Below are 141955 nucleotides of genomic sequence, written 5' to 3' on the forward strand. Positions count from 1 at the left end.
TTTGCAAATCCAAATGTTGACATACAGAACTGAGAAGCCGTAATGGTTGTTATCACAGAATTTCTAAATGTCAAGTATTGGGAACATTTCAAACTCCTGAGAGCAAACTTAAGCTTTCCAAAATTCTGATTTTCAATTGAAAGGTCAAGTTTTATTACTAGCAATACTATCCATTATTTTCCTTGAAGTGATATTTTGTTCATTTTTGAAAAAAATTCTGCCAGAATAACTTAGGTTATTCTTTCAAGTAAAAAGGATGTTCCATTATAAAAAAAAAAAAAAAAAAAAAAAAAAAAAAAGGGCAGCCCTGGTGGCTCAGCAGTTTGGCGCCGCCTTCAGCCCAGGGCGTGATCCTGGAGACCTGGAATCGAGTCCTAAATCGGGCTCCCTGCATGGACCCTGCTTCTCCCTCTGCCTAGGTCTCTGCTTCTCATGAATAAATAAATAAAATCTTAAAAAAAATAAAAATAAGAAAAAAGAGGTAGCTAGCAGCTAGCTCAGTCCAAAAAAAATGAAAGTGTTTCCTCTAGAGAACTATTGTACCGCGGTGAAATCACACATGCTTCATAAATACTCATTTAATCACACGCAATGTTAAAGGGTAAGGATTTAATAAACTTGGTCTTCTTGTTGCTTCAAAGATATTAAGTGAACGAGTGTTTTTTTGCCACAGGTATGTGGTGATGAAGAACATGTGGTCACTAGCACGCTTTGGTATTTTGGCTTTGACACGTGCTAGAGTGCTCGCAGGTTTACCCAACATCACCGAAAATTCAACACGGGAAGGCAAATCACGATTTGCTGCCATTATGAAACCTTTCACCTGGGGGCACTTAAACAACACCTGGATGTGTCTTGCGGGGGAGCTTCAGAGGCTCCAGGTCCACACTTCAGACACCACTGCCTGATGCTAATCATGGCCCATCTACAGGCCCGGGTTAAAGTCAGCTTCCCCCAATCAGGACCTTGGTTGGGGAGGGATGGACATCTGATCCGAACGAAAATCTTCAGGTCAAGAGGGGAACAGACGCACAGACCTCGACTAACAGAAGCAAAGGTGAGGAACTAGAACGTTATTCCAACGCTAACCTCTAGGCGAGACAGTTGGATTTGGGACAACTCTGAAAGAGACTTTCAGATTTCATCCGATTTTTTTTGTTTTTTTAAATAGTGTTTAGGTCTTTTGGAACAAGGCTGCTTTAGTTTAACAAGTAAAAATAAAGGCTTGCGTGGTAGCTGACCAATAGAGGCAGAGCACTGGGCTACGATGTTACAGTGTTGAGACCCTTCCCGCACTGCTGAGGCAAGTGTTTTCCTTTGTTTCTAAGGGCAACCCCCCGCCCCCCAGATCCGCACCCTGTTACCACCTGCACAGTCAGTTTGCACTTCGCTGGTCAGGTTACAGCTTTAAGGACACTCCACACCTGAGTTTATGTAGATACAACGTGGGCGTTCCTCAAGCCAAGGACACCCTAAAACCTCATAGTATTCAGGGTGAACATTCTGTAGTTTGTAGCACAGACATAATTGTTTGCTCAACACCATCAGGTTACCCTGTGGAGATTCCAGGATCTCTCAACAATCTACACTGTAGGAGTATGGTCTCAGGATGATCCCAGATAAGTCCTCCTCTATCTGAATATCATAAAAGTATTCTATTTTTTTCTAATATATCCGTGTTTTTAATTTTTTCATGAATGTTTTTGTTTAAATCCTCTCTGGCCTTTATTTTGGCGTTGGTTGGCATATTTTACGTTTTTCCAAAAGACAGACAGTTGTACTAATATTACCTTTTGACTTATTTTTTTTTCTCCGGTTTTAAATGCCACTTTCAAAAAAACCCCATAAAACACACCGTACATGGGTTTGGGGCTCTTCATTTTGCTCTGCTGAACCATTTTTCTTCGTTAGTGAAAATGCTTTGCCTATAGCTTTGGCGCCTACTGGGGCAGGCACACCACCCCCCCATCAGCGTGTTGTTTCCATTGCTGCTGTAACAAGTTACCACATAGTAGCTTAATATAAATCTGTTATCTTATAGTTTCAGAGATCAGAAGTCCAAGATGAGCCTCCCTGGATTAAAGTCAAGGTGTCAACAGGGTTGGTTTCTTGGGGGCTCTGGGAGGGGATCTGTTCTGCAGCTCGCCCCCCATCCTTAGCTCTCAGCTACCTTCCTCTGTCTTCAAAGCCTGCCAACAGGAGTTCAGTCCTCTCTGGTTGCATCTCTCTGAGCTCCCTCTTCGCCTCCCTCTTCTACTTTTAAGGACCCTGGTGATTCCAGGGGCCTACCTGGACAGCCTAGGATTCTCTCAAGGTGAGCTGATTGGTAATCCTGAATTCCATGTGTCCCAAATGATCCTTTGCCATGTAAACTAATTAACAAGTTGCAGAAATTATGTTGGTATGTTCGGATGAGTATCATTCTGTCTGCCACTCAGTATTCCTCCATTCAAAAAAATTACTTGTTTTCCTTCATGAGTTTTAGAATGAATTTGTCAAGGTCCCACTATACTATTATCCTGCCCCTTCACACCTGCCCCCACCAAAAAAAAAAATTTTGTATTGAATATGCATTAAAGTCATAGCATAAGGTTGAGTAGTTTATAACTACTAACAGTGATAAAAACTAAATTTCCATTTATCACACTAGAGGAAAATGAGTACTTTTCTTGTGATATGTAGAAAATATAAAATGGTTTGCACAATCGAAAGAAAACTGTAAAGTCAGTCGGAGAAGGACAAACAGTGTATGTTCTCATTCATTTGGGGAATATAAATAATAGTGAAAGGGAATATAAGGGAAGGGAGAAGAAATGTGTGGGAAATATCAGGAAGGGAGACAGAACATGAGAAACTCCTAACTCTGGGAAACGAACTAGGGGTGGTGGAAGGGGAGGGGGTGGGGGTGACTGGGTGACGGGCACTGAGGGGGGCACTTGACGGGATGAGCACTGGGTGTTATTCTGTATGTTGGTAAATTGAACACCAATAAAAAAAATTATAAAAAAAACTGTACAGATCCACGACAGAGAATAAAATGTTATTTTCCTGGATATTTTATTTTTGTGACCTGACAGCTATTTTTGTGTGTGTGTGTGTGTGTGATTTCTTTTCTCATTCTAAATGAATATCCATGTTCACATCTACTTTTGTATTTGGAAACTTGTGCTTTTTCTGAACAGGCCCCACAGAACCTGTTTCCACTCCATCGAATGAAATTCCACCCGGTTACTCAAGCGTAAACCTGGAAGGCATTCCTCTCCTCTCCTTCCTTCTCGTTTATCACCACCAGTTAATTAACTCCTGTGGATGATCACACCTTTCAGCTCTTGTCTTAGTTTATTTGCCCGTGCAATAGGGAAGTCCCATCCCCCCTCCACAGGCACCTCACGGGGGTCATGATCTCAGGGCCGTCATCTGTTCTCTCTGAACCCCAACAGAGTGGGTGGGCTATATGGTTAGCGCGGATACATTTGTTGAATCAGTATTTGTGAAAGCCTGAAACAATACCCGCCCCAGCCCAGCTGCACTTCATCTGAGCTTACTTCCCTGCCCCAGACATAATCCCTGTCATCAGTGGCTTCTAGACCTTTGTATGTAGAAATAGACTGTTTCAGTTTTTACTGAAATGGGACGGTAGTGCATAGATCATTCAGCAACCTTTCTTTCACCTAATGTCCTGGACATCTAGGGCAATACATTTCCATCTGTTTCTTTCCACCTGCAGTAGAGCATTTCACTTGTCATCTTTGTGAATTCATGTGATCATTCTATTACGGACACTCACTTAATTCGACGTATTGATTCAAAGGCTATCCGTCTGTGTTTGGTGGATACTATCCAAATTTCCCTCCCAAAAGGCTGTACTTGAGGAATTGTCTTGTTCTCCATACAGGGTCACTAAGAAAGTCTGAGCCTACATTAGCTGGGAGTCTAGCAACATCTCCAACTTGCTCCCGATCTGTTTCTCCCACTGCCTAATCAACTTAAAAAAAGAAAAATCCCTTTTAAGCCTTTCAGTAGCTTTCCAGATCCTTTGGGATAAGGTCTAAAATCCTTTACATGTCTGTAAAGGAACCACCCCACTGTTAGGTGGTTCTTGTTGATCTCTCCTGACTCAACCGCTATCATCTTTGTTTCCTTCCCTTGTGCCACATTCTCCACCAGTTGTTTTCAAACTACTCCATGGGGGTATCCCTGAGAATATGTAAAGATATGGTCACGAGTCATTCTAAAGGACCCAACTTTCAGAAGTGTAACTTTCCTGAAACTGATCTGCCTGTGAAGACTCCTGTGAGTCCAGACCCACCTTGCATTTCACCATTTCAACTACCTGGTCCACCTCAAATCTTACTACTTGGTACTGCATTGTGAATGTGGAAAGGTGTAACAAACTCGATGACACCAAGAGATAATCTTTAAAATTTTTTTTATTCATGACAGAGAGGCAGAGACACAGGCAGAGGGAGAGAAGCAGGCTCCATGCAGGGAGCCCGACGCGGGACTTGATCCGGGTCTCCAGGGTCACACCTGGGCCCAAGGTGGTGCCAAACCACTGGGCCACCGGGGCTGCCCACCAAAAGTTAATTTAAAATTTATTTTAAATAAGGCATCATTAAGACAGTTGTTGATAAAACTATTTATTTATAGTAATTATCAGATTTTGAGATACACACTGATTCACCGTATATTGCTAACAGTAATAGCTCCATCCAGGACAAATTTTTACTCTTAGATACTTGATGATCTAGTCTGACCAATAAAAGACTTTGAATCATAAAAGGATATTCCATTAAGTTAAATTCTGTGGTACAAGTGGAATGAAATATGTTTTCAAGGAGAAAAAGGATCAATGAAAAATTCTAATTGGTAAAAATCCTAAGTATTTTTTAAATTTATTTATTTATGATAGAGCTAGAGAGAGAGAGAGAGAGGCAGAGACATAGGCAGAGGAAGAAGCAGGCTCCATGCACCGGGAGCCCGATATGGGATTCGATCCCGGGTCTCCAGGATCGCGCCCTGGGCCAAAGGCAGGCGCCAAACCGCTGTGCCACTCAGGGATCCCAAAAATCCTAAGTATTTAAACAGATGGTGATGGGTGATAAATCACCATGGTATTCATAATCCATTCAGACCACTTGATATCTAATTATTTTTAAATGTCATAAATTATTAGAACTTTTGTAACTAAGCTTAAAATAAAAACAATTTTAGCTATTAACTTAAAAATGTGAGAGGGAAATACAATTCTTTTAAGGGGCTTTTTTTTTAAAAGATTTTATTTATTCATGAGACACACAGAGAGAGGTAGAGAAACAGGCAGAGGGAGAGGTAGGCTCCATGCAGGGAGCCTGACGCGGGACTCGATCCTGGGACTCCAGGATCACGCCCTGGGCTGAAGGCTGCGCTAAACTGCTGAGCCACCCGGGCTGCCTAAGGGACTTTCAATGTGGCCCATTCCATGGGGAACTTGGTGGCTCAGCCTGTTAAGCGTCTGCCTTTGGCTCAGGTCATGATCTCAGGGTCCTGGGATCAAGTCCTGCATCCGCTCCCTGCTCGGCAGGGAGTCTGCTTCTCCCTCTCCCTCTTGTCTCCCTGCTTTGTGCACTTGGTCTCGCACTCTCAAATAAATACAAATCTTAAAAAAAAAAGTGTGGCATTCCAATCTCCACACAGGGCTTTTATCAGCATTTGGGCACAATGCACACTCTCAGCTTCTGTCCTCCGGATATGCGGTTCTCGCCTGGCAGCCTCTTCCTTCCCTAGCTGTCGCCTAGCTGATTCCACTGTGCAGTTTCATTTTAAGCATCCCTCTGCTTGAGAAGTGTTCTTGGTCCCAGGCTAAATGAAATATCCTTAATAGATGTTCCCACAGTTCCATGGAGCTCCTGCTTATGTTCTCATCCCACGTGTAAGCCCTCACCACCCCTGAGCACCTGAAAGGCTCCAGCAGAACCGGTCTTTTCACTGCTAGGCCCCAGCGCCAGTGTATGCAGGCCAGGGGTAGCTGTGTGCGCTTCTGTAAAACAGCCCTTTTTCTAGAGTGGTAAAAAGGGAACTCAGATTGCAAAGGATTAAACAAATGCACAGGGCAAGGAAGTAGCAGAGAATGGGGGTTGGTTCTAGGTTCCCAAGGGGGCTAGGTGGCCAGAGGGGAGAGTGAAATCAGCCACTGTTCCCAGGAAGAGAGGTGGGCTCAGGAGTAACCGGGCGGGTGGGCAGGGCTGGGTGTGGATATAAACGCGGATGAGAGCAGCTTAAGCTCTGGGTGTCTGCACGCCGCCACACCGCACAGGGCTCTACCACTTGGTGACAGACAGTGACTGGGGGGTAATTCGCCGAAAGTGACGTTATTTGCACACATCACACGTCTTTACTAACTTCATACACAGAGGTCATAATGCGAGCCCCGAGCCTGCTTTATCTCTCCACACTTTTTTCTTTTCCTCATTGCAGTGGTCTCCGTTAAAGGAAGCAGGAGTGGGTGGCACAAGTATATGCACACTACCCACACCCTGGACTTTTTCCCTCCAAAAAGAAACCTACCTCTTCTCACTGTACAGGCCATTGCCTTCCACGGCAAGACAGGGGAAACCCCGTTCAAAGTTTCTTTTGTGTGACACTTCCCGTTGGCAATGCGAATGCTCGTCCAAATACTTCTTCCTTGGGAACTCCATTCACCTGGGCTCCGTTGCCTTAAGATAACCATCTGCCACCAGTCCTGTTGCATCATGTCAATCACATATAGCCATGGAAAGCAAGCAGCCACTGTCCTGGCTCTGGCTAGAGTTCCCCATTAGAACGGCTCCCTACATAAAGCTACCCCATAGGCTTGCAAGAAAAAAATAATTTCGGGCAGCCCGGGTGGCTCAGTGGTTTAGTGCCTGCCTTCAGCCCAGGGCGTGATCTTGGAGACCTGGGATCAAGTCCTGAGTTGGGCTCCCTGCATGGAGCCTGCTTTTCCCTCTGCCTGTGTCTCTGCCCCTCTCTGTGTCTCTCATGGATAAATAACATCTTAAAAAAATAATAATTAAAAGATTTTTTTTTTCTCAAGGCATTTGGCACACTTTGGAAGGGCAACTGTCCCCAGAACAGGTTACACATTAAACCGCTTCTGCAGCCAAAGGGCAGCAGAAGGATCCAGAAGGTTTCTGGATCTGTTTTTACATCGATAAAGCGACTGCTCTGCCTTCCTAGATTTTTGTGAAGCTCACAAGTATGTCAGTCCTTCACCTACTGTGCATGTATAGTCAGGATGCTTTTAAGTACTACATAAAAAGATGAGGCTCCTTATCCAAAAAAAAAGAGGAAGACAAGAGCCCCAGACCCCGGGGGAGGTGAAAGGTCTGACAGGTGTGGAAGGAGCCTCATGAAGAGGCCGCTCCCCTGGCTTGGACTTCGGAGACCACCGTCCTAGTGATGTGGGGAGGGGGCGGGGAGGTGAAGGGAGGGATGGGGTCCTGTGCACCTGCGGGGGGGCCGGTGAAGGGAGGGATGGGGTCCTGTGCACCTGCGGGGGGGGCGGTGAAGGGAGGGATGGGGGGTCCTGTGCACCTGCGGGGGGGGCGGTGAAGGGAGGGATGGGGGGTCCTGTGCACCTGCGGGGGGGGGGCGGTGAAGGGAGGGATGGGGGGTCCTGTGCACCTGCGGGGGGGGGCGGTGAAGGGAGGGATGGGGTCCTGTGCACCTGCAGGGGGGGCCGGTGAAGGGAGGGATGGGGTCCTGTGCACCTGCGGGGGGGGCGGTGAAGGGAGGGATGGGGTCCTGTGCACCTGCGGGGGGGGCGGTGAAGGGAGGGATGGGGGGTCCTGTGCACCTGCGGGTGGGGGGACTGCAGCCCTGGGGGCCTCCGCAAAAAGGCGCGGAGAATGCGGGAGGTAAGTCGTGGGTGCCGCCCCAGGTTCGCCGTTCCCGCCTCCCAGGCTAAGCTGCGTGAGTCGCCCCGCCTGGAGATGGGAGGGTGTGCAGCGCAGGTGAGACAGCGCCGTTTCTCTGCACCCCAAGTAACCGGGCGACTCCGCCCCCGGGCGCATTCCGGGTCCAGGGCCCCGCAGAGCGTGCTGGAGCCTGCCCCGCAGCCACCCGGGGCGCCCTCCTCCAGCCGCCCGCACCCACCTTCCCCCCGCCGCCGCGGACCCCTCTTCCCGCGTCTGCAGCGAGGCCGAGCTTTGGAGCATGCGCAGTGGACGGAGCCGGGCCGCCCGCCCGTCGGGTGGGCAGGGGCGCTTCCACTGTCAGCGCGCTCGACCAATCAGGAGGCGCGTTGGTGCCGCGCAGCCCCGCCCCGTGGGGGGACCATGGCAACCGCAGGCCAATGGGGCGGCGTGTTGTTGCCGCGGAGCCCCGCCCCCCCGGCGGGGGCGCTGGGTGACGGGCGAGGGTCATGGGGTGTGAGCGCTGCTGAGCTCGGGAGCGTCGGCGGCCGCGGCCTCCCCTGCGCCTGCGCCCGCGCCCGGCCCGGCAGTCGCGGCCCGCGTGTCGTCCGGCGGCGGCGCGGCCCATGCGGCTGGGGGCGTCGCGGGTGCGGCGGGCGGCCCGGGGAGCGGAGGGGGCGGCGGCGGGGCCCGGGCCGGCCCGGTGATTGGCCGCGGCGGCGGGGAGCGGGCGGCGGGGAGCGGGCGGCGGGGAGCGGGCGGCGGGGGGCGGCGGCGGCCCGCGCGGCCGGGAGGATGCTGCTGTCCCTGGTGCTCCACATGTACTCGATGCGCTGCGTGCTGCCGGCCGCCGTGCTCCTGGGCTCGGCCCCCACCTACGTGCTGGCCTGGGGCGCCTGGCGGCTGCTGTCCGCCTTCCTGCCCGCGCGCCTCTACCAGGCGGTGGACGACCGGCTCTACTGCGTCTATCAGAGCATGGTGCTCTTCTTCTTCGAGAACTACACCGGCGTGCAGGTGAGCCACGGCCGCCCCGCGCCGCCCTGCCCCCTGCCCCTCCCGCCAGCCCCAGCTGCCCCCCAGCCCCACCTGCCTCCCCATCTCACCTGCCCCCTCCAGCCCCACCTGCCTCCCCATCTCACCTGCTCCCTCCAGCCCCACCTGCACCCCCATCTCACCTACCCCTCCAGCCCCACCTGCTCCCACCCCCACCTGCTCCCCCAGCCCCACCTGCTCCCCCATCTCACCTGCCCCTCCAGCCCCCTCCAGCCCCCCCCATCTCACCTGCCCCTCACCCCCAGCCCCACCTGCCCCCCATCTCCACCTGCCCCTCCAGCCCCACCTGCTTCCCCCCTCCGCCCCACCTGCCCCCCCATCTCCACCTGCCTCCCCCCAGCCCCACCCCCAGCAGGTCCCCGTTGGGCACCTTTCATCCTGCCCTCCCAGCCTCCCCGCCCCCATCCTCACCCGCCCCCCATCCCCACCTGCCCCCCATCTCCACCTGCCCCCCACAGCCTCACCCCCAGCAGGTCCCCGCTGGGCACCTTTCATCCCGCCCCCCGCCCCATTCCCGCACAGGGTACTTTAGGATCTGTCCGCTCTGCCCCGCAGATGTGGCGGGAGGACACGTGCCATCGTCCCATCCTCCCACCGAGAGGGCAGGTTCGCGACCTTGGTAGGGTTTGGTCCGGGATGCTCGCTGGCAGGTACCCCCGGTCACCGAGAAGCTGCGGTTCCCGTGTGGAGGCCACACGTGGGGTCCGCCCCCCCCCCCCCCCCCAATCTGGGAGCTCCGCTTAAGTAGGTGCAGATGAATGCGTAAGTAGGGCAAGCGGTTGACAAGCTTTTGGCGTCTGGTCTAAGCAGGATTGGTAGTGTTTGAAGTCAGAAGTGCGCTTTCAAAAACCGGAGACCTTCTCTTCAAACTATCGAATGTCACTGTCTGGACAAGAAGTACAACTTTGCTTTGGGTTCTTCCGCAGTAGAAGTGAAAGCTGGGCGAGGAAATGAATACATTTGTTACTGTAGAAGCCTTACTGTAGATAAAGTTCTTGCCAACCTCCAGGCTTGAATGTGTGGCTCTTTTTTTTTTTTTTTGGTCTGGTTACTTTCTGTTACTGTATCTGTAGAGATTGGATATGTAGATTAAATTTAAACAAAAACAAAAAAAAAAAGAAAAGAAAGAAAAAGAAAATGTAGAAGACCCCCTTCACTTTAGTTATTTGACAAAAATAGCCATTTCGAATTTTCCTTTTCCCAATTTGCAAAAAAAAAAATAAAATAAAAAGATAGCTGGATTCCTGGTTATTCCTTATCTCCAGTTAGTCCTCTCCTCCTCCCCCCCCCCTCCCCTTTTCTTTTCCTAGTGGGGTTGAGTTGAAGGGAATGAAATGCCATTGGATTTGTCTTTTTGTCTTTTTTCCCCCCTGAGCAGCTGTTTTCACCCTGTTGTCAACCAGCTACTATTTTCAGTTTGCAGTTGCACTGCTGTGGATCCCTGATGACTGAGTTTGCCCCAGTTGGAGGTTGTTTGGGGGAAGGGAAGTAGGAGAAGCCAGGGCCTACATTTAAACCAGTATCTGTAAGTGCTTCCTAGAAAAGAAAGATCACTCTTCCAGATGGTTGTTTCCTTTTGACTGACTTCTAAGAGGGGCTTCATTTAAGATTTTCAGGAATTCAGACCACTCCTTTTCTCCTGTGCTCTTACTTCACTGCGTTCGTCTAAATGTAGGGTTTTGTCATGATTAAATAATTTCACGTCCTGTGACAGCTGACCTGAGCTAGGATGCAGACAAAATATAGGACAAAGTGGGCGGGCTTCCTTTTAGAAAAATAATACTACCTCTGGTGGGTTATTTCATTTTTGTTCAAAGAATATAGCACGTCCCATGCAATATAACGTATAACATACACCAGCGAAGTACTATGTGTTGAGCAAGTTTTTTATTTTCGAAATGATTGTAAAATTCAGTGTTTCTAAATTGTATGTCTTGTACCCTGTTCATTGTAGACCTCCAACTTAATTATTGAGGTCTCAGCACATGGGTTTTTAAAAAATTCAATCTGTTGATGGTCAGTGAGCAATCAGTTCTAGAATTCCTAATAAATTTTAAAGAACACACACCAAGTAAAACTTTGAATTGTCCTTGAGGGCCATCAGATATCCCTTTACAAATGCATGAACGATGGTATCCTGTCACCTTATTCTTAGTTTTACTTACTAGTTTTCATCACTGACTTTGTCCGTGTAAAGTTCTGATTAACATTTTAGCCTTTTTTTAAAAAAAATTTTTATTTTGCTAGGGGACTTTTTTTTTCTATATTTGTTTATCACCTCTAATTTGCAAAGACCAGAGATGATCCTCAGCTTTGTTCTGTATAAAAGAATGTTGATTCATTTCTGAAGAAGTGTTAGCCATTTGAATGAAAGGAAGTTCACCATTAAATAATATACATTATAGAAGTATATTTAAATTAGAGTTTTTTCCATCCCCTCCCATCTGGCAACCACCAGTTTGATCTCTGTATTTATCGGCCTGTTCCTTTTTTTTTTTTCAGATAACACATATAAAGTGAAACTGTATGGTATTTGTCTGTCTTCCTTCACTTAGCATAATACCCTTTAGGTCCATCCATGTTGTCCCCAATGCCAGGATCATTCCTTTTTATGGCTGAGTAATATTCCTGTGTGTGTGTGTGTGTGTGTGTGTGTGTGTGTAGCACATGTTCTTTATCCACCAGTGGACATTTAGGTTGCTTCTGTGTCTTGGCTATTGGGAACAATGCTGCAATAAACATACGGTAACGTGCATATCTTTTTAATTAGTGTTTTTGTTTTATTTGGGTAAATACCCAATAGTGGAATTACTGGATCAGGTGGTATTTCTGTTTTTAATTTTTGAGGAACCTCCACAGTGGTTGCACCAATTTCTGTTCCCACTAACAGTGCAGGAAGGTTCTCTTCTCTATACATCCTCACCAAATATCTTTTTTGATACTAACCTACTAACCGTTCTGACAGGTGTAAGGTAATAACTTATTGTGGTTTTGATTTGCATTTGCCTGTTGATTAGTGAGTAGAATTTTTTAAATGCAGTTGTAATACTTTTTAAGTCTAGGTTTAAAAAAGAAATGGTTCATAGTAGGGCAACAAAATATTTTTTTATGTATAGAATTTTTAAGCTGAAGAGAAGTAGGAAGTTCGTGATCTGTGCTTGACAAGTAAACCTGTTCCAACAGGTACACTTGAATGTTCCATCAGATTCTAGGTAAATATCTGTTCTTCCTACCTCTACAACTTTATTTTCACGTGCATTTCTGACATGGGAGCATTTCAATCACTGTTGCTAAAATGACTTTATAATTTATCCCTTTAGGTTCTAGAATCTTATAAGTACTGAAACTCAACAGGGTACCTTCACCATTTACTTTGGAATAAGCGATAAGGATTTTAAAAGTTTCACATATCTCTCTTACCTTGACCCCTGACAACCAACACACACCTCTTTATTATTTTGGGGGGCACTGATTCAAATAATCGTACTTCTTTTCTGTTGCTGCCAAACAAATCACCTCAGATTTAGTGGCTTAAAACAAGATAAATTGATTCTTGCAATTTTCGAGGCCAGTGTCTGGAATCAAGGTGTTTGTGGGGCTGTACTCCCTCTTGAGGCTCTAGGGCAGAGTCTTTCCTTTTTGGCTCTTTGAGCTTCCTGTGGCTGTGGGCATTCCTTGACTTGTAGCCATGTAATTCCACAATCTGCCTCCATGCTCTCTTTGCCTCCCCCTCTTCTGACTGTGTCAGATCTCCCTCTGCCTTTCTTTTCTAAGGACACTTGTCATTGGGTTTAGGGCCCACCCAGATAATCCAGGATGAGCTCCAAAACTCAGAATCCTTAACCCAAGACCCTTTTCCCAAGTGAGGTCACATTTATAGGTTACACGCTTAAGACATAGACAGTCTTTTGTGGGGATCACTATTCAAACCCCACACATTAGTAACTTAACTCAATCCTGCTTATTCTTGGAGCTGGAGTGCAAGGAAAACCTGTAGGAAGCTAAAAAGAAAGTGGGGCATACTGGTAGAGGCAGCAGTGAGGACTCCAGCGGAAGGTTAGGGGGAACCAGATTTACCATAGTTCTATCCCAGGATGCTATCCTTAAGTGCTGAGATTCTTGTATAAACAATAATTGTATGTAATAGGGTAGGTAATGAAAACTCTTAACATGTGGTTTTGGAAGCTATTAAAAGTTAATGAATTTTTTTTTTCTAAATGTCAGAGTTCTTTTCTCATTTTCAGGAAAAAGTTCTGCTCTTTTCCTTCCTTCCAACAGAATGCACTAAAAGTTGATCATTGATATTTGTAGGACAAAAACATTTAGTATTAATAATACATGCTTTCTCATTAACACTAATAAATATTTTAGTCAATTGTTTTTCCTGCCTAAATCATTTTGTGACGCTTGGAATTTACTTTAAAATGTACTTCGCATTAATGGCCCTATTTTCTAATTTGCTCTTCCTCAAATGCTAATGTGATAGAACAACAAAATGTGGACTTTGAGAAAAGATAAATTTAGTTTTTCAACTGACCTACTTCAGGTATGAAATAGTTCAAAAAACACTGGAAATAAGATACAGAATTAAAGCCTAAGATTTTGATGGTTTTTTAATGTGTTCAGTTAGAATACTCTTAACTTCTCTAATAATTCATACATTTAATTGAAACATTGTTTCAAGTTCCTCAGGAACAACCAAGGCATTCATACCTGGAGACCATTTGTAACTGGTTCTTTCTGTAGCACTGTTTCATGAAACATAGTTCTAGACTCTTAGTTAAATTTGTATTCTGTATCTTGTAGCTAAAGGCAGCTAAACTTTTCCAATGAAACATGTTTATTTAAAAATGGGAGAAGATACCTTCAAGCCCACCTCCTTTTTTTTTTTTTTAACCACATCTGGATTCTGTCTGCATTTCTGCTAAAATGTTGCCCAGAGTTGAATGTCAGTAGTCCTAAAAAGGATATAAATACTTTGTATCCTTAATTTCCTTTTCCTCTGGTTATTTATCAACCATGTGAAGAAGACCTTAAAAGACCTTAAATTACTTCCTTCAGTTTAGCTGGAGCACAGCAGGGCCGGGCAGATTTGGTTGTGCTTCTGCGTGTGTGTGTGTGTGTGTGTGTGTGTGTGTGTGTTTAAGAATGACACCAGCTTTTCATAGAGGAAATTAAACATTTCCCAAATCAAATAGGATTGCAGTCTAACACATTTAAATCTGACTAGGGAATAGGCTTATAAGAAAATCTTAGAGAACTGTAATTAGAACCTTGTTTTCATACTTTCTATAAATAAAAATCCCTGATGGAGCAGGCAAGTTTTTTTTTTTTTTGGTTGCCTTGGTGTAGGATTCTTTTTAATGTCTTATTTTTCTATTTTAAATCACAGATACAATAAAACATTCAAACACTGCCAAAATATTTTGAGAAAATTAAAGGTCCCTCTGCCTACACACACCTCTCCCAGGTATGCAACAATTTGGTGTGTAACTATAGATTTCTTTTAAGAGCTTTTAAATAAATGTAAATTGCGGGAAGACTCCTCCGACAAATTAAATTCTCGGATGGGTTTTATAGTTACACCCACTATGTCTGTGACCTATGGGGACACCTCTGAGCTGTTATGATAGGGTAATAGAAATTTAATAGATAAAAATAGATAAATAGATAGAAAATTTCTAAATAGATAGAAAATTTAATCTATAGACATAATTTACTTTCCCTCTTTTGTGAATTTGTCCGAATTTGTGGAGCTGAATGAACTGAGAGTTGACTCTTCCTAAATGGAATTAGAAGTTAAGTTTTCCTTTAATATATTTTTTAAAGATTTTATTTATTCATGAGAGACAGAGAGAAAGAGAAAGGCAGAGGGAGAAGCAGGCTCCATGCCGGGAGCCCGATGTAGGACTGATCCTGGAGTCCCAGGATCAGGTCCTGGGCCGAGGGCAGGCGTTAAACCACTGAGCCACCCAGGGATCCCAATATTTTCTTATTTTATTGTGGTTTCTTAAACACGTTGATAATACAATCCACAACTAAGTAGTAACTTCTAAGGAATCCCTAGAAACTCCTGGTCATTGCTTCATTCATTCAGTATTGGCATATGCACCTCGTTCCAGATCCTTAGCTGGGCGCTAGGGGATACAGTGAGGTATACAGGATTCCCGCCCTTCCGGAGTTCACCTTCTAGTGAGACACAAATGATAGCAGGAAAATTAAAATGTACTGTGCTCTGTGAGATTGTTAGACTGGGGGTGGGGGGGTTGAGGACGTTTGTCCCGGCAAGTGACATTTGCATGGAGCTCAGAAGAAGGGCCGTGGAGGAGTTATAGTAACCCAGGGCAAGAGAATGTGGTCAGAGGAATGGGCAGAGTGGACATGGACAGAATGTAGATTCCCAGAGCTATTTTCGAAGTAGCTGAGAGGGCTTTGTGATTGGATGTGGAAGAAAAAGGAGCAGGAGGGGTTCATGACCAATTGGCGTTTAGTGAGAGCGGACCGTGTGCCAGGTGCTGTTCGGTCATGTCACCGATACAAGGTAGGCGCCATTCTTTCCGTTTTATGGATGACAGCTGAGGCAGTAGTTCACATTTGTAGTAGTTTCGGCAGGATTCAGTACAAGGCACCCTAGCTTCAAGATCTGTTGTCTGGGGACGTCAGGGTGGCTTAGTCGGTAAAGCATCTGCCTTCGGCTCAGGCCATGATCCCAGGGTCCTGGGATGGAGCCCCGCGTCGGGCTCCCTAGTAAGTGGGGAGCCTGCTCTCCCTGTCCCTCTGCCTCTGCTGCTCCCCCTGCTTGTGCTCTCCCCGCCCCGCCCCCCTCATCAAATAAATAAAATCCTAAAAAAAAAATTCCATTTTCTGAAGATGCTTTGCTAAGTGGTGTGGTCATGTTGGTTGAAATGAGATCCCTGCTGTCAGTTTATTCATACTAGGAAAAATACCAACAAACAATTCCGGTAGAAGATAATACTGAAATTGGAGTGTTTGTGTTTGTTAGCTTTGCGACCGAAAGATAAAATAACTTTGACTGTATTCTTCAAGAAGGCTGTATCAATTATTCTGAACTGCTTTGAAGCGGTTACTTCAAACAGAAGTGAGGGCGGTGGAATGTTTAGGAAAAGTCCGCCCTCAGTGGATAACTGAATGGAAATGAGAACTCTTAAGGGTGGCCTTCAAAGCTGTCCAGATTTTGCCCTGGCTAATTTTCCCATTTATTGGTTTCACTGTAGCCCAACTGCTGTTCCTCCCCAGCCCCCCAAGTCACCAGTGTATTTTCAGCCATGTGCCTTTGGACTGTTCTCTGTATACTTTGTTCCAGCCGAAGTCCCAGCCTTCCCTCACCCCCTCTGGGTGTTAGGGTCACCTAACACATGGAATTAACCTATGTAATATTAACATAACAGCATCTTTTAATGTCTATGTTGTCCCCTTTACGATTGTAACCTTTCAGAGATGGCAGTAAAGGAGAGCATGACTTAATTTTTCTATTTTAACAAAAGGGCCGAGGACTCTACAGGGGAGATTGGTCTGAGTTTCTGTGGAAATATAGGTGAATCTCATGTTTAGGGGGGGTGGGTTCTTGAATGAGCTTACTGATTGACAGGTTTTGATTCATTAGAGACTGTAGGTCTAGTGAGTCTAATTGATTCTTACCGTATTCTTTACTTAAACAGATAAAGGGGAAGGAAACACGAACTGTACCCCTCAGAAGTAAGACTGAGAATAAGGTCCGAGACCTTATAAAAGAGGGAGTTCTGAGACAGCCAGCAATATAGAGAAATCTTTATTTGCTTGTCAATAAAAACCTGTACTTATTGCTACTTTGGAACCTAGCAGTTCTCTAAGGCTTGTTTTGTTTCCTCTTTCTCTGTGGGAGCCAGCAATGTAAACCCCGAATGAGCAAGCGTTGCTTGGGTATTTTAGAGGACTGTCTGTGTGTAGAAGTGGAAGTGGCATTTGGAAGACAGCTTTATTTTGCCTGGTTTCCAGGTGGGAATTTCAGGAGCAAAAAGAAACTAGGTGCTCCTTTCCAGGCATCACCTAAAGTGCCAACCACATGCTAGGCACGCATGTTTTAGACTGAGAAAATAGTCTCTACCTCAAGTAACACACAGTTCAGCAGCATAGAAGGAAGTCGTTTAAAACGTGTATGAGATAAGTTCTAAGAGAAAGAACTGAATGCGGAGCCAGGGGCTACAGGAGGGCTGCAGCTGCCTCCTCGTGCTGGCTTCCCTGGAGGGCCTTCACAGGAGGGAGCCTGTGCGCTCCTGGGCTTGCATATTGCTTTGTTCCCCCAAGTCTTCATCTGTATTTCTGGAGGAAAATTTTTTATGTCTGTCTAATTTTTTTCACGAGTTTCTTTTCTCTTTAGTATCAGACTGAAAAAAAATCACATAACCTTCTGACATATGGGAAATTTTCTCATTTGAAGTTTGTATCTGGAATTTTTGCAGAAAATAGTTGTGTAACATTCGAAAGAGTTTTTTTTTTAATTATTGAGCTAACTTTTTTTTTTATGATAGTCACACACACAGAGAGAGAGAGAGAGAGAGAGAGAGAGAGAGGCAGAGGCAGAGACACAGGCAGAGGGAGAAGCAGGCTCCATGCAGGGAGCCCGACGTGGGATTCGATTCCGGGTCTTCAGGATCGCGCCCTGGGCCAAAGGCAGGCGCCAAACCGCTGCGCTACCCAGGGATCCCTCGAAAGAGTTTTGCACCTTGGTGTGAGAAACCTGAGTGTAACTCCTAGTTCTCCACCATAGTATGTGTTCACTTGAATAAGTCAGCATCTCAGCTCAAGGGTTCAGTGACTGGCACATTACCGGTGCTCAGCAAAACACCGTATAGAGAAGGACAGTGCAAGGAGACAAGCATGAAGAATGTGTAAGAAAGCTTTGGGGGCGCCTGGGTGGCTCAGTCAGTGGGTATCTGCCTTCGGATCAGGTCATGATCCTGGGGTCCTGGGATCCAGTCCCATGTCGGGCTCCCTGCTCAGCAAGAAGCCTGCTTCTCCTTCTCCCTCCACTACTCTCCCTGCTTACGTGTTCTCTCTCTCTCTATCTTTCTCTCTCTCGGTCAAATAGATAGATTTTTTAGAAAATATTTAAAAAAGGAGAAAGCTTTGTGATTTGTAAGGTTCCTTTTAAATGTTGCGTGATTATTATTTTAGCATACTGCCTATTAGACAAACGACTATGTCTCTACTTTGATCTTGGTTCAGAGGGCATTGTAATTTTCCTGTTCAGTGAAGTGTTGTTTGAGATTGGGCAGAAAAAGAGCATCGTGTTAGTATGCATTACAGTGGAAATCTTGTACTGTTTAACTTGTGATATATTTCACTGGCATAAAAATACATTTAAAAATCCATTTCAAATGATTACAAACATACAGTGTAAATTATATATGTAACCTTATTAAAAACAAACTCTTTATAGCTGCATTTGTGTGTAATCAGAGATTTTTTTTCTCTTACCGTTAATCACTTAACACAGTTGTTTGTTTTGTTTTTTTCCACTTAACACAGTTGTGAATAAAATCTCACCTTATTGGACAGTAATAACAACAACTAGCTTTTGGGGTGATGGTTACTATGTTCAAGGCATTGTGTGAAGTAGTTTAACTGGTCTCATTAATTAGGAGTAGTTGCTGTTAGGACATTGATTTTACATGTAGAGAAATAGATGTGGAGAGGTAAGGGACTTTTTTTTTTTTTTTTTTTTGCTTTAACCTGTGCTCTTAGTGACTATTGTATTGAGTGTAGGGGAAGAAAAACTACTCTTGTAGGTTCATAGCTGAGGTCTGCAAATTAAACTGACAAAAATCAGATAAACAACAGAAAAGACATAAACATTTTGCTCATGTTAATATTTTTCTATGCATTAGTGCCTCACAGAAAAGAAGTGAAAACCAAAAGAAGTGAATAGAATCAGCCTGGAGGGGGGCGGGGGCGGGGGCGGGTTATATATAATTCATTTTAACAAAGAGCAGTAACTTGTGGAAACATAACTAGACAGAGAAAGGGCTTTGTGCTGTTAAGGCTGGTAAACTGTGGGCAGGTCACTAGAGAATGGGTGATAGATAAGGATATCTCGTGCTATCTCTGGTCTTCCTTGCACTCCAGAAGGGAACACCTTTAGGAATGGGTATTAAGGTCACCCTTACAAAGGAAAGCTTACGCTTCAGACAGAAAGGGAGAGGCCAGAGAGGTCTTCCTGGGTCTGCTGTTTCTCACTTGCCTTCATCTCAAAATATCCTTATGCCAATGTGGCATATTTTCGGGTACAGCATACTCTGATCACCCTCAACAAAGTCTCTATTTAAGAGCAGTGAAAAAGTTTTTTAAAAAACATTTCATTTTGCATGCTGAAAGAAAATGGATATCGTTGAGGTAAATGAATCTATTTTTTTTTTCTGGCACCTGGTGGCTTAGTCAGTGAAGTGTCTGCCTTTGGTTCAGGTCGTGAGCCCAGGGTCCTGGGATCAAGCCCCGAGTTGGGCTCCCTGCTCAGCCGGGAGCCCGTGTCTCCCTCCCTCAGCCTGCCGCTCCCCCTCCTTGTGCTCTCCCTCTGTCAAATAAACAAATAAAATCTTTAAAAATCTATTTTTTCCACAAAAAAAAGAATATTGTACATTTTTGTTCTAGTGGTATTCTTTAGATGCTCTACTGTGTTAAACATGTGATTACTATAGATTCCATTTTACTACCTGTTTTAGGATACAAAAGAGTCTCTAGGTTGTTTGCATATCACGGGAGAAAATTTCAAAAAATATAAAGATATGGTCAAAATGAGGTGAAAGAAGTCACATGTATGTCCAGGCTGCCTTCTGAGGCAATTTTTGCATGTTAAACAAGTTTGCTTGACTAATGAGGAATAGTAACTAGAGGATCAGTTGCAATGAAGATAATTATTCAAAGACCATTTTTATTGTCTTCTTCTGAATTAATAAAAAGGAAACTTTTTTTTAATAGGGACTTTACATGAGCTTTTACAAAATGGATGAGGAATTATGATGAACCTAAAATTAAAGACTTAGGAAGAACAAAAAAGCCATGTTTTTCATGGGCCTTGTTTTGAAGGAACAAATAGATTACCTGCAGAAAACCTGATTAATGTGATTACAAACATACTAGAAGATTCACAGAATGCATTAAAAAGTCACTGGTACACTTAAAGTATTTTACTTAGGTTTATTCCAAAACCTTTTACTGCTGGAAATGACATAGCTTTATTTACTTGTGAAAAATAAAAGTGCAACTTAATGATTCAGTACACTTGTGCTGAAAACTGAGTGCTAGGCTCAGGGAGTAGAAAAATTATGAAGACCCTGCCACAGAGGAGCTTATGAACCCGAGGGGTAGGGAGATACGCACACAAACTCAACTTGTAGATGAGTGTACACAACACATGGTTGATGCTCCCATAGGAGTGTGAACAGGGTTTGTCCCAGAGCAAAGGCGGGGGTGTGTGATTAGTTCTGGGCTCTGGGTTAGAAGGCAGGAAGGCTTTAGAGAAGAGGTAAATACGTGCTGAGGATGAGCAGATGTAAGTTGATTACAGTGAGACTGTGCTGTAGGCTTATAGGTCATCCTATAATTGTCAGGGAGGAAGACCTTGCACTGCCCTGTGGTCCTTCTAGCTGGACTTAGAATAGAATTGCCATGAGACAGATTCACAGGGATAACCAAGTTTAATAGGTGTATGTATGGGGACTCCACACACATGAGATGTCCAGGACATTGAGTCAACAGGAAGCTCACGAGAGATAAGAAGGGGCGTCCTTAGGATACAACCAGGAGAAGGCTGTTAGCTGAAAGTGAAAGGAAGTGCCCTATTATGCAGATAAGTTTCTTAGGTAGAGGGGAGTCTGGTAAGAGCTCTCTTCCCGGTATAGGCTCTCCTTTTCAATGCAAATTTAGGCCTTTGAGAGCCAGGCAGAGAACTTTTCCTGCTGGGTTCTGATTACTTCTAACTTCATCTTTACGCCAAAGTGGCCCATCCAGGGGCAGCCTGCCTTGGCCCCTACAGAATCATTTAAGAATTTATATGTATGGGTATTCTGGAAGTTCTTAGGAGCTTTTTTTTTAATTTAGAAACTACAGCTATCTAATTAACCACGTATCTGTTAATAAGGTAATAAGAGTTATTAAGTATTTTGAGAATCAGCATTCTTAAAAGAATACAAATTTTTTCTTCCCCTCCATGATAATAAATTTAAAAACAAACTTTCCACTTGAATGAATGAAAGAAATTTGACAATTTAAAATTAGAATGAAATGCATTTTCTTTGCAACCTTGGGAATAAACCAAGTGAAGGACCTTAGAACTGTATATATTTGATACCTAAAATTGTAATTATGCATTCTTTGTGTTGGTTAATCAACATTTTTTCAAAATCATAATGATTTACAGCTATTACAGTAAGGTTTGTAGTTCATAGATTCATTTACTTTGCTTTTAGATCTTTTCAGGTTTTAATTATGAAGGTCTACTTTTTTCTAACTTCTTATTTCTGTTGAATTCCAACCAAGTTATAGTGGCAAATGAAAAAATCTAAATAGCCAATCAGGGATCCCTGGGTGGCGCAGCGGTTTAGCGCCTACTTGGCCCAGGGCGTGATCCTGGAGACCCGGGATCAAATCCCACATCGGGCTCCCGGTGCATGGAGCCTGCTTCTCCCTCTGCCTGTGTCTCTGCCTCTCTCTCTCTCTCTCTCTCTCTGTGTGTGTGTGTGTGACTATCATAAATAAATAAAAATAAAAATAAATTAAAAAAATAAATAGCCAATCTATCCAAATATTTACTTTAAGATACTAAATTAGGTTTTGTAAAATAAATAAATAAATAAATTATGTTTTGTGAAAGGCCTACCCTCTTTTTTCCCCCATCTTTTTGCGTTTTATTAGGAAATACCTTTTATTTCAGTGAGATACTATGCATATTGAATAATCTTTAAAAGTATGAAAGATGTATGTGTGTCTTTCCCTTTCAGTGGCTATGCATTAGGTGTTCTGTTATTTTTATCTTCACAGTGATCTAGCCATAGAACAGTTTTCTCTATCTGCTTTGCGCAATTAAATTCATTACTTACTTTCTCTACATACTGCCCACATTTAGGCAGCAGGCTTGAGCAGTTGAAAAGTGAGCAAGGCCAAGAGCCTACTGGGACCTTTGAGCTGAGTGGAAACAGGCTCATTAAACCACCCACCTGAAAATGGCCATGGGCCCTCACCTACCAAAGGGCTGCTTCCAACCTGGCACTGTTACCAAAAGAGGGACAATTGCATGTGTCCGCATGCCTCCACCCTGTAGCTACAACCCTTCACCCCTGCCTCCAGGCGGACAGTCTCTCCTTGGCCGTCCTGCCCATGCCTATCTTGCGGTATGTTCAATAAACTTCTATCTCCTACGCTCTGCCCTGGGCGATTTCTTTCACAGCCAGTGCTGCCGACCCCTACGCAGTTGGAATATGCATAACTGTAATCAAACTTAAAAAAATGCCTTTTAATAACCTGTTATCTGCCTTCAAAGGCTGCAGCCCGGCAGTCTATTAACAAGCTCAGAGCAAGGAAGGAAAAGGAGAGTCTCTCCTTGGATGGTTCAAGTGCTAGCTTCAGCTTGGGGGCAGGCAGGTCTCCAAAGAGTGGTGGACAGGTTGAATCAATTAGACTGAGACTTTAAATGCGAATATCCCATCCAGGGAACCTAAGCCAAAACACAGAAGGTTGTGTAGCTGCAGTACTGAAGCGCAGTGCGTTGTACCCAGTGCTCTGGAGGGAGAGTGGGGATCGTTCACAAGCAAGAACTCCCTTTTTAATCCTGCATGGATCAAGCGATTGGTTTAGGGTTTTGCCTTTTGGTTTTGTATTTTGGTACTGATAGACTTTGTTAATAAAAAAATGAGCGAGGATCTAGACACATACTACATCTTTAGCACTGTATAGTGTAAGATAATAGAGACCTCAGTCTGAGTCCCTGACCTCCGGAATGTTGTGTCATCTAGTTCCAGTTTTCTACAGAGATGCTGCATTAATGTCATTTTCTTTCTTCAGTTGTTAGGCTGTTAATGAAGAGTGTTGTGACCAGAAGATCTGATTGGACATCTAAAAACACAGATCCGAAAACCTTTAGTTAATTCATAGTCTTGCATAATCCGTGATGACAAGATACAGAAACTAAAATGCCCTGAATTAAAACAAAACACTGTTAACAGTCCTTTCTTTAAAATCCTTAAAATTATTCTTTCCTTGGGACGCCTGGATGGCTCAGTGGTTGAGCGTCTGCCTTTGGCTCAGGGCCTGATCCCTGATTCCCAGGATCGAGTCCCACATCGGGCTCCTTACATGGAGCCTGCTTCTCCTCCCTCTGCCTGTGTCTTGCCTCTCTCTATTCATTTATAAATAAATGAATAAATAAAATCTTTTTAAAAAGTCTTTCCTTTAAATAATTTGTATGAAGTATATAAGACACACAGAACTACAGACTCCTATAATGAATACCTGTGTACACACCATCCACTTTAAGAAATAAAACATGACTGCTAGAGTTGAAACCACCACGTGCCCCTCCCAAGACACATCCTCCCCCTATCCTACAGGTCACCTATATCCTGAACTTTCTCTGTATTTTTTTTTCTAATTGTATTTATTTTTTTAAGTAAGCTCTATGCCCAACATGGGGCTTGAACTTACAGCCCTGAGCCAGCCAGATGCCTCAGGGAACTTTCTCTGTTCTTTACAGAGATATAGAGAGTCCTGTTCATGAGCCATGTTTCCCTATTACTTACAAAATAAAGTTTTAATCTTCAATTTGGTATTCAAAAGTCTTTTCCCATTCTGGTCCAGATCTCCCTGGGGTCTCCTTGCTCCAGCTCACCAACTCTGCATGCAGCCGTGGTTTGACTGTGATCCTGCTGGGGGTACCTCCACGGGCCTCAGACACTTCCACTTCCATCTCTTTGTCCACCTCTTCATGAACATCCTTCCTTCATCTCACCTGCTGAAACCACACCTAATGGATACTGCTTCTGCTCTGCCCTTGACAGTTTTTTAATATAAAGTGTGCCTTATTTTCGTAATGTGAAAATGTGTTAGGTCTTATACGGTTACTGTTTACATGGCTGTCTCTTCCACTGCACTGTGGGGTTTTTGAAGGAAAATGCATCTTACAGAAAGAGCTTCAGATATTGTAAGCAGTCAGTAAATAAATGCTTGTCGTATTTTTCTCATGAGGATGTTGGTCATTCTGTTTCACTTATAATCATCAGCCTGCCCTGAACTTAACTACTTTATAAACATGCGCCATTGATGGTCTCTGATGCTTCTGAGAGAAATCTCATTTTTGTTAATCATGGATGGAAATATTCATGGTATTGTCAATTTTTTGACATCGTCCTATTTTGTTTGTTACAATAGTGCATGTTTTGAAATGTTAAAATAATGTTTCTTTTTGTTTTATCTTTTAGATATTGCTATATGGAGATTTGCCAAAAAATAAAGAAAATATAATATATTTAGCAAATCATCAAAGCACAGGTTTGTATTTCATTTGCATGAAACTTAGGTTTTCTACAGAAGGTAGATGGGCATTCAAAGTAATGTTTTTATTTAAATGAAATTTGGGGGGGTATTGTTAAAACATGAATTTTCAGTGCTGGTATTAAATCATGACCTGGTATTTTTGTAATTTTACTTTTATGGAAAGTCAGGAAGAGTAAACCTACAAATTTCCCAAATGTACCTTTTTCCCCCAATGGGTGAAAAAGAGCCATTGTCTTTATTTTGTTTCTTGTAGAGTTCTTTAAATGAATTATGCATTCTTTTTGTGAGTTCTGTTTCTGAAAGTAAAATTAGGTCAAAGTGTATACACATTTTACTTTTCTGATTGTTAAGCAGGAAAGTTGTGCTCATGACTACTCCTTGCCTACAGGCAGTGTCAGTCTCTAATGTCTGCAGTCCCTTTTGCTTCATCAAATGTTTTGGTTTAATTATAGCTTGCTGTTCTGTCAGAAGACTCACAGAAGACTCTGGTCTTCAATTATAGTGCAGTCTATACTTTAAGGCACTTTTTTTTTAATTTATTTATTTTTATGATAGTCACAGAGAGAGAGAGAGAGGCAGAGAAACAGGCAGAAGGAGAAGCAGGCTCCATGCACCGGGAGCCCGATATGGGATTCGATCCCGGGTCTCCAGGATCGCGCCCTGGGCCAAAGGCAGGCGCCAAACCGCTGCGCCACTCAGGGATCCCTTTAAGGCACTTTTTAAAAAAAATTTTATTTTGAAATAATTATAGATTCTCGAGAATTTACAAAAATACTCTATGAAGTCCCATGACCTCTAAATTTTCCCCTAACGATGACATGTTATATAGCTGTTGTACAGTATCAAAACCCAAGAAACTGACATTGGTTAAAGTACTTCTTTAGTTCTACAAATTATTCAATCCAAGGAAAATCCCACTTCATGTTTTTTTTCAAACCTTTAACTGCTTTTGATGTACTCTTCCTAAATTCCGTTATTTAAGAAATAGAATACCAGAAATTTAAAGCTAAAAACAACCTGATGGATTATAGGATAATGGAAAAATCACTTAAGCCTGTGTCTTTTCTTTATCTTCCTCCTGTCAACTGTATCTCTTCATGATTTTGTTTCTTTTATTACTACCTGCACCAAAGGAAAAGTAGAGAAAGTAAAAGGAGTTGACATATTTTTCTCAATTTAGCTTATTAATAATTACATTCAGTTTTATGGGACAAGAGTTGATTCTACAAAGGATTGATAGGAATTTTGATGTATCTGTGTCTTTCCCTGCCTCTCTGAATGTGACCCCCTCAGACGATTTAATTACATTTGACTTTAGCAAAGCAACCAGCCCGACAGGGTCAGTGTCTGCTTTCAGCGCAGGCCTGTGAAGCAGCCTTACTTCTTCCGGTATTTTGACTATTTCTGCAAACATACTGGATTTCAACTACTGACAAAAGTGCTGTTGCTGATGGCCTATTTCTATCAGGCTTCCAATATCCAAATGCAGAGGATTTACGGGTCCAGGGAAGGGAGTGGCTCATGACAACACAAATTTCCTTTTTATAAGTCTTCTCTGTGTTGAAGAGAATTCTCTCTCAAAATTCCTTGTTCAGGCTCCCTGACAACTTTCTTTCTGCCAGGTTTCAGTGTGGAAATACTTGTATGACCAGAGCTATGGATCCAGTCCACCCATGTGGATGAGTACTCTGACGTTGCTGGAGGTGGTGGTAGTAACATCAGCAATAGCATGAGGACCGCTGCTGTCATTTGTGTGTCGGCTACATGGTGGCTTTTATATACAGTCTTTCAGAGGGAGGACTTTTGGGAGAACATTTGGAAGAAAACAGTTTCACTCTGTTTCCCACTTCTGTGTTTGGAACTAGAAGGTACTGGGAAGTAGAGCTCCATCGTCAGTCCACTATAACCTGAACGTGTCTCACTTCTCAGGTTCCAGAGCTGTCTCTTCGGCCCTTTACCTCACCGCAAGGGCCAGGACTTTCTGATACCAGGTCCTGTGCCAGTTGGCCTTTGGGATTTGAGCAAGTGCTTTTTTGAATGCCGTTTAAAAAACCCATGACTTAGGAACATAACTAGATGGTGACTTAAAGTTACTTTAGAATTGCGGGTTGTAGCCAGACTATGAGAGATTATGGCCAGAAACATGGGTGCACACAAATTTGTGTGTAGTTGTAGGTTCCAAAGGCCCCTGAAGTTTACGTGGTCACGGGGCCTTGGCCAGTGCTGTCTGGGTACCCTATCCTAAGACCCTCCTAAGATTTTAAGAACCACAGATGAGTGTCTAAAAATGTGATTAGCAGAAAGAATATTTCTAGGACTCCGTTCAACTTAGACTTTGTGGTTCGTTCGCCCTCTACGAGGCCTGCCAGAGCACATGTCCCTTCTACGCCTCGCATTCCAAATGGTTGATGTTCTAGTTTCTCTTCCCTGTTGTTTTCACTCGATGTGTCCTTGCTGTCTCTGTATTCTTAGTCTCCTCGAACTTCTTTCTCTGCTGTGGGGATGCAGTGGCTCTTGTTCCTTCCTCTCGCCCTTTTCAAACACCTGCTTTTGATACTGTTTACCTTAATCTCATGAAATGCACCGTTTTCTTGGTTTCACTGATACTCATCTTGACTTACAGAATGTGTGGTGAGTAGATTATCATAAAATGGTGCGGGCTTTGCCATCGGACTGTGTTCATCTGCTGTCCTGCAGTAGGCAGTGAGACTGGGCAGACTACTCAGCTTATCTCTTAGCCTTATTCATAGGTATGAGTAATGTCTACTGCTCAGAATTTTTAGGCAATTTACAGAGAGGCTAGCCCTAGTCTCTCAGTGTGCCTGGTTTATGGGGGGCATTTAACAGCGGGGGTGGTGGTGGTGGCTAACAAGGAGCAGGCAGTGTTAAAGTGCTTCCTGCCCAGGATCTCTGTTCCACTACACAGTACCCTGGTGACTTAGGGACTCGTGTTACGTAATAACATAGATGAGGAAAGCCTTGCTTTTTCTGCTGTCTCTCCTCACAGCCCTCTCCTCTCTTCGGAGCTAATGGCATCAATCACCATTGAAGAATTCTTACATAGTCACATTCCTTGATCTCTTAATTAAAGTATTCCTGCTGGAACACAGACTGTGAATAATTACTGTCGAGGTGCATACTCCCATCTCCCCTGTCAGCAACTCAGCTGTAGTCTGGTATCTCCCATCAGAAACCTAGTTGAGAACAAACAAGAAAAGTAACGGTAGGGATCCCTGGGTGGCGCAGCGGTTTGGCGCCTGCCTTTGGCCCAGGGCGCGATCCTGGAGACCCGGGATCGAATCCCATGTCGGGCTCCCGGTGCATGGAGCCTGCTTCTCCCTCTGCCTATGTCTCTGCCTCTCTCTCTCTCTCTGTGTAACTATCATGAATAAATAAAATCTTTAAAAAAAAAAAGTAACGGTAATTGAGTAGCAAAAATTGATGGCACAAAGTGTGTGTGTTTTGACTACTTAAGTTAGTTCTTAAGCTTTTTCCACTAAAACTTGCACACGTTTAGGGTTTAGGGTCATAACCCAGGAGAGTTAATACCAACATGACATATTTTGCACTTAATCTTAAAAGTTCTTGGAAGATGCATCCTAGGCTATGTGTAGCCGTGCTTCTTTCAATATAAAAATACGTTATTAAAAATTCCTCCAAACTTTAAAAAAAATAATTGTTCCAGGAAACGATACAATAACTTGTTTTTAGCCTTGTACCCGGCTATGTTCTAGGATGTGCGATAGCCTAGGACCCACACATTTAGTTCTCACAATTTATTTACGTTAGGTACAGCTATAACAGGCTGGATTATTTGGTTTCCAAGACAATCAGAAAGAGCTGTGTTTCTCAGTATTGTTGAGGTGGTTTGAATTAGAAGGAAGGGGCTAAGGAGGTGGCTTCCAAAGGAAGTTACATACTTGAGAATAAAGTGATTAATTATTCTGTAGCGTAAGTGTCTCCAGCTGACAGGTGCAGTTTCTCGGGATCCCTGGTTGAAGAGTATCTGCATCACTCTACTTAAAAGGAGTTGTAATACAAATAATGTGTGTAAGTGTAACTTAAGGCATCCAGAAAGAACTTGTAAAATGATTTTTCACAATTTTTAGTATTTAGCTGGCTAAGTCTTCTTTGGGATATTCTCTCTAGTATTGTCTAAAGGATGTCACAGAGCTGTAATCCTGCAGAAGACTGTCCATTTTGGTTTAAACTGTTTTGTTAACTGCTTTAATTTCCAGGCTTTTATTTTCCTTAGATTTTATTTTAACATTTTCCCCTCTAATTCAGTCCTTTTGTTCTGGCTTCTATGCCCCTGGATACACATGTTATAATAGGACTGTTTTTTTTTTTCCAGAGATTCTTATCAGTAGGTTTTTTTTTTTTTTTTTTTCCTCTCCAAGGATCCCATCCTCCAGGTCAGTTTTCAGTGTTATCAAAGAGATGGAGTAGGTTATAGCCATTTGCTTTCAAACCCAAATCTCTGGTCTTTAAGACCTTTTACTATTTGCACGCTTTATTGTATTATCAATTCCTCTGACTCTTTAAACCATCTCCCCTGTCTGCGGCCTTCTGCACACAGTTGCCTGGTGTCTGGTTCTTTGCTTTGGTGTGGGCTAGTCCTTCTAGCCCATTTAGAATTCCTTCTCTCTCGTAGAACTGTTGTTGCTATTAGCAACATGCTCATGTCTTCCTGTTTTTGCTTTTGTGACTCGTTAGTAGTATTATACCCATGTAATGACTGTTACTAGCCACCTGGGTACACATGCTCTGATTCCTGTAAGGGGCACATATCTGTCTAGCACGGTTGTGAGCTTCAGGAGATCTTTGTTCATACATGGTAACCTGGGTGGGGTCCTGTCCTGAAATTCAGTAAAGATGAAGTGTCTTTGCTTTATGTTGAACATATTAGCATATACACAGTACTTAGATGCATACGACAGTTTCATTTAACCACTTTTTGCTTATAATTTTGTTAGGCTTTTTTAGACTAAGAATTAGAGGTGCGTTATTTTTTGTTGGTGCTACTTTCATATCATTGGTGGTTTTGACTTTTTGCATTTTACCCTCTGGAAGGCCTTTCAAGAAATGCAAAAAAAAAATACACCAACAAAAATTTTTTTTATAGAATTTGTAATTTTTAAATGTCTGCAGTTGATATAAAGAAATTTTAGAATTCTTACTCATATTTCCAAAAGTATATTCTTAGTGAAGAGGCTTTCTCTGTTTCTGTGAAGGGAATGCCGGAGTACACATACAGATCATTTTCGCACTAATTGGGTTGTGTCTTTGCAGTTGACTGGATTATTGCTGATATTCTAGCCGTGAGGCAGAATGCTCTTGGACATGTACGCTACGTCCTGAAAGACGGGTTAAAGTGGCTCCCATTGTATGGGTGTTATTTTTCTCAGGTAACTTTTTCCATGCTTCATTATATATGTAGTTTATAAAAACTTTAGATTTGGAGATTTAACATGCACTTAATAGGACTGTGTAGGTTGTTTTATTTTCATAGTTGACTGAAACGGAAGTGATTTTCCTTGGGCATTTTTAGTGGTGTGCATTCATGTACCTGTGTGATCACAGAGTACACGTGTACAAAAAGCAAAGGACTAGGAAAATTTACAGGCATAGAATATGACAGATGATTACCTTAAGAAACTAATAGTAAAAGTTGATTTTAGGATATAAAAGTTAGTGTGGTTATCGTGCAGAGTGTTGAGCATGAGTGTCAGGCCCATAATAAACATTTACTATATGGTATTTTCCAAAATGCCCTTAATTTGTTTCTCAAGCAGACATTTGGTCCAGCCACTTATCTGCTCAAAGTATGTGTTTCTCAGCTGCATCACGTGCCAGTTCCCGTGTGCGGCATTCCTAGTCTGCTGTGACCTATCTCCTATCTCCCTAGAAAACCCGCCTTTCTCCTTCTAGCCTGAATTGGTTTCTCCCTCCCTATCCTCCTTGGAGCTGTTGCTTTAGTTCAAAGCAATATGCTTTCCTCTGCCTCCAGGGTCCAGTTTAGATGCTGTTATGAAACCCTTCCTGGGCCTGGTGGTTCCCTCCACCCTCCTCTTGTCTTGGACTGTCTTTGTTATTACGCTTATCAAATTCTCTTGAAATTACACTTGTATACATATTTCACCTCCCCACTAATTTTTAAGTTCCTAAGGAAAGATACCTGGTCTTCACCTCTGTAGCTTCCGTATACCTGGGAAAGTACCCAGATGTTTTTGAATTAAAATAGACCTTAATAAGCATGTTACATGGCAAATGAGAACTAGTGTGTAAAGAGTAGGTATCACGCCCGCTACAGCTGTGCCGAAATTTTACATTGTGGTATATGTGTTCTGTGGCTTTTAATTCTAAAGAGTTATTCAAGAATGGATTTATTCTTATCAGTCCTATTTGAGTAAACAGTGACATACATCCTGTAGAGCACTTTGAGTTTTTCCTCTGCACTCAGGCAAGCCAGGGTAGGAACCACAGTGGAAGGAACCACAACCAGGATGGAAGGCCACCTTCTTCCTCTCCTCTTTGTGTTCCTTATACTGTCCGCTCCTTCTATCTGTGCATTTCCTTTTACTCAGAGTCTTAGTTAAGACAAAGTCAAATTCAGCCAGTCAGTTTATTGTACAGATGAGTTCAAATTAGCAGAAGCAAGTGCAAATAATATGGGGACTTGATGCAAAGTTTTGGTGAAATACACTTCCAAAGTTTAGTTAACGATACCTTAACTCTTATGACAATGCCTGTGTTTGTTGGCTGGGCCTGCCCTAACAAGCTGGATCTTAAATAACAGACATTTATTTCCCCACAGTTCTAGAGGCTGGAAGTTCCAGATTAGTGTGTTATCAGGATTGATTTTTGCTGAGGCCTCTCGTCTTGGCTTGCAGTCAGCTGCCTTCTCCCAGTGTCTTTCCTCTGTGCACACGTGCCTGTGTGTGTCCTCATCTCCTCTTCGTATAAGGCACCAGTTCTCCTGGATTGGAGCCCACCCTAATGACTTCGTTTAACCTTATTACCTTCTTAAAGGCCCCATCTCCAGATACCATCACATTGGGGGTTAGGGCTTCAACATATAAATTTGGGGGGAACACAGCTGAGTTCACAACAATACCACATAAACATCTATAGCTGGGTCAGTTTTAAAAATCCCTAAATATCATGAATATTGACCGGTCAAGGACACCGTTAGTGATTCTATACTGTTGGAAAAATTGAGAGCTAAAAACTATGTTATCAACTGAGTTTTTTATTTTAGAAAATGAAAGCGTTTTTAAGTAAATGTTCATGTATTTTCCGCTACGGTGTAGCATGCAGTTTTTATTTGTTACATTGAAACCTGGGATAGTTTTCAGTTAAATGTTTATTAGATACTAATATTTGAATGTATTAAATATTGTTTAATTCCTAAAATGTAATTTTGTTCTTTACTTTTGGGGGGAAAAGTTACCTTTTTGATGACTGGCCATTGGATATTTTAATAGTAAATACTACCCCCCCCCCATTTTCTTTTTTAAATGTGGCAGCACGGAGGGATCTATGTAAAGCGAAGTGCCAAATTTAATGAAAAGGAAATGAGAAGCAAGCTGCAGAGCTACATGAATGCAGGAACTCCAGTAAGAACATGCTCATTTTTATTATTTTCCTTATCAATCCCCAGTTTTTAATTTAAGAACTAAATTAGAGGGATCCCTGGGTGGCGCAGCGGTTTGGCGCCTGCCTTTGGCCCAGGGCGCGATCCTGGAGACCCGGGATCGAATCCCACGTCAGGCTCCCGGTGCATGGAGCCTGCTTCTCCCTCTGCCTGTGTCTCTGCCTCTCTCTCTCTGTGTGTGTGTGTGACTATCATAAATAAATAAAAATTAAAAAAAAAATAAAAAAGAACTAAATTAGAACTTAAGAATTGTTTTGAAAATGTATTATTCCATGGGAAATAAATACTTGAGAGCTTTGTTGAGACCGTAAAAACTATCTCGATAAAGGTGAGCAGTTGTTGTTGCCATCAGGAAGAGGGTGCAGGTGATGAGGCCTCCAGTGGAGGCCTCATTAAGGACCTCCAGGGAGCTGCAGGAACAGTGGGAATCTGTGCTCTGGGAGTGGAAGTGCATCTTGACCTTGCACTTCAACTGCTAACTCCTCGTCATCAGGATCATGTATGGTTTCAGAAGAAACAACTTTTCAGTGTGTCCATATAAATTTGGATTTCTTGTCTATATTGAGTTATTTGAAAAGTCAAAAAAAAAGTATGAATATCGGCAAATGAAAAGTCATTCAGTGTAAATATTGTTTGATAAAACTTTGCTCCCTGAAAAAGGAATCTCGGTATTCTCTTTGAAGAATGCTAATTGCCGCCCCGTTTCCCCGGCAGCACACCCCATCCCAGTGACTGCTTGAGCTTTGGTCACCGGTGCTCAAGAACTTAGTTCATTGGCTACAAGGGGTTTTTTTTTTCTCCCTCCTTCTCTCTCCTCCTCCTCCTTGTTTTTCTCTGCCTTCCTTTCTCTTTTCCTCTCCTCACCAGGACTCATAGGTGGCAGCCAGAGCTCATGTTTAAAGACGAGCTTTCCACAGTCAGCTGATGAAGTGTCCTACAAGATTTTTGCTTACAAGCTTTGCTGACATGACTCTAGTCATGTTGACATTAGGAAATTGCGTTCTGTTTGGTGACGACCTGGAGTAGAATGTAGGGAGATAAACAGTGCTCCTTTATCCCGTTACTACTTTTTACCCTTGAGAACAAAGTGTAATCTTTGGAAGGGTCTGTTTACTGAACAATTTGGTATCTTTGGCCAGAAGGGGGGCTCTGTTTACAGATCTCCACAAGACAGAATAGATTGGCAATATATATATTTACTGTCTTTTCAAAAAATTGTTTAAAATTTCAGCATTGACTTACATTAAAGAGTCCATCCCTCTTCTGCCCTCTAGCTCTCAGTCACCCAGGCAGGGTAGCTGCCATGAGGTTTCTTGGGGATTCTGGAGATACTGTATATGCCAAACAGATGCATACAGGGCCCTCTCTATGTGGATTTTAGTGTTCTCTGTGCAGTTTCCCCTTGCTTCTCTATGTTATGTCTCTTTCTTCAGTGTCCTCTGGTGCTTGTTTCTGAAGTCCTGTTAGTTTGGTGGGGAGGAGGAGTCGGGAGGGTAAAGAGGGCAGAGAGGTGGGGTGGTTTGTTGTTCTAAATCTCAGGGAGGGTCTTGGGGTGGAGCCTTCTCTGATCCTGCCTTGCTCTCAGCTTCCAGTCTGTGCCTAGAGGTGTTCCTGCCCCATCCTCTGTAGGGAGTTTTAACCTTCTGTTCATTTCCCCCAGCTGCATTGGATTTTTATCAACCTGAGAGTTTAAGAATGTTGTTCCATAGGAGAGACAGAGGGGAAGGATCTGTGCTGGGCTTTGTGCCTTCCCAGCACTGGCTTCTGTACTCCCCCAAGCCTGCATTGTCAATCATCATCATCAGGATGAGTTTGCAGGACGTTCCTCTGACTCTGGTTTTTCTTCTCTTTCTCTCTTTTTTTTTTTCTTTTTTCTTTTTGGTTTGCGTATGTGGGATGTGCGTGCATGTGTGGTATGTGTACATGCACACACAAAGAGTGGTCCCTGGAGTAGAGCTTGTGAATTGTGGTAAATGATCCTGTGTCTATAGCCCCAGGGGTTCTTCTGTTGAACGAGCCCACACTCAGACTTTTGCAATTTGTTAAAATTTTATGTAAATCTTTTTATTGCCATCTGTTGGCATGTGTCCCAAGTGAATGTGAATGAGTGCACAAATCTCCTCTCTCCTAAATTGCCTTTCTTCCCTTAGATGTTCAAGCAAGTTGGTTACCTTGCGGCCTCAACTCTGAAGGGTTCAGTTTGCAGATTCTCCACTTGTTTTTCTTGGGTTGGGAGCGATACTCTTGTAATATTCTTTGTCCTAAATGGAAGCCTCCTCCTGTTTGTGTGTTAATGTGTTGTAAAATTTAGAATAATTTTATATTTACAAAAATGTTGCATGAATAGTACAGAGTTTCCCATTTATTCTTCACCTAGTTTTAATGTTAACGTTTAATGTTAATGTCTTTCCTAACCATGGTACATTGGTCAAAACTAAGAAAGAAACATTGGTGTCATACTAGTTAATTGAACTCTACAAACTATTCATATCTACTGATGTCCTTTTTTTGGTTTCAAGATGCAATCCACTGTACCACAAATTCATTTAATGCCTATGTTTATTGTATTTCTCATGGTATGCTGTACTGTGTGGTTATTGTCAGGTCTCTTATTTTTCTTTTAATCTTCAAGCTTTGTTCTTCAAATATTGAATGCATCATTTAAAAGATGTATTGAGTAAATATGTGTTTAGTGACCTCAGTATGTGAAGGCCTGTTTTTTTTTTTTTTTTTTTTTTTTTTTTTTGCCAGTTCTTGCTCATGGTACTTTCTTTCCTTATATACTTGGTTATCTTTATTTGCTGCTGATTCTATTTGGAAAATTATCTGTAGAAATCAACTCAAAGCATAGAAAGTACCTTCCTCCAGACAATATTTGTATTTGTTTTAGCTGGGCCCCTAAAGGCTTCTCCAGAGTGAGCCCACCCAACCCGAATTCTAAGCATGAGGTTCACTGGACCAAGGTTACAAGTCCTTGTGAGACCACTTGACTTCTGGTTTACTTTTGCCCTAAGAGTATAGCCTCTGGGGTTCCCTTCACTTCTTTCCACTTTTAATAGAAGGTCTTGGGGCTCTTTTATGTTTTTATCTTTTCAGCTCTTTGATACTTATAAGGTTATGATGTTATATCCAGCTTTTAAAATTTTTAGTGGGAAGGCTTGTTCAAATAGCCTGGTCTCTTACTTGGGCTACCAGAGAACCTTTCTGTTTTTCAAGGACTGGAGTCTAGCTTTTTGGTGTTTACGCAAGAATTCTGAATTATAGATTGGCAGTGCCATAAATGGTTGTCACTTTGAGGCCAGATCAGATCTGGGTTTAAATCTCACATCTGCCATTTAAACTTTATTACTTTGCCCAAGTCACTTGACTTTTCTAAGCTTGTTTTCTTTATATGTTAAATCTGTTAATAACTATTTCATTTGGTAGCTAGGATTAAATAGTATGTTTGAAAAGTCTGCTTATTATAGTAGTTTCCTATTGCTGCTGTAACAGATTACCACAAACTCACTGACCATAAAAGCACAGGCAGCAGAAGCAAAAATAAATAAGTAGGACTATACCAAATTAAACAGTTTCTGCACAGCAAAGGAAATAATCAACAAAATGAAAACCTGCAGAACGGGAGAAAATATTTGCAAACCACATATCCGATGCTAATTTTCAAAATTAACAGGCAGCCCACTAGCAAAAAACCAAATAACCCAATTTAAGCAATGGGCAAAGGACTCAAATAGACATTCTTCCAAAGAAGACCTACAAATAAATGGCTGATAAGTATATGAAAAGGCGCTCAACCTCATTCGTCATCAAAGAAATGCTGGGCAGAACTGTAATGAGGTTAACACTTCATACCTGTTAGAATGACTGTTCTCAGATAGTTTTCAAGTTAAGGATTGGTTAAGAATTTAGAGAAAAGAGCACCTTTAGTTGGTGTTGGGGGGAATATAAATTGGTATGGCCATTACCAAAAATGGAATGGAGTTTCCTCAAAAGATAAAAAAAAAAAAATAGAAATATGTCCAGCAATACCACTTCTGGGTATATATCCAAAGGAAATACGATTATTTCCTGTACTCATGTTCACTCCAGAATTGCTCACAATAGCCAGGTATGGAAATAACCTTAAATGTCCATCAACGAATGAGTGAATTCAAAAAATGTAGTATGTATACACAATGGAATATTTTTCAGTGTCAAAAAAAGAAGGAAGCCCTGTCATTTATGTCAACATGGATGAACCTCGAGGGCATCACACTAACAAATAAACCAGACACAGAACGACAAACACCACGTGATCTCACTTGCATGTGGAATTTTAAAAAGTTGAATTCCTAGAACTGGGGAGTTGAACAGTGGTTTACCAGGGCCTTAGTGGTGGAGGCAGTGGGAATATGTCGGCAAAGGGTACCAACGTCCGGTCCTAAGAGGAGTAAGTTCTGAGGACAGAAGGGACAGCTCGGTGACTGTAGTTCATAATACTGTATTGCATACTTGAAATTTGTTAAAAGAGTAGATTTTAAGTGTTCTTACCACACGCAAAAAGGACAACTGTGTGAGGTGATGGATAGGTTAATAACTTTGATGGTGGCAATCATTTCACAATGTCTACGTCTATTAAGACACCACATTGTATACCTCCAATGTGTACAATTTTTGTCAAAGATACCCTTAAAAAGCTAGGAGAAGTGGCGACGTACATTTATTACTTTAGCCATTCTGGAGATGAGCAGTGCAGGTGGGTCTCACTGAACTAACATCGTGGTGTCTCTGGGGCTGAAGTCCCTTCTGGAGACTCGAAGGGAGAATACATTTTCTAGCCTTTCTTAGATTGTAGAGGTTGCCTGCATTCCTTGGCTCGTGGCTGCTTTCTGTCCTCAAAGCCAGCAATGGCTGGTTTGGGTTTTATATTTTTTTATTTTTTTGTACCCATCGTCTCGTCCTGACTCTTCTGCCTCCTCTTTCCTCTTGAGGACCCTCGTGTTTACCTTGCCCACCTGGACTTCTGGGCTGATCTCCTCAACCTGCAGTCCAGTGCTCGCAGTCTTCAATCCCCCTTGCCGTGTTCTGTAATGTAGCCACAGACTCCGAGGAGTAGGATGCAGACCTCTTGGGCAGGGGCATTACTCTGCCTGCCACATTCACGGATGCGTTTGTGTGACTTCGTAATTGTCTTCTGGTCATACGTGTAGCATTTCCATACTTAAATAACAAGCTCTTTGAGGAAAGAGATTCTTACTTTGTATCCCACCACTTTTTTGCGTTTTTTTCCCCTCTGTAAATGTATGATGGAATTTTTAATGAGTTGAATGTTTCTGATTGTAATTGTAGAAAAACCCTTTTGAACAGTTGTGATTTGCTAGACTGGATTAATTTGAGGGGAAGAAAGCAGAGATGAACTATCTTGTTTATATTCTGTGCATCTAAATATGAAATGGCTTTTAAAGAGAAAGTGGTAATTAAAAGATGTCTCGCTAATCAAAGTTTATTAAGTTCTGAGATATTATTTCCATATAAATGTGCCTGCTTTGATACTCTTTAGTGAACTACACAGAATCGTTAAAAACCAGAGGGGAAGGAAACAATACAAAGTGCCTGCCGCACGGCACTGGATGATTTCACATCCTTTAATGCTCACAGTTGCCCCGAGTCTTCATTTGGGAATGAAACTGAGACTCAATTAAAAGTAAATCAACTTATCCAAAGCATGGAGAAAAGGCTGTTTCTAACGGATAGTCATCAGTTCCATAACTGGTTGCAATATGAATATATTTTAAAGTCTTAAATAGCTCTTTTCTTTTTGAATAGAATCTTAATATGAAATCACTTGCCCATTTCCACTCGAGGCTGAAGTATCTGTGCTTAAAATGGTACACCACATCTTGAGTATAGATCTTCTATGCAAAGTCAGCCCTCATCAAAGAATGCAGAAGCTGGTTCCTTCCAAATGAAAATTTAGCAGAATAAAAGATTTCTATGAATAGGAGCAATAATCTTGTACGTAATTTGGTTTGTTTGTGACTCTTTGCCACTTATTTCCTGTCATCCTGTCCTGGAGCAGGGATTTTCCTTAATTGAGAAGTGGGTCCAGAGATGACACACTGCCCTGGAGTAATTCTTGCCCTGACGCTCCATTTCTAGTCCTTTCCCTCCTCTGTCACTGCCTTCTCCATTTCCATGGGAACTAAAGAAGATAGCTGCCTTTTTTTGGTCAGCAGTGTGAAAGCAATGGTGGGGAAGTTATCAGGTGCGAACAGCTGAAGGAGGAAAAAAGTTTTACTTTAAAATCTTGACTCTCCATCTGTGCTCTCTCTCGGCTCAGCTCGCATTTGAGAGAGAACTAGGAGAACTGCTTTGGTCCCATAGCCTGCCGAGGCCGTTGTTCTTGAGAACACAGCATGCAGAACTGATTCTGGGGAAGGCGAGTCACAGCTGCTCATGTCATGTTGTTCTTTGCCCCGGATGCGTCATCTCACATTTCCAAAGCAGATCTGTTTTAATTTTAGTAACAGCAAACTGCACTATAATTTTGTGCCATATTAATTAGACTACATACCTTTTATCGTTATAGTATCTCTGTGAGGTATATTTGCATTTTGTCAACAAGAAACTTCAGGCACCGAGAGGGTAAGGAGTTTATCCTGGTTCTCAGGGCCCGTAAGTGGAGTCTGGAAGTATTCACGCTGTTCTGTGCTCTTTCTCTAGTTACAGTCCTTGTATATATCATTTCCTGTAGAAAATCACCTGCTTTGAAGATGAATGGCCAGTTTGGGGCTATTAAAATACAACTCCTAAGAATATTCCTGTTTGAGTCTTTCTTTGCATCTGTGACTGGCCTTTTCATATCAGAACAGTCTTAACACAAGTTTTAAGAATTTTGCCTAAGTCCAGTTTATTGATTTTTCTCTCATAAAACTTCTACTTTCTCTGTCCTATTTTAGAAGGCTTCAAACTCAGATACTGAGATTTTCTTTTTTGCTTTCTTTTGGAAGTTTTAAATTTTTGGTTTGCATTTAGGTCTGTGGCCCATTTCAAGTTAACTTTTGTATATGGTGTGAGGTCAGGGTTTGTGTTTGTGTATCTAAATATGGACATTTATCACCACTTACTGAGAAAGTTATCTTTTCCCCATTGTTTCAGATAAATTGATTGCATATATATGGGTCTGTTTCTGAACCATTTATTCTGTTCCACTGATCTACATGGATGTCTCCATGCCTGTACTCACATTATCTTGATTACTCTTGCTTTATTATGATAAGGTTTGAAATCTGATGTATTTAAATCTTCTAAATTTGTTGTCTTTCAAAGTCACTTGGCTATTTTAGGTCCTTTGCGTTTCCCATATAAATTCTAAAACCAGCTTGTCAATTTCTGCATAAAAGCTTACAGGTTTTTTTATTTGGATTGCATTGAATCTATAGAAAATTCTATAGAATCTATGAATCTGGAAAGAACTGCTGTTACAACAGTTGAATCTTTGGATTCCCAAACACAGTCTTTACTCAGGACTTCTTTAATGTCTCTCGGCAGCGTTTTATGGTTTTTATAAACGTGTTAGTTTACACATCTTTTGCAAAAGGTCTCCACATTTGCTGAAATACATTCTTAATTTCATATTTTTTGATGCTATTGTAGATGGCAATATTTTTTAGACTTTATTTTATGATTGTTGTTAGCATCTAACATGCAGTATATTGACTTTTTGTTCTGTAACCTTGCTAGACTTATTACCTAGTAACATTAAAAAATAGTAATATTTCTTAGATTTTTTACATGGACAGTCATGTCATTTGTGTATAAATACAGTTGTACTTCTTTCTTTTAATCTGAATGCCTTTTGTTCCTTTGTCCTGCCTAAGTGCCCTGGCTAGAACCTCTAGTACAACCTTGAACTGGTGGGAGTGGTGTCCCTGCTTTGTTCCCCATATGTTGGTGAAAGCACTCATTCTTTTACCATTTTTTGAATCTTAGACCCATTATCTACTCCAGTTATTCTTTTGTTATTCTCCTTTGTAATGTTGTGGTCTTTTTCTTCACAATCATATAAGTATAATTGCATTTGTAAAATTTGTTTATTTTTATTATTTTTTTTTTGGTAAAATTTGTTTAATGTACTTTTTCTCACTTATCTCTAAAGACCATATCTAGTTCATTATCCTAGTACCTGGCACATAAACGTATATAAGAAATACTTCTTAAATGAACCCTGAAGGAACATTCATTCTTGCTTTCTTATTGACCATCAGTGTTTTTTTTTAATTAAATATGTAAGAGATGGGAAAATAATACCACATGAATTATTAATAACCATTCAAATTATGTATCATTTTATTTTTGAATCCTTGTACTAAATAGAAGCCAAAAATCATCAGTAATTGCTATCATGGTTTCAAATACAACTTCACTGATTTAAAGATTTTATTTTTTTTTTAATTTTTATTTTTTAAGTAATCTCTATACCCATTGTTGGGCTGTAACCGTACAACAAGGAGTCCCATGCTCTATCGACTGGGCCAGCTAGGTGCCCCATAAGCTGATTTGCAATATATTCTCATGTTAATGAATTTGTGGGTTTTGGAACTAATTCCATTTTTTTTCCAATTGTATCCATTTTTCCACATTTCCATGGCAGCTCTGATGAATCTTATCAAATATTAGGATACATAGAAATCTGTTAATTTCTGAGATAGGCAGAGACAATTTATTTGGATGAATAAAAAACATATATTTTCAGGGAAGTTGAAAATGCAGAATTGTAGAGCTACCATTAAGACAAATTTTTCAGATGAAAGTTTGGAAGAGGTTAATCACAATTTTGTCTAATGAAAAATATGAACTGTCATATAGGTTTATTATGTAGGAGTTTTTAAATCATAGATCATTTAGATAAGGGGATGTTTCTGTACCAGATGTATAGATAGCATTATCCGGGATCAGATGAAGTTGGATAAAATGAACATAATTTTCTTTCCTGCTATCCTCCTCTCCCTTTGTTTCCTGCATTCTGTTTGCATTTGATAAGATTTGATATGAATGCCTTAGTTGTGTATTTTGGCTATCAAGGAACCATGCTGGTGTAGTTTGGGTAACTCAGTTCTAAAGTTTCTCATTATTATAGTTTTACTATTTCTGTCTTTATTTTCCCAAGAAGATTAAAGTAAAAACTTAGGCTAATTGATTATGTAGTAAACATCTAGCTTTCTCCTTTATTTATAAGTGCATTATTTCAGTTTATGAAGCTGCTTATAAATTGAATTATGCAAAATGCATTAAATGAGCTGTGTAAAATAAGAATATGGGAATCTTTGAAATATGTATACTTACTGTAATCTATATTGTGGAAATATAGAGTGAAATATGCTTTTATTATTGAAACTTAACAGACACTGATGTCTAAAATTTGCGCCTTTTTAAAGGTGTCATTTTTCAGAATCTTAGGGGAAAAAAGCTCTTTAATTAATTGAGGCTTTATATAAGTTAGCATTTCATGGGTAAATTTTTAATTAATGAATATTAGTGCATAATTAGAAACATTAGAATTGTAACAATTGACCTACTAGTGCATGAGACTGCATTTTAAATATAATTTATGTAAAATTTAATTGCATTTTTGCATTTTGGCTGCTCCACTTGAAATGAAGGTACTAGATAAAATGAACGTACATTTTTCCCACCTTTGGAAATAGTCTCTTCGCATTAATAGGGTTGGCACTGGTAAGTTCACAAGAACAACAAAAAAATCTCACACAAAACAAACCAAGTTTCTCTATGTTTCACAGATGTATCTTGTGATTTTTCCAGAGGGAACAAGGTATAATCCAGAACTAACAAAAGTCATTTCAGCTAGTCAAACATTTGCTGCTCAAGAAGGTAAGTAAAAATTTGACTGTATTTGAAAAAATAGTTTTTAAAGATAAATACCTTTTTGGCTTTTGTTCTTGGAGAGGATATTTATGTTTGACAACAATGGAATGAATAAATATATTCATTTCCTCAGTGAATAAATGTATTCATTTCCTCAGTTTATGTATTCTCTCTTGGAAAGTTTCTTCATTAATTCATATGCATATTATATACATCTGAGAGATTAAGTTCAAATGCTTGCTAAAATCCATATTCCAGTCCCATGGATTTAGTTAAAATTTGGCTGGGTACCTGACTTTGTAGATGGAGCCTTTTTCTACATTGCGGGTTTTGTGTGATGGAAAGAGTTGCCGTTCTGTGGGCTGACAGGCCTGGGTGGAATCCAAATTCTGACATCTCTTAGCTGTGTGGGTGCAAGTTGCCTCACGAACTGAGCTTGTTTCCTCATCTCTTAAGACATGTGTACCTCCTAGGCATACCTACACCTAGCTCTGTGTAAGAAATGCATTAGAAGTGTGTGAAGTTGCTTTTGGAGAATGTGACACAAAGTTGGCTCACTTGTACTTGGAAGTTAACAAAAGTCCCCAATGACAGGAATGTTCCTTTGTCCATATTTTAGGAACTTGGATAACTAATACACCTATAAGCTATTCAGTTTCACCAATTTGGGATAGAAACAGAAAACAGTGGCTGTGCTGTGTTCTCAAAGTTGCCCTGAATATTAACTATGAATTAGTATACCATCTCCGTACATTGATCACCAGGTGCTTACTGAACAAATGCCTTGTTGATGACTTCACACCAGTGTCTGTGCGTGCCGTCTAGGAGAACTTGCTGCAGCAATAGTAGTGTTCTGTACCTGCTCTGACCAGTGTTGTAGCTCCTGTGCACACGTCCTGGTACATCAGGGGAAATAAGTCTTTAATTTTGTTAACTTTAATTCACTGTGACAAAATTCTCGATACTTTCCTTAGTGAAATTCTTTCCCTAGACCTCCCCCACCCCTGGTGATTCCTGGTCAGGCTCCTTTCTAACCTCCTCTGCTGCTTCATTCTGTCCTGTTTCATATGTATGTTGTTTCTGTTGTTGACTTATCTCTTTGATTTCATGTTCATGTTTTTCCTTGTAGCCTCTATCCAGATCCATAGGTTTAGCTACCATTTATCTGATTGCTGATGACTCACAAAAAGCTTTCTCCCACCCATATCTGTCTGACTCTAGACCTGTAGGTGTAGCTGCCCAGGAAAGACCTTCATTTGCCTGGCCCAAAGTCCAGGGATGTTCAAGATCTCTCATCCTCTGGGAAATACAAATTAAAACCACAATGAGAGATCACCTCACATCTGTCAGAATAGCTGAAATCAACAACACATGAAACAGCAGGTGTTGGTGAGGGTGTGGAGAAAGGGAACTGTTGGTGGGAATGCAACATACTGTTGGTGGGAATGCAACCTGGTACATACACTCTGGAAAACCTCGGTATGGAGGTTCTTCAAGAAGTTAAAGATAGAGCTACCCTATGATCCAGCAATTGCACTCCTGGAAATTTACCCAAAGAATATAGAAATACTAATTAAAAAGGATGCATACACCCCAATGTTCATAGCAGCATTATCAACAATAGTCAAATTATGAAAAGAGCCCGGATGTCCATCAGATCTCACTCATATGTGGAATTTAAGAAACAAACAAGCAAAGGAAAAAAGAGAAAGGTAAACCAAGAAACAGACTATTAACTCTAGAGAATACACTGATGGTTATGAGAAAGGAGATGGTGGAGAAATGGGGAAAAGAGGCGATGGGGATTAAGGAGAGCACTTGTGATGAGCACCAGATGTACAGAAGTGTTGGATTACTATATCGTACTCTTGAGACTGATGTAACACCGTATGTTAACCAACTGAAATTAAAATAAAAACTTGAAAAAAAATGATATCAAGCGAAAACAAAAAATTTAAAAAATTCTACAACAGAACCCGTGACCTTTTTTTAAGGGTTTTATGTCCAAAAGTGTTTAGTGAATGTTGATTTCCTTCCCTTCGGTAGGTACAGTTCACATTTATGTATTAGTCTCAGGTCCAATTATTTTTTTTTATTTTTTATTTATTTATGATAGTCACAGAGAGACCAGGTCCAATTATTAAGATGTCTGATTTTGTTCATTAAGCTGTTTTCTGATTTTATATATTTTAGAAAGAAAACAGTGATCAAAAATTATTAAATAAAATTTGGGATTTTTTGTGGGGTAAATCCTTAGGGTTCCACATAATTATGTCTCTCTGAAATGATTCCTTCTCTAAAGATTCTATATAGCCCAGCTCTGACTTTACTCTGAAGCTTAAAATAGCTTATAATTAGTTACGGGGTTTTTTGTGTCTGTGTGTGGGATTCTTAATAAATGTGAGTGTAGACCTTAAAGTGTATGTATTTTCAGCTACTCTTGTGTGCCATCTCTTATAGCACTTTAATTCCATTTAGGAATTACAGTTTTATTTATTTTTTAAAAGATTCTATTTATTTACTCATAAGAGACACATGCATGGAGCCTGACATGGGACTTGATCCTGGGTCTCCAGGATCACACCCTGGGCTGAAGGCAGGTGCTAAACTGCTGACCCACTGGGGCTGCCCAGGAATTACAGTTTTAGATTAGATAAGGTGAAAGGGAAATAGTAAACATATGGGTTTTTTTTTTCTACTTTTCATGTGTACTGTAAAATCTGAGGTATTTTATTGTCATTAAATAATCAATTATATCTTGAAACACATGTGTTTTTTGAATTGACCAGAGAGCTGGCCTTGGGAAAGGTTTACTAAAATGCTTTAGATCCTCAGAGTCTGCTGATTTTATTTTTAAAATAATACAATATTCTGGGCAGCCCGGTGGCTCAGTGGTTTAGCGCCGCCTGCAGCCCAGGGCGTGATCCTGGAGATCCTGAATCGAGTCCCACGTTGGGCTCTCTGCATGGAGCCTGTTTCTCCCTCTGCCTATGTCTCTGCCTCTCATTCTCTCTTTGTGTCTCTATGAATAAATAAATAAAATCTTTAAAAATAATAATACAATATTCTACCTTTAAATATTAACAAATGTTTGTCAGATATCTAATATGTAAAACGTTCCACTAAGGTGGGAGAAGCAACTCTAATGTTTCATAGGAATTTGTAATTTAATAGGAGAAATGAAACAGGATTGTATTTATCATCTATTGATGCCAAACCCTAGTGGCTTAAAAAAAAGAGTTAACTACCTGACAGTTTCTGTGGGCCAGGAGTCCTGGTGTGGGTTAGCCAGGAGCTTCTTGCTGGTGCCTGTCACAGGCTGCAGTCGGGGTGTGTGCTGGGGCTGCAGTCATTTCAGGGCTCCCCTGGGCAGGGTCTGTTAGAAGATCGCTCACACGGCTCTTGGCTGGAATCTGTTTCTTGCCACTTGGGCCTCTGCATAGGGCTAGCTCCCCAGGACATGACAGCGGAGATCTGCTGAGCAGAGATGGGGTGGAGAGACAGCATGGGAGAGGTAGTGGAACAGTGAGCACCTGGAGTAGTGTGGAGCAAGGCAGAAGTCACAGTCTTCTTGTGACCTAACTGTAGAAGTGACCTCATCATTGTGATTAATAGTAGGTTAATGATAGTAAGAGTAGAGGAGTTCAACTGATTGAGGTTCCGATTCTGCTTCACAGTAACGATCCAGTTTCCAAAAACATTAGAATACTATTTTTCTTTTTCAAGATATTTATTATTTATGTATTTATTATTTATTTATTTATTTATTTTTATTTTTAAGGATTCTATTTATTTATTCATGAGAGACACAGAGAAGCAGAGACATAGGCAGAGGGAGAAGCAGGTTCGCTGCAGGAAGCCCAATGTGGGACTCCATCCCAGGACTCCAGGATCATGCCCTGACCCAAAGGCAGATGCTCAACTGCTGAGCCACCCAGGCATCCCAAGACTTTTATTTATTTGGGAGAGAGAGATAGCGACCGAGGTAGTGAGAGAGAACACAAGTTGGGGGAGAGGGAGAAGCCGACTCCCTGCTGAGCCAGCAGCCCGATGTGGGACTTGATCCCAGGACCCTGAGATCAGGACCTGAGCTAAAGGCAGATGCTAAACCCACTGAGCCACCCAGGTGCCTCTTTAATTCTATTATAATGTCTGATGGATTAATTCCTCAATTTTAAATATATTAAGCAACACAGAATTAGCCGTGGACATTTTATTATATCTTGTTGCTGGACAAATCACTAGTTACTTGTTGATTTATAATAAATTTGCATTACAGAATGAGTATCATCCCAGATTATTGTGTTTATGTGAAGAGTAATGTAGAATTACTGTGTGTTTTAGAATTCAAGGACTTCTGACTTCTGTAAACTTTACCTTTGTGTGTGTTCCTGTTTAAATATTGCCATACTTTGGGGGCTCAGTTGGTTGAGCGTCCGACTCTTGGTTTCGGCTCGGCTCAGGTCATGATCCCAGGGTTGTGGGATAGAGCCTGTTGTCAGGCTCTATGCTCAGTGCTAGTCTGCTGGAGATTCTCTCCCTCTTTCCCACTCTCCAATCTCTCTCTCTCTCTCCCTCTCTCTCTCTTCCTCTCTCAAATAAGTAAATCTTTAAAAAAAAAACGTACTTTTTTTCAATTGGGTAAAACAAACATATATATGCAAATAAATGTTTTACTATGTGATGCTTACTCAGAGTTGTAATTTCAGTCCAAGTTCTAGGGCCTGGGTTAATCACCTTGGGCTGCCGTACCCAGACACCACTCTGGGGCCTTAAACAAGAGACCTTTATTTTCTCACAGTTCTGAAGCCCGGATCAGGTGCCAGCAGTGTTGGTTTCTGGTGAAACCTCTCTTCCTGACTCGCAGAGGGCCACCTTTTTGCTGTGTCCTCACATGGCCTTTTCTCTGTGTGCTCACAGAGACAGGTCTCTAATATCTGTTTCTCTTTTTATAAGGATGCCGGTCCTATTGGATGAGGGCCCCATGCTCACGACCTCATGTAACCTAATTACTTTCTCCAGATACAGTCACATAGGGGTTAGGGCGTCAACGTGAGTTGGGCGGGATGGGCAAGACTCACTTCAGTCCATAACAGGCTCTTCAATGATCTTTCTGTTTGTAATTATATTTAATACCAGTATTTCTTCTCATCATTTTTAAAACCGTTGAGTATTTACCTTGTATTATCCAGTCTCACTGAGATGACTGTTTAATATAGTTTCTAAAAGTTAGTTTTAAAAATCCACACTAATTTTGTAATGCTAGATTAAGTATTTTTAAGTAATTCTTAAAATAGCTTAAAAATGATATATTCTCTAGCTTTTTAATCTGTTGATACTCTACTCACCTATAATTGATCATTTATTGTTCTGTCATTTTTCTGTGAGTTGTAGATCTTAAAGTCACCAAAAGGGGAAAAAAGGAATAATTTGTCTTAACAGGTCTATAAGTTTTAATTGCCAACTGTTCTTTTTTAAATTCTACAACTGGAAAAATTATTGTTCTCTACCAGAACCGTATTTTCTTGTGACTATAAAGGTGATTATTTTCCACCATATACAAAAGAAATGGATTTGTGAGCTATATATCTAGAAGAAGTATTTCCTGTTTTCTTTCCTCTTAGGTCACAGCTAATTGAGATAACTTGAAAATAAAAATGAAAGAACTTGTTTCTCCATCTGTTAAGCTAATTTTTCATCAAGAAAATTGAAACTTAATAGCACTTGTTAGTTTGTGGTATTTAAAACATTAATATTGCTCCTAAACTACCTTCCTTTGCATCTGACCTAAAAAATAAGTACAAACACCAAAATCGAGCTTTTTAATTTAGATATTTAAAATTTGGTATGTGCTCATGTATTTAAATAATTATACCTTATACTCCAGTTTTCTGCTGGCAGTGGTATTGGCTGACTTAAAAAGTATGAATGATGGGAATGGGTGTGTCTGCTGTCTTAACTCTAAACATTTTAACATTCTGGTTATTGCTATTTCCTAGAAGTGTTTTACTTCAAAAACATTAACACATTAACAAAATCATTAACCACAAACTGTCCATTCAGTATTAGGGTTGTTATTTAAGGTAATGTCTGTGTTATAGTATAATGAATTCTTAGTATTGTTCACTTCAAAGGTTGTCATTGTAATGCTTTCTAAATTTCCTTCTCACTTCACACTGAATGTTAGTTATCTCTTTAAAGAAGACTTATTTATATTTCTAAATCAATTAGTCAAGATTTTGTTTTTAGTTACAATCTCTCCAAGACAAAAATTAACATTTTGAGAGGTCTTGAAATATGGGTAGAGTCTTCAAGAAACTATTACATGTTAAGTAAGCAAGGTATATATTGAAAGCTGCTCCATTTTGTAATAGCAAATTACGGAAAAGAGAATTTTATTTTTAGAAAGGCTAACATGGAACTTGTCATTTAAAAAAAATAAATAGTGAGAGGCGTCTGGATGGCTCAGTCGGTTAAGCATCTGCCTTGGGCTCAGGTTATGATCTCAGGATCCTGGGATGGAGCCCCCCACCACCACGTCAGGGTCCCTGCTCAGCGGGGAGGCTGCTTCTCCCTCTCCCTCTGCCCACCCCACCCCCTGCTCATGGGTGCATGTGCTCTCTCTCTCTCAAATAAAAATATAATCAGTAGTGATACAGTAAGAAAAGCTGCAACAGAATATGTAAATATAACAGTATTATATAATATATAAATATAAATAAAATGGTATCATTGGTAAAATTCTCTAATTGTGTTTCTAAAATGTTTGTTTTGTTAAGTGACCAATTAGATGATTTTAATTTAAATCCAGCAAACTGAGGAATGACCTCTTCTCTTCTGACCTCCCTTGGCAGTTCCTTTCTTTGTCAGTTTTTGAGCTATTAGTGCAGTTTTGTTAGTCATCCGTTAATCTTTGCAGTGATTTGTGGGGTGTAGATGCTGCCTGTTGCTAGGAAGGTGCAAACTAAATCTCACGGGCCTTGATTACATTGGAGTGAAAGATCACAGATTGTTCAGGATATAAAAACAGAAAAGAATCACATTGGAAGACCCCACTCAAAACCACAATGGGACTGGTATTCCCCAGTCCAGAATTTTTTTATTCGTGTATGCCAGGCATTTTCGAAACAGAGTTGGGATGAATAAAGGGAGTAAGGAAGCTTTCAAATTATATTTGTGTTTGTAGTGATGCTCAAGAAACTGGTTGGTTGACTTTGCATACCGACCTCTCCATCGGTGTCTGGATTAGCACTGTACTGCATTCTCATCCTTTGGCCAACTCTTCTCCCCTTTTTTGCCCTTTTAGTAGCATGGTTCCAGCTGGCGCCGACGTCACGTCACAGCCTTAGAGATGACAGTGGGGAGCAGTGGGGGGTGGGTGCTCTTGGGAGAATCTAGGCACCACCGTAATGGTCGTGGAGGGCTTTGGACATAGCAAATGTCCAGAGACTTGAAGGGTTTGGTTATACCTCTTGGAGGCCATTTCCATCCTATTTACTTACATTTTTTTACCAAAATAATAATACCTGTTATTCCTCCAGCCTTTTCACTCCTTCACCAGCCCATTTGTGAAATCTTGATCGGCTCAAGCTACGGTCTAAGTTCTAAGTTGGTGTTTCTTAAAGTGAGTGGTGCCTGAACCAGCAGTGTCAGCATTGTCCTGGAAGTTGCTTGAAATACATATTCTCAGGAGCCACCCAGACCTACTACATCAGACATTCCAGGGGCAGGGCTCTGCTGTCTTCGACGTGATTCTGATGCATCATAAAATTTTAGAATCATTTTTAAATAAGATTAGTCATTTGCTCAGCAGGTTAGTTGGGTCAGATTTTTGGGTTTTCTAAAACATGCGGATCTAATATTTATTGGTAAGCCTTCATTTTATATTTAGGTTTCACTAAAAGCTAGGGCAATTTGGTAGCAGTTATGTGCCACTGTAGGAGACTTAGACGGTACCGGGAGGCTCTCCATGTGGGCCCTGTAAACAAAACAGCCAGGCACCGCTGCTGGAATAGCTGACTCCCCCTCACGTATGCAGAGTGTTTTCGTTCTGATTAAGTTTCCTTAGAATCGCTTTAGATATACTGCTTTTCAGTGGTTACTAAGGAATTAGGAATCAAATATAAATCTTATAGAACTTATCAAAGTGAGCCCCATGGTGTTTTTGTTTTTGTTTAACTATAGCAGCTGCCAAGATGACATATTTAGACTTAGTAACCCTAAATTTAGGGATATATCCAAATACCTCAAATTTTCTTATTAAGCAAGCAAAACGATCCTTGTAGTTTTAAAACTCTTTAGGATTTGGGACACCTGGGTGGCTCCGCGGTTGAGTGTCTGCCTTCAGCCCAGGGCATGATCCTGGAGTCCCACATTGGGCTCCCTGCCCGGAGCCTGCTTCTTTCTCTGCCTCTGTCTCTGCCTCTCTCTGTCTCATGAATAAATAAATAAAATCTTTGAAAAAAAAAACTCTCTAGGATTTATGGGTAAAATTTAGCTTTTATCCTATAAATAACACTGGCTATTGTGTAGGTTTAAAAAAAAAAGTTATGAGAGACACACACACACAGAGAGAAAGAGAGAGAGAGAGAGGCAGAGACACAGGCAGAGGGAGAAGCAGGCTCCAGGCAGGGAGCCCGATGTGGGACTTGATCCTAGGACCCCAGGATCACACCCTGGGCAGAAGGCAGGAGCTAAACTGCTGAGCCACCTGGGCATCCGTATTGTGTAGGTGTAATTGACCTTTTAAAACATAGAAACAATTTTTTTTTCCTTTGTAGACTTAATAAAAATTATAATTATACCTGCAATGCCATATTAACAAACTTAAGTGGCAAATGCAAACTAATAGAATTTGCAATATATGGTGGATTAATAACAGTATCAAAGGAGTGCTTGCTAGTTAAGAAAAGATAGAAACTAGAAAAACGGGAAAAGTGCATGAATAGGAAATTTAAGAGATAAGAATGGTCCGTACACATGAACAAGCATTCTTCCTTCCTGCAGCTCAACCTGGCAGACATTAAAAAAGAAAGTTACTGGCCAGTGTTGACCCAGACTTGCTGGGACACTGTCCCTTCAGCTAGGAGCTGAGGTGGCTGCTGAGGCACATTCACTCCAGATGTGTTCTTTCACAGGTCAGGAGGCTGGAAGTCTGACCTGAGTCTCACCGGGCTAGAGTCAAAGTGAGCGGAGGCCTGCAGGCCTTTCTGGAGGCTTTTAGGGAAAATCTGCTTTCCTGCACAGAATCCCGTGCTTGCTTCGCAGCTGTGCATTCACAGTCTCGAAATTGTCCTAGGTCCTGCAAATTATATTGACGGTTCTGCTCCTGCCTCTTCCTCACTCTTCCTTCCCGAAGCCTGCTTTTTGGCTCAGCTTGAGCCTCCCTCTCCTTGACCCTTCCTTAGCTTTCCAGGTGTTGAGTAGCCCTCGTCTGCCCGGCCCTGCAGCCCCTGCTCCTGCATGTGTGTTAGCCTTGCTGGTTCTCAGCCCTGTGTCACCTGCTTTGCTTCCTCCCTTCTTTGCCAGTTGGGGACGTTTAGCAGTTCTACTTTCCCTTTTGGACTAGCTCTTCTTTTTTTCAGATTTTTTCTCCTCACATCCCAGGGTGTCTTTGCCTTGAAGTTTTGTTTTCCTGATAAGATTGCATCATACAATCATGTGTATCCTTGGTTTCAAGATTTTCATGTTATCACTCTAATAACTTATTTTGCATACCTCACCCCCACGCTCTTGTCTGCTGGGTGTCCCCTGGCTTGCCGACACAGTCTGATTGTCACATAAACCAACCGTGTGTGTGCTTGCTTGTGTCCACAGGCAGCCCACCTGTGGTGATGCCGAAGGAGAAGTTTGGGCCCCTTTTATCTTCCCAATTGACTCCTTCCACTCCCCAGAAGTTTATTCCCCTTCCACCTTCCCACCTTCCTCGTTTACCTAGTCCTTTCCAACTTACCAAACAATCATCGTTTTTGTCACACCTCGTATCTATTCATGGACATGCAGCTTTGACATTATTCAGGACGGACTTGTTCTCCTCCGTCTTCTCATCTCAGCCACAGCCAGTACCTCCGCTGCCGTGTCTATTCAGATGATCCATTTGTCTCTGGATGGTTCTTGCCGTTTTACAGACCATATTTCTCAGTGCTTCTAGAGTGTTCGTTCCAGCTCCAACCTCAGAGTGCCCAGTTTGAACTCCTCTGTTCGTCTGTCCCTGCCTCTGCTCTGTCGCTGCTGCTGGACGACAGGTGCCTCCACGCGAGCGCACACATCCCCCCAGCAATTCCACCTGGCCCTTCCCGTGGCGTACGGCACGCCCTGCACGTGTCTTCTGGGGCAGAAGGCTGCTTGTGTTTCACTCCTTTTTTACCACATTCAGTTAGTTGCTGAATCATTGTGCATTTGGCTTTTATAACCTCACCTGGCGACATTTTCTCTCTTCAGGTTGCACAACTTGACTGCCTCTGACCTGCTGCCCCAAGGCATTTCAGAACCCTAAATGTTCTTCTCAGCACCTAGATTCTGTCTCTGCTTTGGTCTAAAATCCGTGGAGTCCCAGAGGCCAGGTGGGCCCAGCGCCTGTGGATATGCAGCTCTTCTCCCGGGACGCCAGCCTACTCTTCAGCGCTCTTCCTCACGGGCTCTGAACCTTGCTCCGCAGACCTCACAGGCCCCCACTTCTCCCGGTCCCCGGGTCTGTCTCGGGTCTGTCTCGGCCCCATTTCGTACGCTGCATCCCTCCCTCTTGGCCTCTCTCCAGGCTCCTCTTTTTCCTGAGGCTTTCACCAATCAGATACAAGTGATTGAAAAAAATCTTGAGGAGACTTAATGAAGCACTGCTTTCCTCTCGTGTGGGGCTCTGGGTCTTTGTGCAAATCCCCGGAGGCAGAGTCAGGTCTCAGGACAGTGGGCTCCAGCTCCAGCAGTTCATCATGAGCACCCGTTTCCTGGCACGCGCTCTCGGTTGAAATTCTACTTGGTCTCCATTTGTTCATTAGAAGTTGGTTTTATGATAATGTCCCAGGGCTTGGGGATAGAGAGCACCCTCTCATGGTTTAGAGTTGAAGACCCCTCCATCAGAGATGGTAGATTATTCCCCACGTGGACTGGAGGAGTTCATGGGCTCAGACTAGGAGCATGAAGTGATTTCCAATCCAAGAAGGGCCGGCCTCTGTTTGCCGTGACAGTGAGGGTGTCCTGTGTGCCTCTAAGCCTTAGGAGGTCAGTAGACCTCGTGTTAGTAGCCACACAAGAAAGAATGGGCTGTTGCTGTTTTCTCACCTCACTCCACCCCCTCCCTGAGCTTCCGTTCCTACCATTCCACGGAAAATACTAACCCAGGTAACACATGACCTTTGTTTGGCCAGGTGGTCACTTCTCGGTTCTGGGTCTTTCCGCGTGTCTCATTCAGCATATTTGACCAGTTCCTTCTTGAGATGTTTTCTTCTCGGGGGTCCTCTGTGTCACCCTGGTCTCCTTGTTTTTCTCCCTCCTCCTTGGCTGTTCTTTTTCAAGAGTTGGAAGATAAAAGCTGAAATATGCAGGATGTGGATTGGATCTAGAAAATGTGTTTAGAGTAGTCAGGCTCCTGGTGCATTCCTCAGTGAGATTCTTTTTCTTAGCTTTTCTTATGTATTAGTGACGGGCATTTCTTATTCATCTGTCACAAAGCTGATTTATTCAGGCTTTCGTTATTCTTTTTAACTAGTATTTTTCTGTCTTCCTATCTTAACTAGTGGATTCTGGTAATTTGTTCTCACTGAATACCACAGGGTGAATCTGTGGAACTTTGGACTTCATAAAATTGGATGAACTCCAGTAGCAAAGAAGGAAGTATTAACTAATTTAATCGACAAGTGGATGTTTCCCAGCCTGTTATACTATTCAGCATTTTGTTATAAGTTTGTGAATAAATTAAGCTGCCTCTGCCCTAGGGACTTCAGTCAGATATGTGGTTGTGGGAATCTTTTCCTTTCCCACACCGCTTCACATTTTAAAAATTCTTCTGCAGGAAGATCTGAACATACTATAGCTGTTCTTCCTGATGCAGCTAACTTTCCCTGGAGAGAGGCAGAAGAAAATCCAAATCAAGTTTAGGCCAGTCTGTTCTCATGTCACTTCAGAAACCTACTCTATTCTGTTAAATTGTCAGTAAATATTCTAATCAAGAGAAAGGGAGACAGTGGGAAATAGGAAGGGGGTGGGAAAGACAAATTCTTAACACTAGTGGAGCACTTGGATATGATTGATTATCCTATATAAAGTGCAGTGTTTTCTCAGTTACAGAAACTTTGAAAAGTATATACAGTATATGTGTGTATGTATCTGTCTCAAATTGAAGTCCTATGTTCATATGGAAACTTGTTTGGCATTCCCATACAGTTTATGTGCATGTTCGTAGCAGCATTATTTATAGTAGCCACCTGTTGGAAACAACCCAAATGATCGATAGATAAATGAATGTGGTATATCCATACAGTGGAGAATTACTCATCTCCAAAAAGTAACGAGGCACTGATAACATACCTCAGCATGGATGAGCCTCGAAAACACTATGTTGAGTGAAAGAAGCCAGACACAAAAGCCCCCAATGGTGTCTGATTCCCTTTATGTGAAATGTCTGTAACAGGCAAATCCAGGGAAGGAGAATGTCCTGTGTCTGCAGAAGGTCCAGGGTGTTTTTTGGAGAGATGAAAATGGCCTGGAATTTGTTAGTGGTGATGGCTGCACAGCTTTATGAATATACTAAAAACCACTGAATTGCACAATTTGAAATGATGAATTTTATGGTGTGTAAATTATTTCTCGGTTTAATTTTTTTTTTTTTAATAAGCAGTATTGTAGGTATCAAGCCTGGTGTTCCACATTATATAGACCACACCAGCTCTTACTTCAGGTTCTCTACACAGCGGGGGTCATTTAGGTGCTCCTGCAGTCCAACCTCCCTGTTTAAATAGAAATAAAATTAAATCGTGGATTAGGAGTCAAAACTTATGCATCGTACTCCTGAATCTGAAGTGGCGAAGGGCAGGATGCCATTTATTCTGTTGCCAGAGATGAGGATTGTAATACCCGCCCTTGTCAGGGTTTACCAAACTGAAGGGTTTCTCAGGTCATAGCTTCCTGAGGGCCGGTGTTCTGAGTTTTCCCCAGCATCTCGTATCTATAGATGTTTAATAAATAAATGAATGTTGATTCAAATAGATCAAGTCCTAAGAGTACTTTCTAAACCTCAAGTCCTGTATGTAGGAGATTGTGGCTTTTAATATATTCTTGTCTATTCCTGGGAATTTAAAAACAATTTGGGTATTATATTCTGATGAAGAGTTTTGTAACTAATTTATGGTCACACTGAATCCACTTCTTTTTTTAGGCTTTGCAGTATTAAAACATGTGCTGACACCAAGAATAAAGGCAACTCATGTTGCTTTTGATTCTATGAAGAATTATTTAGATGCAATTTATGATGTGACAGTGGCTTTTGAAGGGACTATTGATGATAAGGGGCAGCGGAAAGAAGCACCATCCATGGCTGGTGAGTGTAAATTTTGAATTATGTCATTTATTTGTGAATGTGTAATTATTCTCTTTAATGGGTGAGTGTACTTTATAACATTTACTTGATATACTTTCTGAGTATATAATTGATCTATTTTTCAGGTATTTTTTACTGATCCATACCAGTTTGAATATCAGGAGTCCTGCTAAGTTTGGTATTTCCTGGTTGCTGTCTTTAGGCCTTTGGACTTGCCCATTGTCATTAATTTAGCTTCTTTCTACCCATAAGAATGGAAGGCTATGTAAATCAAAGGGAGGGAATGAGGAAGAGAGTGCTCACCTCTGCAGTGGTCAGCATTCATGTTTTATGTACTTTTACATGATACTTACAAAATTTACTACCTTTGTCAAGAAGAAACAGGTAAATGTGACTCTTTTTTTTCAGATCTGTGCTAGGTTTTTTTTTTTTTTTTTTTTTTTTTAAGTAGGCTTCATGCGTAGTGTGGAGGGGCCTGAATCCACAACCCTGAAATCTGAGACCTGAGCTGAGATCCAGAGTCACAGGCTTAACTGACTGAACCACTCAGGCTCCCTCAACCTGTGCTGGGCTTTGAAGACCTTTTAGCTATTGTCTATGTGTATGTCAGATGTAACAAGAAAAAGTAGAATTTTAAGTGAGCAGAGTATTCTAGTTAAACATAAAGATACGCTCGGCTGGTAGAGGAATTTAAATTTAGGATTAGGGAGACAAGGAAGTGCCCAGTAGAGCTGTGATCAAGAGAGGGAACAGGGTTTTTCGTGCCACATTGGTGGCTGTGGAAGGTCTAAACACCAGGTCTATCAGAGTGTTTCGGTCAGTAGGTCCTCCTGAAGGCCGATGATGTTCAGACTATGTCTAGAAGACACAGAGAGTTGCTGCCCGGAGCAGGGGGTCAGGGGAGAGGACAGGGATGAAGCACTGATGGGGGTGAGTGGGGGCCATATGGGGTGAACAGTGGTCACAGTGGCTGGAAATACAAATCTGAAGTAGTGAGACTGATTGCTCTCACACTTGCCTTTAACACAGAGCAGTTGTCACGTAGGAAGCTGAAGATTTTTTTCACTTTAAATGGAATTTTTTGGAATATACATCAAACAGTTTAAAAACCACACTATATAAAGCATACCGTGAAATGGCTTGCTTTCCACCAAGTCCCCATCCACCCAGGTTCACCTTCCCCTGCCCAAAGGTAACCACTTTTCTTAATTTTTTTGTGTATCGTATGTTCAAAATTAAGTCTACATTCTTACCCTGTAGTCCCTCCCTTCTTATAAAAAAGGCAACGTGTTAATATTTTTCTTTTATTCAACCATCCAAGGAGTCAGTGACCTATTTTTACATTTGAAAACTGACATGCTTTTTACTTGTTCAACAATATTATCACTAGTTTATCATTGTTTAAAAAATGAGATTTATTGAACATGTTTTTATTGTTCATGAGAAACATATAATTCCCATAATAACCTTTGCAAAATGCTTTCATTATGCCACCGTCCCGGTCGTAAGAGCTCCTGGCTTGGGCAGTGCTCAAGGGCCAAGTCCCACCTCTTTAGCCTGCCCTCCGAGGACTCTGTATCCTAGCTGTCCGCTCTTTCACTCCCTCGCCTTCAGGAATGAAGGCTGTGTGCAGGCCAGGCCTCCTTTCCAAGTGAAACCCCTTCCCTTTGTTGCCCTCCCCCCAACATTCCTCTCCCCTAGCTCAGTTGCTTTCTCTTGCTTTAGCTCTCCCATGGCATTACGTGCTTATGCCAAAAGGTTAGCACACAGCATATGGTGGTTCTTTACCTCCCCCAACAGGGTGAGAAGCCTTGAGGAAGAAAACCAGTTTAGAGTTGCATTGTCTAGATTCCAACCCAGCACCCCCTCCCACTGCTCTGCTTCCTCTACTGCATACATATTAGCTGACAGTGGCTTTGTGTTTTCCTTACAAATTGTCTCTTTTTGAGGAGGTTAGCTTTTCTAATTATCACACCCAGAAGCCATGTGGAAAATAAATCTGTCATTTCAGTCAATTAAGGGTGAATATTTCCACGAGGAAAAATACACCATAGTAAAATCAGAAGACTGAAGACAAAGTGGGAAAATACTTGCAACTTAGATCACAGGGAAAAAAGCCGGACTCCCTTGATGTATAAAGTGCTTCTACAAATTGATAAGAAAATGATCAATAACTGCGTAATAGTTCACATAAAAAAAAAGTGCTCAATCTCATTCATAATAAGAAAAATGCAAATTAAAATTTATAGCAAGATAACATGTTTTATGATCATGTTGGCAAAAATCCCAGTATCAGGTTTGAAGACAGACCCTGTGGGTGAACTTCAAGTAGAAGAGTCACGTCTGTACTTTGCTGTTAGAGATGTAGGACAGTGCAGCCTCTGTAGAAGCTGCCCTGGCCGCGTGTGCCCGCTTTGCAAGTGCTCGTGCATTTCCACTGCTGAGAAATTACTCCACCAATGTACCTGTGCACATGAGAGGTGACATCTGGTTTTCCGTGTTCCATGTTGATTTTAATTGTGAGTTTGAGACCCGTAGCTTGAAAGTCCTTGCTCCCGTTACCTTGTAAATCGATTGATAGTCTGCCCTACGTTAATCTAGTGTAGATTAAGATGCACTTTAAATTTATGATGTAAGTTGCATTAGGTATAAGATTCCGTACCTGGGATCCCTGGGTGGCACAGCAGTTTAGCGCCTGCCTTTGGCCCAGGGCGTGATCCTGGAGACCCGGGATCGAATCCCACATCGGGCTCCTGGTGCATGGAGCCTGCTTCTCCCTCTGCCTGTGTCTCTGCCTCTCTCTCTCTCTCTGTGTGTGCCTATCATAAATAAATAAAATAAAAAATTAAAAAAAAATAAGATTCCGTACCTTAGAACATCGTAAGTACTTGGTGGGTGAGTGTAATTAGTATTGAATATTATCTCCATACATAGTGGACTGTCATTTAAGATTCGTATTTGACACCCAATTAAAAACATTATTTCCATAGTTGCTAAATCTTGGGGTTGCTAGATTGTGTGTTTATATGCCCCAGGCCAGCCTTTCTCAGCGCAGTGTAGAAGTATTATAGTTCCATCGGAGTCACCTGGGATGACTGTTGAGCATGCAGGGCCTCAGCGCCGCTCTAGACAGCTAAGGTGGACGGGCTGCAGGTGAGGGCAGAAGCTGCAGTGTCTGTGAACTCTTGTGCTCATGAGTCTTCCAGTTTGGGCCTTAACGAGGCGTCATGTTAGAGAGGCAGCAGTAGTGATGCTTGTGCTTCTCATTTCGTGGTGCCTTTCCTTGTAAGGGGAGTATTGACCAGAGCCCACTGGGCATGCACTTTGTGGTTCCTCTGGTCTTGTCATCAGGTCTTTGTCCTCCTTGGACCATGTCCATCGGGCAGAGGAGAGAGAGGCCAGTCTGATGATCATTGACTTATTTAAAATCCATTTCTCTAGTGGGTGGTATGCATAATACATTGTGAAGCTAAGGTTCTGTTAAATCATTTAATAGGGTGCTGGGTAGCTTTTTTCTGTTACTATTTTCTTATATGAAACGGAGACTTATTAGAGGGGGAAATTACAGGTAATCCCAAAGAAGGAATGAAATGCTACAGGCTCACCCGTCCAGATGCAGTTAACAAATGGGATATTTTCCTCAAAATCTTCCTTTTTATAATGTCTCCATGTTGTAGTATGTTTGTGCCTTTGGATATTTTTTTGATGAGGTCATTTGTATATATTGTTTTCTTTATATCTTGCTTTTAATTGCTTAGTAGGGTGTCCATAAACATCCTTACACATCAGTATATACACTTATAATGTTTGAAAAATGCCACATCATGCCCCTTGGTGTGACTTTACAACAGTTTGCCCAGCTTTCTACTCTGGGATTTAGGTCATCTTTTTGCCCTAGAGGAAGAGAGGGCAGGGGTTGTTAGCCAGCCAGCCAGCAGTGTGGGGGCCAGGTGAGGTCCCGGCGTGTGCAGGTTGTCCCAGGTCAGCACATGGACATCCTCTGCTTCACTCTCTGAGCCCGGCTTTTCTCTCCTGTCTCCCCAGGCACAGAGCAAATGCAGCTCATTTTCTCCAGAGACTAGTCCTTGTGACATATGGGAGTACCTGGAAGACTCCTATTACCCTCGCATGTCAGTATACTCTGGGGCTCTACTAGGAAAGTTCTGAGGAGGAAAACAGTATACCTTAATTAGAACACTTTTACCATATATTTCTAAATATTATGGGAAAATTTTTTGCTCACACAATATGAAATAACCTTCAACTAAAATAGTTTTTACAAGTATAGATACATGAGCTTTATTAAATATTGAAGAAAACACTTATGTCACTTCTTTCGTGTCTCCTGAAAGTCATGTAGTGTTTATCTGATGATTGTCATGGTTTACATTTGGGTCCTCAACACGGGCCGGCTGATGGGCTCCAGCGCTGTGCACCCTGGGCCTCCATGCACCTCAGGCCTCTGTGCGCCCTGGGTCCTCTCTGAGCCAAGCGTGGTAGCACTTGGCTCCATGGACTCCCAGACATGGGATGGAATAACGCCCACGACACGGTTGTAAACACCAGAGTACCACGTAAACCTTAGGGGGCACACCCTGAAAGCACCCCTCTGGAGCCGGGAGTCCTATTCACAGGGTCTGTGCCTCTGCCCTCCTCAGCTGATGTCCCACGAAGGACACTGCTGTCACTTCCCAGGCACCGTGGTTTACACGCGTGCCAGTTCTGACTTTTGAAGTCTGCTCACTTCTGTCTCCTCGCACCCGCGCTGTCAGGGTAGATGCATGTGTGGTTCCGGCGATGCGGAGGGGCACGTCGGGCATCTGGTGTGCTGGCACCACCACCCCGCACGGAGCAGGCCAGGCTCAGCAGCCCTGTCAGCCGGGAGCTGCCCCCCACCCACCCCTGTCTCTGAGTCTCCGGCTCACACACCGGGAGACGCACGCCAAGAGCTCACACGTCTGCCCAGGGCTGACCAGGGGGCCACCCACACCTGTCCGGCTCTTGCCCGCCGCACGGTTCCGCTGCTAAAATATTCTTCAGCGGCAATTCGATGACATTCATGAAAACAGAAGTTGGGGAAAACTAAGACAAAAATACCGAATGGTGAAGTCTTCCCTCTGGCAGTGCCTTTTGCACATTTATCATCAAAGCCAGCTCGCTCTGGAAAGTAAGTGACAGGAGAGTTTTGATGACGGAAAGGCCGCGTGGTACTGAGGCTTGATGACACCAGTGATGGAGAAGAACCGTGGTAGAGAATACGTAGCAAAAAGGAGCTGTGTGCGGAGTCCGAAGAACGGGGACTTCTTTGAGCTCAAGGTCTTCCTCCAACTGCAGAGCCTGTGAGTCACCGCTTCTAGATGACTGAACACGCGTCCTCTTGAGGCAGCAGGCCTCCGCCTCCTCCTTGCAGGCTCACCTAGGGAACCTAGTCTCCTCACGTCCCTCGGGAACACCTCCTGGTTCTCCGAGGCCTTGAAGTATGTGAACGACCTCGCCTCTTCACCGAGAGCCGCCTCCAAGGAAGGGGGTTTCCCAGCTCAGGGTTTCCTGTCCTGGAGTAAATCTTGGCCTCATCGCTTGGGCATCCCAGGCTGCTAAGGGACCGCCTGCTTTGCTCAAGGTAGGGCGCTGGAGGAACTGCCATCTAAGAGCTCGTGGCTCTTCCACCAAGAATATTTGGTTCCTAAGCCGAGGATGGTATGTGAATATACGGGGAGTAGCAGCGAGGGGAGACCACTGGCTCGTCCTGGAGCAGGGCCTGTTGTTCCCACGTCCGGGTCTGGGTATGTGACGGTCGGTGCCGGGCTACGCGCCTCCGCGCTCCCAGCGCTCTGGCAGAGGGAGCCAGACAGGCTCCATCTCCTCCCTGCTGGGGCCCACGGTCCAGTGGGAACGGCAGAGTGATGTGCTTGGAAACTGGTGGCCAGTGAGCCTCAGGGTGCCTGGCATTCGGGGACCCCTCAGAGGCTGGGTTTGTACTTGGCGGGGTCCAGCCTCTCCTCCCGGGCTGCCTCGGAAGTCAGCGTTACCGTACGGCTACTGACTCAACTTACCACGCGGGCAGTTGCAGTGGACTGGAAATTCTAACACACGGTTCTACTTCAGCTTGAATCAGTTTATAGTTCTTGTTTTCTTTTAGCTTTTTTCTTTCTTTTTTTTGCTGAAGAATGCTTTTCCATCATTTAAAAATTTTTTTTACCTCATTTTGAATTGTTTTACATAACCCATGAGTTCCAAAATAACAAAAGGATGAAATTTTTTTTGTTTCTTGTTAGAATTTCTCTGCAAAGAATGTCCAAAAATTCATATCCACATTGACCGTATAGACAAAAAGGATGTTCCGGAAGAACAAGCATATATGAGAAGATGGCTTCATGAGCGTTTTGAAATCAAAGATAAGTGAGTAACAGCAGTTCTCCTACCTCAAAAACTTGAGTTCAGCTAAATTTCACTGTAGTAAATAAACAATTTGAAACTAATGTAAGCAGTCTTATTATCTTAAGAATGCTTTTTTTTTTTTTTTTAATAGACTCAGGTCCAATCTGTTCATGTTTTAAACTTCACTGTTACAAAGTCTGTGAGAGAACTTACTACAGGAGGGCTCCCTGCTTTTATTCGCAGTAGTTCCTAGACAGGACTCTGGTGAGATATGAAATTAGAGGACGGACACACACACACACACACACACACACACACACACAGACTTTCCACTGTGAGGTGCCGCAGGTCACACCACATGGTGCGTGCTTGAGACCTGGCTGGCATGCCCCCCATGCCCAGAAGGTGAGGCTGTGGGTGGAGGAGTGTCTGATGTACGTGTGGAAAGTGTCGGAAGAGGAAAGGGCAGGTGACGTGGTTCGGACCAAAGGGTCTTTTTGCCGTGAGTTCTTTGGGGCCTAACCAGTTTCTAGGATGGACCTTGAGTTCGTTCACACTAATAACATCACTTCAGAGCGAACAACACTGTGAACAACAGGGTTGACCCTTGCTGAGCGTTGCCTGGAAGCAAATTACAGGTGTCTTTAGATACCTCTTGGGTGAGGCACAGCTTAAAGAGGTCAAACTGAGGGAGGGGTCATGATGTCCCACTTACTGAAGAGCAAACCTGAAAGAGGCTGGTGCCCTCTGCAGAGGATATTAGAACCTCCTGGATTTAATACAGTTTTCCAAAGGAAAACATTTTAGAATTTTCTTCTCATTTTAGGAAGATAAAAAGTAGATGTCAGGTTTTGATATGATACTTAGAAATTGAATTCTCTTGGATGAAAACTTCAGGCTTTATTATTTACTGTTTGCTGTCAATGGGAGTTTTATCCTTTCTGATGCATATCCTGTTTTTGAAAGAATATTTTAAACATCTCTACTATTTATCCTCTTTTTGAAAAAAATAGATCCATTAATTATAGGATGCATCATTTACTAAAAACCATGTTGAAAAGTGTGGAGTTTTTACAGACTCAAAAGTAAGACTTCCAAAATTAGGTTTATGTTCAGAAATCTTTCCTGTTTTATTCAAATGTGCTTCTCAACAGACTGCTCTGTTCTCCCTTTCGTGGTTGTATTACAGTAAAATTACTTCCTCATTGACCCTTGCGAGTTAACTTTAAAGAGTTAAAATTATTAAAAGTGTGCTGCATTGAAAATGAAGCTTTATGAAGTGTATAGACAAGGAGCTGCATTTCTGTATTTCATCGCGTCAGATGTACGTGACCTAATTCCACCAGCCGCTCAGTGCTACCCACTCTGGTTATGGAAGAAAGTTCTAAAGTAAAATACATGTGTTTTGACATGGAAATCAGTTCTCAGAAAAAAAAGCTTGAACAGTATGCTTAATATCCAATGTACGTCGTGTTACAGGCGCCAACACATACTTAGGACGAGTCTGGACCTTTTAAAACAGTGGTTCTCTCTAGGGAACCTGTTTAGGTAATAGAAGGACTTTCCACTTTTGTACTTGGGTTTGGGAGTTTTATGCCGAGTCTGTTCTGCTGTTATAACTTTACAGTTTTAAAATTAGATAGGAAAATGAAGTAACTATGCTGTTTTTCTCTTCTTGTACCTATTTTTATAATTCCATGCCAATAGGGGCTTTTGGGGGGAAACCCCATGTATGTTACAAGAGCTCTACTCTTTCTTTGACTTCTGATGGAATGAGAGCTATAGGAAGGAAGAGTAAAGATGGGGAAGGTGGGAACAAAGTGAGATGGGCTATTACCCTGTGCGAGTCTGGTTGTTTAAAATTATTAAAAATCTAAAGCTTAAAAAAATCATCTCCATAAAATTACTTAAAACCATGTTTTAAAAAGAATTGCATACAATAGAATATTAAAGGTATTTTTAAATTCCAGAAACCAACTAAATCAAGTCTCTGGGTATTTCCTTATTGATCTCACCCCCCCCCCCCCGCGCCCCAAGGACCTATAGCTTCTCCAGAATGTGATAGGCATCCAGTAGCTATTTGTTTAGTTGGAATATTAAATGACTAAGCCTGAACTTGAATTCTTTTTTTCCATTGTGGCCACAGGTTGCTTATTGAATTTTATGATTCACTGGATCCAGAACGAAGAAACAAATTTCCTGGGGAAAGTGTTAATTCTAAATTAAGTCTCAAGAAGACTTTACCATCGTTGTTGATCTTAAGTGGTTTGACTGCTGGAATGCTCATGACCGAGGCTGGAAGGAAACTCTATGTGAGAACGTGGATTTATGGAACCTTAATTGGCTGCTTGTGGGTTAGTATAAAGGCATGAACAGGTAGCCAGCCGTCTGCAGGCAGTGGGATGCGCTGCATGGTTTAGTATTGGCAGCCACACCTTACGTCAGATTGTTTCCCGAATTTAATAAGAAGTGTAAATAAAGCCTTGTTGATTGAACATTGGATAAAATAGAATTTCTGATTAAAGCCAATATGCAGTTGGTCTTGGGCAAACATAACGTGGTTTCATGACTTTAGAACAGAAGCTGCTGGAAAGGGAAAAGCTAAGCAGTGTATGCTATCACTTGGCATCTCCTGTGAACTAATGTCATCTTCAGAAGATTAATAGGATTGTATGATGATTGTTTTGTAATTCAAATAGCTGCATTCATGAACATTAATTTGCAGTATATTTTACTGTATTTGTTATTTTTAATTTTTTACAACTTGACTAATCCAGCCTTTCTCGCTACGGTATTTAGTATCTTGGAGCTCTGTGATATTTTGCTGTTTGCTTAATTTCTCCAAGTGAGTGAAAGAAATTGTATTTAAATATAAGAGGGATACAAGGTAAAGGGCGAGGAGTTGTACGTGGGGAGGAAGCTCTGGGTAGCGCATGCTTTTAGTGGACTGCATCGTTAGCTGATTTTACTTTATATTTGCAGAGTAATTAACATTTCTAATATTTATTGAAACAGCTTAATTTGCACACCCTGTATTGTATACAAAAGAATAATGTATAAAATATGAGAATTAAGTTTAAGTTAGAATTGTGACCCTGATTCTTTGTGGCAGAACTTTCCATTGCCCGGCTTTCTGAAGAGTTCCGCGAAGCTCTTAGTGCTTCCCGACATCTGTGCCATAACTACTTGAAAACCTGCAGGTTTCCTATCATTTTTTATATCAAAATAATCAGTGTGAACCGTTGTTGGACCTGAGTCCGCAGATATTTGAGGTGATGGGAGCCTCCAGACGTCTGACTAGATTCACTAGCATGTGCCTTTTGCCTGTAACTCTTGAGTTTAGCAAAACCTTTAATTCAGAAGTCACTTTTTTAATGTCCTCACGGTCGATTCCCACCGTGTTTGGATTCTTTTCCTTTGGATTCCCGGCAGCATGCTGCTCGGTGCCTGGCACAGGACACACACCGGGGAGAGGCGTGTCAGTGCTGCGGCAGAGGCCCTTCCTCCACGCTCTCGGGGCCGGCCTCGCTGGCTGCAGCAGACGGTTTGCGGTTGTCGCACGTCAAGAAGGTCACCTTCCACGAGCCCGGGAGACTGCATCCGTCAGGCCTGGACGGATGTGTTTAGTTGTCATGAGTCCCCATGGGGCTACACCACCGTCCACGTCACCTCCACACAAGAGCTGTGTTTCAGGAACCAAATCACACGATTGGGTTTTCAGTCTCAAAATAATAAGATCTGTCCTGTGCGGGAGGACGGCCTTTGTGGATCTGCTCTGTTTTTATGTCACAACTTAAATGTGATTGCCTACTAGTCCCTTAAGATAACATTTCTGCTTAATGGATTTTTGTTGTAAAATTGTATCCATGTCCCCAGATGAAACACACCAGCTGAATCATGAACAAAATGAAAATAATAAATAAGGGAGATTTCGTCTGACGGATTCTCCAGACCCAGACAGGAGGCCGTGTCGGCACCTTTGCGGAGCCGGGTGGAGGGAATTGTACATACGTTAGTGTGTGTGTGCACACATCCCCACGGGATACGGCCGGCCTGGTTAAGTGTGGCGGGGTCAGTAAAACTGAAAAGTGTTCTCATGCCAATTGTCGTTTTTTCTCTTATTGTAAGGTGAAATTCAAATCAATCCCGTGTCTCTGTTAATACTTTTTAAAAAAAAAAAAAAAAACCCTAAAGTTAGAACCTATTTCTAATTAGATCAAAGTAAATGCAAGTTGCATAACTTACTTTGAATATCATGGATATGCTCTAAATTTAAATTTTAAGAAGAAATACCATTGGAATTATGTTGATTATAACTGACTTTAAGGAGTCACAGTGAACTGCATAAGATCACTTTGAACATCATGTTTCTTAAGAACATACTTATATTCTCACAAAAGTTCTATAAAATATATTTGTTAGTTTAAAAATTTTGTATCAAAATATTTGGAAAATTAGAAGCTTCTTTTTAACATGTGTTGATATGACTTGAATTATTATTTTCTAAAATTAAGAGCCCTGTATCTACCTGTACATCTTTTCACATATCATTTAAGCCTTTGTCTTACTATTATTGTTGATTTGCAGCTTAGTTATTACTTAGTTTTTCTTTGTAAGAATGCCATCAATGTGCATGCTTTTACGTTTTCCAGAAAAGGGTGTGTTTGGATGAAAGCAAAAGAAAAAATAAAATCTTTCTGTCTCTCATGTCTGTGCTATTTAACATTTTGCAACCCAGGAATTCCCCAGCGGTCTTCTGTTACTTTGATAGGCTTTGTGGCTGGTCCTGCGTTCTGAGCTTACAAAGTTATGATATTTTTTCGTAAATGTTGAGCAAGTTTTTAAAAATACACTACAGTACTCATAATTGCAAAGCAATATATTGGTTTCATTATATAAACTCATCTGTGTATCTTAGACGATGTATACGGCGAGTTTTAGCTGCTTGACGGTTCTGTAATCGCGGCTGTCCCACTGAGACTTGGCCAGTGCCTAAAATCAGCCAGGCCGCTAAGTAAAGTGCCAATCTGGGTAATGCCTGCTTCCTACATACTAATGATTTTTTTTTCTTGTCTTCCATTTCCATGTGATTTCGTTTCATTTACAGTGGTACCAAGTTTCCTTTATATCCAGACAACGACGACGTTGACTTTGTTTTTCCTTTGTAAAGTTACATGGTTTATTATTACATTCACTGAAAAGATCTGTCTCAATAAAGTGATCTTTTAAATAGATGGACCATTTAAAAAAAATGGACCATTATAAAAATACAGTACATAAAAATTTGCCCACCAGGTTACAGACACAAAGTAACTGCTGATACACATTTGACTCACACTTAAGAAGACAGAGAAATGTCTATCGTAGGTTGTAACCATAATAGTATTTGTCCTTAACGTCTTGGATTGAAGGAAAGGCTGTCTTGGCAGATACGTCCAATGCCACCTTGCAGGAAGTCACCCGTCAGTAGGATTTTTTTTTTTTTAGGGGGGAAAGGGGTTAGACCATTTCTTTATGAGTTATACCTACTTTTAGATGAAAGATCAGCTACCTTGGAATGTCGCGTTACCATTTAGTATTTTGTCATTATAAACAGACTGATTTAACCTAACACAAGCGTTGGAACGAGAGCCGGGCCTTAGTCAAACCAGTAATTTGGAAACATGGAGATGTTTGACAACTGGGTGGGTAAAATACCCACGTAGTTGAATTTAAAGCTTCATTCAGATATTTTGAAGGTCCAGGTATATAAATTATTTCAGTTTACAGTAGTCCTGACTCAACATTATGCCCAGGATTTCATCTGATACCGTTTCCAGTCTGTGGACAAGAACATAAATCCATTACTTTTACTAACTGGGGAGTCGTTCTCCGTGTGGTCAGGTGAGGTCAGAGACTCAGATCCCTTCTCCCAAGCAGGGCGAGAGAACAGAGGCATTTCTCAGCCCCTCCAAATAGAAAGCTCCGTTAATTCTGTCCTAAAGAAAATACCCTCTGTAGAACACACTCTCAGTAAATGTTTATTGATGGCCAGTTACTCCAGATTAATGTTGGTTCATGATTTTATCTGTGAATATTTAAGACAGACCTGCTCTGCAGTTTTATAAATCGTTGTGTCTTAAAAAAAAAAGATGCTACTGATACATCCTTTGTGTTCAGGAGGAGAGAATATTTGACCAACCGTCTTGTCTCCTTATGGTATGTTCAGAATAAATTCTGATTTACGTCCTTGGCTTTACTGGTGCTTCGTTAATCCAGCAAAAAAAGGAAAATATAAATCTCAAGAGTGACTTCGTGATAACACGATGGCAAAAGATCTACTGGGTGATAGTTACTTCACATATATGTGAAAATGTGCATATGCTTTGAGCATGTGCATGTTTTTACCGCCAAATAGCTGCAAGATGCATTATTTTATTTAATTTTTTTTTATTGTGGATGCGTTATTTTAGAATCGTGTTTTGTTTTGATAACTTGCCGCGATTTGTTGGGTGCTTGCCGTGTGCCGGGCCGTGTGCTGACCTCCCAAGTGGTGTCTCCCGCCCTCCACACACGTTGACCCCGGGTCCTGTCGCTCAGCCCGGGTGCTAGCGCACTGCCGGGGTTTGAGCCCTGGTCCTCCCAGCTGGTACTCCACCTAAGACTAGTTACGGAGAGTTTCTGTCCCTGCTTGCTGTTTCTGTTTAAATTTTCTCATCGGTAAATCACTGACGATAATTGCATTTATCTCAAAAGGTCGTTGGTGACTCAGTAAGTTACGAAAGCACAGGTTGTAGTTCGTGAAATGTGGCAGGTGCTGGTAAGTAAACCTTGTTCTTCAACTTCTCCTGTTCCCAGCAGGTGAGGAAACGGGGACTCGGAGAGTTGGAATAAAATACCCAAAGTCACGCTGATACTTCTAGCAGAAACGCGTGCCCGTTCTCTTCCTCTTATCTTAATCGAGGTGTGGCGACGCGGGATCTCAGACTCCGGGGTGCCTGTAGGGCCTCGGTCGTGACTGTAATCGTGGCCACTCAGAGATGTTCCCTTTAAAACCTAAATCCGGGGATCCCTGGGGGACGCAACGGTTTAGCGCCGCCTTCAGCCCAGGGTGTGATCCTGGAGTCCCGGGATTGAGTCCTGCGTCGGGCTCCCTGCGTGGAGCCTGCTTCTCCCTCTGTCTGTCTGTCTGTCTCTCTCTCTCATGAATAAATAAAATCTTTAAAAAAATAAATAAAACCTAAATCAAAGAACACAGAGGTTGCAAAACGACAGATTTTCGGTATTTGTTTCAAAAACGTCACAGTCTTAAAAAAAAAAAGTCAACAGTCTCCAAACGGACCTCAGGTGGCCTTGAGGGCTGGGGGTCGACGGCAGGGCCCAAGGTCTCTCCGGGCCCGGGGTGCAGGGGTGCGGTAAGGTTGGAACCGGCTCGGACCGGGGCCTGTGGGGGGGGGGATCCCAGCCGGGAGTCGGAGCGTGCTCTACCTGTTCCGCTCCCTCCTTCATCAGGTGCCCTGGCGACCCGGGCCTGATGAGGGCAGCGACCCCAGGGTCAGGGACACTGCTTGGAGGTGATGGTCCTAAAAATGCGTTTTGATGCCCCGTCAGCAGGAGTGTGCGCGGTTACCGGGGCTCCCAGTGCTCGGGCTCTGCCTGCGGCCCTACGCGCGCCTCGGGTCCCATGGCTCGGTCCCCAACCCCGGGCTCACTGGCCCGGAGCACCGTGCCGCGGGAGGTCAGTGAGCGCGCGAGCCCGGCGGGGCCGCCTGCCGTCCACAGGGGCAGCAGGAGCCCGGCCCGGATGAGGAGCTCGAGGAGCGCCGGCCCGGGACCCTCAGGGAGGAGAACCGAACGACAGGGCCTCGGGGTCGCAGCGGAGCGTCGGGAGGAGCCGGGAGCGTGTCCGCCTGGACAGCACCTGGGGGAGCAGCACCCGCCGGCCGTCCTGGGCGCCTGGGCGTCCCGGCCCCTGCGTGGCTGCTCCAGCCGGGGGCACAGCCCCTCCAGAGGGGTCCCCTGGGGCGCCAAGCAGGCCCAGGCGGGAGGAGGGGAAAGGTGGGCCTGCCGGAGCCCCGTGTCGGGGGGACCCCCGTGCCCAGCGCTCTCCTGGATGGGAGGTGGCTGTCACCTGCAGCCACGAGGAGCCCACGCGGTCGCTGCCGGACGACGTGGGCGCAGCAGAGCCACAGCACAGCCCCGCCACGGGCCACGCGCCCCGTGTGCCTCAGCCCCGCGGCTCTGTGGCCCCGCTGCTGGAAGCCAGGCTCCCCCGAGGTCGTCCCACCCCTTACTGTCTGTCGCTGGTGAAGGAGACATGGGGAGGCGAGAGCGTGCGGCCCCGGGTTTGAATCCCTCTCCGGCGCCCGCCAGCCCGGGCACCTGCTCTGGCCCGTCTCTCATTCGTCCATCACGAGCCACGGATGCTGGTGGCCTGTCCCGCCGTGAGGGTTAAATGGAGCGGCGCACCTGGAGGACCCGAGTCGCACCTGCCACTTGGAGGGAAGCGCTCCCCTGGCGCCCTGGGCCCCGAGGAAGGCCATGAGTCGGCGTCGGGGTCCCCTGGGGCCGGTTCCCGCACCCCTGTGCCTTTGCCGTGAACCACCTCACTTGTGCCTTCTGCCCCAGAACCGGGAATGTTCTTGTTTTAGCTTCTTGGTGCGTCGCGCTCTTCGCCATGTGACCCACGCAGCCTCGACGCCTGAAACGAACTAAAGTAGATTAAAAACCCTGAGGGCAACCCGCGCATCCGTGTGTCTCCGCCCCTGCACCCCGTGTCCCGGCCCAGGTGCTCCAGGCTGGGGGGGCCGCACCCCCTGGTGGTGGCTCTGACCCCGGAGGCCCCACCGCTGACCCCGGGCCCCACCGGGCTCAGCGGCAACAGGCCCAGGCCGGGCTTGGCTTGAAGGCAGCGCAGCGCACGGGCTGCTGGGCTGAGCCGCACCTGGGAGGGGGCTGGCGGGTCCCGGAGCTGCGCTGGGGGTGCAGGGTCACTTCTACAGACGGGGCCGGCTGCCCGAGCCTCCCCCTTCCCGCCTGTCACCCTCACACGCGCGGCCCCAGCCCACTGGGCCTGATGCACCACCACCTGTGTCCTCAGGTGAGTCCCCTTGACGGTGGCTGCCTCGTGCCTCCAGCAGCTTCCTCTGTCCTCACCCCCTCCCTGCACCGCCCCCCATCCCCGGGCCCCATGGCCCCCAGATTCCAGGCCAGGACACAGCCCCCCACTTCCCCTCCACAACCCTGCCCCCCACCTGCACTTGCCCACGCGGTGGCCCTTGGAATGTGGCCGTGCTGAAGAGTAAAATGCATAGCAGACTTTTGTTGAATTAGAAGAAAAGGTAGTTCATTAGTACTTCTATTGCTTACACATTATTGTAATAACACTGGATATATTGTGTTCAATTAAATGTATTAGAATTTCGCCTTTTAAAAAAATGTACCTGGGGACTCCTGGGTGGTGCAGCGGTTTAGCACCTGCCTTTGGCCCAGGGCACGATCCTGGAGACCCGGGATCGACTCCCACGTCGGGCTCCCGGTATGGGGCCTGCTTCTCCCTCTGCCTGTGTCTCTGACTGTCTCTCTCTCTGTGCATCTGTCATGAATAAATAAATAGAATCTAAAAAAATAAAAAATAAAATTAAAAAAATATACCTACTAGAAAAATAAAGATTCCATAGACATCTGGCATATATTTCTATTGGGCTTCCCTGCCCGGAGACTTAACCACAATTCCCAGCTCATATCAGGCTCCCAACAGGAGAGCCTATTGTTGATTCAATAGCTCGAAATATGAAGCCCGACATCTTGTGATTAGATTAACCGTCTTATCAGAATAAATGATTACAGATTTTTGAAGGAAGTATGCTTTGACTTTACACTCTGACGCCAACAAATCCCTTTTAAAAGTATACGGTGTACACAGTAAATGTTTAATAAGCGATGTGGAAGTTATGACTCTGAAGGATCAGCGAGGAATTACTGGTGTGCAGGACGGTAAAGCACAACCAAGAAACAGAATCTGAAGAAATGTGACAAACACTGAATTGTGTCACTTCGGATGGGCTGACAGCGGACCCTACCTTGTACGAGTCTCTGTTGTTTCTGCATCCTTGCGTTTTAAATGGAATTTTAAATAAAAAAAAAAAGGTTAAATCTAGGCCCACAGGTGGTCCTGCTGGAGCGACGTTATCTATGAAGACGATTCCGTAGCGTGCCAGCACCGCTAGCTCAGTAAGTCACCCCCGCTCTTCCTTGACCCCTCGCCCACGCGTGAAAGGGATCAGCAGAGTCTTCCAATCTGCGGACGACGGAGAACGCTGCGGCATCTGAATGGCTGTGGTCAGTCGCTGTTCCCTGGTTCTACGATCCCCAATGATTAATGCAAATACTTGTTCGCTGTTGCGTCTGCCTACAATAAAGGGCTAAAGCCCTGTTCCTCTGTCTGCCTCTTTCATTCCTTCCCAAAGGAAATTACTTGGGATGAACTGCGTTGAAAACCAAGACTGTTTACAGTGGCCTTGGAAGGCATATTAAAAGTGGTGACAGCAGGGGCAGCCCGGGTGGCCCAGCGGGTTAGCGCCGCCTTGGGCCCAGGGCCTGATCCTGGAGTCCCGGGATCGAGTCCCGCGTCGGGCTCCCGGCATGGAGCCTGCTTCTCCCTCTGCCTGTGTCTCGGCCTCTCTCTCTCTCTCTCTGTGTCTGTTATGAATAAATAAATAAAATCTTTTAAAAAAATGGTGACAGCACAAGCATGAGAGTTTCCGCGAGGCAGCAGCTAATAACCCTGAGAAGTGCCTGGGAAGCCAGAGGACCCCCTGCGCTCCGTGGGTCAGCCCGGCAGGTGCCCAGGGGCCCACAACCTGAGGGCGTGGGTGAGACGGCGGCCGGGCCGGGCCCACCTCCCAGATGCAGACGCACGGGCACAGCAGACGGAAATGGTGCCGCTTGGTTAGGATCTCACAGGCCGTGGGGACCGAAGGAGGCCCCGGCCGGGCCGCTGCTCAGCGGGTGGAAGGCGACCACCCAGTATGGTCGGGTCTCTATCGTAAGGACAGACTGTGGCTGGGAGAAGACGCACGGTATGGAAATCGCCTTCACATACGAGGCACACGTGCATGCGCGGGTGCGGGTGCGGGTGCGGGTGCGAACACAGGCGGAGCAGTGTTTCCCGCTGACCGCGAGGCTCTTGCAGGCTGTTGACCGCCCGCCTTCTCGTTTCTGAGGCAGAGGCCTGGCCGCGGTGACCTCCGAGGAGGGTCCCTGCTCCCCCGGGCGGGGGGGGGGGGCTGCGCTGTGTTCCCGGCCACGGGCAGGCTTGGGCCAACCTCTGCCCTTAGGCTCGGTCCCTTTGGAGCACCCGGCAGCAGCTGGCACAGCACCCCGCGCCTTCCACTTTCTCCTGATGGCCTTGGCGAGTCGGGACGGGGCCCCAGAAGGCCCTCGGGGAGTAGTTGGTTTTAAAACCGCCACCCGAGCTGCAGGCGCCCTTGGGGGCTCCGGGGCGGCCTCTGGGACATCCGCTGCCTGGGCCGGGCCGGGGCCGCCGGTAGCTGCGCCCCAAGACTGCCTGCGGCTGCCCCTCCTGCAAGGACCGGGGCGGGGGGTGCTGAGGACCACAGACGCCCCCAGAGCCATGACCACTAACTTCTGCAAAAGGGAGGGGACCCCCGAGGTGTGGGTCCTTCAAGGCCTCTGTGGAGGCCGCGCACGGAGTGGCGCGGGCACTCGGCGGGGCTGGGCTGGGCTTCAGGTGGAGTGTGGGCGCCCCAGAGGAGCCCCAGCCCAGACCCCACAGATGTCCTTGGATCCAGGTCTTTGCCACGATTGTCTGCCACCCCCTGGTGGCCGCTTCAGGGCAGCGAAGGGCTCGGAGTGAGACAAAGACCTCTGTGGGGAGCACCCTCGTGGGGGGAGCACCCTCAGGGAGGGAAGCACCCTCATGGGGGGAAGCACCCTCAAGGGGGGGAAGCACTCTCGTGGAGGGGAAAGCACCCTCATGGGGGGAGTACTCTCGTGGGGGGGGCACCCTCGTAGGGGGAGCACCCTTGTAGGGGGAGCACCCTTGTGGGGGGAAGGACCCTCGTGGCGGGAAGCATCCTTGTGGAGGGGAAAGCACCCTCGTAGGGGGGAGCACCCTCGTGAGGGAGGAGCACCCTCATGGGGGGGAAGCACCCTTGTAGGGGGAGAAAGGAAGCACCTTCGTGGGGAGAAGGGAAGCACCCTCCTGGGGGGGGAAGCACCCTCCTGGGGGGGAAGCACCCTCGAGGGGGGAGCACCCTCGCAGGCCTCCTGAGCGCCCTCGCGTAATGGGACGCACAGCAGCTGCTCCCCGCGGCTTCTCGCCCTGCCCGCCCCCTGCAGGACCTCACGTGCGGTCCCAGGGACCTCTAGCCTCTTTCGCTGCCGTGATGGCCCTAAAGGTGTCCTCGCACCGGCCAGGCCGCCCTGCAGGCAAATCGCAAACCCACAGCTTCTTGCCCGGACCACGTCCCTCTCTTGGGGGCCCATCCCCTTCGGGGGCATTTGGGGACCCACCCCCCCCAGCTGCAGACACCCTTGGAGGGCTCGGGGGCAGCATTTCCACCATCCTCACTGGCTGGGGCGGGGCAGCGACCCACAGGGAGGGCTCTGGGTCCGGGCAGGTGCGGGCAGGTGCGGCTGCGGTCTCCTGAGGCCAGGGTGACACGACGCTCTGTGCCTGGCTGCGGAGCCCCATGGCCTGTTCTCCACACACGCCCCCGGCCCCCCAGCGCCCGCCCCCTGCCCCCCAGGACCCAAGCCCACCTGCCCCCCAGAACCCGCTCCAGGGCCCCCCAGCACCCGCTTCCGACTCCCCACCCCCCCAAGGCCACCCAGCCGCTCCACATCCTGGAGCTGGGCCACGACTTCCCCATGAGGAGGCTGAGGCCAGAGTGGAGAAGACGCTGGCCTGGGGCCCCCTCCTCCAGCGGGACTGGAGCCAGGGTCCCCTCTTAGGCCATGTGACGAGGTGACTGCCATCTCGGAGCAGCAGGAAGAGGGGAGGCCTCCGCCTGGCCTGAGACAGTACTGGAACAGCCACGACCGTGGGGACCCCGAGCTTCGGTCCCCCGGATGGTGGCGGCTGAGGGACAGCAGGGTCTCGCAGCTGCTCGGCACCCGCCCCACAGGCCCGTCGCTCCCTGACCAAGGCAGCAGATGAGGGACAGGGGTGTGGCGGTGGGTGGCACCCTGAGCACGCGGCTGCCCCGCAGGACTCCCCTCTGCCCCCCAAGGCTCTGTCCCCTCCCCGGGCCGGATGCGCACTCAGGTCCCCACCCACCAGCTCCGGGGGCCTCTGCAACCAGATCTCCGAGCGCGCCGAGAAAGGAACCGGTGCCTCCCAGGCCTGGGCCCCCTGCCAGCCGGAGCTCCTGCCCTGGGTCCGCGCAGGAGGGGTTCTGGGGCCCTGGGCGGGGACACCGCGCTCCCGGGGGCCTTCCTGCCACGCTGGGGGCCCTCCTCGGCTCCCTCTCCAGCAGGAGCTACAGCGGGGGCTGGCGGGGCTGTCCCGGGAGGTGGTCCCCACAGGGCACTGCCCGGTCCAGGCGCTGGGCCCCCGGGGGCGGCGGCTCCAGCCCCCCTGTCCCCCTGCAGGCTGTCCTCCTCCAGGCTGTCCCTCGGCCGCTTTCCCCCAGCACTGACCTGGTCCTTGGGCTAACCCTGCGGGGAAGGCCCAGGGACGGGCGCAGGTGATGCCTAAGCCTTCACAGCCCGGCTGTGACCTTACCCGTGTCCTCCCTGAGGGACAACCCCAGCCGAACTCCAGTCGACTCCATGGTTGGCGTCTGGCACCTTCCGGAATAACAGGAGGAGCGGCTCTGATGCCTCCTCACCAGATTTTAAGTCCGCTCAAAACCATAGGGAGGCCTCAGGCGGCCCCCTTGGGAGAAGGCGTCATGGGCGAGGCTCAGGGGGTGGCGGTGACAGGCCGGCCGCTGACGGCCACACTTCATCTGGCCTTCAGGGCCCCGAGTGGCGACGTCCTCACATCTCAAGCACGGCCACCTGTGCCCGCCACCACCGACCCTGCACCCCGCACACAGCCCAGCGGGAGACGCGTGACCGGCCTGGGGTGTGACCCCAACCTGTGAGTGTCAGACTGCCTCTAGGGGTTTCTAATTTCCAGGCAGAAATCCGGCTTCGGGGCAGCCCAGGTGGCCCAGCGGTTCAGCGCCTGCCTTCAGCCCAGGGCATGACCCTGGGGTCCTGGGATCGAGTCCCACGTTGGGCTCCCTGCAGGGAGCCTGCTTCTCCCTCTGCTGGTGTTTCTCATGAATACATACATAAAAATCTTTATGAAAAAATAAAAGAAATGTGGCTTCGTAGGCCACACGGATCTTGAGCTGAACCTGACTGGCAAGGGCACCTGCTAACCAGGTCACCAGGCCCCGAGCCCCCACGCGGCAGGTGTTTCACACGTGTCACCACATCCGCGCCCCTGTAGGAAGTAGGCGTGGTGGTTCCCACCTGGCAGCCAAGAGGACCAAGCCCCAGACCTGGCAGGGGACAGCGCCCCCCCCCCCCCCGGCCCCGTCCCCCCCACCCCCGCCTGACCCGCGCATAGTCCTAGAGGAAGGCCAGGGCAGACAGGGAAGGCAGCTCCAGCCAGGGGTTCCGTGGGCAGAGTCTGGGGTTCCAGGGGTGCAGCGACACGTGACAGCGGGGGTGGGGGGACGAGAGGACCACGGGCACAGGGGCGGAGAAGCAAGGGAGCCACGCCCGGCATTCGTGGTGCGGCACCTGCACTGCACCTGCGCTGCACCTGCTCTGCACCTGCGCGGCCCCGCGCCCCTGCTCTGTACCTGCGCTGCACCTGCGCTGTACCTGTTCTGCACCTGCTCTGCACCTGCTCTGCACCTGCTCTGCACCTGCTCTGCACCTGCGCGGCCCCGCACCCTTGCGCGCACGCTCCTGCCCATTGTTCCCACCCCAAGGGCCCACCCGGGCCTCGCTGTTGAGCACGCGGACGCACACGGGGCAAGGACCGGGCACCCGGCAAGGCCGCCCTGTTTGCGGTCCCGCAGCCCGGGCTCCCCACGCTCCCCGGGGCGCCGGTGCCGCCTCAAGCCCCACCACCCCCCACCTGCAGAGGCAGGTCTGCCCCCACCTTCCTGCCGCTCCTCGATTGCCCCGACCGGGTCGGCTCCCACCTATGCGGTTAATCCGCAGGGGCTCCCCCGGCTCGGGACACGTGGGCGGGTCACCCACACACAACCAAGGGAGAGGCGCGGAGGCTCACCTGTCCGGCCCCAGGGTGCACCTGCCGGGCGGCCCAACCGCGCCCCAAAGCCCAGCTGATTCTTCCGGCGGTTCATCCTGTTTCCGACTTGTTCTTCCTGTTTACCAAGTGTCTTCCTTTGGTGGGGGGAGCTGTGACTCGGAAAGCATGACCTCATTGTCCCCGCTCAGCCAGAAACCCAGAAAGGATGGGCAGCGCCGGTCCCACTCCTCCAGGGCTCCTGTGCTGTGCGGGGCTCCGGTGTTGCCAGGCGGGCCCCTGGGGGGGACAGGGGGTGCGCGGATCTGGAAGAAAGCGAGTGTGAACGATGCCCAGACAGTGGGCTCCCTCTCTGTCCACTGGGGGTGATGCCAGAGGCCAAGACTGATTTGGGGTGGGCGGTGAGCCCTCCATCCCCGCTCAGGTTGGGGCGTCTGCCTGCTGGGTGGGCTTACTCTGCGGGCTCAGTCCAGGTGAACCCCGGGGACTGAGCAGCAGGGGGGACACCAGGCAGGACTTTCTCCGAGAAGGAGCACCCCCCCCGCCCCCGCCTCCGCCTGCCTCCTTCCTTGGCTCTCAGGCCTGCCCACATGTCGGCCCAGCACAGATCTCCCTGTTGGCAGTGTCCCCTCATGTTCAGGGTCTGTAAACCCACTGTTGACAAGGCAGCCTGTTGTTCTGGGGCCGAGGGGAGTCCAGTGGGAGCAGAAAGCTGTTTGGGTTCAGTGCATCATATGCCTCAACCTTCCCCCCACCAATGTGCCCAGTGCGTGCATGTGCTTCCGGCCTTGTGGGGGTTAAGGCCCAAACTGTGTCCTCCCAAATTCATATGTTGACGTCTGAACCTCCAGAACCTCAGAATGTGACTCTATTTGGAAATAGGGTCTTCAAAGAGGTGACGGAAGTAAAATGAGGTCACCAGGGTTGGGCCTTAATCCTGTCTGACTGGTGTCCTTGTAAGAATTGGAAGAGAGCCCAGGGATGCATGTGCACCCAGGGCGGGGGTGGGGGGCACACAGCAGGGACACAGCAAGAAGCAGCATCTACGCATCAAGGAGAGAGGCCCCACACCTTGACCCCGGACCTCCAGCCGCATGTTGTTTAAGCCTCCGGGTGGGTGGTGCTTTGTGAGCGCAGCAGCCCGAGCAGCCTGACGGAGGGCAAGGAGAAATCAACCCCGGGCTCAGAGGAGGACCCGCTGTCTGGAGGTGGGACTCACGCCCCAGATGTTTGTGTTCCAGCGGAAAAGCAGCTTGCCATCCCGTCCTGCCCCATCCTCTCTGGAGGCTGCTGGGGCCCCTGCGGGGCTGGCCTGCCCCTCTCCGTGTCTGCCGGTGCCGTGCTCCCTTCGCACCCCTACTACGTTACTGGTTGAGGACACCACTGCAGGCACATCACCTGTTCACTGAGCTTGTGCCAGGCGCAGGTGAACTGAGACGGCCTTGAGGCTTTCAAATCTCCCCGCCGTCCTAAAATCACTGAGATCTATATTCCTCTTTTAAAAAAAAATTATTTATTTATTTGGGACAGAGAGAAAAAGAAAGCACAAGGGAGGAAGAGAATCGGAGGGAGAGGGAGAAACAGACTGTTCGATGAGCAGGGACCCCAGATCAAGACCCAGGTGCCCCACGGGATCTATACACCTCTTAGTACTGACATTCTAAATACTTGTCCGTCCATCTGGAGACCTCTTAGGGTCCGCTGTAGCAGAGCGCTTGTTCTGGAGAGTCTATAAGGACTCCTTACCGGTGCTGTTCACTGAGGGATGCCCATTTGAGTGAATCAAATGCTTTGCAGAGATGTGATTTATTGGAGTGGTTTGTTCATAATCTTACTCTTTGAACAATTTTTAAAAAGATTTTATTTATTTATTCATGAGAGACATAGAGAGAGAGGCAGAGACACAGGCAGAGGGAGAAGTGGGACTCGATCCCAGGACCTGGGATCACGACCTGAGCCAAGGGCAGATGCTCAACCACTGAGCCACCCAGGTGTCCCTACTCTGAACAATTAAGAATAATCGCTGTTACCTGAAGCCTTGGAAGGGCTCCCCATACATTACAGATGAGGTCTGTGACGACATCCTTGAAAACTCCTAAACATCTCTCAAAACCCAACTCAGGGCTTCGTCTTCGCCCGCTGAGCCGAGTAGTCCCTCCTTAGCACGATCACTCTTTGTTAAACAACATGATGACATGGGCAGCCCGGGTGGCTCAGCGGTCTAGCACCGCCTTTGGCCCAGGGTGGGATCCTAGAGACCGGGGATCGAGTCCCACGTCGGGCTCCCCACAGGGAGCCTGCTTCTCCCTCTGCCTGTGTCTCTGCCTCTCCGTCTCTCTATGTCTCTCATGCATAAACAAATAAAATCTTAAAAAAAAAAAACAAACAACCTGATGATCAGGTTGCTGTGGACTGAATGCGTCTCCCTGAGATTAATGTGAAAGCCCTACCGAACGCCCAGTGATGGTCTTCGGAGGTGGGGCCCTTGGAAGGCGCTTGGGTGAGAAGACGCCATGAGACGGGGCTCAAGGGCTGGAACTGGCATCCTGATAAGAAGAGGAAGACACCAGGACTGGCTTTGTCCACCCCATGAGGACACACAGCAGGAAGACAGGGTGCATGAACCGGGATGCGGGCCTTCCCCAGACACCGGATCGGCTGGCCCCTTGACCTCAGACTTCCAGCCTCCAGAACTGCGGCGAACACACGCCTGCTGTTCAGCCCTCGGGTCGGTGGCATTTTGTGACAGCCGCTGGAGCCGACTGCCTGTGGACACAGGCTGCGTGCTTCCAGGTGAGCTGCGGTCTCCCGGAGGGGGCTCTGCATGCAGCACCCGGCACAGCTCGGCGCCCAGGAGGGTCCCCCCAGCAGGAGGGGAACGGCCGAGCTGCCGGAATGCCCGGGATCTGCCAAGCCCGCAGGCCTGAAGCAACCTAGGAGGTTATGGCATTGAAACTTGGGGCTACGGTTGCAGCCCCTTTTACTTCCGAACAAACCGGGGATGCTTTAGGGGGCGAGGAAAGGCCCCTATCCTTTGAGGAGAAGACCATTATCAAAGGTGACCGGGATAAAGTGCAGGGTGGCTGACCGTTTCTGTATGCCCTTCCCCAGGGCTGCAGGGGCGGAGGGTGGGGGACGGCGTCTGAGGCCCCGCCTCCGGCCCAGCTCCCTGTAGGCGGCTGCCACTCAGCTCTGCTTGGCCTGAGTGGACAGTTGTCACGGCAGCAAGCCCACAAGGACCGTGGGCAAGGGTGGCAAGGTTCTGCCCCACGAGGGCCCAGCCTACTGGCTCTGAAGGATTTACAACCAGCCTCATAACCGCAGCGCCCGCGCCTGGCCAGTGAGAAAAAGCCCCTCCTGGGGACCGAGGGGTTTCCTGCGGGGGGACAGAGCACCTGGGAGGCCAGGCCCAGAGACAAACAACCACCACCGATGTGGGCCCTTGGGCAGAAAGCGGCAGGTTCCCAGCACCCTGGTTCTCATGCATGTTGCAGGGTAGGGGGCGGGGGGCTTAGGTCTGTGCTGGTTTTCACCGGAAGCATCCCAGTGGCCGTCCGAGAGGGGCCCCCAGATTTAGTGCATTTGTATTTGGTGCCTTTCCCCTTGTCCCTGCCAACAATCTTCTCTGCTCTTGACATCCCTCTCGCTTCTCACCCCTGACCCTCCAGCCTGGGGATGGGGCCCCACCCGGTGGAGGTGGCGTGGTGCACGGAGAGGTGCCCCTTTTGCTTTTGGTCTCTCTTTTTATTTATTTATTTTTTCATAGAGTTCAATTTGCCAACATATAGCATAACACCCAGTGCTCATCCCGCCAAGTGCTCCCCTCAGTGCCCATCACCCAGGACCCAGGCACCCCAACCCCCTGCCTTTTGGTCTCTTGAGGCTGAAGCCCGGCTGGGAAATAATGAAGTACGTGTTTATCCACGAGTTTTTTTTTTTAAGATTTTATTTATTTATTCATGATAGTCACAGAGAGAGAGAGAGGCAGAGACACAGGCAGAGGGAGAAGCAGGCTCCATGCAGGGAGCCCGATGCGGGACTCGATCCCAGGACTCCAGGATCGCGCCCTGGGCCAAAGGCAGGGGCCAAACCGCTGCGCCACCCAGGGATCCCTATCCACGACTTTAAATACAAGGGTGTGCAGTGCAAAACAAAAGCAGTTACAACCACAAGACTTGGTGGGCAGCTGGCACCGGGCTCAGGCCACGGGGTCGTGGGTCAGCCCAGCACTGGGGTGGGGACAGCAGTGTAGACCCCGTGGGCCCTGCTTTAAAGAGAAGCCGTGGGTGGGAGACCCTGGCTTGACCCGCGGGGACCTGAGCCTTTCCGCATCCCTCCCCTTTCCGTCCTGCCTCCCAGCTGCGGCCAGAACGGAGGCAGAGTTTTCCATCAGCTTTGCTCTCCGCGGAGGGCGACTCCCCGGCCTGCCTGCGGAAGGGACAGGACGGGGTTAGTGTCCCTGACGGTCTGGCCACGAAACCCCCCGGGCCCATCCTGCAGATGCTGCGTCACTAGGTCTGGGAGGCTCCCAGAAACCACCTGTCTGTCGTAAGCACCTGCCAGGTGATTCTGACCCAGGTGGCGTGGAGGAGGGAATGGCTCCCCACCATAAGGACAGTGCTGAACAGGGGTGGCTTGTGTCTGTCCACCCCACACTTTGTACCCCAGGCAGCCACGTCCATCATCTCACACCCTGGGAACCCGGCCTCCACGGAGGATGGGGGATGGGACAGCTGCCTTGTGGGGGGCCTGGGGCTCTCCGCTCTTAGGAGGAGACTGCTCGTTGTGGGGACGACTGGTTTGGGTCCCGCTGACATGTGGGGGACGGACAGATTTTCACTGCAAAATACCCAGAAATAGATATATGTGCTTTCTCTCTGGACCTCAGGGGAAAGCTATTCGCCAGAAATAGAAAGCAAAGGCCAGTTTCCGAGAGTCGCAAAGAGGGGATGACAGAGAGCCCGGCCTTTGAGTCCTGGGGTGGACGGGGACTTCAGAGGCCAGCGGCCTGGAGGAGAAACAAGCCTCAGCCTGTTCCCCGACTGGTCACCCCTTGTTTTCACGCAACGGTGGAGCATCTCGCCGCCGAAAGCTCGTGGCGAGGTCTGAAGCAGGTCGTGGCCAGAAGAGCGTTTCAGAATGTCATTAAAACAAGGGTAGGGGCCCAAGTGTAACCTGCAACGTAATTCATAATTCTTAGGGTCACGATTAAAATGTGCCCGTTCCCAGCTTGATCGAAGCTGGCATGGGCAGGGAGGTGACCAAGAGTGGACTTTGGCTCCCGTGTCCTGCGGTCACGAGCGTGGGTTTCTGGCCCCTGCGGCTTGGTCCTGCTAAGAGTCTCCCTGAGTTCTGGTTTCTTCATTTGCAGCATCGAGAAAAGGTAAGTGTTCCTTCCCTGAGGGATCGCGGCCTTACGTCTGACGCATAACAAGTGCTTGGCAAAAGTAATGGCAAAAATTTGCCATTATTACCTGAAGACAGTATAATTCACTGAAAGAAGTCCAAGGAGATCAATACAAATTTTGAGCTGGTATGTTTTTCTATGAATGAGAAATGATCATCTTTAGGCTAAATAATAATAATAATATTTAAATAAAATAAAAAATGTCTTTTGGCTTGTTTTTTTTTTTTAAAGAAAAAAAGAACCCAAAAACACAAAACCCTCTTCCCAAACGTAAACAGGCAAATGAACTAGAGGAAATGTACAATTGCGGGTAGTCATTAAATTTCCAGGCCTCCCTCGGGACAGGGTGGAAGCCCATTGCTTCATCGCCCCAGCCCGTGGAGTCATTCAAGATGCCCTTCCTGGGACTGGACGATTTTCCACGTGTGACGTCTGCGGTGCTGTGAGGATGGTTCCCACTGGCCACCGAGCAATCTGAGGCTGGTGACTAGGTGACTGCTTTCTTTCCACATGGAAAAACCGCATTGAATGGCAGAGATCACAGCCCTGGAGTCCTCCGCACGTCATGATGTCAGAAGCATTTCCTACTTCATTTCCCCGGAGTCTGACCACAGGACCGTTGACCCTGTTGGAAACATGAGAGTCCATCTGATAGAACTCGAATGTTTCCCCAACCACGGCCATGGGACTCGGTTGGCCAGCGCCGGCCGCGTGGATGTTCCTCGTGCGAACCGTGCCCGCTGCTCCCAGGATGAGTAGGCATTGGCTTTTGCACGGGCAACAAGCTGCCCTAAGGGTTGCTCACAGACCGTGTCATCTTGAGACAGGCTTCCTTTTCAGAATTTGATCAGGAATTCTAACTCTTTAGAGAAGAAAATTAAGTGGAGAAGTTGAGGTTCTCTTAAGTCTGATGAAAAATTCTGGAACATTTCTGGGTAGTCAAATTATTGGACTGAAGAACTTACTTTGTTTTGTTTTTGTTTTTAACAATTTAAGATCTTTGTTTTTTTTTTAATTTTATTTATTTATGATAGTCACAGAGAGAGAGAGAGAAGCAGAGACTTAGGCAGAGGGAGAAGCAGGCTCCATGCACCGGGAGCTCGATGTGGGACTCGATCCTGGGTCTCCAGGATCATGCCCCAGGCCAAAGGCAGGCACCAAACCGTCACGCCACCCAGGGATCCCTGAAGAACTTTCTTTGAAACGCAGTTAATACAATTTTCAGGGGAGTTTCTTGTTACAATAGATAAAGCCCTGCAAGTTGGCTGCGCAGACCAAAACCTGTAAAGTAGCAGGATTCACATATATGTAGTTTTCTGGGTGAACGGAAACAGGTAAATTAGAAAAATCATCATTTCCTTTCAAAATACCAACATTTGCTTTAAAAATGTTTGGAATACGTTAGTTTTTTTTTTGTTTTTTGTTTTGTTTTGTTTTTTTTAGATTTTATTTATTTGAGAAAGAGAGAGAGCATGAGGAGAGGGAGGGGTGGAGGGAAACACAGATGCCCCCACTGGGCAGAGAGCCCGACAAGGGGCTGGATCCCAGGACCCTGAGATCATGCCCTGAGCCAAAGGCAGACGCCCAACTGACTGAGCCACCGGGCGCCCCGAGTGGAAAGCCTTTAAATAGTAACCTTGCTAAAGAATTCTAGATTACTTTGTTACCAATAGTATTTTGTTTATACAAATATGTGAGTTGCATATCTATGACGTAAAGATATATGAATTACAGGAACTATATTATATGAGTTACGTGAAAATCAGTAGTTCAGTCTAGCGTGGGTTTGTCGTAGACGGCAAATGTATCTGATGAGAGTTTTGCTTGCCCTCCTAGAAAAAACCAGTTCATTCAACATGTCCCTCTAACGTTTCCTGCATCCCTGAAGATCATCTCCCTGTTAATCTCAGGAAAAACTGAATTGTTTTGGTTCCTGTTATTATGATAACACTAATCATAAAACTCACTTTTAAGCGCATTTGATACAGACCGAGAAGAGATTTTGCAGGAGGGGCACGCGGACGGCAGACACCTCCAGCTGGCAGGCTGCATCCTTTCCTACCAAGTGGAACACTCCATTGCTCCATGATGACTTTTCCTGGGAAAATAGAGTCCTGGCCCTAGATCAGGATTCACCTGCAACACGCAGCAGGAAAATCCCCAGAGATGCTCCGCCACGGGTCACAGGTGCGCTCCGCACGGCTTCGGAAGAGCCCCACCCCTGGGACCCAAGGCCATCAGCGGTGCCACCTTCTATGTCACCCTGCAAGTCTATGGCTCGTGCACTCATCCACCCCCCTCTGTGTTCATGCAGCTGGAGTTTCCTAAGCAACTTCTCTGCCAAGCCTGGTACCAAGTTAGCACCGGATCATTCCTTTCTGTTCCTTGCAATGCCACCAAGCCTGAGGAGATCCTTGCTGGGCACCTGCAGGCCGGAGTGGGCTGTTCTGTGGCCACTTAGTGACCTACTGTGGGCCAGCCGGGTCAGCAAACATGGCTTTCCCCCAATGTCTCCATCCTGTCTGGACAGACATTCTTTGGGTCCTTGGGTCCCCCAGAGGTGGCTGACAAGGTCCTCTAAGTGTCGGATGGGCCTTGTCATGCGGCTTCCAGACTATTTGTCCCCCCGGTGAGGACAGCTCGGGAGGAGACATAGCTGTTATGGAAATGATGGTGCAGACCCACAGGAGATGTGGTGCTATTGAGTGGACAACGGGAACCTGCCCCTCCTGGTGATTTGGGTGCCAGGGGACACAGCCACGTGGCTGCCAGGAGCCTTTAGACACGCGTCTTGATGTGGCCGTTTTGACACAATGGAGGCAGGGTTTCATGGGGTAGACTAGAATTCAGAGACACTTTTAAGTGGCTAATTTATCTCGTATTCCAAAACAAGGGGCAGACTTTATCTCACCCACTTATCTTAACAATTGTTACTGCTTCCCCCACCCCATTGCCTTATTTTACTATTTTATTTTAAGCCACTTTATTGGCATATCTTTGACATAGGAAAAGTGTACGTATTTAAGGTGTTCCGTGTGATGCTTTGACATCAGTTCGCACCCTGACATGAGCACCACGGTCACACTACCCATCACCTCTGCCCAGCTGGCATGGGTGCATGTGTGTGGACATTCAGGATCTTACTTCTTAAATCTTAGAGAACTTTCAGGTACACAATCTGGTATCGCTAACCATCGTCATCACTCTGTAGCATCTCCAGGACTCTTTCCTCCGGCATTACTGGAACTTTGTGCCCTTCAGCCAACATCTCCCCATTTCCCCCCTACCCTATTTTTTAGATAAATGACCAGAAAAGCTACAAGATATTCAAGACCTTGCACAAAGTCTCAATGTTAATTAAGCCTTGGAGCTGCCAAAGCCCTTCTTCTTTTATTATTATTTTAAAGATTTTATTTATTCATTCATGGGAGACACACAGAGAGAGGCAGAGACACAGGCAGAGAGGGAAGCAGTGTCTGGGGAGCCCGTTGCGGGACTCGATCCCAGGACCCCAGGGTCACGACCCGAGCCGAAGGCAGAGGCTCCACCGCTGAGCCCCCCGTGCGTCCCAAAGTCCTTGTTTTAACACAGTGTAAGGGGAGGTAATGGGAAAATAGTCTCCCGGTTTTTATCCCAATCTCTACCCTATCCAGCCCATACATATAAAAGCATTTTTGTGAAAGAAAAAACAGAAAACAAAAACCAAAAGTACTTGCAGGGGACGGCCTGGGCAAACCAGTGGGATCCCCGGCAGCGAGGTGCCGGCAGCACCACAGCACCCAGACGCATTACTGGGAGCACCCGCTGCCCTTTCTCCCCAGCGCCCTGGTCAGTGCGGCAGCGTTGGAAGCAGGTGGGGGTCTTGAGGCCACGCCGACCGGCCGAAGCCGCGAGGCAGGGCTCCCCACACCCCGCCCGGGAGCCCGTAGTTTAGTGTTGCCAGCGCACAGCAGGCCGCCTGCCGCTTGCTCGCCCTGTGATCCTCAGCTAATCACGGGACGGGCCCCGCCGTGACCCCAGGCCCAGCCGTGACCCCGTCCCCCGCCCCAGCTTCTGGGCTGCCGCCATCAGGGACCGCAGACTGGGGTTTAAATTCCAGTTCTGAAGGCCGGGGGCGTGCACTCGAGGGGCCAGCGAGCTCGGTCCCCTCTGAGGGCTGCAAGGAAGGATCGGTCGCAGGCCCCTGTCGCTGGCTCGTAGCTCATCACAAAGTCTCCCCTCTGAGTGTTGGGCTCTCTGCCCAAATTCCCCCTTTTTATCAGGACACCGGTGTTACAGACTAATGGCTGTGTCCCTCCAAAATTCACGTGTTGAAGCCCCAACCCCCTGTGTGACTGTATTTGGAGATGGGTCCTCTCAGAAAGTAACCACAGGTAAATGGGGTCGTAGGGGTGGGGCCCTGATCCCATAGGATTAGTGTCCCGCTAAGAAGGGACACCAGAGCTCACTCCCTGTCTCTGCACCCACACACATGCACACAGAGGAAAAGCCGTGTGAGCACACGGCAGGAAGGCCGCCGCCTGCAAGCTGGAAAGACAGCCTTCCGGGAAACCAAGTCAGCCAGCACCTTAATCTTACGCTCGCACTTTGTGGAAGCGTGACAAATGCACTCCAGCCTTGTAAGCCCCGGCCTTCGTCGTAGTACGGCGTCACGCAGCCCTGGGAAACGACGGGGCTGGTCATGTTGGATTGGGGTCTACTCCAACAGCCTCATTTGAACTTGACCGCCTCTGCAGAGACTCGTTCTCCAAATCAGGTGACGTTCTGAGGGCCTGGAGGTCGGGCCTCCAACCTATGAGTGTAAGGGGGACAGTTCAGCCTGGAGCCTAGTGTGGGAGCTAAGAATACTACCTGCAGGCTTGTGTTGAATATTCACATGCACATCAAGCCCCTGCACGGGATGGGCCCCCTTGGCACTGGCTTCCATTACACCAGCAGCCCATCAGCACCCAGCCCCTGCTCTTAATGAAGCCTCCAGCGCCCTCGTCTCCGCTCCCTCACCTGGTGGGAGGTTGGCAGCAGAGATCAGTGGGTCTGCACGCCCCCGCGGAGGCCTGCTACCCAGACCACCCCGGAACCCGCGTGGGCACCATGTGCGGCCTGGCACAGGCCCGCTGCCCGTGGTCAATGCCCTGGGAGTGTGGGGCTCCCCCTGTGTACCTCTGTTTCTTCTCTTATTTACTTTTTAAGATTATGGTAAAAAAAAAATCCATAACATAAATTTACCATTTTAACCATCTTTATTTTTTTTAAAGATTTTATTTATTTATTTATGATAGACATAGAGAGAGAAGAAGAGACGCAGGCGGAGGGAGAAGCAGGCTCCATGCAGGGAGCCCGACGCGGGACTCCATCCTGGGACTCCAGGATCACACCCTGGGCCAAAGGCAGGCGCTAAACCACTGAGCCATCCCAGGATCCCTTAACCATCTTTGAAAGTGTACGGTTCAGCGGCATTCAGTGCATTTGCGCTGTTGGTCGGCCATCACCTCCGTCCACCGCCAGAACGTGTCCTTTTCCCCAAACTGACCCTCTGTCCCCCTTAGACACTGGCCCCGCACCCCCCTCCACCAGCCACTGGAAACAGCTCTATCAGCGTGGCCGCTCTGGGGACGTCGCAGAAGGGCCCCACGCGGCCCTGGCCCTTCCAGGCCCTGTCGCCTGCCCTAACGTCGCGCTGCCGCAGCAGCAGGAGGGGGGGACCATTCTTTTCTGAGGCTCGTCCCTACCCCGTTGGTCAGCTCCAGCACATTCCGTTTGTCCTTCCCTCCTGGATGCACACTTGGGTTGTTTCTACGCCTGGGCCATTGTTACCTTTTTGAGGACCTCACTCACCCCCACCGCAGCCCGCGTGCCGTAGGGCATTTCCTCCTTCTCACGAGTCCTCGTGTGTCCTCACGAGAGCTGTCCTTTGCAATCAGTGTCTTTTCCCGAAGACTTACTTCAGCTCATGCAACTGGAAAAAGAGTAAAAACCAAAGGCAGGATAAGCATGCCGTGGGCACGCGGGGTTGTCTGCGGCAGGAGGGGCACAGGCCGCGGGTGACAACCGGCCCTCGGGGGAAGCGCGGCCCCCCTGGGGTCCCTGCGTCCTATTTTAGACATCGGATAGGAACGCTGAGGCAGGGGAACGTGGTCTCCAGCCCGGGAGATTGCCACATGGCTCCGAGGTGGGCTGTGGGCGGGGGAATGACTGGCGTGGCCGAGGATCGCCTAGTTTTGTTTCAGGACACGACCCTGGCTTTTTCTCGAGAGCCAAAGAGCCACCCCCCCATGCTGGCTGGCAGGCGGGAGGGGAGCAGGGCCGCGGTGAGCCCCTCGGGGCTGCCCTTCCCCTCTCTCCCTCCAGCACGCCCTCCGTGTCTCCGTCTGGGGCCTGTCCCTGACTCGACGCGGGCGCCCCAAAGCCAGGGAGACTGATGGGGCCCGCCAGCTAGAACTCATCTTGTCAAACAGATTTTTAAAAATATTTTATTTATTTGAGAGAGAGAGAGAGAGAGAGAGAGAGACCACAAGTGGGCAGAGGGGCGGGCAGAGGGAGAGGGAGACGCGGGCAGGGGGAGAGGGAGACACAGACTCCCCACTGAGCAGGGAGCCCGATGCTGCGCTTGATCCCAGGACCCAGGGTCATGACCTGAGCAGAAGGCAGACGCTTGACCCTCTGGGCCACCCAGGGTCCTCCCCAAAGAGAGTTTTCTCACTAGCTCCATCTGGATGTCCTCGCTCCTGTGCCAATAGACACTGTCATCACCACGATCAAATGACTGTTCTCGGGACCCGACTCAACTCGTAATTGGGGGTGCACCAGCCAAGGGGACTCTGATGACCGGAGGAAGCCGATGTCAACACCCGACCTGGCTTTTGTTTAACCGAACTTCATTCATTCAATCAACAAGCACACGTCCGACTCCTTTCGTGTCTCGGGAGCTGTGCCAGCCTCCCGCGGGTGTGACAGCCGGGTCCCTGCCCTCGGGGGCTACATCTCGTGCACGGCAAGCGGGGGGTGCGTGGATGAGAGCCTACGTGGGTGCCCACTGTTCGAATGCTCCTGAGGCCAGGCCCCTCACCTCGTTCCTCTCCGCGGGTCCGCCTTCCTCCTCTGCCATTCACACCCGGCACGCCCTGGCCTTGTTGGGGTAACAGGAGCCACCCCTCCAGAATCCCAGGTCCGATATGCGCGTCGCCCTCGGCTTGCCCCCTCCAGCGTCCCCGGCCATCCCCATCCTCAGGCGCTGGGGCCCTGTCCCCGCTGCAGCCCCATCGCCCCGATTCCCTGCCCAACCCCCAGCGGCAGCCCCCCCGCTACGCCCCGCTTTACCCCCTTGGCAAAGGCCAGGCCCCGGGGCAGCCCACCTTGCCGTGGGTGGCACACGGCACTGCCCGGTGGCCGTCGTCCTCAGGCCTCGCAGTGCTGCTCAGCGCGCCCCGAGGTCCCCTTGTGCTGCGTCCCCCAAGGGGCGCACTGGGACGCCACCCTCCGGGCCGCGCAGACGGCGATAAACACGCGACCGTGGAAACGAAGGGGAGACTCGGTGCAGACACCGGGGCTGTCCAGGGACGCCGGGGGCTCCCCTTCCGTGAGCCGTGGCCGTGGACTGTCCTGACCCCATTCTTGGGGTGCTCTGCGGAAGCACCGCCGCTGCCCCAATACATGCCTCGTTCTTCCTCGGTTGCTCGGCATCACATCCTTGTTGCTCTGAAGGCATGACTTCCCCCTTCACTGGGGGGCGCTGAGCGACACGGGGACAAATACACGGGGGGGCATTGCTGGGATATACAGGAGCTCTATCTTTAGTTTTTTGGGGGAAACTCCATGCAAAAAACAATATTTTCTTTTCCGGAATGGCCGCACCAACTCGCATTCCCATCAACGGGGCACAGGGGTTCCTTCTCCGTGTCCCGTCAGCACCTGTAACTTCTCGTGTTTTCCATACGAGCCACGCTGAGCGTGAGGCCAGACCTTGCCTTCCCCTGGAGAGGAGGGGTAATGGGTGTCTTTTCACGGACCTGTTGGCTGTCCGCAGGCCTTCTTTGGAAAAAATGCCTATTTACATCTGCCCATTTTTAATTTTTTTAAATTATTATTATTTTTTAGGGTAGAAGGTGAAGTGCCTTATCGTTTCTGCGGTACGCAGACAGCCACGGCTCTCATTCTAGCGGCCCGTACTCGTCCTCGCCGCTCTGTCTCCGGGGCTGCTGGTCTAGCTTCTGCCCGTTTTTATTTTTTATTATTTTTAAATATTTTTTTCTGCCTGTTTTTAAATGAGATTTTTTTCCCTTGCCGTTGAGCTGTGTGGGTTCCCCTTTAACCACGTTTCAGGGCACAGTTCGGTGGCGCCAAGCACCGTCCCGCTGTTCTGCATCAGCATCACTACCCATTGCCAGAAACTGTTTTCCCCCCTTTTAAAAAGACGTTATGAAAAATAAATAAATAAATAAATAAATAAATAAATAAATAGACGTTATGAAAAAATAAAAATAAAATTAAAAAAGTCGTTACGTTTTCCAGGAGTTTTAGGTTCACAGCGCGGTTGAGCAGAGGCCACCGAGGTTCCCAGGGGTCCCCTGCCCTCCCACACGCAGAGCCTCCCCCCGGATCAACACTGCCCCCCAGCAGAGCGGGACATGTGTTAACAACCGATGAGCCAACGGTGACGCGTCATCATCACCTGAGTCCGCATTCACGTCAGGGCTCCGTGTGGCTGTGACACGCCTTACGCGCGTGAACACGTGCCCAGTGACACGGATCCGTCATTGTGGTGCCACACAGAGCGTTGTCCCCGGTCGGAGCCCCCTGCACGGCGCCGTTCATCCCTCCTCAGGCCCCTGGCAACTTGTGACCTTGCCAGGTCTCCACGGCTTTGCTTGCTCCGGGCCGGCGCGTTGCTGGAGCCGTGGCGTGGAAAGCCTTGCAGGCTGGCTTTGTCCCCTTGGTGACATGCATCCAAGATGCCCCGTGAGCCCCTCCAGACACTTTCTGTCGTCTAAGATGGAAGATCCCTAAGGCTTACATTTCTTTTTCTTTTTTTTAAAGATTTTATTTATTTATTCATGAGAGACATAGAGAGAGAAAGAGGCAGAGACACAGGCAGAGGGAGAAGCAGGCTCCATGCAGGGAGCCTGACGTGGGACTCGATCCCGGGGGACTCCAGGATCACGCTCTGAGCCAAAGGCAGATGCTCAACCATGGAGCCCCCCAGGTGTCCTTTACATTTCTTAAATGTTATAACTTCATCAAGAAAGAGCTTCTGAAGCGTTTCACCGTCTGGGGATCCCCGGGTGACTCAGCAGTGTAGCGCTGCCTTCAGCCCAGGCCATGACCCCAGGGCCCCAGGATCGAGTCCCACTTTGGGCTCCCTGCGTGGAGCCTGCTTCTTCCTCTGCCTGTGTCTCTGCCTCTCTCTCTCCCTCTCTGTGTGTCTTTCATGAATAAACAAATAAAATCTTAAAAAAAAAAAAAAACACTTGGTGCATAAACCTTTTTTGGGGAGGGATGCAGATAATCGAATCTTTGTCTAAAATCTCAATTCTCGAATTTCTCAAATATTTCAACATCTAATATTGTTTGAGACGTAGCCTAGTAACAGGCTGGGTCAAATTTACACCCTTTCTGGGTGTGGAGGGAGCGTCCTCAGCAGCCGAGGGTCGTGGCTGAGCTGGTCCCTTGGTGGCCATCAGGTGGCTTCAGCCCCGGCTGGGAGGATCCCTCAGCGGGTTTTTGTTTTTTTCATATTTTGTTTAAATCCAATTTGCCAACATATAGTCTAACACCCGGTGCTCATCCAGTCAAGTGCCCCCTTCAGTGCCCGTCACCCAGTCCCCCCCAGACCCCCGCCTGCCTCCCCTTCCCCTCCTTGTCTCCCAGAGTCAGGAGTCTCCTAGGGTCTGTCTGTTCTTTTCCTTCCTTCCTTCCTTCCTTCCTTCCTTCCTTCCTTCCTTCCTTCCTTCCTTCTTCTTTCTTTCTTTCTTTCTTTCTTTCTTTCTTTCTTTCTTCTTTTTCTTTCTTTCTCTGTCTTTTTCTTTTTCTTTCTTTTTTCTGTCTTCCTTCCTTATTTCCTTTTTCTTTCTTTCTTTCTTTCTTTCTTTCTTTCTTTCTTTCTTTCTCTTCTCATTCTTTCTTTCTCTTTCTGTCTTTCTTTCTTTCTTTCTGTCTTTTTCTATTTCTTTCTTTCTTTGTCTTTCTTCCTTTCTTTCCTTTCTTGCTTCCTTCCCTCCTTCTTTCCTTTTTTCTTTCTCTTCCTTCCTTCCTTCCTTCCTTCCTTCCTTCACTTCCTTCCTTTCTACCTTCACTTCCTTCTCTTTCTTCTTTCTTTCTTTCTTTCTTTCTTTTTCTTCTTTCTCTTCTTTCTTTCTTCTTTCTTTCTTCTTTCTTCTCTTTTTTTTTCTTTTCCAGTCACTACTATTTATTATGAATCTAATACACCAAGCCCCATGGTAGGCGTCCTACTTCTGTGATCTCAAAATTGCTGACAGCCTCATGGCAGGGCAGGTGTTGATGACGCCCACCTTGTGGAAGAGGAGGTTCAGGCCCAAGGGAGGTGACCTGGCCACGGCCCTCACTGGAGAGCTGAGAACTTGGTCTGCTCCCCGCCACCCCCACTGCCTCCTCCACCCCGAACCCCCGCCCAAGGAGGTCTCTGCTGCTCACTGACTTGTGTTATTTTCCACCCTGCATTTATACATATTATGCAAATGTCTAAAAAATTAGCATCTTTCTGTGAGATGGCAAAAGTAGAAGAAAGCATCTTGGAAACAGCGAAGTGTTTGCAAAGATGATATTGCAAACGGCTTCATTACAGCTGATCCCACAAAGGCTGACGGTTCCTGTTATTAGGATGCAGTAAACAGGTTATAGAATTGGGTTTTTTTCTTCCTTTTTCTGCATAAGGAATGACTTGTGGACAGGACGGAAAGGAAAGGAAGAAGGGACTTCTCTGAGCAGCTGCTCAGGCAGGGGCTGTCCACGGTGTGTACAGCACGTACCTGTGCTCCACCCAGACAGAAACCAACCCCCTGAACCACAACTTGGTACAGAAATAAATGGAAAACGAATGAGTAAAATGGTGCAACTGACCAGAGTCATTGCTACTTTTTTTTTTTTTGAGGCGTTGCTTCTGTAGGGGTCTTGACCCTGATTGTCAATCAGATGCTACTGCCTCAGTTCCCTCTTCCACGGGACTAACCCAGAGGGCTCCTTTAACTCAAGACTCTGGAAGGCTGCTGCCAGCACGTGGTGAGGACTGCCGAGCCTGCCCTCCCGGAGGAGACCCGTATGCCGCTTAAAGGAAATTATGAAAATATTCATGTGCAACAAACCCATAACTGGATATTGGATTATTTTGCCTCAACCCTCTCCCCACTGCGCGGGTAACACGGGGGCCATCTGTATACACCGCCTTCATAACTCCTACAGGAATGGAACAAGAAGGGAAGGAGTCCCCATTTCTAAGGCAAAGCCTACGGAAGTGAAAGCGGAGAGCCCGTGGCAGAGAAGGGGTGAGGGCATCACACCCGTGGAGGACGCGTAGGGGTCGGAAGGCCCGACCCAGGGCACCCTTGGGGGAGTGAAGGATTGTCTGTGCGCAGAGGGCAGCGCCTCAGGCCGTGGCGAACTCAGCCCAAGTCGGAGCAGGAAGAGGAGCAGCCGGGCTGCGGGCGACGGAGGGAGCGAGCGTGTGGCCTTTGGGGGACCCCGGGATGGGCAGCCCTGGGGGCGCAGGGGTGCAGGGCCCTCGGGGTCCCTTGTGCCAGAAGCTTCTGGGGAGAGGGGACCCCACGACGGTCATCTGCGCAGCAAAGCAGCTCACGGACGGCAGGACCTTCTTAAACCCGCTGCCCTGAGTGCCCGGCCCTGGTTCCTGGCGGAGCAGGAGCGTATTTAAGGTGTCAGCGTGATTTTCAGCGGCAGCGCTTGGCCCCCAGCTGGGCTGGGGCCCGTGCTTGTGCCACGTTCTGTCTGATCAGAATGCGTCAGGTGCAGTGGCTTTGACCCCTGTCCCACTTTCAGCTCGACCCTCTGGACCAAAAGGGCAGAGGGTGTTGGGGGGAAACAGGCTATCGAGGGTGAGTCAGCACCTTTTCTAGGAGACGCTGCTCAGCCCCCATGTCCTTTGGCCTCTTGCTGACTCAGAGCCTTTTCAAAGGTTCCAGAACTGGCTCTAGACGGAAGGAACGCACTTGCAGCAAGCAGGGGCCAGCGGGCGGTGCCCGGGGTGGCAGGTGCGCTCCCCGGAGCTCTTCCCCGGGGCGGGGGGGGGGGGGAGTTCCTCCCAGGGCCGAGGACTTCTCTCAAGGTGTGATGCTGGAACCATCCCAGGTCCCGACTGAGGGGGACAGAGGCGCTGCCTAGACCTGAGTCCTTCCTGACGGCCCCGCAGGGCCGTGTGTGCCCTGGGGTCCTCGGGCCCCGAGGAAGGGCAGGGAGGTGCTGCCGTGGCCCTCGCCAAACACGGGCCGCGGCACTTTCCCGGGCCTGTTCTGGGGGCTGCTTCGTGTTCGCGGGGGTTTCCTTGGCCGTCACCCAACACCGCTCCCCTGGGTTAACCAACTGGTCAACACATGTCACAAAAAGAGGCCAGAGGAGGGAAGGGCAAGAATCTAGAGGCAAAACCCCAAGGCAAAGCCCACGGCTCCGCGAGAGGCCCTGGCTGTGCCGACTTGTCTGGCCACGAGTCCAACACTCACCCTCCGGCCCTCCCAGGCCTCCTCCCCCAGGAAGCCTTCCTGCTGTTCTCCACCTTGTCACCAGCACTCTCCCCTCCGGGACACGTCCTCCATGCCAATGAGCCAGATCTGTCCTTCTGATCTGTTTTTACGTTTCTTGAGACGGTAAACCCCGTTTCCAAGGGCCCCGCTCCCGAGCCAGTGGAGGGAACGTTTCCTAAAGTCAAGGACATCCTTGTTTCCTTGTTTTGTTTCCTTAAGAGAGTTAATTTTTTAGAGCCCTTAGAGGTCCGTAGCCAAATCGAGAGGACGGTGCAGAGATTTCCCACATACCCGCTTTCGCAGCTTCCCCCACCATCCGCGTCCTGAACCACAGGGGTTCGTTTGTCACGGTCGATGAACCTGCGTGGACACGTCACCATCACCCGGAGTCCCTGGTGTGCATTCGCGTCCACTGTCGGTGTTGCACGCTCCTTGGGTTTGCACAAAGGCATGAAGACACGTACCCCCCATCATGGTATCATGAAGAGCAGTCTCGCTGCCCTAAAACCTCTCTGCGCTGGGTCTACTTACTCCTCGTTTCCCCCGACCCCGGGCAGCCTCTGCTCTCTTTGCCGTCTCCATCGTTTTACCTTTCCCGGGCTGTCACAGAGGTGGGGTCACGCGGTGCGTGGCCTTCTCAGACTGGCTTCTTTCCCGCCGTGACCTCTGTGTCTTCTCATGACCCGCCCGCTCACCTCCCTTCAGCGGGAATACTCCTCCCCTGTCTGGATGGACCGCTGTTTCTGTGTCCACCTCCCGAAGGACATCTTGGCTGCATCCAAGTTTGGGCAACTGTGGGCAAAGCTCCTATAAATACCCACGCGCAGATTTTCGTGTGGACGTAAGCTGAAAACCCCTTTGGGTACGTTCCAAGGAGCGCAACTGCTGGGTGGCGCGGCGAGAGGGTGTGTAATCTGTAAGAAGCTGCCCACCGCTCCTCCGGGGTGGCCCGTTCCGCAGCCCCCCCCCCCCCAGGGCTGAGCGCTCCTGAGGCTCCGACGGCCTCCCCAGCACCGGGTGTGGCCACGGCTTCCAGATTTCGGCCACACTCGCGGGTGGGGAGGGCTGTCTCCTGGATTTCAGCTGCATTTCCCTGACGACATGCGATGTGGAGCATCTTTTCACGTGGCTTATTTGCCATCAGGACAGCTTCTTCCCCACACAAATGCAGATGCAACGACAGAGTCGCCCTGGGCCGTCACCGGGACCTGGATATTGGCCGTGTTCTCAAATTCTCTGTTCCTGAAATTAGTACGAGAGCTTCCTGAAGACAGAGGTTGTACCTCCTGCCTAGGTAGCAGCTTGGGCCCGAATATTCTGGGCCGTGTCTGCTTGTGTGGTCACAGACTACTTCACCAAGCTGAGCCTCAAGCTCCTCATCTGGGAAACGGGAGCATAACAGGACGTACTTTGGAGAGCTTGCTAAGAATGTACACACCGTAGCTCAGAGCCCGGCACGTGGGCCACACTCAGGAAGGATGAGCTGATGGCAACAATGACGACTCGCTTTTTGGAAGAACACCTAAATTCTGTGAGTTCAAAGAAGAGCTGAGCCGAGCCAGGGCAGCCGATACCATTCTCCGATACCAAGAAACGTGAAGCCGGCAAGTGGGGTTTTACATTGTTTTCTTACAAATATTTTTTTTCCTCAAAGAGGTGGCCTAAGAGCGTTTGGGTAATGGGTGGCTAGAAAAGGTTAACACAAACAAACAAACAAACAAACAAAACACGCCATGGTGGCAGCTCACCGCAGTCTAACTCCCAAAGCGAGCGTTTGCTGGAAAAACACAAGTTATAATTTCAGAATTAAATTCAGAGAGCAAGAGAAATTAAGCTAATTTTGGGACTTCACCCCGGGAGTCAAGCTGAAATGTCAGCAGAGGGGTCAGCTGGTTAATGGAAGTCGGGTTCCTGTGGCTCTTACTCACTTTCTCGACTCCACTCAAGGCCAGCCCTGGCCTGGCCTCCTTCCTCACACCATTAACACGACAATTAATGAAGTGCTGGACCAGGCCCAGACGAAACACTTGTTTAGAGCACTTCCTCCCCACTTCACCGGCACAAACATCTATTCTGGGTTTGGGCTGTTTTCCAAGCTGGGTTACATGATGATAAACAAGTTTTTTTTTTGTTGTTGTTGTTGTTGTTATTTTTTGGGTTTTTTTGGTAAGTGAAATTTTAACCGGGCACTTCACAAAACACAATTAAAAGAAAGTTATTTGGAGAAACCATTGAGCGGAAAAGTTAGAGACGTTAGGAATTGCAAGTGGTTATAAAAATGTTTTCCACTAAGCTCTGTTTATTCCTTGGCATTTGAAAAGACCTGCTGGGACACGTTTCTGACCAGCAATATGCATTTCCCACAGATCTGGGGGCTTTCTTATATACATCAATAATTATCTATCTTCTTTTAAGGATAAAAATGGAAAGTGAAAAGTTCAAGAAATCAATTAGCTGGCTTGAATCTGCTGAGAAATTCAGAACAACGTTCATGGCCGAATTTTACGAAGTAAATCAACATAATATGAAGAAGTAAATTAACCCAGAATGACACAATGAAAGGATAGTTCCCATGTAACCTCATAAATTTCCTGCTTGATGGATTTCAAGTCTCTGATTTCTAATAAAATTCTCATGAGAACATAGTATTGCTCCATAAAAACTCCTGAACTCTCCCCATGAGAAACGGCTGGTTTATAAGGGCACACGGGTTCATGGCTGTAGTTTATTTATTAAAAATTTCTCAGTAAATATATCACGGTCCAGCGGATAGCGCCCCACAATTACGGGGAGGCTGTGTATCATTTCTCCTGTCCCCAAGTATGAAGAAAAACAAGAAGAAGCACGTCAGGAACTCTCTAAACCAGGAAAAAAACAAACAAAAAAACCCCCCAAGAAACCCTGTAACCTTTTTTTCTTTCTAGGAGAAAGTTCTATGAGAGCTGCTCCTTGATGTTACCTTTGGCCCAAAAAGGTCCCATAGGATTTTCACGTTTGCCTTAGCAAAGTCTGACCGTGCCCGCCAGATGGTTGACAGTGAGCCCCGAAAGATGCGGGACGGAGGCTTGGTGTCATCGTTGTCCCTACCGTGGGGCATGCCCTCCCGCAGAGGACAGTGCAGGCAAAAGCTGCCGACGGGGTATGGTAAGTTTTGAGGGACTCACACATCTCGGAGGAAAGTTGTGTCATTACATGTAGTCACAAAGACCAGGAGTTCATGGCTTACATCTCTTCACGTATCTGCCACCTGGAAAAATAATCTTCACTACATGCTGTGTTTGTAATCTGTGTCAAATACTTGGCCAAAAGCACGTTGGGTCTTAGCCTACTGGATTTGACACACAATCCTAATATGTCGGCTGTCACTGTCACCCCTGCTGTAGAGACGGAGACTTTACCCAGGAAGGCGAAGTCATGGACCTCACCAGGAAGGGAGCAGGGATTCCAACCCAGAGAGGCTGCTGAATGTCAGTGCGCTACCCACCAGCTTGGGCTTCCATGGTGCACTACCCACTGGCCTGGGCCTCCAGCTACCCGCCAGCCTGGGCCTCCACAGTGCACTACCCACCAGCCTGGGCCTCCACGGTGTGCTACCCAGCAGTCTGGGCCTCCACGGTGCGCTACCCACCAGCCTGGGCCTCCACGGTGTGCTACCCGCCAGCCTGGGCCTTCAGCTACCCACCAGTCTGGGCCTCCATGGTGCACTACCCACCAGCCTGGGCCTCCAGCTACCCACCAGCCTGGGGTTCCATGGTGCACTACCCATCAACCTGGGCCTCCAGCTACCCACTGGCCTGGGGTTCCATGGTGCACTACCCACCGGCCTGGGCCTCCAGCTACCCACCAGCCTGGGCCTCCACGGTGTGCTACCCATTGGCCTGGGCCTCCACAGTGTGCTACCGCCAGCCTGGGCCTCCACGGAGATGCCTCCTTACCCCCAAGGAGGATGGTGTGACTCCTGAGGGCTTTTCAAGATTGTATCCTATTCACCCAGGATTCTCTTCCAACTATCCTCGGGTTCCCAGCCAACATTTGTGAAGCACCTGTGATGAGTTAATGGAACCTGTTCGTGATGTGCCACGTCCGATCTTCCGGGCCAGCCTACAGAGGAGATGAAGCCTCTGCCTCTCGTGTAACCCTCTTCTGCGGGGCTCCATACCCAAGAGCTGGACTTCATGTTTCCAGCACCTGGCACTGACAGGTGCTTGATCTATTGTTTCGATAGGAATTAAGTTTTGGTCCATTGCTGAGAAGAGAGCATAATTAAGATGGTTGTTGTTGTTGTTTTTTGATAGACTATTTTTTAGGGCAGTTTTAGATTCACAGCAAGATTGAGGAACAGTCCAGAGACTTCCCACGTCCCATGTCCCCACCATGCACAACCTCACTCGCTCTCCACATCCCTGCCAGATAGTGCCGTGTCACCACTGATGAACCTACAGCGACTCATCACCATCATCCGAGTCCAGAGTTTCCGTCAGGGCAGGACAACTCTTGACGTCGTCATTCTACAGGTCTAGACAAAGGTCTAATGATGTGGATCCACCATATAGTATCATACGGAAGAGTTTCGCTGCCCTAAACGTCCTCTGTGCTCGGCCTGTTAACCCCTCCCCACCCGACCCCTGGCAGCCCTTGATCTTTTTACTGTCTCCATAGTTTTGCCTTTTCTAGAACGTCCTGTAGTTGGAATCACGCAGTGTGTGGCTTCTTCCTTCCACTTAGTGATTTGCTCTTCGGGTTCCCCTGTGTCTCCTCGGGGCTTGACGGCTCATTTGTCTTCAGCACCGTCGGCTAAGAAGAGCATAAGTCTCCCCTTGCAGAAATGGGAAGCACCCTCTAGCTCCGTGGACTTCAGACTAAACGTGGGAGCCAGAAACGCCCCAGAGCTGCGGGCACATTCCGGACTCCGCTGTCCCTACGAGACATGGAAAATGACTTTTTGTCCTTAGTGGCAGCAGCAATGGGCGCCTGATCCACAGGTCCCCGCGATAATAAAGCACCCCGTGGTGCAGGTCACCCAGCGGCAGGCCGCTGTCCCACACGTCTGGAATCAAGACTGAGCACGCTGAGCTCCACGAGTTGAGGGGCCTCCAGGGTATTTCCCAGATGCTGACTTCAAATTCAAGGGCACTGGCTATTGAAATTGGAAGTTCCTCGTACTCCTTTCCTGGGAAATGGATAACCGCGGTTTGGAGCACCTCATGACCTCAAACAACCCTTAAGCACAGGATTTCGACAAGGACAGGTCCCTGGCGGAAGGCCCCCAGCGCCCCGAGCGCCCGCAAGGCCAGGGTGCAGCCCCGGGGTGCTTGGGTGGGTGACTGGAGGTGAGGCGCTGACACCTGGAGGATGCTGCAGGGGGAGCACCGGCGGCGGAGCCTGGAGCCGCTGGAGGGGCCACAGCGCCACCTGCTGAGCGCGCGGCCCAGCGTGCGGGGGTGGGGTGGGCAGTGCACCTGCAGAGGCCGCGGCTGGGCTGCCCGGGGCTGGGCTCCGGGTCAGGGTCAGACCCCCCCTCCCCCCCGGGGACCCCAAGTGCCTCGGGACTGTGAGGTGCACAGAACGCCTCCGCCTGCAGGGTCAGCCAGGCCCGCGGCCTCCCAGGGCGCTCACCTGTGCGCGCAGCAGGTTCCCACCCAGCATCCCTGCCCAACAGGGTCACCTTGGGGGGAAGTGAGAGAAGAAGGCCCTTGGCCACTTACTTCAAACCTGAGTCTAAACCGAGCCAGACGGAGCTTTCGGCTGGCAGGCATTTAAGACAGATCGCCCCAAGATCCTGCAAGTTTCTAGCACCCTGCGCCTCGGTGGGCCTGAGTGAGAATCCTATAACCTAGCCAGGCCAATCTATGGTACCCCCTACAGGAGAGGAGCCTGAGGGTCAGGGAATTAGGGAAGGAGTCCAGACGGAGGCCCCGTCGAGTATCTCCCACCCGGTCCCCCCACCACCCCGCGTCGCTCCAGGTGCAGAGAGCCCAAAGCTCACGTCTGTCCTGGACAAAACTTCAGGTGTAAGGACAAAAAGCAAAAAAAAAAAAAAAAGGCAAATCTGTTCTTTTATCAAACATTCTGTATTTTAAAGTGAATTTAAGTGTTGCCTCTAAATGCACAATTATCAGGTCTACACGACATCCTTAGTTGACCTCGGTGGGTTGCTGTTTGTGTTTTCTTAGTTTCAGTTTAAAGAACACAGTAAGAACAAAAGTCCATAGTGTTTATTCCGTTCCTGGCCTCAGCTTCCCCCTCACCCCCTCCGCCCCCACCCCAGCCTTGCCAATTTGTAAACAAATCAGAAAAATCCCCAATGGGCTGAAAACCTGTCCATGGTTTACTCCAGCTGGAAAGAATTGTGCTCCACCAGGACTCAGACCCCGTTTATAATGGAAACCCTGACGGGCAATGTTGTGATTATAGCCTTGCCATAATGAATGGATCTGTGTGGTCAAAGTCACGGATTTTTCCATGGTATTTTTCCATGGGAGATTTCCTCCCTCAGAGATGTGAGCTTGAAATCTGGATTATAGCTTTGACTTTAGAGCAGGATCTCCCCTGGCATCGGGATACCTTGAAGTTGGTGATTATATGGACTCTGGTGATCATGATGGGCAAGGGGGATCTTAGTCAAAATGATTTTTTGGCAAGACTGACGAGGACAGGGGGTAGGGATTTGGTGTCAGGAAACTTGTACCATCTCCCAGATTTTTAGCCAGGGAGGATGGTCTCTGCTCTCTGGGCTGGTGGCTACGTTCAAGGACAAAAAGTGAATAGGGCTGAAGGGCATTAGGGTGACCAGCCATCCCAACTGGCCTGGGGGCTGTTTGGTGTCAGCCCTGAAATCCTGCAATGCAGAAAACCCTCCAGCCCTAGGGAAACCAGGATGGTTGGTCACCCTAAATAGTATGGAAAATTGAATTAAATTCAGGAGGGCAGAAAAGTACTAGCCTGTTTTACAGAGGTTTGAAGTACAATCCTTTCTTGATGCTTAAAATATCTAAGTATAATCAGCATTTAGCTGGAGAACATATTCAGGAAACAGCCAAAAAGAGCATTTGAATGTCCTGACTGTGCGGCACGATGTAATGTGAAAAACCACGCCAACCACTATGATGCTGGCTAACAACTTCAGAGCTTAACCTCTCCTCCGGTTTTATTTTATTTTTTTAATTTTATTTTATTATTTTATTTTATTTATTTTAAATTAAATTAAATTAAATTTAATTATTTTTCCTCTGGTCTTTTGGAGGCACAAGCAGAAGGAGGCACGGCACGGGGGTGTCGGCCCCCCCAGGAGGCTGCCACCAAGGGTCCTGGCACCCCGGGCCTCTGCACGGTATCTTGGCTGCTCTGCAAACACCTCTGGTCTCTGCATGAGGGATGAGGGAGACAAGGCAGTCGGAGGCGCACTGGGGGAGTGGGGAGCTGGGAGCTGGGGCTCGCTACCCGAGCCCCTGCCTACTGCCCTCCCCAAGAACCCGTCTGGATCTAAATAAAATATTTTTAAAAGATAAATAAATCCAGAGCCTCATCAGGCGTGCATTAACCCCTCCTGTGTCGTCAGTGCTGCAGCCACGGGGCCCAGGACCCTGGGACGCAAGGTGGCCGTGGGGGACCGCCGCACTGCCCCCCGCCCCATGGACGTTGGGCCTGGCCACACGGCTCATTGAGGCCGCAGAGCGTGGGCAGGACTGGCAGGGTGCGCGACGCCCCCGGTCCTCGGGGAGTTTCTGGCCGGCGCATCCACTGTTCCCCTCCCCCAGGCACATGTGGGGCACACGGCCTTTGACCGGCAGCCTGAAGCAGAGCCGCTGGGGATCCCCGGGCCCCGGAGGGAAGCCCAAGTGCTTGCTGCTTTAGGCCGCCCCCGTGTTTCTTCGGCCCCCGTGGCTCGTGCGAACTTGCCCGCACCTCCTCAAATCGGGTCCCTCTGCAGGTGTAGCGCTCCACCCGTGTTACAGAGCAGCTGTGACAAGGTGCTCCACACTTGCCCTTGTCCGAGGCTCCCTCCTGAGGTCATGGGAAGGCATAAAGCTTCCATTCTCGCTGTTGGGCTTTCTTGAACATCGAGCTATAACCGGACACACGTTATATCAGTTTCAGGTGCACATCACGGTGATTTGACGTTCGTCTCCATTATGATCTCATCTGTCCCCACGCAGTCATACTTTGTAGATAGAAGGTGCAAGACAACGAGAAGCAGACGCATATTTAAGTGGCCACAGCCGGGGGGGGGACACCCCTACAGAGACAAGGGCCGAGGGGAACACATGGTGGCGTCACTCTGCTCCCCCCAGACGGGGCTCTGCACCTGCTGGGCCACGGGAGCCTCTTCTGTACAGGACTCGGTCGCATCCTCCCGTCCTCAGGCATAGGCAGCAGTAGGAGGAGGGCAGGGGCCAGGCGCTCGCTTCCTTGGTGCTGCCGGCCGGTCACCCCGGTCACCCTGCAGCTGGCTGCGTCCTCGCCAGCAGCACAGAGGGGCTCTCCGGGGCCCAACAGCACCCCCCTCCTTCCACCCACCCCCGGGGGGGGGCAGATGCAGCCAGCTGGGGTGCCTCTCCTTGGTTTCCAGAACTCCACCCCACAACTTTGCAGCAGGACTCGCGATTCCCCCACGTGAGTAGGGGAGAGGCTGTCCTGCCAGAAAGGCAGGCGGCATGTAACGGTCCCACGGACACCTGCTTCCAGAACGGCTTGTTCGGAGGGAGCCTGGCCGGCTCAGTCGGTGGAGCGTGCCACTTTGGATCTCGGGGGTTGTGAATTCGAGCCCCACGTCGGGGTGCGGCGATTACTTTAAAAAGCAAAATAAGAAGAAACGAAAAAAAAAATGGGAATTCGGAAAGCTTTGCTTATGGAAGTACAATCCTTGGCCATCCAGGAAAAAAACTAGAAATTCGATTGCCCTCGCTGGGAGTTTGCCTGCCACACGCCACCCACCGGCTTACTCAGTCCCCAAGACACATGCTGCCACAAGCAGCGTGCAATCGCTGCACAAACAGGGGCATCGGCCCTAACCCCCTGCAGGTTCTGGAGAGCCTGGGTTTCCCAGCTCTTTAAGGACGCCGGGAGTCCCTTTCCTGCACCCCGTGTGGCTTCCTGGGGCACGAAGGAAGGGAAGCAGCCTTAAGTGAAGGAAACCAATGCGGCAGGTGCAACAGCAGACGGAAGAGAGAGAGAGAGAGACCCTTGGGGCCGAAACCACGGAGTGACACGCGCGCCTTGAAGTTCTGGGTGAGGGCGACTCGCCGAGGCAGTACTGCCAACAGACTAGATGCACAATGTGCTGCTGAGCTGAGCTAGCGGCTTTTAAGCTACTACTGAGGGGCGCCTGGGCGGCTCGGTCGGTGAAGCGTCGGCCTTCAGCTCAGGTCAGTCTCAGGGCCCTGCGATCGAGCCCTGCGATCGAGCCCTGCTCAGCGGGGCGCCTGCTTCTCCCTCTCTCTCTGGCCCTCTCCCAGCTCATTCTCTCTCTCAAATAAATAAATAAAATATTTTTTTAAAGCAGTTACTAATATTCTAGGGAGAGATGCGTAGCCTCTGACGTCTGGGAGCTGGGCCGGTGCCCACAGTCAGGTCACGTCTTCTGTCGGAAGCACACGAGGTCGAATACCTGCCGCAGACGAGGCCGTGCGGAGACGGAGGTAGGAAGCCCACACCCTCCGAGCCCTTTCTCCGACCGGTCCCTGGGCCGCCTGCAGGGGTTCGCACCCCCTGGCTGTGAGGGGCCACGTGCAGGGGGGCCCACCCCTCCCCTCCACCTGGTGCTCTCGACCTCCAGGGCTTTGGTCCTTCCCTCTGTGTGTCTCACTGGTGCCCCAAGGACCCCGACCGCAAAGACCGAGACAAGGGGTGTGATGAGGTGGAACCGTCTGGTCGCTGATTCAAGGTAGCAAGGGCATTTGGTCCCCGCTGGGCCCCCACACAGGGGGTGACAGGCTAGACGTCCTGGCTCAGAGAAGTGCCTTCTCCTGTCCTGGGCAGAGTCCCCAAGGCCGCAACCCACGCCTTCCTGACAAAGAGCCTCCCCTTGAGCAAACCCTACTCAACCCCCCCCCCCCCGAACTTCTCACCGAGGTCTCCTTCCAAGTTTCTCTCTGCTTTGTCCAGGCTTAGCAAGAATCCTGCTAAGTCGACGTGAGCAGAGGCCTCGCGCCGGAGGTCCGACCACCGTGTGCACCTGGTCCAGCTCCCCGGGCCGTCCCCAGGTGATGTGGGGCCCCTGGCCTGCCGTCGCCTGAATCCTCTCTGGCTGCTTTAGCCAGAGCCTGGCCCTTACCCCTCAGGAGACTTCCACCCCCTGGCCCCCTCCCTGCTCCTTGGCCGTCAGGCCCCAACCATCCACGCTGTACCCGGGACTGAGTCCCATGTGGGCTTTCCTCTTAACCCCTTACTGCAATAGTCCTTGATAGCTTCTGCTTTTGAGGCTGTCCAGCTCTGGTTTCTCTCTGACACCCCTTCCCGGGCAGCGGCCCGGGGCTCCTAGGGCTACCTGCCGTCCCCGAAGTCCTGAGTCACCGTCTGCCATCCCCCATTGGTGTCCAGCAGGGATGACGACAGCCTGGCCGCTCACTGCGAAGTCCCCCTACGTGGCCTCTTGGGGCCTGAATAGTGTCCCTGGACCCAGAGGTGTTCTGTCAAGGCAGAAAGGACCACCCGCCGGCAGCGCCCCGCCGTCCGTGTCTGCACGGCCTCCTGCGTCAGTGGGTTGGGACTGTGCTTTTCAAACCAGCTCAGAAGGAGGCCCATGGAGAGGATGGAAACACCCGTCCTCAGGAACCCATTTCAGGGGAGAGCTGAGCTCACAGGGAGCCTCGCACATGGACCAGAGCGGGGGGACCATGTGGGGGTCAGGGGAGGAGAGGAGCCCCCTGACTCAGCTGCCGGCCGGCTGGCCTGGGGGAAGGAGGCCTGAGTATTTAGCAAAAAAAAAAAAAAATAATAATAATAATAATTTTTTTTTTCCTGCTAGAGGAGTCTCAGGATATTTGCATTTTCACTTAGGCCGATGACTGTAAGCACCGCTTTCTCCTCTGCATCATCCTCCTACGAGGTTTCATGGAAGAATGCAGGAAGAAGACGTTTTCAAGAGGTTAATGACCACTCAGTGTCGGGAGAAGGGAGCTGTAGTAAGAAGCCGGATGGAAACAGAACCAGAGTTCTGCTCAGGCTTTGCCTTTGAGTTTCCTAGAAGCCACAGCAGCAAAAGTAAAGTGAAATAAAATAAAATGGGATCATACGGTTCCTAAGAGAAGCAGGCAACTTTGACTGGACGCCCCTCTGTGTGTCCTCCCCCGACTCTGACGGGCGCGTGTGCCTGTGCACACGTGTATGTGTTTGCAGGGGAGCTCACAAATGGCCTGGTCCAGTCCCTCGGGCTCCACTTGTGCAAACCGAGATCCAGAGGGAGATGCGCCGGGGGTGCGGGTGTCAGAAATGGGATTCTCGGGTCTCAAGGCACAGTGGGTGGCCCGCCTGCTGTCCCACCCGCCGGGCCGGGCTCATATGAAGACACCCGGCCAGGTGGTGAGCCGGGCCTCTGGCTGCAGCCCCGCGGGCAGGCTCACACTTGGGAGTGGACGTGAGGCAAGGCTGGTCTGCGGGCCACAGGCTCCGCTTTGGCAGGGACAGCGGTTCTGGAAGGTTCCGGTCCGTCATGGGCTCCTGCTGCTCCCCACGCTCCGAGCTGCCCGGGGCTGTGCCCACGAAGCTTCTAGAGGGGCCCAGGCGGAGGATTGGGCTGATGTCGGCCACGGCGGCAGGAAAGGGCCGAGGGGCCGGCTGAGGTGGGGACCGTGGCCTCCTGCCCGGGGCGCAGGTGCGCGGAGTGGCCTGCCCGCCTTCCTGCTGCGGGGACAGGCCCCCCTCGGCCGTGGCGCTGAAGTCCCGCGTGGAGCCCTCCGGGCCCTGTGCTCCTGTCCGCGCCCCTGCAGCCCTGCCCTGCAGCGGAGAAGCTGTGCTGGCTCCCTCCCCCGGGCGGCCCTGCGTCGGGGCAGGTGGCCACTTCTGGCCGGGCGCTTGGTCGTGCTTGTTGCCGGCCAGAGACGCGAAACTGGACGCTTCCAGCAGGTCGGCTTCTGCGCTCAGGACACCTGGAAGGCCAGAGCCTTTCTCCAAGGCCTGGGGGCCGGGGGGTGACGGGGAGAGCTCTTGCTGGGCAAACAGGGGCTTCCCGTGCTGCGTGGAGTGCTGGCCCACCCCCCGGGCAGGGGGACCAAAGCGGCCAGGACTGTCTTCTCCAAAGGCTGCGTTGATCTTAGACATGTTCCCTGTTTTCAGGGCAAGTTTCAGCAACAGCCAGTGATGGTGACTGAAGAAAGGGTCCTCCCGAGCGGTCAGGCTCTCCAGCCCGGCCTCTGGGGATCCCCACTGTGGGCCGGGGGCCCTCCCCAGTGTGGTGAACTCGCCGCCGTCCTCCTGGCCTGTGCCTGGGCTTCCCCGCGCTGGAGCCGGGCCCTGGGGACAGGACTCCGCGTCCGCTCCATCCCCCGCAGCGACGCCACGGCCCCCCAGGCCGCCTGCAGACGGAGGACGGAGCAGCCCATAGGAAGTTACCAGCGACACGCTGCCTGGAGAAGGAGACAGAGAAGCGCACGTGGTGACGCTGTGTTGCATCCCGCATCCTCCCCGCGGCTGGAGAATTCCAGAGTCTGGAATCCTGGACAGAGGAATATAAATGGGATCCACAACAGCACCACTGGGGGCACCTGGGTGGCTCAGTGGCTGAGCATCTGCCTATGGCTCAGGTGTGACCCCGAGTCCTGGGATCCAGTCCCGCATGGGCTTCCCTGCAGGGGGCCTGCTTCTCCCTCTGCCTGTGTCTCTGCCTCTCTCATGAATAAGCAAATAAAATCTTTAAAAACAGAAAAACAAAACAAAAAACCCCAGGACTGTTGTTGAAGCATCAGAACTGGATATCTGGGGGGAAGTTAAGGAGGCTCCAGCTTCTACAAGCTGCAAATGTTTCTAAACTGAACCAAGTAATAACAAAGTTTAATCCTATGGATACCATGACTTCTTTCTCTAGGGCAGCTGTAGCTGAGCCTTCTGGGTGTGTGTGGGCACACGTGCACGTGTGTGCGTGTATGCGTGTGTTTGCGTGTGTGTGATGTCCAGTAGAAATGCTGATTTTGCTTTCAAATAACTGGATCAAATACTCAGAATGCAGCCATCCACACGCCAGCTGATGGAGTCCAAAACTGGGGGTGGGGGGGAGGTAAGGAATAACCTCAAAAACAAGAGGAAACCCAAGGAAACCCAAGGAAAGGTCAAACATATTCATCAAAAACCCATATCAAGGAATTTCCATGAGCAGCAACAACACTTCCTTTGTGCATAAACATCTTAATCACATTGTTGTCAGTTTAATTTATTTTGATCAGAAGTGTTGACTACGGCAATAATTTCTTTAACAGAGCATTCCAGTAACCTCCCACGTTATTTCCAGTTTCCTGTTGTACTAGATCAAGTGCCTGGTTTCAGGGCGCTCGTTATAAACAGCATTTCTTGCTGAATTACCTGAAGTAGAGGCGGGCAGGAGCCGCAAGGGGGCTGGCAGACTGCGGTGTGTGGAGCTGGGGGGCCTGGAACAATGATCCCTCCGATCCTGCCTGAGGACTTTTGGGGGGATGAGGCGTGGGGGGGTGACAAAGCAGGCCTCCAGCTGGGGCATGGAGACAGCCTTCCCGTGGAGGAGTGTTGGCTCCGCAGTGACCCCTCCAACCGCTTCCACACATGATTCTGAATTCTCACTGTGCCAGTGGGGAGACGGCCCCTTCTTTTATAATGAGCTACCCGAGGTCAAAAATTTGGGCAATTCACCCCCCTCCTCAGGCAAGTCCAAGTACATGCATTTAATGAGTAGCCTTTCTGCGAGGCCGCGTCATTCACAGGGCTCTGGGCTGCAAACCCAGGCTGGCATGCAGTAGGTGCTCAATAAATGTTGGTCAAGGGGGTCAGGATGTGAGCCAGGGCTGTCTGCTTTAGAGCTTGGGCACCTTGACGGTAGCTCACCCACCATCTCAGGCCATCTGGGCCCCCAGCTGACCTTGCCCCCGGCTCCCTGCTCCCTCTGCCTTGGGTTACTGAGAATGAAAACATCTCTCCTCTCTCTTTAATTTTTGTTTCCCAAGTGCAGAGGGTGGCTCCTTTTCAAGCTTACGCTCGTCTGTCAGCTGGGGGGGGGGGGGACAGGGGGCTCAGCACCTGGAGTCCTTCATTCATAAAACTGAGCTAAGTATCCAAGCCTGCCAGGCACCGTCCTGGAGGCCGCATGGGAGCAGCGTGTGAATCCCTCGTCCACCGCCTACAGAATGTCTGATTAGGGGACACTACCTAACCTCCTCTGTGCCACCCTCCTCAGGTCTGACCTGGGCGTAATGCAGCACCCATGTCCTAGGGCTCTTGTTGGTAGATAGCATGTGGTGTCACTTCTGGGGACCCCGCTCTGACCCTCCCCCAAGGCTAGGATGCTGGGGTCGAAGGGACGGGAAGTCGCATGCTTGACCCCAGCCAGAACCCCGGGGACAGGGGGCCCCACCCATGAGTCCTTTAGGATAGAAGTGGACAGTCTGGGTCCAGCGGGTCCGAGCACAGTCCAGCACGGCACAGGAAGGCCGGGCTCAGCTCTGAGGCCCTGGTGTGGACATCCTGCTGCTCCCTTTGGTGCTTTGCACCTGACCCGTCCCTCCCCCTGACCCCTCTGAGCACATTCCAGCTCTTAGAGTTAGTGCACTGTAGAGTTGGCCGGAGGAGGGGGCAGCAGGAAGGCGACACCGGGCCTTACCAATCAGAAATCCAGACGAGACTCCAGCGATGGTCCACAGGCTGGTCTGGGAGGCGCCCTGGAGAAAGTCGGTGGCCAACAGCAGAAGGACGATGTTCTCCAGCAGCATAATCTACGAGACCAAAGGGAGAGTCAGCACCCTGGTTGGGTGTGCGTGGCCTCGGGGACAGTGTCCTTCAGCCTTGGAGGCTCTGTCCGCGATGCCCGCTGGGGTGATGCCCACAGCCCACCGGGCCCCCCAGAAGCAGGGCCAAGGTCTGAAGGAGCGTCTCTGGCCCCAGTTCTCAGAGCAGGTCACTAAAGCATCCGCAGAGTCATGATGCACGGGGGATGCACGGGCGCAGCCCCCGAGGCCACGGCGGTCCCCTCCCCGAGTCAGGCAGGGCGGAGGGAGGAGACGGCCACTTCCACACTTCCAACCGCACACATGTCATGTCCACACCTTCACTGTCCCCGTGTACCAGTTTTATAATGCGATCATCGCACGTATCTGCACGGCTCACCCTGCCACTGCGCTCCAGTAAACTAGCATCACAAACTTCCAGAACGACGTTGGTATGGCTTTTTCGATTATTTGCCGCTTTAAAGGTAAACTTGGCCTCAGTAAGGGGAGGCTCTCCTGCTGGCCGAGCATGGAGCCTTCGCCCGCCGTCCACCACGGTACGGTGGCAGCTTTTACAGAAGGCTCTTGGCCCCCCCTCGGCCAGGCTGGCTTCTTAACTTGGATTTCTAGTTCGGCTGTTTTTTTTCTTTTTGTTTGTTTGTTTGTTTGTTTAATATTTTATTTATTTGACTTTCCTGGAGTTAAAATGGTGCCCATGAACAACCACGCAAGGCTGTCGAAGACTATTGGCCCAAGGGCATGACAATTCAGTTTTTCTTAATGCCTCATACATGGTGTATATCATCTTCTTTTTTTTTATTTTTAGGATTTTATTTATTTATTCATGAGACAGAGAGAGAGAGAGAGAACAAGAGAGAGAGAGAGAGAACGAGAGAGAGAGAGAGAGAACGAGAGACAGGCAGAGGGAGAAGCAGGCTCCATGCAGGAAGCCCGATGTGGGACTCAATCCCGGGTCTCCAGGATCACGCCCTGGGCTGAAGGTGGCGCTAAACCGCTGAGCCACCCGGGCTGCCCTAAACATACCATCTTCTAATTATGTCCATTTTATTTCCTTATTCTGAAAAATATTCTTACATATATAAAAACTGGAAACCAGGGGCAGCTGGGTGGCTTGGTGGGTTATGTGTCTGTCTCTTGGTTTCAGCTCAGGTCATGACCTTGCAGTCAAACCAGGAGAGAATTAAAAGCATTCTGAAAGCAACTTAACCATCCTAAGAATGCCCACTCTCCCCAGGCCTTTGGGGCGTGGGTGGCACCGTCTCGAAGGACGAGCAGGCATTATTTCAGTACTGAATGCCCCTCTCCATCGGCCCCATCCCTCTCTACTCTTTAAATCAACTGCGCAGCTCATCAGCTATCTGGTCCCGCTGAGTCACATTCTTAAGTTCGTCTCCAACCCCTTGCCATTTTCATAGTCGTGATCCTATCGCTTCTGTCTGGGTCCTACAGTTTCCTCTGTCTTCCATTCCCTGTCCACAACCTCTCCTCCAAGCCACTGCCAGATGACCTGCTTCCTCTCAGGTCAGACCATGTCATCCCTAACACACCTGAACGTAGCCCCATCTCACCTTGGGGTGCTCAAGACCCCACCCCTTGACGGTGCGAGCCATCTTGTTTACAATGAGTCCCCAGTTTTCCTTTGCAGAGTCCTCTTCCAACATGCTGCCCCCACGATGACTGTGCTGACTAACGTCATGGGCCAACCCGCCTGGGCTGAGGGACGCCCGGATCCTGGTAAAACGTTATTTTGGGGTGTGTCTGTGCAGGTGTTCCCATTCGAATCCATAGACTGAGTAAAGAACATGACCCTCACCCCCTCACCAGTACAGGGGGGCCCCATCCAATCTGTTGAGGGTCCGAATAGAACAAAAAAGTGGAGGAATGACAAGTTCTCTCTCTTCTTGAGCTGAGACATCCATCTTCCCCTGTCCTTGGTCATCGGAGCTCCCGTTTCTTGGTCTTTTGAACTCGGACTGAATCACACCACGTTTTCCTCGTTCTCTGGCTTGCAGGAGGCAGGTACCATGGCCTGTCTCAGCCTCCAAAATTGCATGAGCCAATTCCCCTAATAAATCTCCCCCTACCTCTGTCTATAAATCCTGTTTGTTCTGTTTCCCTGGAGAACCCTGACCAACACAGGGACGTTCCACCGATGAAGACTCCCTGACCAAGCCTGACGCAGATAGGCATCGCTAAGCCCTCTTCCTGACTCGGCCTCAAGCCTGGCCTCTAAAAACTGCAGTCACGTAGCACGAATGTCTTTGTCGGCCTCCCTTCCCCCACCCCGCACACACTAAGAGACTTGAACAGTCAAACAGCTCCCAACAACTCAAGGCTGCATCCCTAGGGTGATGAGCTGGCCCCAATTAAGCCTCTGCCTAAGAAAGCTAGCACTGCCAGGAAGATTCACTCTGTGTTCCAGCAGAAATCCGGTGAGAGACAGGCCGTGAACCCCGCCTTAGACCCGTTAGGTTAGAAAGCTTGTGCTTACAAATCCTTCCTCTGCCGTCCAGCCCTGCCTCCTCAAGGACCCGCGGGCTGTCTCTCTGAAGCACAAACATTCCAGATCACCCTCCCCGCTTGGCCGCGGGGAGCACCTTGCTCTAACTTGCAAGAACACTGCCCCCCATCATCAAGATATGCATGCGCACTACGTCCCCTCGGGCTCCCTGGGTCTTTATTTTGCTTCTGCAGCTTTGCCTGACATGCCCCTACCGCCTTCTCCACCCTTCCTTCAGGCCAACCAGGCTCATCTCCCGAGACCAGCTCGAATGTCCCCTTTTGTAAAGCCTTCTCTGATGCTCCTCTCTCAGCCTCTTATGTTCCTGGGGTTTGGGGACCATCATTTCTCTGGTCACAGAGGTTGCATTCATGGGTCTATGTCTTTGGGGCCACGGAGGCTCGATCTGCCCACACTCCGGTCCCTGAATCCGTTTCCAGCACACGGAGGAGGTTGTACATGCACAAGGGAGCTGGTAACGAGGGCAAGAGGTCAAACCTGGCTTTCCAGGGTGTTCCCAACTCATCCCGAGGCCGGTCTCCCTCGCTGCAAGGGAGAAGGTAAGGGGAGGCCTTCCCAGTGAGGCTGCCCGTGGGCACCACCTGGCACTGCTTCTGAGGCACTGATGCCAGGGCCCCACTCAGACCCGCTGGGCCAGAATCACTGGCAAGGCACCTGCGATCTACGTCCAAAGCTCCCTGAGTGCCTCAGACCCCCGGCCAGGCTGAGAAGTGGGGGCCCGAGGCCCTCCCGGCTGGAACACGCTTGGCTGCGCTTGCCCGGCCAGTGGCCTGTTGGTTACGGCTGGCCTCGCAGCATCAGACCAGCTGCATTGGAATACTGCCTCTGTTTCACTAGATGCCTGACTTTGGTGGTGGTTGTTGTGACAAGAACCAGAGAAGACTTTATTGATAGAAGAGTCAATCCACCAAGAAGAGGTAACAGTTATAAACCGATGTGCTCCAAACATCAGAGGTCCTAGATTTATTTATTTTTAATTTTTTAGTATTACTTTCAGGTAGAGGTCAGTGATTCATCAGTTTATATAACACCCAGTGCTCATCCCGTCACGTGCCCTCCTTCATGCCCGTCACCCAGCGACCCCAGCCCCCCAAACTCCTCACCTCCAACAATCTTCTGTTTGCTTCCTACAGAGTCTCTCTTGGTTTGTCTTCCTCTCTGATTTCATCTTGTTTCATTTTTTCCCTCTCTTCCCCTATGATCTTCTGTGTTGTTTCTTAAATGCCACACGAGTGGGATCATATGATAACCGTCTTTCTCTGATTGACTGGTTTCGCTCAGCATAATACCCTCAAGTTCCATCCACGTCATTGCAAATAGCAACATTTCATTTTTTGGATGGCTGAGTCATATTCCGTTGTATGTATAGACATCTTCTCTATCCTTTCATCTTTTGATGGACTTCTGGGCTCTTTCCACAGTTTGGCTATTGTGGACACTGCTGCTATGAACATTGAGGTACAGGTGCCCCTTCAGATCATTACATTTGTAATAAATACCCCGTAGTGCAATGGCTGGGTCATAGGGTAGCTCTATTTTCAACCTTTTGAGGACCCTCCACACTGCCTTCCAGAGTGGCTGCACCAGCTTGCATCCGCACCAAGAGTTCAAGAGGGTTCCCCTTTCTCCATGGATGCCTGGCTTTTTACACCTCAGTTTCTGCATCTGTAAAATGGGTTTCGTCTCATTGAGTATTGTGAGAAATAAGACAGTTGATGAGCTTAGGATGGCATCTGGTGCATGATGATCCTGCCCAGAACGTTAGCATCTACTACTGATTCCATCATTACTCCCAGGCCCTGAAGACAAGAACAAGAAGCCGCAGGAGGGTGGGGATAAGTCCTAGCACAGAACCTACAGAAATTCACATGCTTCATACTTTTGTTGAGTGAATCAGTGAAAGAAGCATCCCAGACCTTCCTGCTTTGACCTTGGGGACACGGTTTCCATTATTTAAGCAAAGCCACTAACCATTAGAAGCAGAGCTGCTCCAAGCTTCCAGCCCCATCCTCCTTAGAACGTGGATTTCCAAATACTCTGCAGTTTTTTGGCTTTTAGAACAACAACAACAACAACTACTACTACTACTTTCTCTTTGCCCGCACAGCACAATTTACCCCAAAGGGGGTACTCATGGATTCAGAGCTTGTCATCTTTGTTCAAGACAGTAATTCCTTTTAGAATTTTTCCTAAGACCAAGCTGTTGCTGGTCACAGAGATATGCGCGCATGACTACGCACACTCACACACACATGCACTCGGAACACACAAAACCAGTAAAATCAGGCATCAAGAAAGCACTTTCTCGCTTTCGCCAACACTTGCCGTATAGAACATGGCCATCCGGTGTCTGGACGGGCTGTCCCAGAAGTTGAGGTAGCAAAGGATGTACACGGCCCCCACGAGCAGATTGAACAGCCTCCAGTGGCAGGTGCTGTCGACGACGTCACTCTGCTGGGCCACAAGCCAGAAGGTCATCACCAGCCAGTGGGCACCTGGAGGAGGCGGGCCGAGGGCGTCAGGGTGCGGGAGGGGAGGTGGGGAGGTGGGGAGGGGGCGAGGCAAGGACACGGTCCTCTCTGCTCTGACCACACCTGACTCGGCCTCCGGGAAGGCCGCTCAAAGCCCAGAGGAGATTCCAGGAGCACAGCAAACCAATACCTTTTATCTTTGCCCGGATTATCTCATTTGAGCCTCATAAAGGGCAGGGAACTGATTTGGGGACGAGAAAACAGAGACTAGCTTCATTGACACCTCCCCATCGTCACTTCCGGGCGCCCAGCACTTCTAGTTCCCGGAGGAGACGGAAACCTCGAGGCTCCCCAGGTGTTTAGTCACCGCTTCGAGAGCCAACGGCCTCTGCGTCCCAAGGAACGGGCTGCACGTGGGCCAGCTGTCAAGTTCATTCCTGTATTTTAAGATGAATAATATCTCCCTGAAGTCTGAGCTGAATTTTTTTAAAAATGGGTAAAACAGCTAATCTATCTTTGGGAGCACAGTTTCAGGAGTTTCTCCTTTCCGCCAACAGGTGTATTCATGCTCAATCGGGGCTCACGTCGGAACAGTTCTCAACGCCTCCTGTCCTCTCGCAGCACGAGCACACCGTTCCTTCCTGCACAGCGTACGCCCTGACGGCCAGAGGAGACAGCTGTCCGTGGCAGGGGACACCCGGACCCCTGCGGGGCTGCTGTCCGCACTCCGTGCGGCTAGACTGAGCTGGGGGCGGGGGGCTGGCTGGGTGGAGATGCCCTCCTGGAAACAGAGAAGAGGCCCCAAATCCGGCGTTCAGAAGGACTCCTGGAGGGATTTCAGAAGCTACAGTGCGTGCCGTCTGCCGTTGGATGGGGTCAGGTCAGGCAGAACCCTGTGCCTGTTTCTCTACAGGAAAGATTCCAGCCCGTGATCCAGAGCAGGGTCTCCGAGCAGGCCCCACGGCAGCTGCAGGGGGGCCCCGGGGCGGGCAGGGCGCCGAGGGCTCGGCTATCTAGGTATGGGAGCAGGGGCGCCTGGGGGCTCAGCGGTGGAGCGTCTGCCCTCGGCTCAGGGCGGGACCCTGGGGTCCTGGGATCGAGTCCCGCGTCGGGCTCCCTGCAGGGAGCCTGCTTCTCCCTCTGCCTGTGTCTCTGCTTCTCTCCGTGTCTCTGATGAGTAAATAAATAAAATCTTTAAAAAGAATAAAAAGTGGGCAGCCCAGGTAGCTCAGCGGTTTAGCACCACCTTCAGCCCAGGGCATGACCCCGGGTCCTGGGATCGAGTCCTGCATCGGGCTCCCTGCAGGGAGCCTGCTTCTCCCTCTGCCTGGGTCTCTGCCTCTCTCTGTGTCTCTCATGAATAAATAAATAAAATCTTTAAAAAAAATAAAAAGCTATGGGAGCAGATCCCCAAAGACAGGCACCCATGCTCCTTACCTCCCTGGACACCCGTGGGGGCCAGAGTTGACCCCACGCTCCTGAGTCTGGACTGGGCCTGACCACTCTGACGGGCAGAGGGTGGCGGCAGCCGTGCTGACCCACGGCTGGGCCAGTGTGAAGGGACTGGGAGCCTCCCGTCGCGTCCCCCTCGAATTCCCAGCAGCCACGTCACAGGTCCGCGGACTCTGCTGCCGAGAAGGGGCCCAGGAGGCACCCCAGGGCACGGGGCCCAGGAGCCGAGACGCTGTGTGCACGGCAGCCCTGGGCAGCCTCCTAGGAGTCCAGACAGCCAGCATCCTACCGCACCCACCTGCGATGCTGCCAGGTGCCCGGTGAGCCCCCCCCAGACCCGAGGTTCCTGGTCGCAAACGGTGACTTTAAGGCATGAGGTTCTGGGGGGCGGTTTGTGACGCCACAAGTGGCAGCTCGACCAGAAGCGCCGCTTACCTCCAACCACCAGGACCCAGGCGTGGTAAGCTCTGGAGAAGAGGGCCAGGCTGAGGACACGGGCCCCCAGCATGCCCATCCTCCAGAGCTGCTGGCAGAAGAGGGCGGCCCACGGGGCGGGCAGGCGGCCCGGCTTCAGGAGGCCTGCGAGGCGAGCGTAGCACACCAGAGCCCAGGACAGCGCGGCCCAGGAGCACAGGGCGCTCACCCCTGCAAGGGAAGCGGACGGCTAAGCTCACCGGGAAACCCGGCTTTGCAGGGGCGTCCCTCACCAAGCACCCCGGTAGCCGGGTAGCAGGACAACTCTGTGCACAGACGTGGGGACACATGGGAGGTCCCTCCTCTGCAACGTGGTGGGCGCTGCGCCCCAGCAAGCGAGGGGGCGCTTCCTTCCTGGCCCCCGATGTCTCAGCCCAAGCAGCCGGGCAGCCCTGAACACCATATTCCCTCCCCCAGGTGCCTACACAGGAGCTTTAGTCCCAGAAATAAAACCAGGACATAAATGGTGCCAGGCCACACAGTAAGGACGACAGGAGGACCGCGCAGTCGTCACTTTTATGTATGTCGTGAAAGCGCACACAAGAGCGGACGCTCGGCACAGAGGAGGAGGAGGAGGAGGAGGATGCTGGGGGAGAATCGGGAAGTGTCCAAGAGAAAAGAAGACAGAGAGAGAGGCAGAGCGAGCCTTCGCCGTCGCACACGCAGGCTGGACTCATGTCTGCAGGCCAGAGCCGCTCTGTGTCCACGAGGCTCTCGGGGCCCAGCGCCTGGCTGCGCCCAGAGGGCAGGGGAGAAAGGGACGTACTGGCCCTGTAAGGAGCAGCGTGGGCCCCTCCCCAGGCTGTTTTCAAGGTAACGCGGCCACCTACACTTTCTGCTGTGTGGACGGACCCCATGCAAGGGCTGATCCCAACCACCGTCTCGTGCTGCTGAGTGCGGGCTGCCCTCTTTGTCCCAAGCAGGGGCCGTCTTGGAAGCCCAGGCCTCACTAGTCAGGCGCCCACTTCTAGTCCCCTCCAGAGGTCAGAGGGTCTGGACTCGGGGCGGGGTGGGGAGCGGGGGGTGAACTCTTCTCACCTGGCACCAGCTCTGTGAAGTCTGAGGCGAGGAAAACATGCGTTTGAAGCAGCAGGTGGGGCCCGGTCTGCATCAGGGCTTCCAGAAGGCGGAGGGCAGACAGGTCGGCCTCCTGCAGCAGCAGCTGGTCGCGGCGGGAGGCTTCCCCCTCCTTCGACAGAGCGGAGGACGCAGCGTCCCAATGCCTGAGGAAGAACCGGGGCGGGGAGCAGCCTAAACGGGAGGCCCCACACCCCTGCCTGCCTCCTGGCTGCGAGAGTCGGGCGTCCCACCGCACGAGCTGCCCTGTCTCCACAGCAGGGCCCCGCCTCGGGCTGCACCCTCAAGTCGTCAGGCCTAGCCCAGCTGCGCGAGGGCCATCCTGCTGCGGGGGGCTGGCCGGAGGCCCACTATGCCCCACGTGGGGGGGAGGGCGAGGGACAGAGTGGCCCGACAGGCCTGCGGGGGCTGCCCCCTCCTGAACTCCTCTGGGAAGCTCTGTTCCGGGGACGTGGGGACAGTCTCAGAAGGGGGGGCCTCTGGGGGGTCAGCGGGGCTGGGTGAGGGCAGCAGGTGTCCCCTGATGGGAGCAGCGCCCGTCCGAGGGGGAAGAGCGGCCGCTGCCCTTGGCGCTCCGAGCCCTCGCTCACATGCCCGGGGAAGGCCGCGGGAGCACCAGCAGGGTCACCGTCCGCAGCCCAGGAACCGGGCGCTTCCGTCCTCCGGGGTGCGAGCCACCCCCCGCCTGTTGTACCATCTGCCGTGTGTGCGTGTGCACACGCCACATCCCTACGCGTGTGTCACCATGTTCGCGTGCTGGAGGAAGGAAGCGAAGTGATGCAGCTCGGGTGACGAGGGAGTGGCGGGGACGGCAGGAAGGGGTAGGTGAAGGTGGACGGGGACCCGGCGGCCGACAAGCAGAGCTGGGCTTCCAGCCTCCGCGGCACACTCGTGTGTGGGAGCCGGTCTGGTGGGGAGGACACGCGTCCTCGGAAGCGAGGCAGAGAGGGGCCTGGGTGACGGTGATGTGTGAGACTCGGGGACGGGCAGGCAGTGGCTGTGGCTGTGCGTAGGCCCGGGTGGCCCGGGGACACTGTGGCGGGACAGTGGGGGCGCACGCACAGAGCCCGGGGACCGTCCCCACTCAGGGGCCCACAGGAGAGGGAGAGGCAGGAGACGCTGGGCGGACAGACGCAGGACGCAGGGAGCGGGCATGGGGTCCTCATCAAGGGCCACGGGAACCAGGTGACGTGCACAACGCCAATAGGAGGCTGGGGCGTGCAGGGCCTCATCTCCGGAGGCAGGCGGCCCAGAGGCCAGTGGTCACGCGCCACGGGGACACAGCAGCCCCCCCAGGCCGGGCCACCTCCCTACGGCCGAGGGAAGGACTCAACATCAGGGAAGCTTGGGAGGGTTCCCGTCTCACTCTGCTTCCCATACACCCACCCCAGGACCTGTGGCTGGGCTCCCGAGGCTGCTGGAAGGGGCGTGGGTCCCCACCCCCTGCCACCCCAGGAGCCGTGTAGCGTCCGCCAAGATGAAACCACCGCCAGGCCCACTCGGTGCCGTGGACCTGGGGCTGTGGCGCAGGCTCCTCCCCGGTGCGCCCCCGGCCAGCAGCGCGCTCAGGGCAGGGCCAGGGCTGCTGACCACACCTGCCCCTGCCTCTCCCAGGGAAGAAGAACCGGAGGGAGGTCACTGTAGTCGCCTGCTCCTGAGTCAGAGCAGGCTGCACCTTAAGGTCCCCTGGAAAGCTCCCCTCAAGGGTTCCCCTTGGACTCTGGCTGTGCCGGCGACAGGCCCCACTCTGATCCCAGGCCAATGGGTCAGGGGCCAGAGAGGACGGGGGCCCCCTTTGAAAGGGGTTTAACCCTGGCTCCCAGGGCTCAGGAAAGGTGCCCCAGGAGGAGTGCTCTTTTTTCATGATCCGGAATCCCAGAGTGAGCGGATTTCTTGCTGAGTCTTTGAAGCCGTGATCTCTGACACGAACATCATGTCAAGAGAAAACCCCAACAATGAGGACAACCAAGAAGGTCCTGACTAAGCATCAGGGGCTGCAGCTTTCCCTCCAGGCCCGAGCCATGTGTTCTCCCGAGGTCGCTGAGGCCTTGGCCCGCTCAGCGGGTTTTGCCACCTGCTGGAGACCACAGAGGTAGGCCCAGAGGAAAGGGGAGACTGGCCCGGGAGCCCCAAGCCCGCGGGGGGAAGAAACTGTACGCCCGCGAAGTTTAAGCAGGAAGAAAATCGGATCTAATGGAGCCGCGGATCCCCGGGGGATAGAGTCTGGGGCCCGAGGAGGTGGTCAGCGAGGGCTCCCGGCAAAGGAGAGGACGGGCGGACGGGAGCAAGGTGTCAGGGAGCACGTGTGGCATGGGCGGGGCTGAACTGTGGGTCCCCGCTGGGGACAGTGAGGTCGGGCAGACAGCAGGAGCCTCAGGAACGTGGCTTGGGCCTCGTTTCTAGGAAACAAAGAGCTGGGGTTGGGGTGGGGGGGATGCAATCCACCTGGTTTTGTGACTGGGCCGTCTGGACCCCGTGGCAGCAAGAGGAAATCAGGCTGACATCACTGGGTCAGGCTCATAGGGGGGCCCGGGGGGGGGGCGGCTATGGGAAGGGGGAGGGCTGGTCACTGGCTCCTGGGGGTGCTCATTCCACATCCCCACCGACTCCGGCCTGCATTGCTGGCTGCCTGCCCGGCCCCTGCTCTCTCCGCACTGTGCCCACTGCCTCTACTGTCCTCACGGCCATCTCCCGAGGGGCCTCATTTGACTGTTATCCTTTGCTTGAACCTTCCCATTGGGTCTCCCATGCCCAAACTCCTCCCTGCAGCGTGCAGCCCCCCCCCCCCCACCCCGTGCTAGGGCTCCCTCCCAAACTCGAGCTTTAGTCACCTGGAGGCCTGTGCTAAGTACAGGGGCTGGGCCCCAGGCCCAGAACTTCTGGTTCCACCAATGCACTTGGAGGATCACAGGAAGTCTGCTGCGGCCTGACGCGGTCCGGGATGATGAGTGGCTGGTCCCCGACCGCCCCAGGCTGTGCCCTCAGCACTGCGAACACTTCCTCTCTGCTCCGCGGAGTTCCCTGCTTTCAGCTGTGTCCCCACTTAGCCCTCACTCAGGACCACATCTCCATCACGTGTTTCCAGGCCCTACTGCCACACGCATCTCCACGCGTGAACAAGGGCATACCGAGGGCAGCCCAGGTGGCTCAACAGTTTAGCACCGCCTTCAGCCCAGGGTGTGGCCCTGGAGTCCCAGGATCAAGTCCCACATCGGGCTCCCTGGAGGGAGCCTGTTTCTCCCTTTGCCTGTATTTCTGCCTCCCTCTCTCTCTCTCTCTCTCTCTCTCTATCTCTCTGTGTCTCTCATGAATAAATAAATAAAATCTTAAAAAAAAAAAAAAGAACTTTCAGCTTCTGCTAAAGAAAAATTTCTAAACCAAGGCAGGTCCTAAGGTTGGGATGAATTGAGTATTCCTTGATCACTTCATGCTGAGGTTCCAAATGAATTTATAGGCTTAAATATTTTTTTAAAAAGATGCTGGGACCATGTAGCATTATAGTGGAAATATAAACACCACACGGAGAAAAGTAGCTGACTTTGTTTAAACAAGTAGTCACTAATGGCACGGTCAGTTGAATAGAGTCACACTTAATATATATATTATTTGGAATAAATATTATTGGAATAAATATAATATAAATAGCAAAATATATATTACTATCTACATATTATTTGGAATAAAAATACATGTTTTCAGTGCTTATATTTTTCATAAGCCACTGTGCCTCAAGAGGTTCATGTTTTGTTGGTTTTTCTATTATTAGTAGCTGCTTCTGCATTACATTATAAAGTCACTTTATAATGATCCATTCTTAAATGTTAGGATTGTGCAAAAAGCAATTGTTTTGGCTCCTCCTACAGGTGCTTTTGCAAAACTGCACATTCCTGAAACATCTTTGCAGGCCCTGAAGAAAAGTCTTGCAAAATTCAGGGTGGATTTGCTTAAAGACAGCATGTCACCAGTTTTCTTGGTGGGAACCAAACGGCCAGATCCTGGATGAGGAATAGATCAGCTGTTTTCTATTTCAGATTTCAAAGCTTTCTTCTAAGGCAGTGGACTTCTGTTTGTGTGTTTGGTTCACTTTTAAAATTTCAGAAACACTGCAAGCCATGTAGCTTCTTGTGCCTGCTGGGCTGTTTATAAAACTTGGAGCCATATTTTATTTTTCTCTCCCTCCCCTTATGCTCTTTGGTTTTGTTTCTTAAATTCCACATATGAGTTAGATCGTACAATAATTATCTTTCTCTGATTGACTTATTTTTGCTTAACATAATGCCCTCTAGTTCCATCCATGTCCTTGCAAATGTTAAGATTTCTTTTTTTGAAGACTGAGTAATCTTTCTTTTTTTTCTTTTTCCCTTTTTCTCTTTCTTTCTTTGTAAGATTTTATTTATTTATTCATGAGACACACACACAGAGAGGCAAAGACATAGGCAGATGCAGACTCAATCCCAGGACCCCGGGATCATGACCTGAGCCAAAGACAGATGCTCAACCACTGAGCCAACCAAGGGCCCCGATGCCTGAGTAATATTTCATTGTATATATATCACATCTTCTTTATCCATTCATCTGTCAGTGGACATCTTGGATCTTTCCACAGTTCGGCTATTGTGGACACCGCTGCTATGCACACTGGGGTGCAGGTGCCCCTTTGAATCACTGTATCCTTTGGGTAAATACCCAGTAGTGCAATTGCTGGGTCAGAGGGTAGCTCTATTTTCAACCTTTTGAGGAACCTCCACACTGTTTTCCAGAGTGGCTCCATCAGTTTGCATTCCCACCAACAGTGCAAGAAGGTCCCCCTTTCTCCACACCCTAGCCAACATCTGTCATTTTCTGACTTATTAATTTTAGCCATTCTGACTGGTGTGAGCTGGTATCTCATTGCAGTTTTGATTTGCGCTTCCCTGGTGCCGAGTCATGAGGAGCATTTCTTCATGTGTCTGTTGGCCATGGGTATGTCTTCTTTGGAGAAATATCTGTTCATGTCTTCTGCCCATTTCTTGACTGGATTCTTTGTGTTTTGGGTGTTGAGTTCGATAAGTTCCTTATAGATCTTGGATACTAGACCTTTATCTCATCTATCATTTGCAAATATCTTCTCCCATTCTGTCCGTTGTCTTTTGGTTTTGTCGACTCTTTCCTTTGCTGTGCTTTGGGATGGGGTGATTGGGTGCTGGGCATTAAGGAGGGCACGTGATAGAACGAGCATTGGGCATTACATACAACTGATGATGAGTCTTTAAACTCTACCTCTGAAACTAATAATACACTGTATGCTAACTCACTGAATTAAAAAAAAAACTTAGAACCAAATTTGTGGCTGTGAACAACTGTGTATTTTCACTTTGTCCCGTTTTCTGACATATCATTACTGTTTCTGACTTTTCTCATCTTTTTTTTTTTCCCTTTCAAATTATGTGGATTTTTAAAATTCCCCTTATTTTTTAAAATAAAAAGAGATACAGATGACTAGTTGTTTTTCCTGAGGCCTAATTTTCATGACTCTCTTCCTGTATCCAACTTTAGTGTTAATACGTATCAGAAACACACAGCACCACTTACTAAATTTGAGGGAGCATGGAGAAGAAAAGACTGTGGAGTCACAGGTGGACACCACAGAGTGAATACAGATGCATCGTGGGCCTGAGACAGCCCCATCCCAGCGGAAGGCACTGGATCAGAAGGGCCCTTATATAGTCCCAGAAGGCAGACTTCTCGGGCAATTAGTCTGGAAGCTTCTCTCAAGTGACTAGCATCCACTCAACTCTCCTTTTGAGTTATCAAATATTTGGTTATTTGTCCTCAAGGGCACCCCAGCCCTTAGTGGGTTTCCTACTAGGCCGGGCTGAGGGAAGGGGCTGACAATCTCTCCTGTGGTAGAAGGTGCCCAGTAGGACCTCAAATCTTTGATGAGTCTGAGGCAAAAACCATCCTTGCTCTCCTCCCACAAGTAAGAGTTCCATCTTTTCAGAGGAGCCACACTGCTTGGACACAAAGGCCCAGCTTTGGGCAAAACTGTTGTGGTTACAGATGTGCTTTTGGTGCCTTCAAGAGATGGAGGGCTCCAGCTCTGAGGGGCCCAGTCAAATCTGGGGTGGTTACCCGATGTCTTTATTAGAAGCGTCCTCTACCTCCTATTTGAGATTCTACGCTGTATGGAAAGGAGTCATTCCTCCTTTCGATTCAGCTAAGAAACCAGAAAACTTATTTCAGTTCCTCCAGAGAAAGCCTTGGGACAGGCTGAAGGCATAAGCCACCAAGACAGCTGATAGCACAGCCTGAGAGCTAACGTGCTCTGAGTTCCTGAACACCCTTCCCATCCTGAGCATCTATGACTTCACGAACACGTGAGCGCATGGCCTCAATAATCCCCAAACTCTTCTCCCCTTTTTTATTCCTGACAACTATGGGATTATGAGGTGGCTAAGAGCTGAAATTTGCCATTTAATAAGCTCACTGACAGACCTCTCCAGACACTCCAGGTACCAGGGATCTGGGTTCTCCCAGTGAAAACAGGATCGTACCTGCAGAGGTGAGCCACAGGTAAGGAGACTGGGCACTAGGCCCACTGAGGCTGTTCTGTTTATGGAAAAAAAAAAAAAATGGGCCTGGCTCCTAGATGGCTTCATCCTGAAACAAGGCCTTGATGCAAATGTCACCAGGCCAGCTCCATGGCCTAGTCTGTGGCTAAATCCATGTCACCTTCTTCAGCCGGTAGCAGGACTTTAAATACAACTGCCCTAAGCGAGGCACTTTCTATGGCTCCAAAGCCTTGACCAATAAAATGAAACAAGAGGAAGACAGAATTTGGCCAAAAACAAAACAAAAAAAAGTTTTGAAGGGTCACAGCTGCTTCTGGGAGGTGCTTCCTGATGACAGAAATGCTCAAGGAAGAGGGGATGCCTGTATGCGAGTGGGGGTTCAACGTAGGGGCTTTGGGCTTTCTTCCAAACCTGAACATTGATGACCCTCGGGGCAGGATGCATGTGCTCCTACTGCACTTAGGAAATCACGCCCTGCAGGTGAGAGGGGGCTGCGCGCTCTTACCGCTTCCACACGCCAAGCTGAAGGAGGTGTAGCACGACCAACAAGCCATGACCTTGCTGTCCATCTGCCCGGAACCACAGGTAGCTCAGAACCTGGACCAGGCAGCCCGGCAGCAGCAGAGCAAGGGCCAGCCAGCCCCAGAGGAGCTGTCCCGTGGTGAAGTAGTGAACCACGCAGCAGAGGCCTGTGGGCCGAGACGGGAAAGACAAGCGGGTGAGCGGGAGGCGGGAGGGGACACTGAGGGACCCGCCAATGCTGACCGCCCCCAGCACCAGCCGGGCTCCCACTGACCCAGCCCAGAAGCAGGCAGTGCCAGCTGGCGTTCTAGACGGGTGTGAGGTGGAATGAAGGCGCCAGGGCTTTCTGGGGGTCCCAGAACACCAGACACCAGGGTCGCAGACAGGGGCTGTTGGATTGCATAGGATAGCACGCACAAAAAGTACTTGGCACCTGGTACGTGCATTTAAAAACGCTAATCCTCCTCTCTGGGGATTTATTTTTTTAATTTGTGAGGATGCTAGGGCAGGGCAACATGGTGGACAGAGACAAATGTAGGTTAGGATCTGCACTCCCAATCTGCGACAGTGGGGGGGGGGCTTGTGGGCGCGCAGCACTGCTAGATGCACAAATCACTGTACTCCTTTCACAGGATCATCTCTTGGGGTTTCCAATATTAAAGTTTAAAATGGATTTATGGGCACATAAAGCTGGGAAAGTAGTGGAAACACAGCACTGCCCAGTAGGAACCCTGCAGGTCTGGATGGAGGGCCGGGAATGGCCAGGCTCTGTGCTGGGAGTGCTGGCCAGCCGGCCTTCCTGCTCCCCTCCCCTCAACACCCCCTCCCTGAGGAAGCGAGGAAGCGAGGTAAAGCAGGGTCTTGGGCACAAGAAGCCTGTGGGGTCCCCGCCCGCCTAGGCCAAGCAGCGAGGAGGAGGCCTTAGTGGGTGCTAGACGGGGAGGGATGGAGAGGACAAGGTCTGCGCGGCCTCTGGGCCTCTGGGCCTCTGGGCGGGGTGCTACGGGGAGGGTCCTGTGTGGTCCGGGGCCTGCAGGTCGGCCCGGGCCTCTGAACCCCCTGCGGGGCGCCCCGGGCACCCACGGGGACAGCGGTGCCAACTGGAGACCCCCAGCGCCCAGGCACCAGGTCACTCCGGGGGGGACGTTGAGGCAGGGCCCGGGCCCCAACACGGGCTGCAGGGGCGCGGGGGGGGGGGCTCAGCAAACCCCCGCCCGCCCGGGACCCGCGGAGGCCGCCCCTGCAGCAGGGAGCCCGGCGGGCGGGGCCTCCCCCGCGGCACCGAAAGGGTTACCGAGTTCAAACCAGAAAGGGCGCTAAAGCGAGTTGCCTACGTGCGCCCGGATGGCGGGGCCCCGGCGGGCGACCCGGGCCGCGAGCCCCCACCGACCCGGGCCCACGGGGACTCGGGCGCGGGGCGCAGGCAGGCCCCGGCTCTGCACGGCCCGGCCGTGGGGGGGCGCGGGCGGGAGGGCAGGTGCCCGGGTCCTGGGGAGGCCGGCGGGGACGCGGCGGGCGGGGGTGGGGGAGGGGCGGGGGGACGGGGGGCGGGGGGGGGGGCCCGAGGCGCCGGGCACTCACGCGCGCTCTGCTCCGCCGCCTGCAGCAGGGCGGACAGCCCCAGGGCCCCCGCCGGCATCCTCCGCGCCGCCGCCGCCGGCCTCACCCCGCCCCCCGCCCGCCCCCCGCCGCCCCGACCACGCCCCACCCCCGCCTCCCAGTCCCCTTCCCGGACCCCCTCCCCCGCCCCTCCCCCTCCCCCTCCCCCTCCCCTTGCCCCTCCTGGTTTACCCGGCGCGGCCCGCGGAGCTAGCGGGGGCGGGGCCGGGCAGCCCGGGGGCCTGGGGGGGCCTGGGGGGGCGGGGGGGGCCGGGGGGGCAGTACCCGGCAGGCGGCCCCGGTGCGCAGGGCCGAGCGCTGGGCCTCCCGCGCCCGCAGCCCCAGCACCTCCAGCCGGTGCCCCGGACGGAGCTGCGTCGAGGCCTGCGCCCACCGCCTCCTGAGATCCCTCGGAGGGCGTTGGCCGGCCCTGCTGCCCCCCCCCCCGCCCGCAAATCCATCCCGGTCCCGTCCCCACGAGGCTGTGGCCCGGGGGCCTGAGGATGAACGGGGATCGCCAAGCGCAGGAGGTGAGCGGGAAGGTCCCCGATGCCTCCCTACACCTAGGCCGGGGATGCTTCGCCAGAGCACTCCTGCTTTTCCTTTGGGGGCACTTTGCAGCCATCGCCCCTGAGGCCAGGGCATTCGCCGCTTCCCGTGGGGTCTTGCTGTAGGGCTCGCCCTGCTTTAATCCGATGCGGTGAGGACTGCCCCCGGCCCTACAAAAACCCTGTCGTAGAAGCAGCCACCGCGGAAGAATTTACCGCCTTGAAGGGGGAAAAGAGTTGGACCACGCAGGGGACCTGTAGAGCGAGGGAGCCCGCAGAACCCCGTGGATATTTTCCGTTCACCGAAATCAAGCCCCAGGCCAGACAGCCTCAGGTCTTCTTGCAGTCTCACTGTGGTGCTTATACAATGCTCCGCTTCCTGGAAGGTAGGGCTCCTTGGTCCTAAGAGGCTCCCTGCCCTGTGGTCCCCAGGTTTCCACTCACTTTTCAGTGCATCTCTGGTTTCCCTCACAGATTCTGCTCCCCCCCCCCCCCGCCGTTCAGAGACTCCGCTGCAGGGGATCGGAGCCTCCCGGAAATCTCTAGACCCTCGTCCTCTAAGCCCACACAAGGGTACAGTTCTAAGGTCTGGGTTTTCATTTCTTTAGCTGCCGTTTATAGCAGCATGTGGGGCCCCTGAAATGTAGGTCCTGACCCCTAGTGCACAGGTCATGCTTGCCTCTGCTCTGCCTGTGCTCGCATGGCTGTTACTGCCCCACTGTCTGTCCTCACACCTGCCCCCCCCTTCCTGGTGCCTGACCCACCACCCCAACACCCCACTCCTGTCCTGGTGCCTGACCCATCACCCCGACATCCCTCCCCAGTCCTGGTGCCTGACCTGTCACCCTGACACCCCACCCCTGTCACCCCGACACCCCTCCCAGTCCTGGTGCCTGACTGGTCATTGTGACCCCCCAGTCCCATTCTTCCCCTTTCCTGTCCGACATCAGGGCCCAGGTGGAGCTGGAGGCGCTGGGAAGCTGTCCCTCGGGCCACCACAAGAAGAGTGTCTTCAGCGAGTAGGTTTGGGAAACTCGGCTCCTGGAGAGGGGGTTGTCGGGGGCCGTGGGTGGGGTGCTGGGCCCAGCCCAGAGCAGGACCAGGCGCCACGCGCGTTACCCCATCGGCCACCTGAGGGTGAAGTCCCCATCCAGGCTCCTCCGTCTGTCGCAGGAGGCCCCAAGCCGCTGTTCTCCGGGTTCACCGGGAGATGCAGGTGCCCCCTCAGAACTGCGGGGTGAACTGAGGGGCGGAATTCAAGACCTAGCGCTTCCTCCTTTAAAAGTACGTGCAAAAACAAATTGCCAATGCAGTTTACTATGGAGAGTCACGGGGAAGTTTGGGGGGGTGCATTGGGGGAGCCAATGGAGGAGGAAGCATCCCCCCAGCACCTCAGAACGGCTGTGCCCGGGCCTCACGGAGCCGGGTGGTTAGCTGATGGCTGGCAGGAGGCCTGGGCGCTGGCAAGTGGAGAGAAAGGGAGATGATTTTAAGAGAGTCACACCAAAGCCACACAGGAACAGTCTAACCTTGCGGCAGGTTAATTCAAATATTTCAAGAGCCTGACTTCATAAGTTGTCATTTGGAATGGAAGCAGGGAAGGCTGATGCTGCTGTGCGTAGACGCGCCTCCTGCCCATGCGGCCCCTCCCCGACCTGAGGAAAAGCCCCACCGGGCGCATCGGAGGCCTCCTGGCTGAGAACTGCGACAGGAGTTCGAGGATGTTGATGAAGGGACTTCATAGGTCCTCTCGATTGTTTTCTTTGCTGTGGCAAATGCCCAGCTGTGTTGTTGTTTACAAAAGAAGAAAAGAATAATCGCGGTAGAAATGAGAAGACTTTGGTCTAAAATTCACGCCTGTTCTCTCTTTTTTCCCTTAGAATGACTTCATTGTTTTTTCCTGATGTGTTACAACATCTTTTCTTCTTTTCGAAAGTTTTTATTTACATTCCAGGTAGCTAACATACAGTGTGATACTAGTTTCAGGTGTGCAATATAGTCACTCGACACTGCCTTACATCAGCCAGTGCTCAGGGCGACAGGTGCACCTCTTCCCCACCCCCACCCACCTCCCCTCTGGGGACCATTTGTTCTCTGTAGCTAACAGACTGTGTCTTGGTTTCTCTCTCTCTCTCTCTCTCTCTCTCTCTCTCTCTCTTCCCTTTGCTCATTTATTTTGTTCTTAAATTCCAAATACGAGTGCGATCTGATGGTATTTGTCTTTCTCTGACGGACTTACCTTGCTTAGTGTTATACTCTCTAGTTCCATCCCTTCATTGCAAAAGGCAAGATTTCATTTTTTTTTAATTTTTATTTATTTATTTATGATAGTCACACAGATAGAGAGAGAGAGGCAGAGACACAGGCAGAGGGAGAAGCAGGCTCCATGCACCAGGAGCCCGATGTGGGATTCGATCCCGGGTCTCCAGGATCGCGCCCTGGGCCAAAGGCAGGCACTAAACCGCTGCGCCACCCAGGGATCCCAAGATTTCATTTTTTTATGTCTGAGTCATATCCCATTGTGTATGTATCCCACATCTTCTTTATCCATTCATCAGTCAAAGAAATAAATAATCCGATTAAAAAATGAGCAGAAGACACAGACATTCCTCCAAATGCAGACGCTCAGCTGGGCAACAGACACATGAAAAGATGCTCGACATCTCTCATCCCCAGGGAAATGCAAATCAAAACCACAGTGAGACACTACCTCACACCTGTCAGAATGACTAAAATGAACAACACAAGAAACCACAGGTGTTGGCGAGGGTATGGAGAAAGGGGAGCCCCCTTGCGCTGTTGGTGGAAATGCCGACTGGTGCAGCCACTGTGCAAAACAGTATGGAGGTTCCTTAAAAAACCTAAGAGTAGAGCTACCCCACAACCCAGCAATTGCACTACTGGGTATTTACCCAAAGGATACAAAACACTCATTCAAAGGGACGCACGCACCCCGTGTTTATACAGCATGGTCTACAGTAGCCAAGCATGGACATGGTCCGCGCGTTACAACACCTCAGTGAAGCGTGTCTGGTTTTCAATGTCATATCAAATTGCTTCATTTGCATCAATTGCTTCATGCACAATCACTCTGTCCCTTCAGATTCTCCTTTCCCTATGTTGTGGCTGACAACTGTGTTTTTAGGACATTAGCCATCTTGCCATCTTTGCGACGTCCCCAGAGTCAACCCTCTGCAGAGCTGCACCATCTCACCCTCTCCTCTCCTCCCCAAGCCCCCAAGGTGTCCTCCCTACTTCTGCAGGTGTGGTGACAGGTGACGATCGCAGGTGCGGCCACCGCTGAGTTACAACTGCAGAGGCTGTGCACTCCCCTGGGGCCCGCAGCAGACACAGGGGCAAGACCGGGAGACCTTGGTGCTGTGCTGGTGGGACACTCCAGAGACCTACTGTTTACATTCAAGGATCTGGACGTTTCTGGAAATGCTGGACTCAGGTCGCCTCATTGCCTGTCACCCAGCGGGCCATCTACTGGGTGATATCAAAAGACAGGGACGAGGGCTGCTGCGCCAGATGGAGGCTGGTGGGGATAGTCTGAGCCTGGATCCAATGTCCTGAGTCTGGGATGGAGGGGGAAAGCTCCACAGAGCCCTCAGAGGACCAGCAAATGCAGCCCACAGAGAGCTGGGGTCAGGTACCTGGGACGCAGAGGAAGCAACCAGTGTAGGGAGGCATCGATAAGCAGCCCATGGAGCAGAAATCCTGCTAATCTGATACAGTGTGTTCTTCTGGAAGAGCAGATGTGACGCAGCCCCCCATCCGAAGGCCTAAGTCAAGTGAAGCAAGGGGCGGAGGTAGGACCCCCTTCCCAGCCCTCACCGCCCCCCCCAGGTGTAGCCTATACACGAGGCAGGAACGTCCAATAGGATGTGAGATTTGAGTTTAAAAATAGCCCAGCCTACATCTTCATGAGCAGAGGAGATGCTTTAATAACTGAAGGTTTCCAAAAAGTCATGCACTGGGACTGAGACACCATTAGTGGCTTTTGGTTTGTGACCTGATGAGCTGAGATGTTTCCTCCAAACCGGGAATAGTTTGTTGAGTGAATTCCCCAAAATGTTCCATGGCTGAACGAGCACGTGTGGTATGATTTGAAGGGAGGCAAAGGTGGTGGGGACGAGCGGAGCCCGGGGATGGCTTGCCAGGTCTTGTTCACTGTCAGCTGCGATGCTTCCAGCCCTGTGGGCTTCCGAGCCTCTGACTGCAGGGAACTCCTCTGTCCTTGCAAGTATTTGCTCATTCGCCGCTGAGTCAGACTCCGTGTCACCGGTGGAGGCTCTTCAACCCACAGGAGCAGAAAAACCAGCTCATTCGGGAGCCAGGCAGACAAGGAGCTGGTGGGGGGCCCCGTGCGGGCAGCCAGCCAGGCCCCTGGGCACCTGCTGCGGGACGAGGTGGCATGTGGGCACATCCCAGAGTGAGGACAGAGAGGACAGGGAATGCCCGTCCTGCTGTTGCCCAGCATCAGGCATCTCCTGAGTCCTCCTACTGACCCTGGGGTGGGGGATTTATTCAGCCAGGAAAACTCAAGTATTTGGGGGGCATGCAATAAATTAGTCCTTCTTCTTTCCCCCCCTTTTTTTACTAAGTGCTGAGCCAGTCTCCAGGGAGCCATGACCCCCCCATGGGCCCAAGTGGCCAAAGCAATGGCAACTAGATGTGCAGAAGAGGAGGGGTTGGCCCACCTGGGGTGCCATGCAGGCTTCCCTTGCAGGAGTCCCCCTCCCTGGTTAGGGACCACGTGAGGAAGATGAGCATGGGTGGAGCTGCTGTGCTTTAGGCTGGAGGGGTGGCCTGCAGCCCACGGGTCCCTGGCCCTGGGATGACTGAGTCAGGACAACACTGTCTGCCGGGGTGCACAGGTCACACTGAGGAGCGTGGCTCCAGGTGGGGTAGTCTACACATTGGAGGCGTGCTCCTGGCTGGGGCTGTGCTCTAAGGGTCGGCTAGCCCTGCTCGGGGCCGTCTCTCCCCAGCCAGGAAAGACCGCTTTGTTTTTTCATATTTTTTAAAAGGCATCAAAACATAATAAGCAGTAAATAGCATGCATACAACCCAACATTGGAATCCATGGATGTTGAGTATAGCGATCGCCTTCCAGAATGTGGGTGGGCCTCGCCCAATCAGTCGAAGGCCTCCACAGCTCACACTGACCCCCCCCCCCCCCCCCGAGAGAGAAGAAGGACCTGTCCTAGCAGCCAGCCAGCCTCTGGACGTGCACAGCAGCTCTCGTGTCCATCTCCAGCCTGTCGGCGCACCTCCGTTGGAGTCTGGACTCGCCGAGGCCCCAACTGAGCCAGTTCCTTAGGCTCTTGCTCGCCGTATATACACGCACTCACACGCATCCTGTTGGTTCTGTTTCTCTGAAGACCACTGACTGATCCGGGAGCCTTACCTCTGAGCGTGGCCATGTGCATGCGGGGCTTGGGTTCTCTCCTGTTCGTACACGTATGTTGGATGAGCATTTGGAGTAGCCTCCTCAGGGAGGCCCCGCTCCGGGGAAGCTGACGCAGCCGGAACACTACCAGCTCTTAGTGAGATCAGAACAAGAGCGCTCCCTGCAGCTGCAGCCCAGCGCCCAGCTCCCTCGCTGGACGGGGTGGCACGCCCTGAGCACTCCCCAGCAACGGAAGTCAGGAGGCACTTGGTCTGCATGTGTTTTTGCTGTCAAAAGCTGAAGCACAGAAAAAAAACAAAAACACACAAAAAAAAAACAAAAAAAAAAAAACAAAAACAAACAAACAAACAAAACAAAAACAAAAGCTGAAGCACGGGTGCCCGGGTGGCTCAGTGGTTTAGTGCTGCCTTCGGCCCAGGGCGTGATCCTGGAGTCCCGGGATCGAGTCCTGTGTCGGGCTCCCCGCAGGGAGCCTGCTTTTCCCTCTGCCTCTCTCTCTCTCTCTCTCTCTCTCTCTCTCTCTCTCTCTCTCTCTCTCTGTGTCTCTCATGAATAAATAAATAAAATCCTAAAAAAAAAAAATTGCTGAAGCAAAGCCAGGCCAAATCGTGTGTGGCGCAAGGTGTTCCCCGTTGCTCTGACGTGCCCGAGGGGTGATACACGGTCCCCTTTCCCAGGGATTCGGCTCGCAGGGTCCGGCTCTGCAGATGCGCTGCAGAGATGCTACAGGTCCTCGCCGGTTGTTTCACGCTCGCGTGCAAGCCCTGTCTGACCACAGCGCCCACGCACTGTCCCTACGGCCCACTGACCTGCTCCGGTGGACACGCCTCACCCGGGGGGTCAGCGTGTTGACCGACCCTGAGGGCACGTGCCTCATCCTTCCTCAGGGACGCAGGGACGCAGCGGGGCCCGGAACTGTGTCCGGAGCTGCCTCAAAGCAGTACTTGCTTTTCATTAAGCAGATGCTATCGTCGGAGCCAGAACTGGCCTTGTCACTGGTCTGAAGTCAGGCGGATCGCGGGCACCGGCCAGCCCTGCCCTGTGTCCCGGGCCATCTCCCTTCCGCGGTGGCTGGGGCACCGTCGTCGGCGTCCCGGTGATCACAGGTGGAGGCTGAGACGCGGGGAGTGGTGGTGACCCGGGAGCCCAGGGTGCATCCTTGGGGGAGACGGAGAAGAGGGCTGGCCTCGCTGGTCCTGCTGGAGGGGTGGGGGAGTGACCAGCGGCAAGGGCCTCGTCACCGGAGGACAGGGTTTGGGGGATGCCGGCGCTCTGCAAGCTGCAAGCCTGCAAATGCCTCGGGTGGGTGGGGGCGGTGAGTGCAAATGCCCAGGAGAGTCCGGACGGAGGGCGCAGGCATGGCTTTGCAAGGGGCTGGGGGCACGCAGCCTCTTAAACTGGGCGCTCAAGGCTGGCGCCCCCCAGTAATGGAAGCCCTGGGACCAGACGTCCCTGAGGGGGATGGGCTGCCACCGTCGTGCTCGGCTCTTGGTTCCAGGCCTGCTGTTTCTGGGTGCTGCGCTGTCGATGGTGGGAGGTCCTCCTGGGTCTACGAGCATTTGCTTGTGATCACCCTAAGTCCTCCCGGCAGGGCCGGTGGAGTCACCACAACCTCGTAAACACCAATGGATGTGAGATAAACACAGAATGTGGGTTTTTTTTTCTGCCCGAGGAACTGGGATCTTGGGAAACCCTAAACATTGGCAGCCCTAAGTGGCAAGGCTTATCTGGGAATCTGTTTTTTGATTTAACATCCAGAGGAATGCCCCCAGGGAGGACTTCCATATCTTGAAGAGGCAAGTGGATGGCGTGCCTGAGATTTCTTTTTTCTTTTCTTTTCTTTTCTTTTCTTTTCTTTTCTTTTCTTTTCTTTTCTTTTCTTTTTTAACGATTTTATTTATTTGAGAGAGCGAGAGAGCATGAGCAGGGAGGAGGGAGGAGGGAGGAGGGAGGAAGGAGGAAGGAGGAAGGGCAGAGGGAGAGGAAGAAGCAGGGAGCCCGATGCGGGGCTTGTTCCCAGGACCTTGAGCTCATGACCTGAACTGACTGAGCCACCCAGGCCCCCCCCCCCCCGAGGTTTCTTTTCAAAATAGAACTCTCCTGGATTATTTCTTAGCTTTTCAGGGGAAGGGAGAGGCCTGGATGCGCTGGAATTGACCACCTGTTGTGTGAGTGTCACAGAGAAGGCCCGGTGGGGACTCATGTCCACACCACAAACCAGCCTCCCCTCCCCCGCCCTCCCCTCACAAGAGAGGGCTGTTAATGACGGAAACTGTGTCTAGGGGAGGGGGGCAAAGGCTTCAGAATGTTTGATTTTCATTTGTGCTGATAATTTATCAACGTGGAGCATGAAGTCGTCGCTGCCAGAGTAAGGACACAGCAGAACCACGTGTGTCATCAGGAGTCATAAAACACTTATTGGGCGAAGGGGGAAAGCGAGCCATCCTGGCTCACCAACAGGGGTCTAGAGGCTGGAGGAGTGGGAGGAGGAGCAGCGGCCGGGAGGGGTGCGGTGCTTCCTTCGCTGACTCCTGGCCGGGTCCTGGGATTGTGGAGCGGCAGCCCCCGCACGAGGCCTGGCGAATGGGAGCTACGAGTGCTGTGGCCATAGCGGAGGCTCTCCAGGGCTGCGGTGGACCAACCCACAGCTGTGCGCCCCAGAAGCAGGAAAGGCAGCAGCTCCGGGCTCTGCAGATGGGCTGTTTCACAGAAGAGGCTGTGGAGGCCGCGGCGTTTGGGGTGAGCTGCTGCTGGGACCAGGGAGGGCCTCGTGTGCATTGTCCCCTCCTCGGGTGTCCTGGATCTCATGTGCACACCCTGCATCGCCCACACGTTGGTTTGGTGATGACATGTATGTAGGTGACATCGCTCAAGCTTGGTCAGCACCCCCAGCCCTATGGGCCTGCCCTGGCTCTGCCCCTCTGACCTCCATAATTTCTCAACTTCTTCCAACAGGAGATAAGATAGATTCATTTTGGTCTGAAAGAGGTATGCTTAAAAAAAAAGTCTTCTTTTATTAAAACAACGATTACAAATACTTCATTGGACTCAATGGACTTCCACACACTCTCTCCAACGGGTCCAGCTCAGAGTCAACGCATGCAGCACTTGGCCTTCCCGCGGTAACAGGTGCCATCGATCCTGGTAAAGAGCGGGCAAGGGGAGAAGTTGCAGGTGCCTCCTTTCCTGGCACAGATGTACTGGTCAGACCTCTGGCCGATCCCCGTAAAGAAGCCAGCACCTGTGAGAAGAGAAAGAAAACACTTCAGACTCATGGCTTGCGGCCACGGTGACTCTAGAACACTTGGTAAAATGACCCTTTTGGAAGCACGTCGAAGAGCCTTCTCTTCCAAGAACTTTGCACTCAGTGTATCTCTGGGGCTGCTCCAGAGACAAGGCATCGCACGGGGCCCTCATTCTGAGGTCCCTGCCAGCTGTGGCCAAACGGAAGCCAATGATGAGCAGCGGGCTTCCAGGTGCAGTTCCCTTCTGCCCAGAGAGCTTTAAGGTGTGCGGGGAATTCACGTTAGTCCCCAAAGAAGTATCCTACTACATCGTACTAAAGCCCAGACACACACCTTGCTTCAGTAATGCTGAAGTCTGTTCCTGACTCTGGGAGCATTCCTAAACTACCCACCCCACTCCCATGCTGCCTCGGTGTACCATCCCCTCCACATCTTTGCTGAAATCTGGGTTCCTTTCAGGTCACCTTGAGAGTATGGCCATGCCGTAATGCTTTCATTGGAACCGGTTTCACTGTTTCTGCTTTCTTCCCAATATCTCAGAATCTCATCATCAGAAAGTGTCTAGATGAGTCTTCTACTCGATCCAATAGAGAACGAACTGCCTACGCTATTCCCAGTAAGTGACTATCAAGCCACCGTTTTGCTTGCCTCCATGGATAGGTCTTATGGACTGAATTGTGTCACTTCCACCAAAATGTGCATGCTGATGTCTTTCTTCACTGGCCAGCGCCCCAGCATGTGACTGCATTTGGAGGCAGGGCCTTTCAAGAGCTGATGAAGGTTAGATGTGGTCATAAAAGTTGTCTCGAATCCAATGGGCCTGGGATCCTCATAAAAAGAGGATATTTGGACAAAAAGAAGGACGTGTACACGTAGAGGAAAAGCCACATGAGGGCATGACAATAGGTGGCTGCTCGTGAGCCAAGGTGAGAGGCCTCAGGAGAACTGTTAACCTGCTGACACATTGACCTTGAACTTCAAGCCTTCAGAACTGGGAGAGAATTGATTTCTGTTGCTGAGGGAGACACCCTGTGCTATTTTGTTATGTCCGCTCCAGCTGAGTAACAAAACAGGCCATCACCATCCTGGGGAACAGTCCATTCAAATGTCATGTGTCTCTACTTAATCGGAAAGATGGTTTTCATACCGATTGAGATTGTCCTCTTACTTAATCCATATCCCTGTTGCAGCTATCTCATCTGACCTAGAACTGTGAGTGTCTCATGACTAGATATTTGGCAATGTTTGGGGACATTGTTGGTTGTACAACTGTGGGGGGTGGATATTACTGTGGGGTGGATATTACAGGTATCTGGTGGGTGGAGGCCAGGGGTGCTGCCAGAGAATGGGATGCACAGAACAGCCCTCGTAACAGAGAATTATCTGGTGCTAAATGTCAGTAGCACCAAGGTTGAGAGATTGTGGTGTAGACCATTGGTTCTCCATGCTGCATACACAGTCAGCTGAGATACTCTTAAAAATAGGGACTTAACTGTTATAAGGTAGTGTTGTAGAGTTTATGTGCTAAGATTTAAAAAAAAGTGGGGGATCCCTGAGTGGCTCAGCGGTTTAGTGCCTGCCTTTGGCCCAGGGCGCGATCCTGGAGTTCTGGGATCAAGTCCTGCGTCGGGCTCCCGGCATGGAGCCAGCTTCTCCCTCTGCTTGTGTCTCTGCCTCTCTCTCTCTCTCTCTCTCTCTCTCTCAGTGTCTCTCATGAATAAATAAAATAAAATCTTTAAAAAAAAAAACAAACCTTAAATGCATTTAATGCCCAGTAAAGAATCAAGAGTTGCTGGGCCACTGGTTTTCAAATTTTAGTCAGAACTGACAGTAGAGAATTCCCTTGTCAAGACTGAGGGCAAGGATCCTGGGGTCCTAGGATCGAGTCCTGCATCAGGCTCCCCACAGGCAGCCTGCTTCTCCCTCTTCCTGTGTCTCTGCCTCTCTCTGTGTGTCTCTCATGCATAAATAAATTCTAAAAATCTTTTTTTTAAATAAATAAATTTAAAAAAAGACTGAAGGAAGACAGAAAGGAAGCAAGGACAGTGCCTTCTAGTAATTTAAAAAATTAAAATTGTTAAGAATTTAGAAATTTGAATAGTTCATGGAAATAGAAAAATTGGAAATATTCTATTCATATAGAAAAAATAGAACACTGACTTGAACAAACCTGAAAATTTAGTTGAGATAAAAAAAATCATAGAAAAACACAACTCACTAAAATAAACAAGAAGTAGAAAATATAAATAGTCCCATAATTATCAAAGAAATCGAATCCATAAATGAGATTCTTGGCTCGGATGGTTTGGTAGCAAATCCTACCAAGCAACAAATAAGAAATTGTGTCTACACAGCACACTGTTTTTCAGAATGACAAGAGAAAGAACGTTCACCAGCTCATGGTGTGATACCAACATACATGGTCTTAATATCACCATCTAAAGAGATGAGCAAGGAAAGAAAAGGCAAACTATGGCTCAACCTCCCTGACCTGCAGAGAGGCAATGATCCTATATAAAATATCAGCACACAGAATAAGTAAATAAATAAAACCAGGTTCAGTTTATTTCATAAATCCAAGCTTTCATTGAACATTTGAAGATCAGTCTGTGCCTATTAATGGTTAAAATAGAAAAATCCTATGATCATCCCAACAGATGCAGAAAAACATTGGGAAAAGTCAACACTAATGTATGATAAGAACTTAGACGGAATTTCCTTGATTTCATGAAGAAAATCTGCAGAAACCTATAACCAGCAGTACACGTAATGGTCAAACACTGAAAACTTTTCATCTGAGATACCCAGCAAGACCAGCCTAATTTCAATCATCAATTGCATTGAACGTTGTACTTGAGATACTAACCATGGAAATAGCAGAAGGAAAGAAAAATGATATAAAATTGAAAGGAAAAATAAAATTGTCATGATTTGCAGGCATTATGATTATATGTGGACAGTCTAAAAGGAATTAAAAACAAATTTAATTTAAATTTAGTTTCCTGTATATGAGATCAATATAAAAAATCAATTTTACTTCTGTGTATTGGCAACCAATGGATAAATCACCGTATTGAAATGAAAATAAATGAAATTAAAATGAATCACCATGTTGAAATATCAAATACCTAGTGTTAAATCTAAGAAAATACAATACTTCTATATGCAAGAAATACAGTATTCTTTGATAAATTAAAGAAAAACAAAATAAGTGGAAATGGTATGTTCAAGCCCTGGAAGATTAATTTTTTTCTCAAATGTTAATTTCCTCCAGATTAATCTGTAGACTTAATACCACGAAAATATCAAGATTTTTGCAGTAAAACTTGACAAGTTTATTCTAAAATTTATGTGAAAATTCAAAGGACCAAGAATAGTCAAGACACTCTTGGAGAAGAAGGTAGGAGGACTTGCTTTACTGGATTTGAGACTAATTATAGATCCACTGCAATTAGAGTGTGGTAAAGACACAAGGACAAAACATACAAATGGGACAGAGTAGAGAGTAGAGAAAGGGACCCAGGTGCATGTGTGGAGAATCAGTGTAGACCATCCACTTAGGAGAATAGTAGTGGGGAGTGGCCTCCTCAGAGCTGGTTCTGGGACACCTGGATATTCATATTGAAAAAAAAATAACTTTACCCTTAACAATGTGGCATTATCTATCAAAATTATAAATTTCTTGTGATTTTTTTAAAGATTTTTTTTATTTATTCATTTGAGAGAGAGAGAGAGTGAGAGCATGAGCAGGGCAGAGGGGTAGAGGGAGAGGGAGAAGCACACTCCCCAGCTGAGCCGAGCATGGGGCTCGATCCCAGGACCCCGAGATCATGACCTGAGCCGAAGGCAGATGCTTAATTGACTGAGCCCCCCAGGTGCCCCAATTTCTTGTGCTATTTATCTATCTATCTATCTATCTATCTATCTATCTATCTATCTATCTAATATGTGAATAACCTAGGATACACCCAGCCCCCTACCCCATGTACCTAACCAACTGAGAAGCACACACAAGCCGAGCTGTATTATTCAGCACGAGTGCCAACGTGGGAAAAGTACCAGAAATATAGGAAGTGGTTACCAGAAAGGTCAAGCGAGGATTCCCACTGGGGACGGAGCAAGGGGCAGGTGCCCGAGAAGCCTGCAGGGGTATTTCTTAGGTGCCAGCCAAGTCCTACGTCTTGACTTAAACCCTGGTCCCTGGCTGCTTGTTTCATAATAACTCATTAAGTCGTACATTCCTGGTTTATGCTCTTTTCTGGATGCATGTGATGTTTTGCAGTTAAAAAAGGAAAACAAGTAAGAGTTGCTTCTGAAAGGTGTGCACATTTCCGGAACCGTGCACGCCCCACGGTGCGTGTAGCCGCTGGTGCCCTGCCCCGTCCTCACGTGGGTGCGGTGCACCCTGCGCGCGGGCTCGGGGGTGACTCGCACCCGCTCTTCTCCCCTTCCCCGAGGGCGATGGCACTCCCCGGGACTTGGGGCTTATTCCTGTCTAGGTCCTCACCAAGCTGGCCTGGGAAATGCCATCCAGCTCATCCTGTGACGGCCACTGGAGCACCATAAACCAGAGGAACGTGGAAAAAGAGAAAACTCGCTTCTGGGTAAGAATGAGGGGTGAGCCGAGGGGGCGGGCCCGTTGGGAAAGCAGGCGTGTGCCGGTTTCTATGCTTGCCGCAAAACAGGGCCTCTTTCAAGCGTACATTTATTGACCCACTACGGCTGGATTGTCCATCGTCCCGCGTCCATGCAGCTGCAACACCAACGACTGCTCTAGTCGGCGGCAGTAACAGGTGTTGGTTGAAGGAAGGAGGCTGGATTCGGTGGCGGGGAGCTCAGTGGGTCCGTCGCGGGAGAGGGCAGGGCGGGAAGGAGTGGGTCTGGGCACGAGCACAGGAGACGCTGGATTTTGGGGGTCATCGGAAGATGCATCTGCATAAAGCAGGGACCACGCCTTTCCACGCTACTCAGGGAACATTCCCTGCGCAGGCCAGACGCTGGTGGCTCAGGGAGCAGTAGGTGAAACCATAAAGATCAGCGGGGCGCCTGGGTGGCTCCGTAGGTGAAGCGTCTGCCTTCAGCGCAGGTCAGGAGCTCAGGGCCCTGGGATCGAGTCCTGCATTGGGCTCCCTGCTCAGCTGGGGGGTCTGCTTCTCCCTCTGCCCCCCCCCGCTTGTGCTCTCTCTCTCTCTCTCTCTCAAATAAATAAATACAATTTTTTTTAAAAGAAGATCAACACAGAGGGAGGCCTTCAGACTTTGCATAGAAGAGCCACAGAAAGAAAACTTCTAAAAAAAAAAAAAAGAAAGAAAGAAAACTTCTTAGAGAGCCTTTGAGGAACGGGAGACAGGGAGGGGAGAGAAGGGGGGACGGAGTGAGGGGATGGGGCGGATGCTGGAGCTCAGGCTGTCATTCTGCTCGGAAGTGTGGGCGCTGGTCAGCGGCGCTAGTGCCCCCCCCCCCCAGCAGAGCTGGAAGGCAAAACTGGAGAGCTGTGGACTCAAGCTGTCAGTTGCTTGGGCTAAAACGCCACCAGGCTGGGGTGAGAGGACATGATAAGGGGCTTTGCGAAGGAGGAGGCCCACCCGGGCGCTCCTGCCCAGGACGCTGCTGCCGGAGGGGGCTTGTGGGCAGGTCGGTGGCGGGACCCCCAGCTGCCTGGGCGCCCCTGCTGCGGCAGGTGAGGAGCAGACACGCAGGCCAGGGAAGGCCTCTCCAGCTCGGTCACCGTGGCTGCAGACACCCCTGCCCACGGCGGGGCATACGGGCACCTGGTGGCGGGCGGCGGCGCAACACAGTCCCAGGGGCAGGACGGCCTTCTGGAGCCGTCGAGGCGACACGGTGGGTGAGCCGAGGCTCTTCCCCTGCTCCGTCCTGCCGGGGAGGTGCTGCCCTCGAGCAGATGGGGCCCTCCACGGAGGCCTGCGCTGGAGGCTACAGGACTG

General features: G+C 49.2%; 3 protein-coding genes across 5 annotated transcripts in view; 1 reads left to right on the forward strand and 2 right to left on the reverse strand.

Moving 5' to 3' along the window:
- Positions 1-8622: 8622 nt before the first annotated feature.
- AGPAT5 (1-acylglycerol-3-phosphate O-acyltransferase 5) lies at positions 8623-66607 on the forward strand. Of its 3 annotated transcripts, none has more exons than XM_055335048.1 (8): positions 8623-8888; positions 24395-24464; positions 29763-29878; positions 32000-32089; positions 41907-41997; positions 55361-55522; positions 61798-61921; positions 64047-66607. In XM_055335048.1, the coding sequence occupies exons 1-8, from the start codon at positions 8670-8672 to the stop codon at positions 64270-64272; spliced, it is 1098 nt and encodes a 365-aa protein (XP_055191023.1). In that variant the 5' UTR covers positions 8623-8669; the 3' UTR covers positions 64273-66607. The 3 variants fall into 3 exon arrangements, with proteins under 3 accessions (XP_055191023.1, XP_055191025.1, XP_055191024.1); XM_055335049.1 differs by lacking the exon at positions 8623-8888 and adding an exon at positions 26093-26338 and having other exon boundaries at positions 24418-24464; XM_055335050.1 differs by lacking the exon at positions 61798-61921 and having other exon boundaries at positions 64047-64179.
- A 39648-nt stretch (positions 66608-106255) lies between these two features.
- XKR5 (XK related 5) lies at positions 106256-126841 on the reverse strand. Its single transcript, XM_055335359.1, has 7 exons — positions 126784-126841; positions 125186-125369; positions 118091-118275; positions 117014-117223; positions 114981-115150; positions 110011-110122; positions 106256-107794 (listed from the first exon to the last, which is right to left on the reverse strand). The coding sequence occupies exons 1-7, from the start codon at positions 126839-126841 to the stop codon at positions 106656-106658; spliced, it is 2058 nt and encodes a 685-aa protein (XP_055191334.1). The 3' UTR covers positions 106256-106655.
- An 8913-nt stretch (positions 126842-135754) lies between these two features.
- The window catches only part of DEFB1 (defensin beta 1), a 10671-nt gene continuing 4470 nt past the window's right edge, over positions 135755-141955 (reverse strand). The window contains exon 2 of the mRNA XM_055335500.1: positions 135755-136006. Within this exon, the coding sequence (XP_055191475.1) occupies positions 135858-136006 (149 nt within the window). The 3' untranslated portion in view covers positions 135755-135857. The remainder of the gene's footprint in view (positions 136007-141955) is intronic.

Source organism: Nyctereutes procyonoides, unplaced genomic scaffold (genome assembly GCF_905146905.1).
Source record: "Nyctereutes procyonoides isolate TBG_1078 unplaced genomic scaffold, NYPRO_anot_genome, whole genome shotgun sequence".
Classification (NCBI taxonomy): domain Eukaryota; kingdom Metazoa; phylum Chordata; class Mammalia; order Carnivora; family Canidae; genus Nyctereutes; species Nyctereutes procyonoides.

Bases quoted from the DNA above. Each gene is read 5' to 3' on its own strand.
- AGPAT5 (XM_055335048.1), top strand. From the start codon at position 8,670: ATGCTGCTGTCCCTGGTGCTCCACATGTACTCGATGCGCTGCGTGCTG. The intron at 32,090-41,906 runs GTAAGAACATGC...TATGTTTCACAG, and splicing joins ACATGAATGCAGGAACTCCA to ATGTATCTTGTGATTTTTCC. The intron at 55,523-61,797 runs GTGAGTGTAAAT...GTTTCTTGTTAG, and splicing joins AGAAGCACCATCCATGGCTG to AATTTCTCTGCAAAGAATGT.
- XKR5 (XM_055335359.1), bottom strand. From the start codon at position 126,841: ATGCCGGCGGGGGCCCTGGGGCTGTCCGCCCTGCTGCAGGCGGCGGAG. The intron at 125,370-126,783 runs GTGAGTGCCCGG...CTCGGCCCACAG, and splicing joins GGCGGCGGAGCAGAGCGCGC to GCCTCTGCTGCGTGGTTCAC. The intron at 107,795-110,010 runs GTAAGGCCCGGT...CTCCTTCTCCAG, and splicing joins CTCGTCTGGATTTCTGATTG to GCAGCGTGTCGCTGGTAACT.